The sequence below is a fragment of the Physella acuta genome, unplaced genomic scaffold (assembly GCF_028476545.2).
Source record: "Physella acuta isolate Inbredline_101_S28 unplaced genomic scaffold, ASM2847654v3 ptg001306l, whole genome shotgun sequence".
In the NCBI taxonomy this organism is placed as follows: domain Eukaryota; kingdom Metazoa; phylum Mollusca; class Gastropoda; family Physidae; genus Physella; species Physella acuta.
Window position 1 is genome coordinate 79,414 of NW_026732821.1, and position 121,896 is coordinate 201,309.

Genomic DNA, 121,896 nt, shown 5'->3' on the forward strand with positions numbered 1-121,896 from the left:
AAGCATCTTTTTTTAAAACCTGCCTAGTACTGATGATTCATTAGCTAAAGTAACTTTTTTAAAAAATCCAAACTGGTACTGATCACTCGTTACTCCCTAACTAAAACATTTTTTTTACCAGGTTAGGGATGTGATTAATTTTCGCTGACCGCCCCCCGTCAACTGAACCAACCGGCCAACAAAAAACGAGGTCGAACACATTTTCGTTTAAAATCCCTTAACACTTTGTCCAACACTTTGAACAACTTTTTTTTATTGTCTGAAAATAAATCGTTGAGCAATTATCCCCCACTGTTATAAAAGGCTTACTGTCCTTGGAACAGGATTATTGACCTTTAACATTGAAGTGGGGTTTTTAAATGTACTTGATACTGTAAATCCTCTAATTGTCTAATCGCTGTAAATATACGAGGTTTAGGTTTTTAAATAGGGGGTCGTCCATAAATGACGTCACACTCACAGGGGGAGGGGGTTCCGTAATTTTGTGACGGTGTGTGACGAGGGGGAGGGGGGGGGGGGGGGTTCACGTGGTGCGACGTCACACTTTTGCATTATAAAAAGCAATGTCAGAAAACGAATTTTAGACCTTATTTCGCGTTTTAGAAAACTGTTAATAAATTGTAATAACAATTGATTAAAATACTCTATTTTGACAGAATTCAGACAAGATTTTGGAAAAATATCGGTGTTTTAAGAAAAATTCAACTGCAATTTTGAGGGGGGTTGTAGGCTGAGGTGTGACGTCATTTTAGGGGGTCTGGCTTTTTGTGACGATGTGTGACGGATGGGAGGGGGGGGGGGTAAAAATCGTCAAAAAAAGCGTGATCTCATTTATGATGACCCCATAGAAGCATAAGAAAAAAGTACATAAGTTTCCTAAATGATACGGTTATGCAAGTTGAATCCTGGACCATGAATTTAGAGTGAAAAAAAATTAAACAAAATGTGTGTGTATTATTTTAACATTTTAAAATTAATCCGTTAAGATTAAGAACCCAGTTATCCCTCAGATAAGTTTCGACATGGAGCATTGCACAAGAACTCGATGGTCCAGAGTTAAAATCCTTTTAAAACCTCGGGATAGGTCGCGAGTCTGCTTAAGCTCAATGACCTTACCCAGCTCCCGTGAGTTACGGTGGAAACGAGAGGGGGGGGGGGCTGGGTAATGTCTCAGAGTATCCGGCCACTATAATGTCTTCCTGTCGTTCGGGTTAGCTGCTAGACCACGCCTTCTCCAGATGGACCTAAATATTCCTTTAAACTGTACCGGCGAATGTCGAGAGAGACATCACAATGCATGTTTAAGCCACCATCCTTTCATCCAATGTCCTAGTGAGCGCTCTGGAGGATTACATCCCTTGTCGCATCAGTTGTCTCCCATTGCAAAAGGAAAACATCTATACTCTATACATAATTATAACTAGAACTTCAACTACTTTTTTCAGCTTTGCCTTGGCTTAAAGTGAAAAATGAGGTCGGCGTGTTTGTGTTGGTAGAGATCGTGACTTAGAAACCAAAAAGACCCGAGTTCAAACCCCCGGGCAGATGAGGCTTGATACCTGGGGACAGCAACTCATCTAGGAGAGAAAACTCCAAATGAAACAGCTTTTGAATGCAGTTTGTTATTGGATGAACAAAGGCTATGGAAACAAATCCAAAAAAAGAAAAGCAGGTTGAAGTTGGAGTCAATGACACACAAGGCGAATAACAAGTTGAAACGTAATACTTATTGTGTTGAAAGAAATCCCTTCCAGCATTACAATTAAGAACGAAGAAGAAGAAGAGAAAAAAAATCAGTTAATAATAACGATACATGATAGTAACCTCACAACCAACAAATACTGAAGCCACAAACACAGATAAGCTCTACTTCATCTGCCCTACTGAAGCCCCGATCGCCTCACGCCGATGCTGGTGTTACTTCCTTACCTCAGACAAGCATGAATAAATAAATCTTAGATTAACAGCACACGGCACGGCGCAAGTCGGCGGTGTTGAAAATCTCCACGGGTTAAAAACCTGGCCAGTCTGTCGGTGCACACCCAGCGCCGCGGGACGGCAAAAATAATCGGTTGATAAAATATTAACATTGAGGGTGTAGGGACTGGGGGTGTATGGGGCGGAGGGTGGTTTACTCAGCATTTGAAAAAAAAATCGATCTCCAAAGAGATATTTCACAACTTTCATCCTCCTCCATTTTCGCTCTCTCTCCCGATTTGTACCAAGATCATCTCCCTTGTACCAAGATTATCTCCCGTATACAACGGTAATTTTCCCTTTACCAAGATCGTCTCCTAGTGCCAAGATCCATGTCCCTGTAATAAGATCATCTCCCTGTATCAAGATCATCTATCTTATACCCAGATCATATCAACAAGATCGTCTCCCCTGTACCGAGATGATCTCCCCTGTACCAAGATAATCTTTCTTATACCAAAATCATCCTTATGGTACCAAGATAATTTCCCTTGTAGCAAGATTATTTTTCTTGTAATAAAATAATCTCCCTTGTACCAAAATAATCTCCCTTGTACCAAGATCATCCCCTTGTACCAAAATAATCTCCTTTGTACCGAGATCATCTCTCGTGTATCAAAATAATCTCCCTTGTACCAAGATCTTCTCCCTCGTACCAAAATAATCTCCCTTGTATCGGAATCATCTCCCTTGCACCAAAGCTTGTCTACGACTAAACCTCCAAGGAAAATTAGGCACTTCAAATTTGGTCACGGCGTCGTGTAATGAATCGTGAAGGCTGCGGTCTAGCTGTGACGGTCCTACACTCCGACCTAATCAACTGAATCGCAATCAATGGAGGAGTGAGGTGGCGGGGGAGCGGGGGTGGGGGAGTGGCCGGTGTTACCCCGGGAAGATGGTCTGACCCCGGTGATCCGGTGTCAGACCTGGGTCTTGTCTGGTACACCCCGCACCCCCGGGCCGCCTGAATTAGTAATGGCACTAAGTAGTTGTCGCTTGACCCAGGAGTAAGGACCCGGGGCTGATGTTTTGCCACTGTAGCTCCGCAGTGCAACGGAACAACGTAACAGCTAAAGGAGAATACAAAAATTGTGTTTTTATTGTATTATGTTATTTTCAAGCTACTGTTTGTAAGAAAAGATTATTTTTTTCCAGTCATATTTACTGCTCAAAAAATGGACAATTTTCTCTATATTTAAAAAGTTAAAGCAAATTTAGAATACTGTACTGGAAGGTGCTGGTTGCTTGTTTGTTTGTTTTTTACTACATGGGAATTTTGACTGTTCATTGAACATTCGTTTTGTGTTTGAAATGTGCATCTCTATAGCTTTAAACATTTTTTTTTAAAGTTGAGAAATACTTTCTTTCATGTAACAAAGCAATTCTCACAAAACTCACATCTATCTTTAAAAGATCTTGATCTGTTTTTATAATACCCATGGTTTTTTTAAAATTCCTTATTTATATTGGTAAGACAGACATACGGAAAGAGTGACAGACAGAGAGAGAGACAGACAGACAGACAGACAGACAGACCGACAGACAGGCAGGCAGGCAGGCAGGCAGGCAGGCAGGCAGACAGACAGACAGACAGACAGACAGACAGACAGACAGACAGACAGACAGACAGACAGACAGACAGACAGACAGACAGACAGACAGACAGACAGACAGACAGACAGACAGACCGACAGACAGACTGACAGACAGACAGACAGACAGGAAGATATAGAGACATAGAAAAACATCCAAGCCGTGAAACCGAAACAGAAACAGACTACAAAATAAGCAAACAGAAGCTTACCACTTCCTTTTTTTCACCCCCACACCACAGAGATGGTGTGATATGAAACCCCTTGACTCCCCCCCCCCCTTTCGACCCCACCCCATCCGTTGATTTAATTATCCCAGGCACATGTGGTTTAAAAAAAAGGAAAACAAAAAGCAATGTCATCTGCCATAAAAAGAGCACGCGTCAGTCACGTGGCGGGGGGCGCCGCCTCACCCCCCCCCCTCCCCCACCCCACTCTCGCATCGACGCACTCACTGACTGTCAAAGGGGACAAAATTAATTTTCATTTTGTCCATTCAATTCTCAAAAGCCGATCGCTTTTCTTTTGAACTGGTCCCCTCCGAAACGTCGAGATTGGTCCGGTCCTCGACAGACGCTCCAGTTGGATGGGGACCATCAGGATAAGGACCGGGGCCCCTGGCTCGGGATGGTAGGGCCCTTCAGGGCGTTCGGCGATACCGATGTGAAAAATACGATACCGCTGTGAAAAATCGCCCGTGTCGGAGCGGAAATTCGATACTGATTACTAGGTTTATTAAAGTTATAAATGTTTTTTAAAGTTGTTTTTTTTTAAAAACATGGCTGATGAGTTATAACAATAATCATTTGGAATAGGTCTATATTTTAAAAAAACAGTTTTGTCTAATATAGTTTATTCTACAGTGTTTCTTTCAGACTTTTCTCCCGGGGAGGGGAGGCGGCCCTTTAAATTTTCGGGGGTGGGGGGAGTGGAACAAGGATAAAAGCATATATTTTCTATTTAGTTCGGGGGGGGGGGGGGGGCTAGGTAGGCGGTAGATGTTATTCGTCGTCCCCCCCCCCACCCCCGAAGAGAAGCCTAAAAGAAACGCCATGTATCTATAAGCTATGTAAGTAGCCCACATTGAATGTTTAGATATATTATAGAGCTTAGGCCTATGTAAAACAGGACAAGTTTTTCAAAATACTTGTTTGTGAATAGTATTTTGGAAATTAAAACTATTTTATTCAAGTAAAATACTTTCAATATTTTTTTTTAAAAAGACATCTTAGAGAATAAATATTTGCTGATAATTTAGCAGTTGTTCCGTTGCTGCGCCGAGCCAGACAAAACTTCCGGTCCGCTAAAGAACCGATTACCGCTGGTGCGGCTCTCGTGCCCGGCCGTGTTTCCCCCGCGCCCCATTGTCTGCGCTCTTTCCGCTTTCTTGATCACCCAAAAACGGAGACTGTAATAAGATAGAGTGGTCAACTGCTGGCCGGGGTCAGGTAGACAATGGCCGAAGAGTGGACACATCTGGACTCCTTGCCGCGATGCAGGGGTATCGCACCACAGGAAATATGGCGATCGCTGTTAAGTTGATGAAGCAGGGGAGGTAATTTAGATGAAATAAAAGAGCGGTGAAAATTAGGACGGGAACTATGACCAAAATAGAAGGGGAGCTAAAAGAACTATACGATGGTTTTCAATATTTGATTATACGAATAACTAAATTAGAAAATATATTTAAAAATATTCAACAAACATGTACATGTATCCCAAATTAAAAACTTGACCTTAACATAAGAATAGGCTATAACAGAAATTATGGCATTTATATTTTGTTTGGAAAATAAACTAAAGAAAATTTTGAATTTTTTTTTTAAATTCCTTTACGAATATAATTTTAAATCAATTTTGACAGTATAGTGTAAAACTGTAATGATCGTAGCTTTTACCAGCACGGATTTGAACTCATTTCATGGGAGCACAAAGCCATGGAAGCTAACGTCTTCTGGTAAACTCAAGCTTGATAAAGGTATCTCACGAGAATCCAATGACATTATACAACTGGGAAGTGGTGAGCTACTGTGTCACCATTGATACTACTGCAGTAGTGTGTGGTGATCCCGTGTCACATGGTAATGTGTGATGACCTGCCGTGTCACCACTGTTGTGCTCAATGGCGATATACTAAGTCACCACTACTGTCGTGTTTGGTAACCTTTAGTGTCACCGTTACATCGATGTGTTTGTAGTCTACTGTGTCACACAGTGATGTGTGGTGATCTACTGTCTCAACTTAACAGTGGTAAGTGGTGATCCACGATACTCATACTGGAAAAAAAACAATAATATATTTTTAACACATTAAAATAACGCTTTCAGTAATATGTATTTTAAAAAACTGTTTTGGTCTACTATATATATAAAGTAACGTTTAATTGGTATACTTAACCCTTGGTTTTAAAATGAATGCGAAGGAACTAAAATTAAAAATGTAACAATTAGCATAATTTATTATAATTGTAATTACTTGTCGCCTAGTCTACCCCCCTCCCCACCCTCCCTCCCCCTTACAGAAGATTACTCGAGCGCTATTCTCTCGCTGATCAGCAAACAACGTTCAGAACTCGACGGCTGAAATATGTGTGTGTGTGAGGTGTGTGTGTGTGTGTGTTGTTCAAACGGAAACTATTTGCTGTTCGGCGTTGAACTAACAACTAGCACCTCCTTAAAAAAAGCGCACATTTTTTTCTTCTAAAAAACTTGGATTCGACTTCTCTCCCACTACTGTGTGGTGTGAGGGACTGAACAACCCTCCCACTTCATCGTTTCCTCATAGACTTGATTCATAACAGGCATCTGAGTCGCCAGTACTTAAACAACCAAACTATTCAATCGGGGATTCCCGGTTCGCCTCTATGATTAAGGTTGTTTTTTTTTTCTCCACCGGAAAAGTAATGAATGCAAAAAAAAAAAATTGTCTTTATTTTCGGCGAGGATAGGAAGTACTGTTTTAAAATATTAAAAATTTATACATATTAAATTGATCCTTTAATCCTTCAACTTATAAAGGTAGTAGGTATTCAACAGACCTTGTGTTTAGAATGAACCGATAGACGTTTAATTTAAATTCAGTGTGCAAATTTAAACTAGCGATAAACTAGGAGGTAATAATTTGATTTGTGTGTATAAAATATAAATGTAAATTGTCTGGATTGTTTGATTTGTGTGTATAAAATATAAATGTACATTGTCTGAACCAGATTTAGACTTGATTACTCCCCCTAGCTATTTCCAATATGGTCCCCATTGTATGTCCATAAAGCATATGTTAGTGCCAAATATTTGCAGTTTATAAGAGAAGTTTGTCGAGAAAAAAGTGTGTATATAAAAAAAACGAAAATACAATTATAAATAAATGTTGAAAAAATATATTTGGTGACATAAGTCCAGCACAGTTTGGAAAAATACTTTAGGAGCCCCCAAAGTCAGCGGAGCCCTAGCTATAGTTTGTATAGCTTATACATAAATCCGGCTCTGTTTGTATGTAGAGATCTTTTTAAGTCAGCAGTAGTTTTAAATTAAAAGAGCCCAATTCTTCGTGCGTTTCTCATTCGCTACTTCGTGTAAACAAACGCAGGCAAACCTCCGTCAGCACGACAGCCTGCCAGTGTTGGTTTAACAGTTTTTAAAGTCATACCCGCCCGTGTCCGTACATGGGCTGCGGAACACTCCAAACCGGCAGACCGGCATAAGAGCCTAGAAATGATCGCTAAACACGGACAGTTGGCCCCCGTAGCCGGAGACGCCGGGAGGAATCTCAAAGAACACCCGGACATCAATGGGTGAGCGGTAAACAAAGATGGAGGCAAACAGTGCCCGACTGTGTGGACATGATTCCAGACACGATGTTGTCGCGGGGAGCCAAGTCTATTAAAAACAACCCGGGAAAACGATCGCCGGCTCCCCGACTTCTAAAGCCGGCGAAAAATTGGTAGTGCCGACTTCTAAAGCCGGGGGCATATTGTTTGAGCCGGTCTCTAAAGCCGGAAGACAACGGCCAGGCAATCACCCTACCCCCAGGAGAGATTCGGGTGTTCATTTTATCAAGAAATGTATAGGACGCAGTTTGTTTTATCTTACCGAAATAATCCTAGTTTAAACTATAGCTATAGCCTATATGGCGCATTTTGTTTTGTTTTGTTTTCATTTAAAAACAACATAATCTCCAATTTATCAAGAACTGTATAGGACGCAGTTTGTTTTATCTTAACACAACAGTCGAAATAATCTAAGTATAAATCATAAAGATATGTAAGGCGCTGTTTTTTTTTTCGTTTACAAACAACATAACCTTCACTTTAGCAAGAACAATGCCTATATACGTCGCAATTTGTTCTTTCTTAACACAGTGGGAATAAACTTAAGTATAAACCATAAAGATATATATGGGGCAATATATTATTACAAACAAAATAATTTTTTAAAAATTAAACTATCAGAACGGGTTTTCTCTATCTTAAAATTATATACTAAATAAAAAATTAAAAGTAGTTAACATAGGATGCAAGTATTTTATTTCTTAAAACTACTCACAAAAATATCTTTCCTTTTGTAATTAAACTATATAGTGAGCAATTTTTTTTCCTATGTATAATCTACATTCTCTCAAACATCTCCCAATCTTTCCTGTACATCACTTAATGATAAGATCACTTAATGATAAGATCACTTAATGATAAGATCACTTAATGATAAGATCACTTAATGATAAGATCACTTAATGATAAGATCATTTAATGATAAGATCACTTAATGATAAGATCACTTAATGATAAGATCACTTAATGATAAGATCACTTAATGATAAGATCATTTAATGATAAGATCACTTAATGATAAGATCACTTAATGATAAGATCACTTAATGATAAGATCACTTAATGAACTCTTTCTAAAGCTACACTGATGCTCATACCGAGATGTCCCACAATGTAGTTTGGTGGCTGACTTTAAGAAACATTTCTTCCCATCGACACTGCTATAAAGTAAAAAAAAATCCTCTTTAGACTTAGCAATCCATTGTGTATATGAAGTAGAGTTCATAAGATTCTTGACCTCCGCTTATGATTAGCCGCCTTTATTTTTCCCCAACGTAAGTCAGGTACCCATCAGAGCTGAGTGGACTCTGGGACGTCCTAAAGTCACAAGTCCGAGCCAAGATCTGAACTCGAATCTGGAAATAAAGTGCAGTTTCCGGTTACCGGAAGTCGGTCGAAATTTAAAAGAAACAAATGGAACGGTACACACGGAAGCACATTGATTGCAAAACTGGTTGTTTTTTTCCGACACAGAAAGGTGTAAAACGTCGACATTTGTTAACTCTTAAATTTCGTGCACGATTACAATACTTTCCGTCATACTCCAAAATACGAGAAAGTAAAAAGAAAAAGTAATCTCTTTCTACTTCAGATGGCTTCTACCATCCAATAACCAGATAGACCAAAGTAGCAGCGAAATCTGGCTACATTGTTAAGAGGATACCGGTTTCATTAATGCTACAAATTCCCTTCAGTCTGACGGTTGATTCAGTACACTAGAGTATTTTTTTTTTTTATTATATTTGAGTGATGCCTCAGTTTAAAAATAAACAATTTTAGTGGGTTATTTCGGTTTATTATATTTTTAGCCGTCAAGTTTGACTACAAAATTTTTTTTTTTTAAAAATGCAAACACCAATGCATGTTTTAATTATGTATGTCCACATAATTATTTATTAGGTGATTGAAAATCCCCCCCCCCCCTCTACTTCAACGATAATGAATTGCTCTCGATGGAAGAGAACAAACGATAGCAGGTGTGTGTGTGGAATAGAGATGAGTTCTTTCAATCTAATAAACACAATTATTTCAAGAGAGCAAGGGGAGGAAAGTCCATCGCGTCGTTGAGAGTTAACTCCCTGTTCGGTCTCCACACTCCATGCCACTCGACCCATCGAGTGCAGTTATATTAGTACAGCGATTATATTTGTTTCACATTTGCTAGTATAAAAACTGTACGGATTTTTTTCATGTTTTATAAATTTAGAAATATTTGCGAAATTTGCGATAATTTTTTGCTGCGACACCCGATTGCAAATATAAAATGAAAAGACATCGTTTCTAAACTATTCGACTCGTACGTTAGTCTGTAGTCTGACACTTTATATATAATCAATCCAATTATAAATATAGAAAGGGAATTAATTATTTTAAATAAAATCTGTAGGATATAAAAATAAATAAATCATAGATAAGGCAGTGCTTATTTCCGCAAACACTAGACGAAATAACTAACGTGATTATAATCCTCTTATACCTTCTTTTATTACTTTTTAAGAATTTTTTTTGAGCTGGTTACATTCCAGAATCATCCACCATAATCTCTGACCGATGATTTTATTTAGTCCCACTGTGGTCAAACCCCCTATGGTCAAAGCACCAATAAAAAGAATAGCTACAAACAGAATTGCTACATACAGAACTGCTACAAACGGAGCCAGAGTTTCTTCAAGGCATCTCTTCGCCCCCCCCCCCCCCCCCCCCCCCGGAAAAAACACTGAACGGAGCTGCTGTAAAAAGAACTGCTACAAACAGAACAGCTACAAGCAGGACTGCTACAAACAGAACAGCTACAAGCAGGACTGCTACAAACAGAACAGCTACAAACAGAACTTCTACAATGATAAATGCTTTCTACAAAATCGACCAAAATTTCGAAAACACAACACAGCGATAATCTGGGTGGCTAAACACGGAATTGTGTTTCAATTAATCAGCCAACTGATGCTAATTTGATCTTAACCCGACCAAAAAAAGGAACTAATTTTGTTAATAATTGCAAGCACTTTTTTTCTAACTGGTCATTAATAGAAGAGTAAATAAACACGTCTTTTTGTTAGCTTTACTTGATACTGTGAGATGCCACTTTTTACTCTTGTTTTCACACTTTTTAAAGCTTATTATGTGACCACAAAATGTTTTTTTTTAATTCAAGTAGCCTATAAGACTATAAGAACATTGTCAAAACAATAAGAAAGGTGTTAAAGCCTGATACAAACATTTACAATTAAAAAGAAATATCTGTCATTCATTATTTACGAAATAAAAAGTACGAAACGAAACAATAGAAAAAAAAGATGTAAATAAATTAAAAAAAAATTAATTTCCAACCTCAGAGATCGTACCCACATATAAGATAACACAAAATAAATTAGATATATATCTAGGCTATTAGATCCATCATGTAAAATGTTAAGTAACAATGTGCATATGTATTATATAACAAATACGTAACAAATCTTGATAATTGACAACAACCCCATATAACGCAACATAACAAAATAATAAACCAAAACCGTATCCAATAATATGTGCACGGTCCAAAAGTTTTCGTCGACTCGAAGCAAAAATAAATGTATGTAAAGTTTTTTTTACGTGAAAGCTACATTTTAAACGAAATTTGCATAATTTCAAATAAGTATTTTTTTAAACTAATGTTCCTACTCTCCTGTTATTTGGGCAAATAGGGTACTATTTTCTACTCACATTTTGCAACTTATTTCGATGAATTGGACACCGTAAAAGAGTATTTTAAAACAAGTCATTTTATCGTCTGCTTAAAAGTCGCTTGCAGCCCCGAAAACAAGCGCGGTCGTCAATTACATCCGCGAAGACAAAAGAGAAAACGGACTACTTTTTATTCAACCCGGTTTTCTTTTAAAAGCTTTTAAAAAAAAATTACCCCCTTTTAAAATTTAACAGGGCGACTAAGACCCCATCTGGTATTTCTCTGAAAAAGATTCAAATCTTTACCCCTCGACCCCCCCCCCCCCCCCCCCCCCAAGGCCGCGTGATTGAAATAGGCCGCGGGGACACCTGATAATTGAGATAAGTTGTTCCCGCCCCTGTCACTCTGACATAGGCATTGACAAACTGCAGACGATTTCTCGTTCGATCTCGCCCGAGTCCCTGCAAGCGTTCACATCGGTTCGGGCGTCGGCCTCCCGACATATGAGGATGGATTTATCGAAAATTATTCCGAATTCGTCAATCATTTTCGGAACACCATGCGCAATTTTTCTCGCTGGGCTCCGAGGGTATCGGTACTGACCCGACGTTTTTATCGTCGATTGCTCCGCCCACTTCTGGTCGCGCAGGCGCACTGCACGTGTAAGGCAAGCGCAGAGTTACCTCGCTTGCCCCTTGGCCGTTTGAAGTCGACCCCGAGTCTTGACAAGAGAATCGATACTGAAAGTCTGCACGCCGTACCATCAATGTGTAGACATGATAGCAGCGCTGTACTAAGGCTATGATAGATGTATTTTAATAAATACACACACGTAGAACAAAATTGATTAATTTATCATTTCTTTGTCTAAAACAAAAGCAATGTTCCAATTTTACTAGCTGAAAAAGGGGAGAAAAAAGGGGTGGTTGTCAACGAGTTGTCGATGGTAAACTAAAAATGGTAATCGTTACACTGTAGGGCCTATGTTACTTTTCAACTGGGCCTATATAGGCATAAATATATGCAAATATATGCCCAAATGTATGCTTATATATGTAGGCTAGATGTAGCCTATATATATATTTCTATATACATATAGCCTAAATGTATAGGCTATATATATATATATATATATATATATATATATATATATATATATATATATATATATATATATATATGTATTTATTTATTTATTTATATTTAGCATATATGTATAGGATAATTATATATATATATATATATATATATATATATATATATATATATATATATATATATATATATATATATATATATATATATCTATAATATAAGCGGGCTGAGCGTGTGTCAGTCCTTCCTTCCTTCTGTCATCGCTATAGATTTTGGAACCATAAAAGTAAACATTCGCACCACGCAGTGCTCTTCAGTGCACCGCAGTGTCTTATTATAAGTATTAGAGTAGGGTTTGTTTATATAGTGGCATAGAGCTATTTTATAATTTCCACCGTTTGTACAATTTTGCATAACGTAAAGATAATATTAAATACACGCACATTGCTAAAACATATTAAAAGGATCAATGTCAAATATAGTTTTCGTTGATATTCCTCGAAAAAGTGGATACATTTTTATAACATAATAACAGTACGGTAGAAAAATCAAATTAATTTAACTATTTTTTTCTAATTTTGACAAGGGAGGTAATTTAAAAATAAATTTAACTCACGCTAAATAACAAAATTATTAAAATCTACGGAATGGCTAAAGTTAAATTAAATGTATGTAGTTTAATACATGTTGTACGTCGGCGGTTTACATTACACCACGGGGAAGGGGAGAAGAGAAATCTCGGCAGACATCAGTTAGAGCGTTGCGCCATTTTTAAAAATTTTATATTGTTTTAAAAATAAGTAAAATTAAATTTTAGAGAGGTTTATGAGTTACGATTTTGGTTGCTATATCAGCATAAAAAAACATCATAGATGCAGCCGTTTGGATAATACAGTGATGTACGAGTGGTGCTTGCGGGTTGATGTGGCTAGGACAGGGGTCGGCAACCTGCGGCTCGCGAGCTGCATGCGGCTCTTTTGACGTCCAGATGCGGCTCTCCAGCTCCTTGCACACACATTAATAGTTATATAATTTCATTTTTACTGGACGGTGGGGTACGACTTCACCCTGGAAGATAAGCCTTATGAGAACCAAAGGATAGGAGCGTACGATGCAAGTTATTCAAACCGATACCCAAGCCAGTTAGTCGGCTTTTGCCGTGTTGAGGCCTGACTGGCTAATGGGAGACACCTCCTGAGCCGGTGATATCCGTAAAGAAAAAAAAATTAAGAGCTTCTAAAGTGCGTTGAGTTAGTCCTAGAATAATATTGTTTGAGTACTCATTTTTACTATTCTGCCAAAACATGTCTATGTTTTTATATGAATAAATATTATTTCATATTTAAAGCTATTTATTTTAAATAACAAATCAAATTTATTTACCAAAATATTGAACTAAAAATTGTGACTCTTTAAAAACTGGGAAATTTTGTAAATTGTAACTTTTGGCTCTTGCGTATCAAAAGGTTGCCGACCCCTGGGCTAAGACAATGAAGTGTAGGGTAGCTCGAGGTTTGAGTTAGGTGTGGGTCGACACAGTGTTGAATTTTTTCCGATTGCTGTTCATGTGTCGTAAGGTCTATTTTATGGTGATCGGCGCTGTTATTTTAATGTATTGAATTCTCATTAATTAAACTATGTCTCTCTTAAAACCCTTCAAAAAAAAAAAAAAAAAAAAAAAAACAACACAATGATTACAATTGCGCCATTTTTTTTACACACACCTTATAGAAAGATAATGATACAGTCAGCTGTTTATTCATTTTGCTTTATTTGCTTTAAGGGGATATGCAAATGTAGAACTATAGTATTTATTTATTTAGGGTGGCTTGCAGTTGAGACTAATATTGAAGCACTCATGTTACTTTTTATTTGTATCAGACATTAAAAAGAATAATAGACTTTCTATAATTTAATAATAAAATCAAATTCATTCATGAAAAGTATATTTCTATATACGCGAACCCTTTAATTAAAAAGATGGTAAAAAGTTATCCCAACATTCTACTGAAAAAATACGTCACACTTAGTGCGATTATGACGTCAGATGTACATAGCGTTCAGTAGCCAAGTACTATTGGTTTTACAATATTTAGAAGGTTGTCGTAATTCGTACCTTACTTATCATGATATAAATTAGATTTAGCTTTTAAAAAGTCGATTTTAATTTAAAAAAACCCACAAATGTACAGAATGAAGTAAACTGACTTTAAAGTATTTTTTATATCGTTTGTTTGTACAGTGTAAACGCTAGAGATGTTATTACTTGCTAATGTTCTAATCGGGAATTCCCAAACACCGCGCCTTTTAGTTTGGTGCAGTCAATGATGAACATGTTAGTTTTTAATGCAGCTACAAAAATGGTAAGATCAAGTTACACATATCAATAAAAGTGTCCATTTGTAGTTTTATATAAGAAAAGTATAGCGCACAAAAGCATTTAAACTTATTGTTAATACGCCTCTGAGTATTCTGCGTGTTATTTAACATACAAAGCCCTAACTAACATGCCGCCTAAACGACAGCAACCACCAACGGCATCAGAAATTGAAGCAAAAAAACAACGTAATACTGAAGCTCAGCGGCGCCGTAGAGCAGCCATGTCTGAACAACTGCTGCAAAAGCATAGGGAAACAGATACCGTTAGCCATCAACGACGCCGAGAAGCGATGGATGTAGAGCAGATACAACAACTACGTGAAGCAAATACAGTTAGCCATCAACGACGCCGCGAAGCGATGGATGTAGAGCAGATCCAACAACTACGTGAAACAAATGTTGTAGGTCAAAGACAACGCAGAAATAGAATGCAACACAATCAGATTTTGCAAGAGCGCAATGAAAACGCCGAAAGGCAAAGAGTTGTACGTCAACATAAAAAAGGACGTCTGAATAAATTTGTCAGATCCTGCAATACCGCTTTACTCTATGAAAACTTCGCAGAAGATGAAATTGAAGAAAGTTACCTCGGCGCAATGAGCATTAATTGTCCATTTTGCTATGCTAAGCATTTTAAAAATGAATGCTCATCCAATTGTTGCCACAAAGGGACCATTTTATTACCAGATATAAAAATGCATCCTTACATTTCAAATTGTATGAGTGGATCGGATCCCAATTCCAAAAATTTTATGGAAAACATCAGATCATACAATAGTGCAATGGCCTTTGCCTCGATGGGAGCACAAGTGGATGAAGCAGTGACTAGACGTTCAGGTCCTTATTGCTACAGAATCCATGGGCAAATATATCACGCTACCTCTGCACTATACCCACGTGAAGGCGAATCACCAAAATTTGCCCAATTGTACATTTTGGATTCGGCTCAAGCTTTAAAAGCGAGAATGTCTAATCCTGCAAACAGTGGATGTATGACTGAAGTTATGGAGAATCTCCAAAACCTTTTTTGTGAAATAAACCCGTTATCAAAGGAATATAATAACTTGAGGACTTTTGAAAAAAATGAAATGCTCAGGGCAAATCGCGATAATCGAGCTCCCATCGAGTACAGCATGACTTTTTTGAAGGAAAGTGTTGTTCATAATGATGTGCACCCTGGCAGAAGCAAAGCTCCCACTGCTAGAGGAGAAATCGCCGCTGTTTTTCACAGTGCAGACGGTGCACCCCCCGAAAATCGAGACATTACTATTCATCCGAAAAACGGTAATTTACGAAACATATCTATCCTAAGCAGACTCTGCGATCCGATGTGCTACCCTGTGCTTTTTCCATACGGAGATTCAGGGTGGACCACAGACCTAAAAAAAAACAAGGGTCAAGAAAATGTATCTCAACTACAGTGGTACTCCTACCATTTTGCCATTCGCGTTGGAAAGTTTAATCAGTTCCTCAACGCAGGAAAGTTAACTCACCAGTTTATGGTTGACGCATATTGTAAGACAGAGGCAAATCGGTTAAATTGGTTTCGTAAAAATCAAAACTCAATCCGAGCTGAAGACTACGATGTGCTTCACCGATTTGTCAACAACCAGAACCAGGATGATGTTACCAGATTTCCAGGGAAAAGAATCATTTTGCCTTCAACGTTTCAAGGCAGTCCCAGAAATATGACCCAGAACTATCAGGATGCTATGGCCATTGTAAGAAAATATGGTAAACCTGATTTGTTTGTGACAGTAACCTGCAACCCCAAATGGAGAGAAATAAAGGAAAGTTTACTAGCAGGCCAGCAGCCATGTGATAGGCCTGATTTGGTAGCTAGAGTTTTCGAAATGAAACTGAAATTGCTCTTAAATGATTTGACTAAATTCCATAGATTTGGACGTGTTAGAGCAATGCTTTACGTTATCGAATTTCAGAAACGGGGTCTACCACACGCGCACATATTGATGTTTATGGTGCCGGAAGACAAAGCCTGGGAAAATGAAAGAATAAATAAAATAGTTTGTGCAGAAATCCCAGATAAAGCTTCACACCCACGTCTACATGAAATAGTGGAAACCTGTATGATACACGGCCCATGTGGTCCGCTAAATCCAAAATCAACATGCATGGAAAATGGTAAATGCAGCAAAGAATACCCAAAAGCTTTCTGTGCAGAGACCAACAGCAATGTCAGGGGGTATCCGCAATATCAACGCCGTGACAATGGACATTTTGTTGAACGTGGTGGAAACAAATTGGACAACAGATGGGTGGTGCCATACAACCCATACCTGACTCTAAAATATAACGCCCACATAAATGTAGAGATATGCAGCTCAGTTCAAAGTGTTAAGTATTTGTTTAAATACGTTTACAAGGGACATGACTGTGCAAATATAACATTTCACACTGTGAACACAGAGCAAGAAACTGTCGTGGAATGGGACGAGGTTAAACATTATTTGGAGACTCGATATGTAAGTGCACCTGAAGCATGTTGGAGGCTCAGGGAATATAAAATGCACCACCAAACTCATCATGTGGAAAGGTTAAATGTCCACCTTGAGGACAAACAAACAATATGCTTTATTCCAGGCAAGGAGGCTGAAGCTGTGCAACAGAAAGCCACAAAGTCCAAGCTTCTGGCTTGGTTTAAGCTCAATCAGGAAGATCCAAATGCCCGAGATTATTTATATATTGAAATCCCCGAACACTATACATGGGATGACAAAAACTCCAAATGGAAACCGCGTCTTAGGGGACACGAAACAACAATTGGAAGAATGTATTCAGTAAGCCCCACAGATAGAGAAAAATGGTTTCTCCGTATTCTTCTTCTCAATGTTAAAGGTGCCACATCTTACACTGACCTCAGAAAGGTTGAAAGAAATTCTACCCCATTTGCATCCTTTCAGGAAGCATGCATTGCAAGGGGTTTGACCGATGATGACTCCGAATGGGATGCATGCCTAACAGAAGCTGCAATCCATCAAATGCCAGTGCAACTGAGGCAGTTGTTTGCTTTTATTTGTCTCATGTGTGAGCCTTCAGATGCAGCAGCATTATTTGACAGACATTCAAAATCACTGATGGAAGACTTTCAAAGACAATTTCCTGATGGAGATCGAGCTTTATTTTTAACACTGAAAGATATTGAATCTGTCTTTCTGACTCATAGAAAGTCATTGGCAGATTTTCGCCTAGACCTCCCAGCCGACAGATATGCAGAGCCTGTTCATCCTGGGAAAAAATTTGATCCAGTGACTGAAGGGACATTGTTTGAAGAAAAGTTTCGCATGCTTAACTCTGGACAAAGAAAGGCTTTCGACATAATCAGGGCAGCCATTGAAAACCCTGACTTACCCAACCGTCTCTTCTTTATTGATGGACCAGGAGGAAGTGGTAAAACGTTCCTATACAACACAATCATGCACTACGTACGCAGCAAAAAGGAATTGGTCTTGCCATGTGCATTTACGGGCATAGCAGCAACTTTACTTGAGGGAGGCATAACATCACACAGCCGTTTTAAGCTGCCTATTCCAATAAATGAAACATCCACATGTAATGTGCGACACGGGACAAATACGGCGAACGAGCTTAAAAAGGCCAAAGTGATAATCTGGGATGAAGCTTCAATGGTCCCAGCACATGGAGTTGATGCAGTTGACTCACTTTTTAAAGAGCTTTTAGCTGAAAACCCACACGTTCCTTCTAGGAAACCGTTTGGGGGTGCTGTTTTTCTATTCGGTGGCGATTTTCGACAAATTCTCCCTGTTGTTCCACATGGCAGTAGAACTGAAATAGTTTCCTCATGCATGAAGAACAGCAAATGTTGGAATCACATTCAGGTCTTAAAGTTAGACCAAAACATGCGTGCTAATGACCAGAACGATCTGTTACAAACCCGGGATTTTTCAGAATGGCTTTTAAAACTTGGTGATGGAAAACTACAAGAGCCGGGACTAGAGGAAGACATCTTTGAAGTTCCACCAGTCTGCATCGAAAACGGGTGTATTGTAGATGCCGTCTTTCCTGGGGTCATCGTACCAGGTGATGAAAGCATTGCTAACCGGGCCATCCTAACACCAAAAAACCAGGAATCTATCGAACTAAATGAAATGATTCTAACAAGAGTTCAATCGGAATTAAAATGCTATCAGAGTATCGATTCCATTCAGCAAGACAGTACAAATGCAGAGGAGGCAGCAAACTATCCATTGGAGTTTTTGAACAGTCTAACACCTGGAGGTATGCCACCTCATAGACTTAATTTGAAAGTTGGGTCAGTTGTTATGTTGCTCCGAAACCTTGATTCCACCAGAGGCCTTTGCAATGGCACCAGAATGGTCGTCAAGCAGCTAATGTCAAAAGTCATAGACTGCGAAATAATGATCGGGTCGTTTAAAGGCACGAGAGTGTTCATACCAAGAGTTATTCTTTCGCCCAGTGACTCCAACCTTCCCTTCACGTTAAGAAGGAAACAGTTTCCATTGAGACTTGCTTTTGCCATGACGATAAATAAAAGCCAAGGACAAACAATGGATACTGTAGGCATTTATTTGCCTTCACCAGTTTTTAGTCATGGGCAACTCTATGTAGCATTCTCAAGATCCAGGTCATTTCAGAGAATCAAAGTAAAAGTAATAGGAACTAAACAGCAAGGCAATTTAAAGAAAGATCACAGAATTTACACCAAAAATGTGGTCTATAAAGAAGTTTTTGCCAATTAGTTAAACTTCATAGCCAGCCGTGGCTTTATTAAACAAACGGCCGTGTATTCCATCAAGGAACGCATGCGTGGGGCAGCACATGGAAGGGGGTCCACGTCCCTTGCCCTGGGTGAAAACTATTTACTTTTTGTTTTCAGCTAACGCTTCCATAAAAAAATATTCCCACCAGCCTGGGGGTAGGAACATAGCATGCTACGGCTGATCCTCATTTGAACTGTTCTATTCATTAGAAAACTATAAATTTCAACTTCTTAGCGAATCATGGTTACTTTGTAAGGTAATCTGTTAACCAACAATTGTTCTATAAGGTTATATTTTTTTCGGTTTAGTTACATGATTTTAATTTTGTTCTATTCCTAAATTTGTACATTTAAAAAAGTTTAACCGTGGCGAAGCACGGGTATGCAGCTAGTATATATATATATATATATATAGTATATATATAGTATATATGTATAGGTTATATATATATATATATATATGTAGGCCATTTATATATAGCCTATATATATATAGTCTAGATATATGCTCTATTAGCTATATATGTATGTATAATGCATAGGGCGTAAAATAAATATACAAAAATTAATCATAGAGGGATAAACTGTGATGTGATAATTATAGCCGCTAAACTAATAGAAAATTTAAAAGCTAAGCCGTTTAAATTTAAGGTCTCCTCTATTGTCCTAGAAATTAATATTTATTACAGGTCCATTTAAATACATGTTTAAAGGGGTTTGTTAGTTGTTGTTTGTTTGTTTTTGTTTGTTTGTTTGTTTTTCAGAATTTTTTTTTTATTCTTTAGATTAATAGAAAAAGCATTTTGGAAGCTTAAGTTTGTTAAAGAACGACTCACATTTTTACTATTTTAACTATTGAAAAAGGTTTTTATTTATTTTAGTGTATTTAAAATCACGTTATTAATTATAAACGTTTTAAACATGTTTTACTATTTCGTAATTACAATTTGAAAATAAACCGGGAGTAATCTCCCTTAAACTTTCTCGAATATTCTTATATAACACTACGTGGGATGGCAATATAGACATGATTTTTAATTACTTAAACTTTTAAAAATAGAATAGAATATCGTAGAAAAAAGAATTGCGCACCAAGCGAACGCCAAACAAAATGTGCATAATAGTGCGCAATATTATTAGTACTTTATAAATTTACATGCGTTTTTTGAGAAATCGGAAATAGCGTATATTACTACTTTCGGTCAAAGGAAATTACTCAAAAATTGACAGAAGGTAGAGGATTAGATATTTTACTTACATGTGAAATTTCATTTATCTATATGAAATAGTACTCAAGTTATAGGTTTTTGAAAAATTCAACGTAGAAAAAGTACCACTTCCGCTTTTCGGAAATCGCTTAAAAGTTGATACGGATCTACGATTTTGATAAAATACTTATATATGACATTTCATTAACCTAGCTGTAACGGTACTCAAGTTGTCGTGTTTACAGACACACAGACAGACAGACACACATACACACAGACATACGGACAAGATTGCAAAATTATGTTTTTCCGTATCAGGGAGGTGTAAAACGTCGAGATTTGTAAAAATCTCGTTTTTTTTTTTTTTGCACGATTACAATATTTTCTCTATACTTCGTATATACGAGAAAGAAAAAAGCAGAAAATTCATTATTTTTATGTATTCAAAAATTAATCTTACAACATCTATCATTTTTATTTCGATCGGTACACATTTGATTTAAAAGCGTACATGATTATAAATATATATATATATATATATATATATATATATATATATATATATATTTATATACTAGCTGTATGCCACTGCTTCGCTATGGTGTAAAATAATTTGAAAGTAGTACTCCGAAGAAATTAAGAAAAAAAACACACATTTATGTGGGCTGACAAAACAAAACAATTTCTCACTCTAAACAAAAAAAAAAGCGAACAAAATATACACACAATACAACCAAAAACAATGAACGCAACACAATCTGTTTTTTAATCCTTGTAAAAAAAAATGACTTAATGGTTCCTGGAATATTAATTAAAACAAGCGAACTAGGGGAAATAATCACTATCTTATATAGGTATGTATTTATCTACACATTTGATTGTAAATCAAAACAGATCAATAATTACTTTAGTATGTAATAAAGTTGCTTAACACTATTCGTTTATACATAAATATGTTGTCTACAATCAGAATTAAATATATTGCCATCAAAAAAGCTTTAATTTAATGAAAGTTTTTGAAATCATAGTTGGTATAATATTAAAAAAAATAATCAATCTAATAGGTGGAACATTCTGAATAATAGCCTACAAAAACTAAAATATTGGTATTGCAGTTCAGATCATAATTTTATAATTAGCTACTGCTTTTTGTGTTCTTTAAAGATCATTTTTTTAAAAATATAACGATAAGGTATGGGTTAGATCACTGTATTGCTCACACACCTCTTTACTTGTAATTGCAAAAACAATATTCACAGAGTTTTACCTGTTTCAAAGCTATGATTATGGTACCTCATCACGCGTTTTCCTAAATTATACTTAACAGTTCAGTTCGGGGTGGGTTGTGTGTGTGGGGGGGGGGGGGGGGGTTCAACTTCATTCACCACTGTCTGGTCACTTTAGGTCTATTATCTTACCCAGCGTATACCTAGGTGAGACATTTGCACAATTACGGCCTGTCCCGTTCTGGTAGTGAGGTTGGGGCGGGGATAGCCAACTCAGAGTGAACATAGCGTCAGTTTTTAGATGACTGTTCTCATTAGTTCTCAACATACATATATAATTATACATATATACTGATTTAGAGATATATTAAAATAAGTAACAGTACCGCCCCTCGATAGGCCCTACTCTGTAGGCCTATACGAGAAAGTAAAAATCGTGTGATATTCAAAGGGAAACAACAATGACTATTTACCAATAACTTGATTCACTCTGTAGTTAAACCCCTTGAATACAATCGATGGTCTACTTGCCACATTGGATTGCCATTAAACTGAATATTTTGAATTATTTTAATTTTTAAGATTATGCAGCTAATTTTACTATTTTATCAGTCAGTTCCTCTGATAAATTAATAAATCTGTTTTTATAGAATTTTTCGATTCAAAATATATCTGTGGTTTATATATATTATTTTATTTATTTCTCATTTTTATGTTTAGCATAATTTTTTTTTGTCATTTAGGTCTAACAGCCGTGAAGATCTTATAATTTCAACAAGTTATTGGTTTCAATGTTAATAATTTTGTGAGAAAGAATAAATATTAATTATACAAAATCAGTGAAGTAGTTTTTTTTATAAATATAACGTTTCAAAATACATGCACAAACTTAGAATATATCTGGCAGAACTTTGAATATAGATTAACCAAAAATGACCCAGAATTCCACCGGCGGAACTCTCCGTTTTATCATGTTCAAGACGCCATATTTGTAATTTTGCCTCCATTTCTGAAGATTATTGATGTTGTGGAACTCTTCTTCTATGTACCAAAGACGAATTTTTTTAATTTCTAAAATTTGTTTACTTTCGTTTTTATAAACCTACACTCACGAAATGTATTTTGTTCCCACTTTATGTTTAATTAAGCTGAATAAAAGTCTGTTTTTAATAGAGGGGATGAGACTGTATCTCTCAGTAAACTGCAACTGATACTGAGCTTTCCCCCAACGATGGGGACGTGGGATCAGGATTCTGAGTCTCTGCTCAGTTCTGTTGAGAAGACCAGCAAAGTTTTTAAGTCCAAATCTAAAAATAACGATTTCAAGACCTAGATCGAGGTCTAATATTGAACGATGTAACCTCAATCTACTATTTAATAGTATTTACTATTTATTTATTTAGGCCTAACATCTGTTTTAAAATCTAACTTAACTCCTGATCTAGGATCTACGCACTAGAACTAGCCACTAGAGTGATCTAGATCTAGAGATCTATATTTAATATTAAAATATTTCAAAAATAATAATATTTCATTATTTTAGAATAGATGTAGATCTAGGTAGGTAGACCAAAATAATTTGGGAAATTTGTTAGACCTGGAAAAAGTTATGGATAATATTTATTAACTTTTTAAGAATCTCCACTTAGCAGAATGAGGAACCCCCCCCCCCCCCCGCCGAATTGACTAGATCTAACTAAACATAAATAATCAATATCATTAAAACACTACAGTACACAGTGGTATCCTATCAAAGTATAAATTCTTTTGCCAGTACAGCTGTAGTCATAGTATGATAGTAGTCTGATTCTGAAGTGTTGTTAGTATTCGTTTGGGTTGGGTATAATAAGGTTACTAAATATTGTAGCCAATACCAGCTTAAACAAAACCTCCAAAATGCCTATCAGTGTCATAATCAGAGCTTTTGATAGTTAGGCCTGTCCTGCAGTTTTTTCAACTGTTCATCTAGACTTAATTTCCAGGAAAAAAATTAATTAGCCTAGGGCCTACAAAAAATAAATATAATAAAAGTAGAAGAAGATAGACATGCATCACTGACACCATTTTGATTTTTTGAAGGTAAAATGAAGAAAGGAACCAAGATTGTCCCAATATCCGGCTCTGGAGGAATTAAACCTAACATTGTTACAACGCTTGTGAAAAAAGATGAGCAATCAGCTGAACAGAGCAAAGAAACTCCCAAAAAGACTGCTTTAAAAAAATCTAAAGATGTGAGCAAAGAAATGAATGAAAACAGTCCTAAATCTGTCACAAAAACTTCTGCTGCTGTCCATGAAGATACAAAAAGTCAATGTACACCAAAGATGGAAAGCACAATTAAAAAAGAGGCCCTGAGTGAAGGATCAGAGTTGTTTACACCATCATCTGCAGTACGTAGGAGCGGAAGGGCGCCCGTTCCATCAAGTAAATTCAAAGACATGGAGGTGGACCTTGTAGCCATTCGTAAAAGGATATCTGTCACAAATATGTCTGAAGGTAGAACATTTAAATATCATTTTATAGTTTATTACCAATTTCAAATTTCACTACTACCAAAAGAAATGACATTTGTTTTTACTGTTAATCTAGCGTCCCGCCTTAAATTTGTGTCAAAATATAAATTGGAATATTCTTACAGAATCAGAACCTGAACAAGAAGTGCAAAAAAAGAGATCCCACACACAAATAGACAGCAAAACGGAATCTGCAGAACCTCCTAAAAAACGGGGCAGAAAACCAAAGTTTGTATACACTTAATAAATTCTACTATCATTTATTTTAACCCTGTAAATACATATGCTTATAAAGTAGCAGTTATTTTTTCGCAACTGTGACATTTTAGTGTTGATTATTTGTCCAGGGATGACAGATTCACTGCGCAAAATTTGAGAAAACTTGTTTCTAGATGACTGATTCCTTTCCTACTTGGAGAGTTGAGCTAGTCTCTAGTTCTTGTGATCTGTGCAATATTGTGCTTCTGAGGACTTAACATATGTGTTCATTTTATGCATCAAGACTAGAGTAAAAACTATTTCATATTCTATTCCAACAATTATGTTTACTATTTGTACAATTTCTTATTACAGGAACAAACTGCTGAATGTCGATAGAAAAGAAGTTGAAGTAACACCAACATCATCAGAGGAATCTGTGGAAATCAGAAAAGAGATTAAGCCTGAAATAGATGAAAAGGAAGTAATGTCTACTGTAGATGTGGAAAATAAAGCTGCTCAAAACATAGAACAAGCTGTGGAAAATAAAGTGCTCACATCCAATATAAACGAATCAATGGAAGTCCCTACAGAAGTCCAGTCAGCCCAGTCAAATTTGCCCACTACTATTGAATTAGAGGGCCAGCACATCACCTTAACAGAAAAAGATGGGGAAACAATTGCCATCATCACAATGGTCCCCAACACCCTTAACTCTGATCACACTTTGTTGAAAGAGTTCTCTGTTCCTGAATCCAATTCTGAGTTTGATAAAACTGATACAGTCAGTCTGAAGCATGGTCATATTGTCGGGAAAAAACCAGACCCTGAACCTACTTTTGCTACTGTTGTTGAAAAAGATGGCAACACATATTTAAATCTCTCTGTAGAACCAACAAAAATCTCCTCTGTTCTAAAAGGTATTCATCAGCACCCAAAGGCCAGTAACCCTGTAGCTGGGCATGGCCGTGTAGTCAGGTCTGGTGCTAATTTAGGTAGTGTTGTTGTTAAGACCACCTTACTACAGCCATCCATAGCTCCAACTGTTACCACACCGGGCAAGGAGCCTCATCAAGCCATTAGTATCCTAGAACCCAAGACATCAACTACATATTCTCTACTCCTTCCAAAATTGCATGATGGTACTGGGTCTGAATTAACTGTACAGAAGAACGCACTGCATGGTTCTATTTCCCCTACTCAAACACAGCAGAAACTGGTAGTTGTCAGACAGCCCACTCCTAATAAAACTATTCTGGGAACGTTGCCAAAAAAGACACCACCACCTCTAGTCTGCGCTCCTCAAAACTTGCCCACAACAAAGGATTTCACAACAGTTGTACAGGCTCAAAAAGAACTAGCAGCAACACCTGATTCCAACACAAGGACAGTCGTCAAATCGCTAATTCAACCAGAATCTCCTAAAACAGCTTCAGAGATTCTTGTACAACGCATTCAAGAACAGCAAAAGAGAGTCTTCGTCAAAGAGTTTGTTAACACTGCTGACAATTTGGTTGAAATGTGCACCAGCACAAACCACACTGCTGTTGATCAGGAATCATCAGATGGCTCTAAAATTATCTCCATCGCTAAAGAAACATCTGAGCCAGGTCACATTTTTGGTGGCCAGCATATTTCTGTTCTTGAGGTCAGTACTGATAAACCTGAAGATAATGCTAACCATGAAAACAGTGGTGTTAAAGAAATAGATATGAATCAAGAAGTTGTAGCAGATGTATCTGAGTGTAATCAAGAATCAAATACCATAGTTGCAGAAAATACAGAGGTTACCAGTGATGCGTATCAAAATTTTGAAGAATCGTCTGATCCATCAAAATCAGAATCTGTCTTAACAGACCTTAAGAACGTTGAGTTTAACACGGAAACTTCTGTTCCTGATATGATCAAAAGTTGTGACAGTGTTGTAGATGAGGCAGCCCTAGAGAACATTAAAAATAATATTGGGAAAATAGAAAAACTGAAGGTGCTGGAGAATGGTGTGGAGTTTGTGTATGATGTCAGGGTTGTGTCAGAGGAACAAGTCACAGAGGAGATAGTGGACAACTCACATGAGATGGACCAACTGGTGAGTTAAGTGAATGAAAGTTATATAATACTATTTTCATTTAGGGCTAGAGTTGTTTTATCTATATACGAAAAGTAAATGGTAATTATATTTAGATTGAACAGCTTCAGTTTGTTTATTATGCAATTTAGCTTATTTTTTGCTTTTTTTGTCTAAGAAGCGCAATTTCTGTGGGTATCCATGGTTATTTCTATGAAATAAATGGGAAAAGCAAATATTTGGATAGAAAAGCTAAGCAGTTAATTTAAACCAAATGTGTAGGCTTTACTTTGTCCTCTGGCATTTTTATTTTGCTAGTATTACTCCCATTTAATATTTAGGTTAGGGAAGTGATAGTGATACCAGCCAAAGAATTTTGATCTGTTTCTGTTGAGAATTGTACCATTTGAATCTGTTTTAAGGAATTTTTCTAAAAGTGTTGTCTTAAACAAACTAGTTTAGCTTTAATTTTAATTGTATTGTATAGTGGATTGTTTATTTCACAGTTCAAAATGGGGTGGGAGGGGGAGGAATCTCAGTTGATTTTATTTGAAGTTCTTAAAAGTCATGTTTAAAACATTTGGCATTTAGAATGAAACAAAAGCTAATGATTCAGATGAAACACCAGCAGAGCTCATGTTGAAAGAAGAAGTTGATGATGAGGATAATGAAACTGCAGAAAGTGGAAAGTATGATATTAAACTTTTTTGAATAGATGTTTACTTATGTTAAAAGTATACATAGAATTACTGTAAACTGGTAATATTAATTTGGTTTTTCAATATAAATAAATGCCCTATATTAATCAATTAAGTCCTAAATTAATTATTTCTTATTGTTTAATTCATTTTTTTTTAAAATGATTTTAATTAATTGCTTGGTTTTTTTTTTATTTAACAGACAAACATCTGGTACCCAAACAGTATATTCCCCACAAGTGGAGACCAACGCTTCTGGCGCACCATTACACACACTAACTACTGTAATAGATGAAGAAGGCCAAAAGAAACAAATTTATTATGTGTCTGTTATATCTAATCATAACTCTGTTGGGAAGGTCAAACAAAGTACTGTAAGTGTAATCATCTCTAGTCAATTTTTAAATTTAAAGACTCACATTTCTATTACAGACAAATATTGAAAGTTAAGAAAATGATTTTAAACCTTCTATTGTCAGCATAGCCTAATTCTTGATCCAAATTTTGTACTAGCTGTCATCAAGCTTTACTTTATGAGGTTATTTTTATTTCTTAATATAATTACAGACATGCCTACCGTCCCGCCAAAAGCGGAACCGTTCCGCTTTTTTACCCTCAAAAGTAATTTGTTCCGTCGTTCCGACTTGGACTCGTTTTGTTCCGAATTCTTTTCGAAAATAATCAAAAAAGTTATTTTAAAAAAAGGAAAAAGAAAATTATCAGCAAAAATGCGAATTTCCCCCCAGAAAAGTAGGAAACGGAAGTGAACGGCGTTCCCTGTTTACTTCCGTTTCCTTGTTGAAAAATGCCGAAACGTTCTGTATCTGAGATCGGGGAATCCCCTTCATCGTCAAAAAACGTGTTCAGTGCTTCAGAACGGAATATTCGGAAGAATTTCCTTTTGTCAAAAAAGGAAAGAATTGTGAAACAAATGCTCATTATGAGATTTGTAATTGTGAGTTTAAAATAAACATTACCAAGCACAATGCAAGTGCAAAACACGTGGAGCTAGCTAAGCTAGTCAAAGAATTAAAAAAAGTTGAATTGTTTTTTACTTCGACTAAGCCTAAAAAATCAATCTATGATGTTTTAAAAGCTGAAGTTATGCTAGTTGATCTAGTTACTGAAATGAATTTGCCACTTGCTTCATTAGATAAATCTTCTAAAGCTTTTAAACTAATGTTAAACAATTTCAGTGCGGGAAATCGAAAGGGACAGCCATAGTTATAATAGTTAATTTAAGATTATTATTGGTTAAGCAACCGTGGATTAAAAAAATTATGTTCCTCTTTTTGGCTTTAAATTCCTCTTTTTCTGTTTGACTGTTCCTACTTTTGGTTGCCAGGGGTAGGCATGTCTGTAATTATATAAATTAGCTAAACAGTCATTTAACTTTTCATCCATCACACCAAATATACAAATCATAACCCTAAAACTATTGTTTTGCGTGCAATGTTTAACGCCCTTGTTTCATTAGCTTGTATTATTTCCAGTATTCAAGTGCTGCCAACTGTATACTCAATGATAATGGCATGTACTGTTGTGGGAAGTGCAATTATAAAACCGATAGAAAAGCAAATTTTTATAAACATAGGAGGTTACATACAGGTAAATAATCGTCTGCGTATTCTTCTCTGTTTATTTTATTTTAATTTGCCATTTTTAAGTGTTCAACATGTATTTTTTTTTTAATCTATCATTACTGTTTATTTTATTTTCAGTTAAAATCACTTTTGCATGAAAAAAAAAGTTATCAGTTGGGACTGAAAAGATTTTTTCAAAAAATAATTATAAAAATTTTATTAAAGTATTTAATGCATTTAAAAGCCTAAATTACTCTTTCATTTGTCCTTCTAACTAAACAAAAAATATAATAATAATATGTTCTTGTTGTTTTCAAAGGGCTCTTTTTTCTCTAAAAGATTTTAACAATGTATACTTTTTCTGTTCTTTACTTTAGGCACAAAGCCTCATGTTTGTAGCATTTGTCAGTACAAAGCTGGCACAAGCAGCAATCTGAAGAGACACATGGGTATCCATAAGGACATTAGGGAACATAAGTGTGATACTTGTGGACTTTGTTTCCGCCAGAAGATTCACCTAGAGCGTCATGTCAAATACAAACATGAAGTAGGTTTTAAACATCACTAAAACCTTCAACAATCTAAATACTCTACAAAATTTTGATACATCTTTTTCTTGTGGAATATATTTTGTGATCACGAATTTCTAGAGTGAATTATTGAGAAAAATGATAAACAAACAAGTTAAGCTAGTAAAATAGCATTTACAAAGGTGCTTAAACTAATATTAAGACCACCTTCACAATTGAAATTCTCTGTCTCTATTACATCTTGATATAGAGTAATTTTTGTTAATTATTTCTAATGGGTCCAATTTTTCTTTAAAAATTTACTAGAAAATATACTTTACTATTTTTATAATTCTAAGCTGCAATTGTTTTATAACCTTGATTTGAACTTTTTTGAATTAAAGCACTTTATTTCAATTTTAGTTTATTTACAATGGTTTTTTTTTTTAAACTTTTGCAGGAGAAGAGTGTGCAGTGCCCACTGTGTGACTATGTGTGTGCCAATGAGCAGCCAGACTTAAAAATGCATATAAAGCGCAAACATTCCAGTGGATACCCATCTGAAGTGGTCACCTGCCCTCAGTGCAACATTGAAGTCAGCTGCAAGAAGGACCTCAAACAGCACATGAAGTTCCACAAGGATGGCCCGGAGCTGAAACTCTTCTGCAAGCAGTGCAGCTTTGTTACTGATTGTCAGAGTAGACTGAAACGGCATGTGGCCATTCACTCCAAGCTGAAACCTTTCCAGTGTGGAGTATGCAATTATAGAGCAGCACAAAAAGAGCACGTCCTGCGCCATTTAAGAACACAGCATAAAATTGAATTTAAAAAAGAGAGTAAAAGACGTGAGTACTGAATACACATTTTGTATCATTGTATGCTTTTTTTAATGATATATTGAAGATTTCCTTCTCTAACACAATTAAGTAATACATGTCAACATGTTATGTGCCATAAGACCTGTCACATCTGACTTCAGCCTTCTTTCATTTCTGGGTTTTGCATCCATTTATCAGCCTATCTGCAACTCAGCAATTGTTTGATTTGTTAGAATTTTCTCTCCTAGATGGGTTGCTTTATCCAGCTGACAAGCTTTATCTGCCTCGAGTCTAAGCTTGGGACCATGTCCCCAATGCACATTCATTTTAAGCCTCTTTTTCTTAATGCATGTAAAAAAAAATGTATATTTCTGCTGCTTCTTGTTATTAAAGGACTTGCAAAGTTTGATAAAAATAAAGATTTACTAATTAATTATAGCTAATGTAAAAACATATCAATCACAATCAGTTAACCTATAAATTTATAAAAAGAACTTAGTGTATTCTAAGATAAAAATTTAAATATTTAATTTGTTCAACTATTACTAGCTTGGAGACGACACAAAAGTTTAGACACGGATGACGGATCTAAAGAAAAGGCTGACTTTTCTAGTGGTGATAAAATATTTGCATGCAATCACTGCACCATGAGGTCAGTACAGCTTTAACTGCAGCTTTTTTAATTGAGCATTTAACTTTTGAAACTTTTTTATTAATCACATGCATGATTAAAGAATTAGTGCCTATTGTTTGGATCTTAGCTGTAAAAAATGTTTTGTTATTTTATTTCAGATTTGCTAAATTAATAAACTTATACAAGCACTTGCACACCCAGCATGTTGATATAATGCCAGCAGAAACTGAAGGAAATTATTACTGTGTCGTTTGTGAATTTTCTACTTCTTCAAAGAAAAACCTTCTGGTCCATATGAGAAGGTATGAATGCACTGAACTTTTTTCTAATTGTTTCTACAGTAAAGAATAATGCGGACATATTTTAAGTTTGACTTGTATGCAAATTAGTACTCTTTAATACTTTAAAATTATTTCCAGGCACAATCTAACTGACCATTAATCAAATACTTTCAGGCACAATCTAACTGACCAGACTTTAATCAAATATTTTCAGGCACAATCTAACTGACCAGATTTTAAAATATTTTCAGGCACAATCTAACTGACCAGACTTTAAATTATTTTCAGGCACAATCTAACTGACCAGACCCCTCCCTCCCATGTCTACTCCTGTGTGCTGTGCCGCTACATCAACCCCAAAAGACGCAACCTCTTTCAGCACATGCTGAAGAAACATAACATTGATGTTAGCACTCAGCTGGAGGTAGAAGATGGTGCATCACAAGATGCAGAGAACAGTGATGGAACCAAACATATCACCAAAATGCTGGTTTCCAAATCTGAAACTAACACAGACCCTACTGATATTAATGGAAAGGTAAATCTTCTGTTGTTTTTTTTTTAGACAGACAAATCCAAAGTTGTTATACTTCTTGTTTAGCTATTTATATTTCTTTATTTGGAAAGTATTATTGTTACTTAATTGGAAAGTATTGTTTCTTTATTTGGAAAGTATTATTGTTTCTTTATTAGGAAATATTCATTTTTCTTTATTTGGAAAGTATTATTGTTTCTTTATTTGGAAAGTATTGTTCCTTTATTTGTAAATACTATTGTTTCTTTATTTGTAAGTATTATTGTTTCTTTATTAGGAAATATTCATTTTTCTTTATTTGGAAAGTATTACTTTTTCTTTATTTGGAAAGTATTACTTTTTCTTTATTTGGAAAGTATTATTGTTTCTTTATTTGGAAAATATTATTGCATAGCACTCTGAGAGCAAGCTGAAACAGTAAAGGGCACAACCAATTTTTCTTTTCTTCCCCAGGGCCATGACTTAAATGGCATAGCACATCTTATCAAAATTGAAGACATAGCCCAGACGACCTCATCAGCAGACGAAGATGTACACAACTTGGTGATTGACACCCGAGGTGACGACAATCTGACAGAGGTCAGCCACACCGCTGAAGCTCTGGAAGGTCTTCAGGCCCTGGCTGAACAAGCTGGTCTCATTGACAACATCATTGAGGAACAGGTAGGTCTATCTTCCAGTGTTTTATAGTATCAAATTCCAGTGCATTCAGTCTTTAGATAGTAGGTAAGATAGGTTGTTATCTTTATTAGTTATCTGGTTGCATTTGTTTGTTGGTAAATGTTAGTTATATTAACAAATATCATTGGAATAATTTAATCTAAAATGTGTTGACAAATTTATATCATATTCTCAAAGAGCAGCAAATTCTTAGAACCTCTGTTATCTCAAAAAATTAGTGGTTATAGCTTAACTCCACTGGAATCCCAACCCTTACTGTTATATAAGAATATATATATATATATATATATATATATATATATATATATATATATTTATAACATGACTTTGGTGGCAACAATCTAATAGTAGTGTAAAGTTATAACAATGAAAATGGTTACACATTGCAGGTACCAGTAGTTGATGAGCAGCACATTGTGATAGATCCCATTACCAGCTCTGATGTTGTGACCACAGTGGACAGTGTCCAGCAGATGTTTGAATCTGTGGAAACAGCTGATGAAGGCAGTGCCGAGGTGACCTCAGGGGTGGAGCTGTCCGAGGACCAGCTCTCCAGCCTGCGGACTGGGGACATGGTGGAGATGGACGGGGAGCTGTATGTGGTGGAGCTTACCCAAGATGCCAGCAACCCAAACAAACAAATTCTTTCATTCCTGCCTGTGAATCAAACTTCTGTCACGCAAGAAACACACAGTTCATAGCATTGTCATTGACTCCAGGTGAATATCTGTTTTTTATGTCCCATCTTCTTAATGAAACAGATTAATGCAAAAGTATTGGGTAAATGACCTTAAAAATCATGTCACAAGTGTTAAAAGTTGAATCTAAGTTGTCATCCTTTGTACTCTTTTACTAGAAATGGTGCCCATCATTCCATAGTCATTTTAAACTAGCTCTAGATGGAATTAAGTATTTATTTATTAATTATCTGAGTCAACAAAACTTAATTCTAATCTCTGAACTGTTTTTGTTTTTTCAATTGTTTCACAGCTAAGAGTTGAAAGCTAATATTGCAGTGTGTAATAACTGCAATAGCAGCTGTAAGCAATATAAATATTAATTGTTGTTAGTAGTTTTAGATTTCACTTTGGTTAAAGTAAAAAGCTTCCATAAATCGAGTCATGTTTTCTTGAGATTTATTTCTCAGAAAAAAGTTGTTGGGGTTTGAGAGCACTAGATGAAATGTAAATATCACAATTTAAATTAATTATTTATCTGCCTGTTGTTGTTGGCAGGTAATTTATACATCCTTAAAAATCTTGATACCCTAGTTGTCTTTTTGGACAGTTTATTAAATTTAGATTAATTAATTTGTTTAATTCATTCATTACCACTTCTTAACTTCACATAGGGAAGCTCTTACAAGAATCTTTAACCCTTAAAATCAGAATGGGAAAAAAAGATCTGTCTGTTAGTTAAGCTTCATTTTGACCATTTGTTTTTTAAATAATTTTCAATTTCTTTAGATTGCAAATTTTTAAATTATGGTATTTCATTACATTCTCCCTCCATCTGTTATGAGATTTGGACAGAACATTTGTTTCACATTAAATTTTTGTCTAGTCTATCATTGCCTTAAAATTGTTAATATTGTATTAACTTTGTCATGCTGAAATGACATTTGTAAGTTATACAAGAATGCACTAAGTTGATATGTATGTATGTTGACATACGCTAATTATGATTTAACATTGTACTTTTCTGTGGCAGTAGATCTGAACCACCAATATTTTGTCGTCATATTTATTTGTTTATTTTGACACCCAGTTTTCATGACAGCAATGGTCATGAAATACTCAAACATCTTTTAAGGTTGCTTTGTTTGTTTTGAGTATATTAAAAAAAAAATGCTTAATTTTATTTTTCCATTGTTTTTTTGATTGGCCAACAACAATGCAGCAAATATTAGATCTATCTAACATTTGATTTTATTGTGGGTTGTTTTTATTTTTAAAAATATTGGTTGTTTAAAATACCCAGTTTTAGTTTCTCATTTAAATGTTTCCAACAAAACAAAACTAACTAATTAAGGAGTCAAAGTTCTTAATAGTGTACTTTTTCAGAAATTAATCTATAACAGGTATGCAAAACATTTGTAGCTTTATCTCTCTTTTGAAAATAAAGGAACTAAATTAAGTAAGGAGTATATCTTTTTAGCGAGTAAGATTTGGCTGCATTAGAGCAATATAAATTGTATATTAAAGGTCTCCACAGTAAGTCTAATTGTTACATCACATCAATGTAATTATGTGAAGCTTCCTAATCTGTTTTTTGAAGTTTCAGCTGTATATTATTTATGTATAATAATAAATGCCTTTTATTTGTAGCCATGTTATATACATTTATTGAGTGTTGTGTACAAAAACCATTAAAATTCAGCAAAATCAATTATAAAACTGTTTTATTTTAAAACATCTTGTATTGTCCTGTAGTAGTAGTAAGAGTTTCCTATTCAGTTGGTCATGTAAGTGTGTCAGATCCTAATTCATGTTAGATAACTTCTTAGTTCTTAATTATAGTGTTGGGATTCCCTCCAGCACAAGTATTACATGTCAACCTGTTATGCACGATATAGGCTGTGGACTTTTCTTTTTGGATTTGCTCCCATATCCAACCAAGGCAGCAGTTATTTGTTTTGGAGTTGTCTCTCCTAGATGAGTTGCTGTCCCTAGCTATTGAGATTCATCTACTCAAGGGTTCTAACTCAGGACTTTTTGCTTCACCAACCATGAGCTTAACAATTTTGTTCACTTCAATACAATTTTGTTGTATGAAGGAGACTAATTGTATGGCCACAGACCAACTGCCTGCCTATTATTAAACTTCCAATCCAGATTTTTTTTTTAAATCACTCAAGAAATCTACTTAATAATTTGTGAATAAACTTAATTCCAGATTAAGATAATTTCAGTGTATTTCAAGAGTACTACTAGGGCTAATGGGACGGAGTGGTCTAGCGGTAGAGAGTTCGAATCCGGGTTCAAGTCAGTAGACCGTCCCTGAGTCCACCCATCTCTGATAGGCACCTAATTCACGTTAGGGAGAGTAAAGGCGGCTGGGCATAGTGCTGACCACACTATCTCTTCATATGCCGAGGTCACAGAAACAACTGAACTCTACTTCACTTGCCCCATAGACCGTCAGGTTAGGTTTGAAAGGGAAACTTTACTACCAGGGTTATTTACTGAGTTTGATTTCTCAATAACTTTTAAAATCAATAAAAATAACAAACAAATGAGAGGAATAAAAATCAATTTTTAATCGCTTAGTCATAAAATTTAAGTCAATTGTATCAAAAAATCAATGCCACAATCATAGTTGTGCATTGTGGAAATATTTATTGATCTTTAACACTAGGAGAAGACTACTGTTTGATAATGTTGAAAGCAGCATAGTGCAATTTCTAACAGTGTGATTTGTATTGAAATTCTACATGCATCCTAACAGTTTAATAAAATTCAGAAAAGAATTTAAAAATAAATTAAAAACTAAACTTTTTCATCAAATTCTCTTGGTTATTTCCAACTGGAGCTTATTTACAAAAATTTTTTTAAAGTTAAACCTTTAATACAGTTATCATAGTTCTAAATCCTTAATATAACTGTAAATTTAAGTAAGTAATCATTATTGTAGTAGTACTGAATTATTTTTAGAGCAACTTTTCTTGAATGATAGTGGGATTTTAAAAAAAAAATATGAATAAACAAAGAAAACTGAATACACACATTACAACACCAAGCTCAGCAGCGTCGAAGAAGAAAATATTTCTTCTCAAACTTAACATTGCGCAAACCTAACATGATCTGAAGCAGCCAGACAGGCACATATCAATGAAATCATATTTATACAGATATTAACACTTAGCATTGGTAACCTTTTCTAAAAAAACAAAAGTTTTCACAGCCTCCAACAAAATACTTAGGATGTTGCTATACAACTCTTAATGAAAAAAGGTTCAAAATTGAGACAATGTTAGTAGGATAGTTTATGAATAAAGTTGTGAGATTACAATAAGAATATCAGAACAACAATTACAAAGGTGGATTTTTAAAAGCAGAATAGCAATTGAAATTTAACTTTGAGCGCTATTTTTTTCTTCATTTTCTTTTTAAATTATTTTTAGGGTTTAAGTATTAATATTTTAATATACATAAATGTGCTGCTTCTATAAATTGGTGTTATTAACCCATAATTTTTATAAAAATATAGTTTTAAAAGTTTATTAGAAGTTAAATCAACTTATATTCTATTTCCAACTCTTTTTAAAAATTCAGCCTCAGCTGTTGTAACTCAAACCAATATTTTTGTAAACAAATTCCCAGTTGAATGCTTTGGCATTCCATATTTTTGAAATTATTTAAAACAATTATACATAGATGTAATATAATTGTGAAAATAGGTAAATATTATTTACACAACAATTAAAATTTATGTGACAAAATGTTTTCAGTTTTTTCAAGGTTTTCATCTTCATCTGATCTAAATCATTTTGTACAAGTAATAATATTTATTTGGATGTACATGAATATATATATATATATATATATATAGGTATTTATGTAAGGTAATGAACAATGACAACAATATCAAATTTCATAGTAAAACAACAGTGGATCATTATAAAATATTTACATCACTGTTAAGTTTAAACAGCAAGAAAGGACAACTACAAGCCTTATTTCTTTCATTCAGATAGCTCAATACTTTGTAGTTAACCTCACAAAATTTCAGTTCAACAAATCTTTCATTGCTTTGGAACACCAAATACAAAATGCACTTTTTTTCTGACAAAACAAAACAAAAATACTAAAAAAACATTAAGTTACTAAAGTAGAAAATATCTTCTATTGTTACTATTTCTATTTAGACTGAAGTAGGTAAATGATAGTAAACATGCATCATGTATCTATTCTTTAAATTTAGACACATTTTTTTTGTACTGAAATTATGCAGCACAGCACAAAAACTGCTGAGAAATATTTCTTGAAGAAAATTTTTTAATAAACCTAGATTCTTTCTTTTAATAAATGAAGACTTTGCTTCAACTTAGACAGCACTGTTGGTCAACAGAGAGATTTTTGTAACAATTAATCAATTATGAGAATTAAAAAAAAAAAAACAATACTTGTGTCTGTTAGTTGGAAGCACTAAACGTCTCTTGCTAACTTTTTTCCAGTGTATTTCAAGGACAAAACGTCATCTATTTGCTTACACTTTTAAACCTAATCCCTTGAATACAAACAATGAGGTGGTTCTATTTTATGAACTATTTGTTCAGTGTGTAAAACAGTCCCTGCTACCTGACATCAAGTTGTACTCCATTGCTTGTGAATATGAGAATTTTAAATTAATATGCTGTTGTTTTTTTTTAAACAAACTCAAAGATTATTTATATTTCAAACTGAGGTTACAAGCAAGGATGAATACATGCTGATGTCTTAAAACATAAATGAAATTAGTCTAAGTAATATAAACAAAGCTGTTGATTAGAAATATATTACAGGTAAAGTGAAATATTCTATTCACTGGAATGGATAAAAGATTGTTTTTAAATGGAAGCTGTTTTGAGATTCAGAAAATCTGATTAACAACTCTCCTATATTCTGAGACACTAGGTTCTTGCAAAAGACTATACAAAGCATATTCTGCATTTCATATCCTTAAAAAGAATATGTAAATAGCTTTACAACGCACAAAAATTCCTTGATACCTGGATGCAGCACTATTTCTAAATAAAAGTTTTACTAATCTATAGTTATTATAAAATTTATTCTTATAAATCTGAATTTTAGTCAATTTTAAAAACTTCATTTTTTGATAATGGAAAAATGTGTTTTATAGATAATAATTCATAATTTTTTACTGTTTGTGTTAATAGGTTATAAAATATAGCTACCTTGGCAATATATTGAATAAAAATCCATTTACACAATAATATAAATAATAGTGGCTTAATAATAAAAATACACACAAGTGAACAAAGTAAATATATATTTTCAAAAAACCTTGTTTACCCATGTCTAAAAGGCTGAAAATCTTATCAACAGGAAAGTAAAGCTAGTAGTATATTAGAAACATCTAGTTATTTTTGAGATTGTCATTTTTATCAATGCTAACCCAAGATGTTTCCTTAATTTTAAAGAGAAGGATAAAACAGCATTATTTTGTTCATTCAGCTCATAAGTCCATAAATGGTGCTTTAAGGGGGTTATGCAGATTCAATCCCTTTGTTATCATAACTTGCCTCTGGAAAAAAACATTAACCATTTCAGTAAAATTTCTATCAGAATAGTTCCAAGAAATTAATAAATTTTTTACCTAAAAGTAACACAAACTTTAAAGATGTCATTTTTACAAAAAACAAGCATTACATGAAAAAAAATCCATCAAAATATAATCTATCAGCTGTTTAAATTTTAAAACATGCAATTTACTTGTGTTTAATCAACTTTTAACTACTGATCTATTTTTATAACTTAAACTGCCTAATGCCATGGTTTCCTTCATCCATCTTGTTAAATATATTTTATAGGTTTTTATTTAACATGCAAAAAAATGGTTATTACAGTGTCAGTAAATAGAAACATCTTATAAACAAGAATAATTCCCATTTATAATTTTATGATGTGCTCAACATTCAATATGAAGGTGTAATTAAAGTCACATAAAGAATCTTTTATTCAACAAAGTATAATCAAGAGGAAGCAAAAACAGTGAAGCATTTAATATTCAAATCCTTTTGTTGTGAATTAAAATAATGCATCCATTTACATTTTTCCATTAGGGTAGTGGATGTGGTAATTTCATTTTTCTGCAATTTTTTCTGAGATAAAATTAGTATAATATAAGTTGAGCAAAACTAATTTTGTTCAAATACCTAAGTTCAACTGTTTTTGTAGGCTTCTATTTTTTTCCCATTAATTTGTTATTACATATTTGAAGACAGGAAAGGTGTTATTAAATCAATTGATTTTGAGAAGGTAAAAGAGACAAAAAGAACATAGATCTAAACAGGAACAAGCGTCACCATGCAAAAAAAAAATTTACATTCAGACTTTTCTCAAATTGTAAACTAACCTTTGAATTAAAATATTCTTCATTGGATTCCAACTAAAGAAAATAGTATATAAAAAAGCTAATCCAAAGAAACATATAAAGATATCTTAAACAAAAAGAAAAGATTAAATCAAACTGTAACAAAACTAAAAATAAAAATGAACTCATAAGATTGAAGACAAACTTGCCTAAAAAAGTTGTTTTTTTTAAACAGAAGACTAGTAAAATCCAAAAAGCCTCAAGATAATGTTCTCATTCAAAAAGAAAGCTTTAAATAATTTTTAAATGACTGATTAAAAAATTTGAAAACAACAAACTATTATATAGATATAATAGTTATATACTTTTTTTGCAAACTGTCATTTTTCAGACTATGCTGATAGCTACAACAACAATTTAAACATTTATGTACCTATCATTTGTTAAAATTTGATGGAACCTATCAAGATGACTTCAGGTCAAAAAGGTCAACAAATTAAAAAGTTTCATCAACTCAAAACATGGTAATAGCTTACCTTTACTTAACTAATGAGATTAATTTTCTATTAAAAAACCAAGTTCAGCTCCAGTACAAATATTTGATAAATTCTTTATCAATACTGTAAAATGAATTTTAACACAAGAGGCTTCAATAAGGACTATGGTTTTTGGGTTGAGTATAGAGCAAACTCAACTGTTCAGTTTTTTAGAATTAAGCAGGTGCTCATTTTGCAACATACTTTACTTAGTTTAATTTCTTTAACAATTTTGAAAAAGCTTTAGATAAAAAATCCAACACAAATCTGGTACTTTAAATGTGTTTGTGCTTTTCTTAATAAAAAGTTGTTTTCTTATAAAAAGAGAATTTTATTGGCAGTTTTTCTAGCAAATCAACATTGCTTTCAGGGTCAAAACATCTTTCTAATTCGGATATTCAAATCACTAAATGATATTTGTCCAAATAAACTTTTGATTTTATATATTTATTTTACAAACTAATTAGAAAAAGAATAAAAAAATTAAGCCCCCAGTGAACAATAATTTGGAATTTAGCAATATTCAATTTTTCAAATCAATACAAAGTTCATATCAAAATACTTATTCAATACCAAGACAGAAGTAAAATGTAAATGGCAACTATAAATAGTTCTACTTATAACCTAGAACTTATTATAAAATTTTCATACTAGCCCTGATAAAGAAATTAACTTTTTCTGTTCTTTTACAATATCCAAAACTAAAATAAATCTAATCTATAAATTAAATATAAGCTACTGCAAGCAATTAACTAAAATACAGTATTTTGAACAGATGCTTATCATAGCCCCCCAAAGAAAGCAAATTAAAGCTAGCTTTGTTGCCCATTAAAAAAAAATGTGTTCTATCTCAATGCTCACCAGTAATTAAGTACACCAAAAATAATTTAAAATAATGTCTTATGAATATATATCACCCAAAAATGTTTATCCGACCCATGCAAGTGAGAAAAATAAAAGGGTTTGAATTAATATAATGAGTAATTTTAGCTTACAATTTAGAGAATAGAAACTTCAAAATTGAACTTTAAAAAATGCAGGAAAAAAAGTCAGATCTAGACAGCTAACAAAAATCTTAAAATCTATAGAATGACTCAATCATTGAATTACTTTACTGCTCTATTTTAGGACAAAAATTTTCTCAAAAAGACAAAATTCAGGCATGCATCATAGTTCGGTAAGTCATCTAGCATATAATAATCTTTATAAAATTTTGAGAACACGGGTTTCCTGATATTCTGACAAGTACTAAACATATTAACAGAAGTTAGGCATGATTATGGAACTGTTAATCATACAGAGCTCCTTGAAAATTAACAAAGGATTTTTTACAGAACGTAGATGAAATCTATAAAAACCAATCAGCCACAATATCTTATGATCAAAGGACCCAAGGAATCTTTTTTGAAAGTGTAGGCTGGCAATTAGATAATTAATTTCTCAGCCATTAAGAAAAATTTAGCAATTCACAAAAATACTTCTAACAGGATAAGGAAACTGGTGTAGCTATGATGACTAAATAAAAGTACTTTGATATTTACCATTGTCCCCCTCCTCCATCCATCGCTGTCTCTGTCCCAAAAGGCCGTCAGAGTCCAGGTCCACAGTTCGAGTTGGGTACGTCACTCCATCACCTAAGCTGTAATCAACAAAAAAAAAACATTTCATTAAATTTATAAAGACTACAATTTCCTTGTACATTTCCTAATAAGATTACTTCATCGCCATTAAATTGAAATTGTAAAAAAAAAAACACATGGAAAAATTGCTAAAGAAATTATACAAACCTCAGTACAATTAAACCAAAGCATAAACAAAGAAACACATATTACAGATTATAACAGTGAAATGATAAAATGTGATTTAAAAGATAGATGCTTATTTTTCTAAAAATAAAAATCCAACCCATTATTAATGTTATTACACATTAACCTTAAAATTATAAATGAAAACATGTATATTGATTAGTAAACAAATATTTTTTCCAATACACCACAAAGCACTAACGTGAGTTTTAATCACCAAATTTTTTTATAAACACAAGTAGAATACATATATTACACTATATACCTACACCTGCCTACAAAAAAAAAACTCACTGTAAATGTTTTTATAAAAACAAGAAAAACAAAAATAAATTACATTTACTCTCAAATTAAGGTCATATTCACTTTACTTCAAAACACTACTTTATTTAAAATCAAAATGGGGAAGGCAAATGGAGAGAATATCTTCTTTTTTTTAAATGTACTTAAAATAAAGATTTCAGAACAAAATTTATAAAATAATAGAATCTTTCTGTTTTGTTCATTATCTTCAACTAGAAAAAAATCGAAATATTGTCCTTGTTTTGTAAAAATGTTTTTTTAGATTGGAAATTCTCAAAATGTACAATTTTTGAAAGTTCAAAGAAAAAAGTTATTTCAAAATGACAACAAATCTAATCAATACAATAAATCTATTGGTACATATTATGCACTTGAGAAACTAATTAATTTTGCACATCAGTTATATGGTATCACATCTAAGAGATAAGCAATGAAAACAAAAAGGGTGAGGAAAAAAAGTTTGGTACAAGCTTAAAAAACACTGACACAAAAGCATGCTCAAAATTTGGTTAAACATGCACAACTGAAGTTTTCACTAAATGTAATTTTAAAAAAAAAACATACCTGATACTCCTATTTCAAACCAAGTCAGTTTAAAAACATTTAAACATTTACTTATCACTTCCAAGCACAAGGATAGAAAGCTTACTTTAAAGACATGTTGGAAGAATGCTTTTACTTAAAGATAAAAGCAACAAACTGACTCACAAAAAGTTTGTTTCTTTGAATAGAGGAAATAAATAAATATATATAAAAATAATTGATGATACTAACTTTGGCTCTGGTCTGGGAGTTGTTCCCATGGTGTTATAGGTGATTGTGGGTTGCAAACGCGATGCATAGGACACACCGTCCCCATGGCTGCAGACAAGGACATCAAAGAGCAAATTACTCTCCCTATTGTTCTACTATTCACTCCCTTATGAGCTGGCTATTTAAGAGCAAATTACTCTCCCTATTGTTCTACTATTCAAACTCCCTTATGAGCTGGCTATTTAGAAAGCGCCACATAAGGAACTTTTTTTTTTATTAATATTCATTCAATTCTGGTCCGGTGTAGTCCTTATTTGTGTACTTATTAAGTAATATTCAGTACTGATAACCCTGTTATAATAAAAAATCTATTCCTAAATGGAGACTTTAATTAACAAGTGACAAGAGTTCTCATAAAGGAGTTGAATTCAGCCACACACTCACAGTACTGTATGTTAAAATATCACCACACACCTTAATTGCATACATTATTTCACACTTTATTTACATATATCCAAGAACCATTTTAAATTTTAAGCACAGTGCTGGGGGCCAGGTGTCAGACAAATGAGGCTGCAGCCAAAGGTAAATAAATAACTGTGACATGCAATGTAAGCCACTCCTGCCGCATTAAAAGATGGCAGGATAGAACAGAAGAGAAGAATGATTTCATTAGTGCGCTTAACTTGTGGGCAGAATGTTTGCATTAAAATACTAGTCCACTAGAGAAGAAATATTAGCTGGCAGAATGTTTGCATTAAAATACTAGTCCACTAGAGAAGAAATATTAGCTTGTTGTCTAAGTACTATATCATTATCACTTTTGACAATCTAATAACTATTTTCTGATACAATGAACAAAAAAGTTTTTCTGTTGATCACAACAGAAATGTATGTGTCACAATCATGCAAATCCAGCAATGTCAATTTTTGCTGAAATTTAGCAACAATATATAATCGACTTTTACATAAATATCCACAAATAAACCCATGACATTATTTTAAATCACAAAAATACACTGGCATATTATTTATAATCCATTTAACATCTAACTATTTTATCTCTATTATTTGGTGATTTAAACTCACAAAAAAATTACTTTAAAATGTTATTTACTAAGTACTTTAAAATGCTAATTTGTTTAAGCTATTTGTATGAATTAAATGAGAATGAAGGCTGATAATAAACTTCCCATATTGCAAATTTAAATAAAACAAATAATAAATTCTCCAAAGACCAAGAAATAGAAAACCTGGAAAGCCATAAATTCTTTTAAAAATTAAAACAGTTAAAGCAACCCACATACCAAAGGAGGAAATGTTTTGAATAATTAAAAGAAAGTAAAGAAACAAAAAATCGACTATATCATCATTTTTATGTTATTAAAAATGTAGACATGTAAGCTTATAAAATTTACTTAGACCCCGAAAATAATATAGTGTGCTCAGGATTGAAAGTGCACTTTACAAATGACAAAAGCAAACAAAAGCTGATGGTTACCTGGTAAAAATTGGTAAAAACCAATGAGATTTTTTGTCACCAAACACCTCAGAGAAGTTTGCTCTGGATCCAAGGCTAAAGCCATCTTTATCAGCTCCAGTTTGAAATATTGGTGCTCGGAATGACTCTGCGAAAATGAAACAAAGTAAAAACTTATTCTACAACTTAACATGTGTTCCCATTCACTCGGTTTTTTAAAATAAAAAACTAACTTAAGGATATTTTTGCAAACAAATTTGATTTTGATTATGTGTATGAAATAAATACTTACCTAATGTTGATCTATTGTGTACAGTAAGAAATATATGGTAGCCGAACAATGAAATGAGGCTGATCCCAAACATCACAGCCACAAAAAACAGAAACAGGATATGAAATCTGCCAACACCAGAGGCTCCACCTCCCTAGTAAAAAAAAAAGAATTCTCATTGAGGCAAAACGGTTGAGGATGACATCAAGGTTCTTAGAATCTAACTTAGATAACAAATATTTCAAATAGTTTAAGAATTGTACCTCTTTTTCGATGACCTAGCATGGCCTTTACCAAAAATAGTAAATAATATAATTAAACTAAAAGCTAAGTATATAACTGTTTATATTGACCAAACTATTGGTAACCAAAATTCTAAAAGGTATCAGATCTTTTACTTACCGACCAAAAACTAATAAAATATTTGAGGGATGACAAAGCTACATAGAAGCAGTACAGCAAAGCATATCCCAAAAACAGAACAAAGAATTTGTAGTTGTGGAAACCAACACAATTATTCACCCTGAAAAAGTAGTAGGTTATAAAACATGAACAGAGCAACAATATAAAAAAATGTTTTTTTTTTATTTCAAGTACTTTATATGCATATGCATTATATTTTCTAATATCTCAACATGATTTATAGATCTATGATAAAATACTTACCATGGACAATGATGATCCATTTTTAGAACACATCTGAAAAAAGCCAAATAAAAAGGACATTATATTATTACTGTACCAGTTAGCAATATCTATATTGTAAGTCATTTTTTAAATGTTCTATCTAGTAAATAATTGCAAAAACTTACACTGAACAAACTGAACAATGGTGACACCTATCAGGTTTGACACACTTACATTTTTCACAATACCTGGGAACTGAAATAGTTAAGAGAACATAAATAATAATCACCAAAAGCAAAACTTACTTTTAAAGACTGAAGCTTTTCTTTACATCTGAATGAAATTTAAAAAACTTTAGCTCATCTGTACTGAGATTTTATTAAGGGACTGTCACGTGAAAACAAATCCAAATCTAACTCTATTTGGGCTTGCTATTTTCTCCATGGAGGGACACTCCAATATAAACTGATACAGAGTAAGTGGCTATTTTCCAGTCTAACCAGCTGACCATCCAAATGACTTGAGTTCTAACTAACTTTATATAATGGTTTACTTAATGGTCTTCCTAACCAAAACTTTCCATGTTCTAACATTTCAGTGAGGCATAACATCTTGACATGTAATAATTGTATTGTAATTTCCTCCTTTACAACTAAGAACACAGAAAAAGAAAAATTCTCAAATATCTTTTTTATTCTTGTAACACAAATGAATTTTTTAAACTTATAATTATTGCATTAAATTAACTAAGAAAAAATCTAATGATACTTACACCCAGCTATTGTTCTATTCTGTATAGGAAGTTTCCTTGCAAAGTGATTCAATTGGTCCTTCTGATTATTTTCATTGGTCTCTGATTCAAGATGTTGCCACTCTGTTTGGCTTAAAAAAAACTGGGGGTGGGGGAAAGAGAGAAAAATGAGTTTGAATTCACAAAAGGTTAAATTTCTGCATAAATAAATTTAAGTCTAATGTTACAACTTAATGGGTAAAAATTATTTCTTTGTCATATTTTTCTCCAATACTATTTTTACATAGTAATTTTAAGTTAGCTAAATAAAGTAAGCAGTAAAGTTCCTTTTTTGAACCAGACGTTCCATGGGACAAGTGAAGTAGAGGTCACTGTTTTTTTGACCTTAGAATATTTAATTTCCCTAACATGAGTTAGGTACCCATATGAGCAGGCTGAACTCTGAGAGGTACTACTGACTTGAACCCAGTTTCAAACTCAAGACTTTTAGGTTAGCAGTCTAGCGCTCTACCGCTAGGCCAAGCCGTCCCTCATTAGCTAAATAGAGTACCTTAAATATACAATTTTTAAAAAAAATAGTGTTTACCTCTTTAGGTGGTGACCTAATCTTTGCAAATATTGTCTGATAGTATGACCAAACAAATAAGAACAGGATCGGATGATAAAGAACTAAAAAAATAACTGGAAATAAAAGTGGAAAATATGTTCATTATATTCTAAAACTAATTACTTATTTAATGTCTTTTACAAATAATGAATTTTGAAAACATTAAAAATGACTAGACAACCATCTGGCAAACAACACATACCTCAGTTTTTATAACTACAATACAAATAAAGATTTAAATCAGTTTTCTGATTAATAATTATATAGTCAAAGTAAAATTTGTACTTTCAATAATAAATAAAAGATTTTTTTTTATAAGGTAGGGAGAGAAATCCAAACTTTATTTATTCATTCATTTGGCTTCTAAAGGGAAATTATCTAAATAGGTGTTTTCCTTTTGATTAACAGCAAGATATCAATTTGAAACATTCTTTCACTTTAATATCTGGATTTTCCTTAAATAAAATAGTTAAGGCTCGATGTATTGCTGACCTTGTAATACTGCTAATTTTTTTTTTAAATTGATTTTGTCAAACATTCAAATCCCGGTGAAATTAAGTAACATTATTTATGATCCTAAAATATTTAATACAATACTTGGTGAAAAAAAAAGCTTTGCTCCTAACATTTTTACACAACTGAAAAAAAACCAGAAGTTTAATCCATAAAGACAAAGTTTTACCTAACTTACTCAACTTACTGTTGTCTATACAGCACAATTAAAAGCAAATACAAATATATACCTTTAAACTTATGAAGGTATATAGCATTTTTTGTAAATCTAATTTATACTGAATTGTAATTCATTACCCATAATTCATAAATTAAATACTTACTTTTCTCTGCTATTGTATCAGCAGTTACTGAAAAAAAAATATTCCATAATATTATTAAATTAAATTATTAATATGTATAAAAAGTACAGTAAAAAAAAACTCAGCAGTATATAAAGAAACCAAAATAAACAACCCCTGATAGGACTAAACAATGTAATCATCATGAGTTTTTTTATTGACATATTAGAAACTGAGACAGCAACATGAACTACATTGTGACTTAAAATGTGTTTTAACACACTAACAGGTTTGAGATTTTGTGTTTTAAGGATAAAAAACTGAACATAAGTTAAAGGGGGAAATATTTTGAATTTTACAGATGTAAAAACCTGTATTTTTTAGCAGCATAGTAATGTACTTCACTAATGAAATCTGCATGTTATAGCAAAGATTAGTAGTGGGGAGAGGAATAAAACTTTGCCTAAAGCATAAGTCCAAAACAAATTGTATTAAAATATCTTCTGCTCTGAAGCTTTAAAAAAAGATCAATTGTTTTTCTTAAAATTGATAGTCTTGTTTTCATTTTTTTGGTTTACACTCTTCAGAAAAGTATAGGCCGGAGGGATGAAACTTGGCCTTGATTTAAAAACAAGAAGTCCAAAACAAATTGTATTAAAAATATGTTCTACTCTTCACCTTAAACCCCCACCCCTATCATATTATCATCATCACAAAAAGGCATATCTAAAATTACAGACTTCACTTGGCCTTTGAAGATGTCTATCCATAATGTGTAACTAAAAGTAACAATAGACCAAACTGAATGCTGGATCTGAGTAGCTGCAAGACTATGTGGATAGTGGTCAGAATAATAGCAGTCCTGGGTTATAAAATTAGTACTGTTCAAACCCAAGTCCAAGTAAAGGTTCTTGGCTATATGGACCCAGGTCTGAATAGGAATCTTGGTATAATTCGAAACGCAAAACATGAAATGGTGAGGCGTTAAATTGTGAGGAGAAAATGTGAGTTTTACAGAAAGAATCACAGGTAAATACTGAGACATTTTTTTTTGTTTCATGCTATTGGTTGTTTTTTTGTTTGTTTTTTTTTATTTGATCTACAATATGGGTCTAGATTTTTTTAAGATATTAAAAAATATGCCAATTATAAACTTGCTGCTCCTATGATCACTTGCTCAAGTTTTCTTGTCAGCAGGAGAAAAATCCTGTCTCTGTCAAGGGGTCACTGTGAGTTCAAACTGGTTTAGATGGCATAAGTAATAGCTTGGGCAATAGCTATTAGAAATTGTGATGACATCACTTTTAGGGTCATTGTGAGTTCATATAGATCTACGTTTCACACATGCGAGATATTTGTAACAATACAAACTTAACGCATTGCAGTTCTTGTAGGCCAAGGCTATTCCCAGCCAATTTGGAATAGCCGTATTGGGGCTATTCCCAGCCAACTGTGAATAGGTGAAATGGGATGGGTTTTTTTCATCAGCTTTTTTTTTTCCTAATATGCCAACAATTACATCGCAAATGAAAAAAAAAATTAACAAAAGTAATCCTTCCATGAGTAACTGGGAAAAATATTTTGATAATGAGAGGCATACATTAAGAGTCATAGAGATAAGGCATCTGATGGGTTTGAACCCGCACCTTCCGGCACGACAGCCACTCCCCATGTCCGCTTGATCATATCCTCATGCCATATAGGGTATTTTTTACATTAAATCTAGCAAAAACTGTTACGGCTATTCACAGTCGACTGTGAATAGACACTTCGTTTCTTGTAATTTACCCATAAATTTCAAGAGTAATAAAACAGTGAAATGGTGCACATTTGTTAGATCTAGGCCTATATCAAATTTGGATCTTTTCAAGTTTTGTCACAATTATCAAAAATAAACACTTGTAAAGAAAATAAAGAAAAATAGTAAAGAAAATAGTGTTTTCCTAATGTTTTTGTGTGTTTTGATTGTGTTAAATAAATAAACACTCAACTGGAGACTGGAGATGAACATAAGTTCAGGAATAAAATAACGTTAAAAGTTAAAATGGAGTTTACCCATTCCTCCACTTCGACCGTTCCCACTTCACCCCTTTCACCTAACAACCGACTTAAATGTCAACTTCTCATTTTCAAACGCTCCCCCACTGTCCTCACGGACTAGACTAGAGAGCTTCCTGGCTAGGCTGTGAGTTACCGTAAAATTAAAATGTAATTCAACCCCAAATGAGCTATAACCATTAAATTTAGAGTGTGTGGTTGGTTTTAGAGATAGAAAAATTGATGAATAATTAGATCTAGGCCTAATTTAAAATTTTAGAATTGTTGCTACTAAAATTTCTAGATCTAGATTCTAGTTTTCCACTAACTACTTTCTAGCCTTGACCCTCCAAAAATACGTGACTTGTGGTTTTAATTACAATAACTTTCAATAATAAATAACAGTGAAGAGTTATTGTATTACTCACAAATAGCCATTTGTACAACGTAAGCATAATATGACCACCCAACAATGGCAGATATAAAGACAACAGGGGCCCATTTCACTGCCTGACAACACAGGATACAGACTCTGGGGGCCATTTTTCCTGTTTATGATTCGGGAAACGTCATCAGAATATGTGCTCTCTATACTCCGGGTACGACTAAACCCAAAGATCTATGCCTATTTCATGAACGACACACAAAACATGGAACGAAAAAGATCGTGCATTAGCTGTAGATTTTATGTTCAGTATTTTATATAGATCTAGATCTAGATCCAATTCTATATTACATGAATGGAGTGGGGGGTAGCATTTTGATACTGGCCTATGTAGGTCTTATACCAAAGTAACTAGATCTATATAATGATAGTATTATTTGATGTATTCTTCCTGTTCATTTAGGCTCAAAATGGAGCAGGCAGAGAGTCTACCCCCCCCCCCCCCCGAACGAAATGGAATTTATATAGAAAACATACTTTTACCAGTGTCCGCTCCCCCCCTCCCCCGAAAATATCAAGCCCCCCCCCCCCCTCCCGGAGAAAAAAAGTCTGGAAGAACTACTGCACTGGAGCAGATGACAGAGGCATTTTGCCAACTCAACAAAGGATACCTTATAAAATTCTTGACCTCCCCCTTTGCTTCCTTTAATTGCGTTCCAGCGCTAGACCAGTGGTGTGATTAATTTGGCCTTTACGATGATGTGCCCTATCATATCTCACTTCGTTTGGGGTAGTTCATTAATGACGTCATACTTTTTGCCGATGTTCACCCCTTAAAATGAGAAACGGCTTCTAATTTTCGATTTTTAAAACTAGATCTTATGTTGAAAAATCAAATGTGTGTCGTACACCGTATCTAAGTATCTCCACCCCTAAAACGTGTGATGTCATGTATCTTATACCCCTCTAGTATTTCCTTCTTAGAGGCGATTGATTAACAGACCGACATTTTCCGGAATAATGATAACAATTTTCTCTGTAAAATGTAACGATAAAAATGCGCACCATGAATTTCAAATTATGAAAAAGGCATTATTGGCATTGATTAAGTTTGCAACTGATAACTTTTTTTTTTGCTTAACTTTGAATTGTGAATTAAAGGATTTCGGTATAGCCATTTCAATAATTTGGGATGTGATCTTACGGCACAACTGTAAATCGATATTATTGTAATCTACAATGTAGATCAATTTTATCCAGATCAATGTTTTTTATTCATTTTGTTACGCTTGTCTTTAAATTTTTTGGATAGATTTACAATTTAGACAGATCTTAATTGCAGATTCAAAGTTTAAAATATACTCAAAAGACACCTTTATTTATTTAAATTAAATAAATATTGTTATTTTTTAATTTATCTCATTATAATAGCATCTTTATAATTTTATACTAGCTATTCAAGAAATAAAAATTATTATCTCTGCCCCAGCAACCATTGTTGTATACAATATGGCGGAATCGCCAAGAAACAGGATGTATACAACTAAGCTAAGTCTAAGAAGTTGTATATTTTAAATTTATACTAATGAAAGAAACCGATTTTGTGAATAAAAGCCTTATGTGTGAGTAAATGAACATGATGTTGTAATAATATAAGAATTTTACCACAACTTCTAATTACATCTTGTAATTAGTAAGTTAAGTACAAGTAGGCCCTATTTATTATTTAGGTAATCTATCGTTTTGGGTACGTAAAATCGCCCGCGACTAGTAATGTGAAAAACAGGTGACTCCTTAAATTTTAATAGGTAATCTATCGTTTTGGGTACGTAAAATCGCCCGCGGCTATTAATGTACGAAAACGTTACCTCATTGTCAAGGCTGTAATAGAAGTATATTGTGATATGTTTGTGTCAAATATTATAGATAAATGAATAATAAACCTAAATCAATGGCTAAATATATCAATATAGGCCAGAAATTAACTTTAAACAGCTGTGTCTGCAAGCAAGATTTGCTATATAAACAGCAGCCATTTGTAAAATAGAGTGACTTCCGCCTGAATCTCGCGCTATATGTCTATAAAAATAAAACTTTAACAAGATGGCTGCTATAGTAAATGAGCGTGGTTGCATCTGTTGGAAACATCGCTGGTGTTCATTTATTACTGAAAAGTTTTAATTCAAATGTTTAAAAACAGGTACATAAATGAAACAAGGAAACATTTTTGTATTTTTCAAAACATAAATCCTCCTCAAAATGTGAAATAATTATTAAAATGTAAGGAGTCACCTGTTTTTCACATTACTAGTCGCGGCCGATTTTACGTACCTAAAACGATAGATTACCTTTTAATAATTATTTCACATTTTGAGGACGATTTATGTTTTGAAAAATACAAAAATGTTTCCTTGTTTCATTTATGTACCTGTTTTTAAACAATTGAATTAAAACTTTTCAGTAATAAATGAACACCAGCGATGTTTCCAACAGATGCAACCATGCTCATTTACTATGGCAGCCATCTTGTTAAAGTTTTATTTTTATAGACTTATAGCGCGAGATTCAGGCGGAAGTCACTCTATTTTACAAATGGCTGCTGTTTATATAGCAAATCTTGCTTGCAGACACTGATGTTTAAAGTTAATTTCTGGCCTATATTAATATATTTAGCCATTGATTTAGGTTTATTATTCATTTATCTATAATATTTGACACAAACATATCAAAATATACTTCTATTACAGCCTTGACAATGAGGTAACGTTTTCGTACATTAATAGCCGCGGGCGATTTTACGTACCCAAAACGATAGATTACCATTATTTAAAACTATTTATTAAATTAATATTAGTATTAGTAAAGTATTAATTATAAAATAAGCTACTATTTTACCACTAAATTAAAAGCGGTCAAAACATTTTAAAATAAAATTTAAAATATAAGTGCCTATGGGTCTTAGTCTTCATCACTCTCAAGCCCTAGCTATTAGTATTAGTATTAGCTAATGAAGAGTTATCGGGCCTTCCATAAATGACATCACACTCGTAGGGGAGAGGTGTCCGTAATTTTGTGGCGGTGTGTGATGAGGGGGAGGGGGGAGGTTTCAGATGGTGCGACATCACACTTTTCCATTATAAATAAACCGGGAGTGATCTCCCCTAAACTTTCTCGAATATTTTTATATAAAACTAGAATACCCGTCATCCGTTGGATAACTGTGGGTTTCGGGGGTCATCCATCAAAAAACATCACGTCTGTCACTCAGAGGCATAGCGACCCTTCCCGGCGCCCGGGGACAAAGTTTTCGATTTGAACCCCCCCCCCTCAAACTTTTGATGTGCAATTTCCCCCCCCCCCCCCCCCCCCCACACTCAAACTTTCGATTTGAACCCCCCTCAACCTATCAATTTATTTTTCCAAACCATTTTGGCGCCCCAACATATGTCCCCCCCCCCTTCCCCCCTCCACCTCCGCCTCCCCTTCCCCTCCCCCGCCTCCCCTCCCCACCCCCCGCCTCCCCTCCCCTACCGTCCCCCCCCCCCTCCTCGGTACGCTACTGCAGTGTCACTTATCGTCACAAAAAACAGACCCCACATTCAAATATATGTTTTTTATCTTTTAAAAACACCGAAAACACCGATTTCGGACTATCCCTTCATAAACTGACGTCACAGGTGACCTACTCAACTCTACTTCACCTGCCCAGTGTCCTGCCAAGTCTCAGACAACATGTTTTTATCGTTTAAAAAACAATTCCAGCCGAGCATGTATCTGACCACACTATCCTTTCATATGCTTAGGACAAAGAAACAGATGAACTCTACTTCACCTGCCCTGTATCTTGCCAAGTTCAGATAGGCAACGTTATCATTCACATCTAAAAAAAAAATTGAAAAAAAAAATTTCATTGACATATTGGTCTAGAACCCGTGCCTCCTGCATGAGAGCTGACTACGCTACCATTTTAGCTATTTACTCGTGACGTCACAAGTGAATTTTTATACTATACTATGTGTCTCCTTATGCAACTTGATTTACGCGTATAGATTCTAGATCTAGATCTAAAAATAAGTCTAGTAGTACTAACTTTCAAATTAAATTTTATCTTAAATAAGCCAAACAAAGATTTATATAAAATAATTAAGGCCTGAAATAGATTCTAGATGTAGAATTTACATTGAATCTAGTGACCTACATCTAGGCTAGATCTAGATCTAGGCTAGATTCATAAATTTCCTTCGATAGCTGATCTTTAGATCTAGAGAAATTTATCGTAAAACTAAATGAAAAAGACAGTTGAAAATTGATATAAGTGTTGGAACGTAATAAATACAGCAAAAGGACGTATTGTTTAAGTTATAGCCGGCAGAAAATTAGCTTTGTAACGCGTTAAACTTTTGAATGGGCCACAAAGTCTATGATGGGGTCCGCCATTTTTATTGTACCAAAAATGTAAACACATCAAGGGACGTCACTATCCCCACAAAGTTTATTCAAAGTATTAACATTTTTAAAAAAATACGGTTAATTTAACTATGAATAAATCAATAAATTAATTAACGTCTTTAAATAAATTTGTGATCAACAGTTTGTCTGCATTAAAAAATTATTCTCTACCTGCATACTATTTTACAGCTTTCCAGATAGAGTGGAACATATCACAATAGTCAATCAGGCAAACAAACAAATAAATATTCAAACATGTAAACAAACTTGACTTTTAGTAGTATATAGATAACAGGGGATGGGAACTCGGGCTATAGACATGATTTTTAATCCATTTTAAATACTTAAAGTTTTAAAAATAGAATAAAATCTCGTAGACAAAAGAATTGCACACGAGAACGCTAAATAAAAAAGTGCATAATAGTGCGCAATATTATTAGTACTTTAAAAATTAACATTAGTTTTTTGAGAAATCTGAAGTAGCATAAATTACTACTTCCGTTCAACGGAAATGACTCAAAATTTAACAGAAGGTAGAGAATTAGATCTTTTACTTACATGTGAAATTTCGTTTATCTATCTGAAATAGTACTCAAGTTATAGGCTTTTGAAAATTTCAAAGTAGGAAAAGTACCACTTCCGGTTATCGGAAATCGCTCAAAAGTTGATACGGATCTACGATTTTGATAAAATACTTATATATGAAATTTCATCAACCTAGCTGTAACGGTACTCAAGTTATCGTGTTTACACACGGACACACACACACACACACAGACATACGGACAAGATTGCAAAATTATGTTTTTCCGTATCAGTGAGATGTAAAACGTCGAGATTTGTAAAAATCTTGATTTTTTTTTTTTTGCATGATTACAATACTTTCTCTATACTTCGTATATACGAGAAAGTAAAAAGCAATGTTAGAAAATGAATTTTAGCCGTTATTTCACATAATAAATTGTAATAGGAATTGATTAAAATACTTAATACTCTATGACATAGAGTCTATGTTGACAGAGTTCAGACAAGATTTTTGGAAAATATCGAATTTTAAGAAAAACTCAATTGCAATTTTGAGGGGGGTTGTAGGCTGAGGTGTGATGTCACTTTAGGGGTGGGGGTCTGGCTTTTTGTGATAATGTGTGGCAGAGGGGAGTGGGGGAAGTCCAACAAACGTGTGACGTCATTTATGGATGACCCTTATTCTGCCAATCACATTCAAAAGTCAAATGGCATCTAATGAATATGGTTGACTAAAAGAATTATCTTTTTATAACAGTATTGTTGAAGTTATTAATATAGGATATCATTTGAACAATTGAAACTAATAATATAATTGAAATATTATTTTCTTAATAATTTTTTTTGTTGAAAGTGTGAAATTATAAATGTTCCTAACAAATATTTCAGCATTTATTCAGGTGTCCTTCATTTGAAGTATAACTCCTGCATATATGTGAAGGGGTGGGGGTGAATGGGACCTGCCGCCAGTTGTGAGGGTGGGGAAAACAGCACCACCAATTGTGAAAGTGGGGGTGATGAAAATGATGAAATCCAACACACAAGTTCAAGTCCAAACATAATGTTCTTTATTAAAATTTACACAATCAACTTCCTACCTAACTAATCTATACTGTACTACTACTAACACTAGCTAACTGTACCTTCCCATGACCATCCCTAACACGCTAGCTTTCTACCTAGCTCTACATAATTACGTCTGCTCACTACTACTACCTAACACCTTCTCTAACTGCCTGGCCTAACTGCTGACCCATGCTTCAGTGGTCAGCTGACCGTCCCACGTGACCGGTCAGCCCCTGTACTTTCATTGGTCTCTTTATAGCCTGTTTCTATTAACTTCTTCTACTTGACCTATCCGACCTAAACTAGCATCATCACAATATATTTCCACTATATGCATAAATTAATTTTAAAAACCTACAAAACTAGAAAAAAACTTCAAACTGTACAGAAAAAAGCTACAGGATTAATTAAACACTGAAAACCCTTCTTAAAACTTTCTTTCAAGAGTCCATCCAGTTTTTACATTTGAGAAAAAGGAGAATTTGTATTTGAGATCCGTTGTTGATCCCATTGTTCCATGATTTTCGTTGTTGTTCCATTGAGGCTTGATTTTTTAAATCCTAGGTATTGTGGGAAACAAAGTGGTTTCATATCATTGTGTGTGTTAGATTTGTACTAGTACTACCTGAATGCAGCGCTAACTCAAAAATTTCAAAAAGCGGACATCTGTGGTTTTTCCCATGTGGTCTTTATTTGAGTCCTAATGAATAAAAAAATTATACATTATCATCTGGGAATCATTGATACCCCATGCTTATAATTTAATGACACTTCACTAAGAAAAAAGGTTTTATGGCAGTCTTAGTAAATTACTTAACAACAGATGCATTATTTTGTAGTTATAACACATACTGAACTAAATTCCCTAGTTCTCCCTCAAACAATCTTATTCCTTACATTTCATTACCTGGTTCTAACTTTAAACTACAGTGCTGGATGGGATTTATCTTGACACCCCCTAGCCTTAATACCTTACTGTTTCAATATTGTTACCCACCCCTACAATTAAGAAGAAAATCATTTACTATCTGATAGACTATGGGTGTAATCCACCGAGTTGCTGGGGAAAGGGTAACAACTATTTTGTTTGGGAAAGGGTTAAGAAAGTACCTGTGGTATTATGATACCTAGATTTTTTTTTGTGTGTATAGGTATATGTTTTTATATTTATGTATTGCATATGCTCATGTTTATGCATTCCTTGCCTTATATAATATTACAAGCTATTAAATTTTGTACTGTTTATTTTTTTTCTAAAAGACAGCATTGCTATTTCTTCCTTTAGAAATTTTTTTTTCAAGTGAATGATGCAAAAACTCCATTAGATTCTAGAAAGAAAAAGTTATAATATGGACACATCTGTGGAAAGCAATATTTTTGCTCTTGATGTACACATGAAAAATGCATCTTCGTCAAGTAAGATATAATAATACTTTTATGTTACTTGTATTCATGTCCAACTTAAGCTAGGGTGTTGTTTGTCAATTTTCAGTTTATGTTTATTGAAGATAAAGCAAACTATTCTTCTTATCATAAGATCTTGACAACATACACCTGTGCTTTCATTTTCAACTACTTTGAAATGATGTAGGTTAAAAATTTGATAGTTCTATTTATAAATACATAATAAAAATTGCTATATATAATGCAATATATAAACAAGTAAATGCATGTGATAAATAGAATTCTATTGCTCATGTCTTGAAAAAAACACACTAATACATACAAGATAAAAAAATTCTTGTCCCTTTAATAATTTAGACATGTTTTTTATGCTTTACCAGGATTCCCTTAAAATCAATAATTAATAGACGAGACGTCTTTGATGTAGAAAATCAATTAAGCTGTAGGCTACTTTGCTGGTCACTAAAACTTTCATCAATTCTCTTAAAACACCATACTCATAAATAAAATGTATTTAGTAGTAATTTTAAAAATTTTTATATTGTACATTTTTTACAACTTTAAATAAAATGGAATTACATGAGTGAATATTGGAATATTTCTTAAATTAGCTCTACATGTTAGCCTCCATAAAATTTTATGATCTCATTATACAGTAAAAATTGTATTTCGTTTTAATATTTTTATGCAAAGGTTTACCCATTATACTGCTACTATAAAAATCACATGTATTTCTTTTTTCAAAGATGTCAAATTTGACATAAAATACAAGAACTCCCACACTAGCTCATCATGCATGAAACACAAAAAAGCGGGATGTGAAAGTAATGTCAAAGCCATTACTTCAGGTGTAAAGCCACAGCGACCTAAAGAATGGGAGTTAGATGTACGTCCCCTAATTTCTTCCAAAAAATGGCTACAAAATTATGGCCTCAAAAAAAATCGGCTTCAGTTAAACCAAATTTTACCAACTATTGGCTTTAAGATGAGTGATGGTAAGTGACCTTGGCGTGTGCATTTATTACTGTCACTAGCAATGTATTTAAAAAAATAAGGATGCAGCCCTTGGTGGTATGCATATAACTTACCCAGTTATATTTGCTTGACTGACATGCAATTATTTTTTAATATTTTTCTTAATAAAAAAGTTTATGAATTTTAGAAAATGCTTACAAAGTATCAAGCTTGAAAATTTTAAGAACTGTATTAGTTTACTAAACTGTACACAGACTGCTATAGAAAATGATGTTTTTAAATATTTTAACTTCTATTTTTCTTTTTATGAAATACATTTTGAAAGGAAGTGTGGTGTAGTGACGAAAAAAATTAGTCATTATCAGAAGCAATTGATTTGTTTGAGTCTACTATTTGTTCAAAAAACAATTTTACTTTATCAAAATTTGCTTTGACTTATAGAGTTTGACGAGTCCCTTAAAAAACCAGTTAGTTCTCGTTACTGTGGTGGCATGTTTCAGCAGCTTCTTAGACCTGATGGAAGAACATTTAATGTAAGTATTTTAATAAACAAGTCATTTTCCTAAATGAAGTCACACTCCTAGTCAAATATAGCATGATCTCATTTATGGATGAATATTATGGACTGAAAGTTTTTGTTTTACTAAATTATCTAGGGTAATTTTCCATATATATTTATATCACCAGTTTTAAGCATACATAACATATCTGGATTTTAATATGAAATATTGTGAATAAATAAACACTTCAGCTGTTACAATTGTGTAGATTTGTAAGACTCACTAACCTTCCATGTTTTAATCAAATTGTTTCTGATTAATTAGGTTAGCTGCTCCAAAGAGAAACTTATCCAGCTGGAAAAAAGGTTGACTCAGATTGTCAATCTTTTAAAAAGGAGAATGGAATGGCTAACAACAGAGAGCAGAAGAGTGTTTGGTGTGATAGAGGAAAGGTCAATTACCATTGTATTAGACATACAAAATATGCACCCAGAAGAGTTTGATCAGTATAAAGTAGCACTGGAAAAAGTAATTCGGGAACAGGTTTCACAGATAGCCAAGTTTAATTTAATCAGGTAAATAAGCTGTTTCCATACTAAGATAATTTAAACATAAAATATAAAGTTGTGAATTCAAAAATTAACGAAGATAACTGTTTGAGTAAATTAAAAATTAAAAAATTAATTATCTGAAATTTCTAAGGTGATTTTTTTTTAAATTATAAATAGAGCAAGTGAAGAGATACAACAGTTAAGCCCTGAATGTGTCCCAGTATCATATGACACAATTGAAAAAGCCATTGATTGGCTCTGGAATTTGGACAGAATGGCAGCTGTAGCAAAAACATCTAGCTCTGAGGCTGTGTTGAAGGCCTTTGCTGATCAGCATGTAAGTAGATCATGTACAATATTTTTAGGAGCTTGTGATGGGTAAAATCAACTCTTAACTTAATTTAAAATTTAAATCATAAGCTCACCAAAGTATTACAGAAAGAAATAGGTGGACTCCTAATTGTGGAATAGATATGGAACAAACCTTAAAATTTCCTTATTTTTTTTACTCACTGCTTATTTTTTTTTTTTTAAGTTAAATTTTTTTGTTTCTGTATATATTACTATATATAACTATTTCCAGACTGAAGCAGTTTACTTCTTTACAGAAAGCACATCTATTGAAAGTGGTAAAGAAATTCTTAAAGATAAAGTAAGGAATCTCATTCAATACACATTTGTACTTGAAAGAATAAATTGTCTTATTTTAAGATGTAATTTCAATACCATAAATACAAATTCAAAATAAAATAATTTATTCTCAAGGGTTGATAGCTTGCCTAAAGAAAGTTTGTCTTTTTTTTTATTTTAGAATAATTAATTTTAAAAAAATAGCATCCTTTTTATTATTGGCAAACAGCTTGTTGATTTAGAAATATTTTCCTCAAATTGATGAGAAAAGCCCATTTATCTATAAAGATTTCGTTCAGGCTTTTGAAAAATCTCCTCTTATTCATGAATTTCTAAGGTCATGAACTCACAAAGAAAAGTCCCTGTCCATGTTGTTTCATTCAATTGTGACTCATCAAGCACAATCACATTTCTCAAAGACTTCACAAAAATTACTGGAGGAAGGTAAGCCTATTCAAAAGTAATGTTGGCTGTTATTTCTTTACAACATAATATTCATCTTTTGAAACCAGTTATAATACAAGTATTAAATCTTATTCTATGCAATATAATTTTAAAACTTGTATTATATAAATAGAATGTTTAAAGAATAAGAAGATGGAAGGTTAATTTTTTAATGTAAAATAATTTTTCAGATTTCATGCATATGGGCTTTTAAAAGAGCTTGATGATTTTGAGGAAAACTCTAAAGATGGCCCTGTAAATCAAGCAAACACAATCCTTAAGCATAAAACCAGTGGTGGTTTGCCTCCAGGTGCAGGAGTCAGGGAAGATGTGATTCTTATATTTGAAGAGTTAGAAGAGGCTCGCAGTAATTTAAATCAGATCCGTTCACTTATTGAAAAAGCTCCTGAACCAAAAAAGAATAATCTAAAAGGTTAGTGACAATAATTGATTTTTAAAAGTGAAAATTTTTACTAAAATGAAAATTTTGATAGTGAAGTTATATTTTAGAGTTATGTATTAGCATTGCAAAGAGTATACCATAAACTTTTCCCTACCTAATAAGAGTTTTTCAATTTCCCTGTTTGTATTGCTATAACATTTTTATATATTGTCCTATTAATCTATTAAAAAATGTTTTATAATAAAAAATATTTTGACTTTAAAACAATAGAATTTTAAAAATATAATCTTGTAATGTATTGAAATGGAAGGTCTATCTCTGCAGCGCTATCAATTTTAAGGTTAAAAATCAAACACCAGTCAATAAATATATTTTCTATGAATCTGGAGATTAATTGAGAAAAAACAATAGTCGAAACCATTCATTAATTATCCTTTAAAACATACTACATTTTCAAATCAATATTTGTTTCAACAAAGGTTTTATTTAAACCTTTTTATCCTATTTAATTAGAAATAAACAGTCGACAATGTATAATAAAAAGTGAGTTTGATATTTTAGATGCAGCTGTGCCATCTCATTATTGTTTAATTGCTTTTCATATATAAACATATGCGATATTGCAGTTAAAAAATCACTAAATGCAGCAGTCTTCTTGATCACCTGTAAGTGGTACCTGGTTTACCTAGAAATTTTATTATCACTAGATGCATGATAAAATACCCATTCTTACCATTTATATTGCAAAAGTACATTTGTATATTTTTTAACACTTTGACAAGGTTTCATTTGGGTTTTTTTAAATTTTGCAATTAACTTAACATGTGTAAAATTGTAATTTAAAAAAATGTTATTGGTATACTTTTTATAATCTAAATGTACTCTGCAAAATACTGGTATATTCCATATTAAATCTAATTCATAAATAGAAAAAAACTTTTTTATAGTATTTGAAAATTTTTCATACAAAATTAACAAGATAATATTCAAAGGTTCTTAAAAAACAGCTTTATAAGCAGTCAAAAAAGGCTGATATTATGAATATAAATGAGTGATTGTAGAGATTTGTCAAAAATGTTACATAAAAATGCTTCACAAACTATTTGTAAATTTTTTCTAATAAAACCTGCTAAAATATCTTAATCTTTTTTTAAATATTTTGACACAATAAACTGAATAAGTGTAAATATCATCTACAATATATTGGTAAGTTAAATCATCCCTATTCTGGGAAAAAACTATTTTATAAATTTTGTCACAAGTTTTATGTTGATTGATTTTGTTGTGAATGATTTGTGTTTTTTGTAAGTGCATGCCTTTTAAAAAAGTTGTCAAAAATATCTTTAAAACTGTTACTAGGAAAAAAAACATTATTTCTCAATAATAATGTATCATACATTTTGTTCTTAAAAATTGAAATGTATTCTAATTTGAGTAGTCTGTTGCCAGTTGAAGACCTTTGTGGTTTTAGATAATATATTTAAAAAATTGCATATTTGAAATCAAGACAACATGTTAGTCACTGGGAAGGCAAATTAGTGGTGGTATGCGTTTGTTGAAACATTAAAATAAAATACAATTGTGTATATCTAATGTAATATGATTTTACAGTGAAATAATTGTATTAATTTGTAAAAAAAAAAAGATTTAATGTTTTATTAGCAAGTTTGTGTTTTTATGTATGGTTATAAATTTCTTTAATGATTAGTCCAAAAAAAATACATTTAAAATATAATTATACATTATATTAAATTACAGTAGATTATAGTTCTACTTACATCCTTCTATTCTACTGATATGACATAATTTTAAACATATCTTTAAATGTACTGGGTTTTTTAACTCAATATTTATAATCACTAAAAACAATACTTTAAAACTTTTGAGTTATTAACTTCTTTAACAATTTTGAACTGATACAAATAAGAATGTGATATTGGACATTTTTACTCTTTTAATCCTCAGTGCTTTATCATTTATTTTTTTTTTGTAGCATTGATTTATTAATACATGAGTATACAAAAGTTATGATTAAATTATTGAACTGATTTAGAGAACAATTGTTTTCTTTCTTTAGAGGCTTCCTTAGACCAACCAAACAGACCTACAACATTTAAAGAAGAACAAAACATGACATCTAAGGAATGGCTGGCTGTATATGGTTTGGAAGCCAGAAAACTTGCGCTGGATGACATTTTGTCCCGTGTTGCTTTCAAACATCAAGATGGGGTCATTAACTGCATGGTTCCATCAGAATCCCAAACAAATGCTGTAAGTTTGTTGTTTTGTAAAAGTAAAGTAAAGTTTCCCTTTCAAACCTGACGGTCTATGGGGCAAGTGAAGTAGAGTTCACTTGTTTCTGTGACCTCGGCATATGAAGAGATAGTGTGGTCAGCACTATGCCCAGCCGCCTTTACTTTCCCTAACGTGAGTTAGGTACCCATTTGAGTTGGGTGGACTCAGGGACGGTCTACTGACTTGAACCCGGATTCGAACTCGAGACTTACGGGTTAGCAGTCCAGCTCTCTACCGCTAGACCACTCCGTCCCACTTGTTCTTTTGTATCTGTGATAAAACAGTCTTGAAAATGTATATTTAATAGGTTGTTTTTTTTTTGACAATTTAAAGTTATTTCAAGCTTCTTCAATCAATCAAGTTTTTTTTTAATAAAACATTTTTTTTATAAATAGCTTTAAAATATTCAAAAATGTAAAAAAAGAATGTAAATGTATCTTTGCCCCACTTTTTAGCTAGTAACGAGCCATTATGTAAACTTAGTGAGCATTGTTTTAACACACATTTCAGATAATTTATCCAAAGCTAGTTAATGCTCGCTACTGTGAAAAGTTCCCAATAGTTAAATGGAAAAATGGTGAAGCAGTTCATGTTCAAGTCACACCAGAAATCTACAGGATGTATGAAGAAAGAGTCAATGTTGCACTGGATAAAGTACAACAGAGGTTTGTCCTTGTGTTTAATGCATCTCATCTACTTCAACCTGGCTATTCAAATGATAAATTAACAGTCTGATAATTTACTAACTTTATTCTTTAATATGCTTTGTGATAAATTAAAAATAACTTTTGGAAATTATTTTTAGGATTGATTGGCTGAACAAAGGCAGTAGATCATTATTTGGCACACTTGTGGAGGATCAGATTTATCTTCTCATAGACATCTCAGCCTCCATGAGACCAAGTATTGAATTTATTAAAAACAAGTTGTTTGTTCTCATGCAGGTAAACTTTTACATTCATATTTTAAACCAACAAAAAAATCCTGTATGATAAATTATAAGTCACCTTCATAGAAAACAGTTATAACTAAACAAAACCTATCATTTTAATTTTTATATCTTGCACCCATGCAATAACATTTCACTACCAAAAACTGTTCAAGAATGGAATTTGCTGATATTATAAAAAAGTATTTTTGGCTAAGAACTTTTAAACCAACATAATCTAAATTTTGATATAATAAAGAACAATCACCTCAACTTGTCTTTACCGATTGGCTTGTTTGACATAAAATCTTGGTTAAAAACTACTATTACATGTCAATCTACAAGTGACATAAAGAATAATTTCAACTTGGCGAATTGTTAGATCAGCAAAATCTTCCAATATCTTCATTTTTTGCTCAGTAGTGAAGTTATAACACTAGCAATAAAATCAGAATATATTATTATTATTATAATCATCTTTTCCAGTTCGTGCTCCAGACACATGGGGCTGGTGAAGTAGAGTTCATCTTATTCAGTGGGATATAGTGTGGTCATCCATACCTGTCATAAATGCACACAAATAATTTAGTTTTGATGTTTTAGCTGCCTTAGTTTCCTTAACATGAGGCAGGTACCCATCACTGATGGGTGGACTCTGGAATGTCCACAGACTCATGCTCACGATATGAATTTGAGAGTTTTGGTTGTAAACTCTACAATCCGACCACACGGACTCCTGACTATATATATTATATAACTAAGTTTTTGTAAATTGTTAAAGCATTATACTTCAACAACAGGAACAGTTGCGGCACAAGAAGAAAATCAACTTCGTCACTTTCAACTCAAAAGCCAACTGCTGGAAGGACAGACTGGTCGATGTGTCAGAGAGCTCGCTACAGAGTGCCTGGGCCTGGCTGCAAACTGTGACCTGCTGGGGCTCAACAAACACCTACGCTGCTCTACAAATTGCCTTGGGGGACCCACAGACCCAAGCTATTTACTTGCTAACTGACGGAAGACCTGACCAAGTAAGTACATAATCTAGGTTGTACATGTACCAAGTAAGTACACAATCTCAATTGTACATCATACCTAGTAAGTACATAATCTAGCTTGTACATCATACCAAGAATGTACATAATCTAGGCTGTACATTAAAAATAACTCTTGAAAGAAGAAATAATATTAATTTTACAATGTACCTTTTTTAGACCAACACTCCATTGTAAATAGTATGCCAGTAATTATTAAATCAAATTCAGTCTAATTTATTGTTGTTATTAAACAGCCCCCAAAGTCAATCCTAGCACAAGTCCAAATGAAGAAGAGCATCCCTATCCACACCATCTCCTTCAACTGCAATGATGTTGAGGCGAATCAATTTCTGTACAGTCTAGCAGCAATTACTGGTGGGAGGTATCATTACTTCTCAGAGACAGGGACACCTGTTGATGAACCCCCAGCCTGGCAGGTAATTAACCTTTGAGTAATCATTCTTTCAAGTTATCATTTAAATGTAAGTCTATGCAAATGAAACATTTTGATTGGGGGGAGGGGTGTAAAGCAAAAGCAGTATGAGTAAATGAATAAATATGTATTTAATAATAAAGTGTTATGCATAGCTTAAACCTCAAAACTAGATTGTCTGTGATAGTGAACTGAAGTGTGCATGTGTATGTCTTACACTTGACTTACTTGACTTAGTCCTCGTTGCTCCATTTCCTTCCATTTCATCTGATCCCGGCTATTAATTTTGCAATCTACCAAGACATCACATTTTGTTGAGCCTTTTGCAGTGTGTGCAACCCAGCGCCACTTCCTCCTTCTTTTTTACACTGTCATAGGCTCTTATCTTGCCTTTCTCCATAATTCTATGTTCGGCACTTTGTCCTGCACGTCAGACACAGATGCTGATTTAATCTGGTGTATGGGTTGTTACAGCAAATAACACCCTCTTATAAAAATATAATTACTGTCTGCCTGGTGCATATGTCAGTTTTTCTTAATTTTTTGAAGACAATAAGAATTAAAACTATGAACAGACCATTGCATATCCTGTGTTAAAACTTTTGAAAAATTTTAAATTATATTTTGAAATTAAAATATCTTTTGCATTAGTACAGTTTCTGGGCAAGTGTACTTATAAACAAGCTATTCATTTACAAAAAAGGACTGCATATAGCGAATACATGATAGATGCTGGATATCTTTTTCCTCTAATAATTTATTACACTTATTTTTAAATCTTTATTTATAACTTTTAACTCTTAAGAGCATGGATGTACAAGAGTTGAATGATGAAATCAAGCGTGGGCTTGAATATTTGAAAAAACTGGCTGACCTAAGGAACGAATGCGCCAGCTTGGGTTGGAGAAAAGAAGCTGCTCAATTGAGAAGTAGTCTACAATCTGCAAGGTGAATTTTTTTAATAGTCATAGTTATGCTTTAAATATTTTTAGTTTGTAAACCAGGTAGTTTATTGTAAAATTCTAATATATCTATGATGTTAAGAATTGAAAGTCATTTTAAAAAATAATGTGCACTATCACTAATATTCATACCAGAGAATCCCATGAGAGTTTCCACTTTTCGACGGGCTCGTTACTGGATCTTAAAGACAACTACAGGCCAGACTCCCCCGCCAGGCCTTCAAGCACACCTTTAACAACAGTGTCATCACCACACAGGCCCTCTAGTGCACCTACAACTCCAAGACCGTCCAGTGCACCTCCACCAGTTTTCTCTTACAGTCCTCGCCGCTTCCCCACTCCACCAAAAGTGAGACCCAAGTCTGCCCACACTCGCTCCCATGAAAAGCAGACGTCATCATCTGTTAAGCTCACAGCTCGCCAGAGATCAAGCCATCACACTTTTTCAAAGACACCTGTAATTGCTGGTAAGTAACAATCTTGCAGCACAGAAATTTTAACTCACAATTTAGTAAAAAAAAAAAAATATTTATAATAATACTTTTCCTAATATAATACTAAGTTTATTTCCTTATGTTTTTTTTTTAAATAATAAACTAAAAGAAATTCAGTTAAGCCTGAAGTCAAATTTGAAACATGATGTTCTATAAAATGTTATAAAGGACAAAAATGGCAATAAGAATATAAAATACATAATTAAAAACATTTTTAAAAATGTTTTATAAGATGCCTTTTTATCATATAATAGGAAAATCAATAGGAGATAGTGGTATGATTTTACTAAAATGTTGTTTATTTTACTTTTAAGTTTGTATGAAATGCTATTTTCTTTTGTTTATCATCAGAAATAGACCTCATGATAGTGAAATATGATTTCAGTTGCTTGCGCTATTGGTCTTTTTGTGGCTAAATATTTGCCTAATTTTGTTATAATGAAACAATTATAAGTCACTGGAAAAATTCACTATTAAAGTCAAAATTCTTTCACAACTGACACATTAATTCTAAGCTTTTGGCTAAGGTCCTGGCATCTCTTGAACTTGTTCATCTTCAACTTAGCCTTGCATTCTCTTCATACATACCCCCCCCCCCCCCCCTCTCTGTAAGTAACAAACAACCTTTGCTACTTTATAAAAAAGCTGTTCTTTAAGAATTAAAAACCTATATATTTGTCTCTATCAAGTATTTCTAATTTGTATACTCTATTATGTTTTATACTAAATTAAATCACACAAAAATCTTTCATAACTTGAAGTACATTCAGTCCCGTCCCATTCTTCACAAATGGTTTATAAAATTTAAAACTTTTTAAGTTGTTTAAGTTTGTTTTAAACTGCTACTGTTTTATTTTTTATTTTATAATTTCTAAAAGTATAATCAGCTAATTAATCAGCTAATTGTTTTTGTCTTATTTAAAGTATAATAAGCTTTTTTAATTTACTTAATATTTGCTTCAATATTTTAATATGTAGACTAATGTGAATAGCAAAATGAATGTAAATAATATTTTACTGCTTCTAATTAAACTTTGTATGATTTGTTTCTATAACTCATTCATTAATCTGTTTTGAGCTTTTATTTCATTTTTTAAAATGTAGCTTAATTTAAGCACAAACATTTTCAACTTTCGTAGTTACTTATAGCAATTTTTTTTGGTCAAATATTCGACAGGACATACTCGAACAAGTATTCTTAGGACACTGACCAGCAGTGGAAGATTTTCTCCTGGAGAATGGCTTTTACCAGAAACAAAATCTTTGTTTCAAATTCAAGCAGAAAGACAGAAGGAAATTACAAAGCGTAAGCAATGTTTGATTATTAAATTTAAAATGTGCATGAACATTTTTCTAATAACTATTATTTTCTGATAATAACTTTTAATAACAATGGCTTACTAAAATGTAAAATTCATAAGTCTTTTAGTATCTTCTTTTACTTAATTACTAAATTAGATGAAAGTTTAAACTTTTTTTGATGTTTGCATAATAATGTAACAAATATTAAACTCAAAAACGTAAAGTTTCCAACAAAAATTTTTTTTGCGACTGTGTAAAAAATATGTAATTATTATCATTTTTTTACTTTTACTTACCTAAAACAAAAAAATGTATCTTCTGTAGAACTGGAAAAGATTGAGAGCAAAAGAGAGAAAAACACCAAAAAACTGTTAGAGTAAGTCTTAGTAGCACATAGAATAATTACATTTTTATACTGCAGTGTGTTATGTTTTTAATTAGTTCCAACAATTTCCTTACACCTATACTTGTCAATACGTATTTAGTAACATGTGGTGCTAAAAAGAAATGTAACTATATTGAAACAATTTTCAAGTACCTACAAAATAGATATTATATAGATATTGATCTAATTTACTTAAGTACAGCATACTGCACCTATCCTCTCTACCCACATTGAACAGTGTTTTACGTACTTTTAGCAAGTAATTTTTAATTCATTTTGCTTTACAGATCTAAGCAGAAATCCTCTAAACAGTGGCTAAGTAAGCATGGATTAATTGCCCAACGTCTGACAATTTTAGATGCACTTGCCTCAACATTTGTGCCCCATAAACCAAAATATGTCTCTATAATAGACAAGCATGTGATGTCAAAAGTATTTGATGAAGTAAGTTAACCATATATTTTAAAAATAAATTTAAAAATCTTTTTTTTTCATAATTGTCGATCAGTTCATTACGTTTTAATTTTGATAAAATGACTTTATAAATCAGGATTCAATAATTCTAATGTTAATCTCTAATTATAAATAATTTTATTAGCTTTTTAAAATAAATATTCGAAACAATTATTTACCTTAACTTGATCTTTACTATATTTTCTAATTGAATATTGGTTTAACTGATCTACTTCTCATTTATTATTATTTATCTCTTTGTTCTCATGTACAAGATAATAGTAGCACATTTAGTTATTTGTAGGTTTTTAAAATTTAATTTGGTTTGACAGGATACACTAACCCACATTGATAAGTAAAAAAACTAGATGTGCATTTTAAGTAATTTTTAAGTAATTTCTTTCTTACCATTTTGCTCTTCTAGATTTTCCCTATAGCCCATGTGTCACGAAAGCAAGAAATAAAACTCGTCAATCCTAATGGAGTTGACTTAGTAATGTATGAAAAAAAATTGACAGAAGCTATAGAAAAATACAGAAAGTAAGATTATTTTTTTACGTTAATTTCAAAACTGATATTTTTAAAATAATTGTTCAATACCATTTATGCAATGTCCATTTCAGATTTAAAACAACAAACATATTCACCTAATAATTTGATGATACATTTCTGCTAGTTTATATTGACTATATTAAGGATAGACACTTTAGTTGTGTTAATTTTATAAAGTTTAAAAAAATATTCTTTTTTTTTCTCTGAAAATAAATGAAATAACGTTATATTGCATGTATTGCAAGATATCTTTATAAAAACGGATTTTCAACTTTAGAAACAAATAGCTTTTTATTTTATTATAAAAGCAATTTTATTTTAACAATTTTTCATTATTTTCAGACGTCTGAACAAAATAGTTTGGAATGCTCTACCTGCATCTGCTAGAAAAGAGTAAGCTCATTTGATTTCTATAACTTATTAGTATATTAAGTTCTAAGCTAACAAAGCAATGGAACAAGAAGTCATTTTTTTTTAAATAAAAATTAAATTTTTTTTATTTATTTTTAGATTAGTAGGCGAATGCACAGTCATTAATGATAATTATCATAAATTGAAACTTCTTTATTATTTAATTTCCTATCTTTAACATAAAATCTTAATATAAAATCAGATGTTTCTTTTTTAATTGTATACATGCCCTATTAAACAACATTTTATCAACATTTGAGAAATCAGATTTACACCATACTTTATCAATGACACAAACTTTTTAAGAAAGAAATTGCTGTACAAAAACTAATTTTGAAGGTTTGAAAAAAAAAATTTAATATTATAAATTTGTTTTAAATTTCAGATTTGATTCCGATAAACCATTTCAAGTTGAAGGCAATTGTGAAAAGCTCTTTAAACTTCTGGATGAAGCAGGGTGGCCAGTTACTAGAAAAGATATAACTCTTTTGAAGGATGAGATCACCCATGCTGAGAAATTTTTACACCAGTCCAAAGAACTTCGTAGGGCAGCAACAGGAGAAGATGAAGAAAATGAGGTTGTTGTCAAAGAAATGGTTATAACCCCCGTTCGAAACAGATCACAGTCTCCAAAATCCAATAGATCCAGCAGCAGCAGATCCAAGTCAGAAGGAAGCCCTGAAAGGTCTAGGTCAGCTGACTCACGCAAGTCCAGCATTGACAGCCTGGACAGGTCACGGTCCATCACACCAGATTTTCAAAGCACTGCACGTAAAGTAAAAGAAAAAGAGGTTAGTTAATTATCGTTATGGAGTGTTTTATGTTGAATGTTGCTTAAAAATTAGCATAAATGTTCCTAAAATGTTTATCAGTTTACTGCAAACATTGTATTTTCGACCGATGGCCAGTATTATGTAATTGAGTGATATGAAGCCTTTACAAATATGTAACTAGTTACAATAGTTATAATCTCTATCAAATAGTGCTTCATTTTAAAGTAATGATAAAATACCTTTAAATATGAAAGTTTTAGTATCTGTAGTCTCAAACTTATTCAGTTTTAAAGATTTAAATTGTAACATAACGTTAATTATATTAAATTTTAAATGTTGGATCTGAAAAGTGGTTATTAAAGAAACAAATTACATAATTATATAACTATATTGTTTATAACCCAATATACAAATGAATATATAAAATCTTGTCAAAAAATGCAATGAGGTTTTGCTATCTGAATTAGTTAAAAAGTAAGTCTAGAATATGTTTATGTTAACTCCTTGTATATTTAAAAAAAATTATTGCAACATGTTTTTAAAGTAGCCAAAATGTCTGTCCTTCTAAGTTTTTCATTTTTTTAAAACTTTTATTGTCTTTTTATAATAAATCTACATAGTTATTTACATAACAAATTTACAATATTTTCAACCCTGTGATATGGATTCCTTTCTTTTATTGTATGTTGTAAAAATAAGTTATGTTTAAAATCTAAATAACACATTTGATAGATTGCTTTTACGCTTGCTTTTTTTAATAATTTGCTTCTCAGCATTAATGAGTTTTTGTAACTATATACTTGTTTAACATTTTATTATACTAAATTACCATTTTGGGCTGCTAACACATTTTGCTTATTAAATCTAATTCTCATTTTTTTAATAAATTTTCTATTTCAAGTTAATTAGTAATTTAGATTGTTTTTCTATTTAAAAAAATTAAGATGATAAATCTGCTTATTAAATACAGTTTAAATTATGAGAATTAATACATTTATCTTACAACATATCTAATGTCAGAAATAATGAATTAGTTTAAATTTTAAAACAAAATCATATGTGCTTAGATTTAGTTGCGAAATGAGTTTCAAAATTGATTTTTTCCTCAATAAAAATTTTTCAATTGTAAAATTATGGTTTAATAACAGACATTCACAATTTTGAAAAAGAAAGCATTAAATATACCATTAGCCATGATAAAAGTTGATGTAAATTAAGTTTTAAAAAAAGCTATCATTTTGGAGACTTCACCTAATATGCCTTTGTCTATGCACTGGGTTGTTTAAATCTCTTGCTTTCATCACTCATGCTACTAATTTGCATTGTTTATTTTTTTGCTTGGAAAATAATCATTGGTGTGATGTGACTTTACCACATGGCTTTTAGTCAAAATAACAATATATTAAAGTTTTTCACATAAGCAATTAGTCAGATGACATTGTACTATTCCTCTGGCCTGCAAATAAATAATTCATTAAAGATTTTAATTAAAACTACATAAAAATATATCTATGCTAACAATGTAATATATTTCCAATGCTAAAAAAAAGGCATATCTCAATTAAACTTGTTAAAAGTAGTTTTTATTAAACATTGTTCAGCCAATTAGCATTCCTAACAAATTTTATATAAGGGTTCATTCATAAAGGATATCTCTCACAGTTAGATTAATTTACCCCCCACTCACTCAACCTTTTCATTCCAATCATATCAAAATGCTAAACACCCCCTCAATCAAACCCTTTCAAACATGATGTCACAAAACTCCACAGCAACTTAAAATGTACACTACAACATCATAAGGTAGCACATTATAAGAATAGTCTGACAACTCCCCTTTCCCCAACATCTCCGGTTAGTGTGTAACATCTAATTTGGACATCCTGTTTGATTTTTTTTTAAACATATTTTTTTTTTCTTCTGCTTATTTAATCTGTTCTGAAGGGAGTGGTTTTTGCTTTTTTTTTAAATTTGCTTTGGATTTCTTAGAAATATTATTTGCCAGTTTTATATAAAAGCTAAATAGATTTGAAAAAAATTTAACAGCTAGAAATAATTCCAATACAATAATAATTCCAATTCAAAAGTTTGTAACTGAAAAATGTAATAAACGGAACTATTTAAAGATCATAATTGGGTTTTTTTCAGTTTGTTGCATGTTAACAGTTAAGTTTGTGATTGTTTCATTCAAAACATCAAAGCAAATAAATTAAATTAAGCCAAATACTTCCTTCAATTTCTCTATCTTTCTCCTTTTTGTTTTTGCAAAAATGTGTGAAATAAACTAACCTAAATGAAACAGCTAAAAACATTTTTACCCTGATCTGCATCGTGTTGCCACATGGCAACATACCTACAAAAACAATATCCTATAATTTTTTTGACAAATTATCCATATAGTAGTGATCTAAGTTCTACTCATATGATAAACACAGCATAGAAACATTTTTGCATGTTCAAAAAAATGTGCAATATGGGATTAAAAAAGAATCTTTTGTTTTTTAGGCCTATCCCAATTTTACTAAAACATAGATTTTGAAAATATGGAAAACCACACCAAATGCTATTTATTTTATGTAAATTTATCAGCCTCAAATGTTTGAGCTGTAAGGGTCTACAAAACGATGTCATGTTGTATTCCCTTGAATATACTGAATGTGCTTAAACATTATTTTAATGTTATTCCTTAAAAATAATTCAAGGAGGTTGCCATTTCTTCTTGTTTTTTTTTTAAATATGATGAACAAAAGCCCTTTAATTAATTTCTTTTATTTTTTATTTTTTCTATTAACAATTTTTTAAAATCTTTACAACCATCTCAACCTTGTTTTACTGACACTGAAATGTTTTTCTCTCTAAAGTTTTGCTCATCTATATCCTTATTTTTTCTTTATTTTTTTTTAAACTAAAAAGATTCTCAAGGGGTTAGTCAGATTTTTGCTTGACAGCCATTTAGTTTATTGGAAAGTATATGATTGTGAATATTCACAATGCTCTTCACTCCCTCCCACACATTTTACCACTTGTGTCATTTTGTATGGTGCTTTTATTTTACCCAAATGTGAACAACCACTCACACACTCTCAAAAGTATGTACTGCTGCACTACGTGTTGCTTTAAATATGGCAAGAGCTTTATTGAATGCAAATGCTTAAAAGCTACCCTTGCCTTTGACGTTTGTCTCATGCTTAGGATTCAATTTGCTTGAAATGTTGTTGGAAAAGGGGGGGGGGGGGGTAATTAAATGTGAAAAACATTAATGTTTTAAAAGATAAGCATGTTTGAGTTGGAATTGGTGTTTTTCTTAGTGGCTGTGCTTTAAAAAAGAAATTGAATTTGCTTTTAAATAATGTAGGTGAAACAACTATAAAATCTTCTGGTTATAGTCCAACCATTCTGTACAGAGGAAATAATAGTAACAATAATGTAACTGAAAGGACAGCTTTATAATATTTCTCTGTACCACCCCCTACCTTATTTAACACAGAATAATGAAATGGCACACCACGACATTAGATTATAAAGTAACACGCTAGGTAGTGTGTCAGTCAGATTTTCCCTCAGTATTGGAGCTTGGATTTCGTCGGTGTAGAGAAGAATATGTAGGCTAATGAAGGTTATTGGCTATATTTCATGAGATTATCATATACGATGCCTAAGGAAACGCACAAAACAATTTTATTCACCTTATACCTCATCATTGGCCTGCTAATACAGGGTCAAGTCAATGCAGCATCTTTTTAACAGACGTTTAGCCTGACGGCTAGTTTAATATATAGATGGCCCTGAAGTTGACAGAAGTGTCGCAAGAGTCGATGTCACTTGCCAGCTGGTGCTGTGGATTGAGGTAGATTATGAATACAACGGAGACAGAAGCCATGAGTATGTAAACAGCTTTAATTGTTAACCGGCAAGGTCGGAAGTAGAATGCACAAGGGACATCACTCAAGATAACAATATTATAAATATAACTAATACAGAAGAGTGAGTTCCCTTGACCTCACAATTATTTCAATCTATTACATCCCTTTACCCTTAGAACACAATAACACATCTCTCAATAGAACAATTGATAGTATCCTAAAATCACCAATTATATTGTAACATGAACACTATGGTAGATTACATCCTTACAAACAATGCACAATATGCTACAACATAATCAAATACAAAACAATAATGTCAAAGTCCTTTTGACCTTTAGAATCATAGGTCTAACTTATTTGGGACCTTGATTGTCCTGCATGACCTTCTCAGTAGCTTTTGATTTGGTGACTCAAGATTCTGACCATCTGGATTCTCTATCTCAGGAGGTCTAGGATTTAAATCATTAACTCCAGAATTTACATTTTCTGACTCCAGACAACTTGGTTCACTCATATCAACAGAACTTGGTTGTGGAACAACTGAGTTGGTGTGAACTGATCAGACTTGGTGGGATTGACAGATTCACACTTATTATCTGCACAAGTTATTTTTAACTTTATAAGGCACAGGTCCTGTACATTGAACAATTTGACCTGGAATCCATTTTTCCTTTCTCCCATAATTTCTTAGATACACATTCTTATTAACACCAAATTCTCTTTCAATGAATGTTTGTCATGATCTAATGGAACTATTTTTGAATTGGCATCTGAAAGTATTATGCTGTTATTCAGATCCTTGACTGACATAGATTTCTTTGATTGATCAATTTTCTCAGGTAATCTGATAGTGCTTTCCTGGTAATCAAAAATACTGTTTAAAAGTAATATCCTCGACTATATCACTTTGCAACTGTGATCCAGTATTTGAAGTGGGTGTATTAAATGGCAAAAATCTTTTTTCTTTTCTTTTGATGTTACCCTTTTAGTTTCTGTAAGTGCTAATGATGTTAGCAAAGTTGTTTGATGATCACATTCCTTCTTACTAATGTATTTTCTTTAAATTAAAACATTTGAAATTGCCATATCACCATAATCATTTATTAAGTTACAAATACTTTGTTTAGGCAACTCTGACTGATAATGGACTGCATCTTCTCCATCTTTTATATTATCTTCACAAAGGGTTTTTATTTCTTATTTAATATGGCTTTAAGTCATCATTCACAGACTCTTCAGGCCAACCATTCTTACAGTACTCATATACTTTTATTAAGCACTCATCTTTTTGTGTTTCTCTCTTAATATCATTCACATTTATATTGGAGTTATCCATGATAGTGAAGAGAACAAATACATCTTCCGGTACATAGCTCAGGCTTTGGTTTTTTTAAAGGTAATCTACTAAGACTATCTGCACTATTCTCAGATCCAGGTTTGTATCTCAATTCATAATTGTATGCAGTTAGTGTGATAGCCCATCTTTGAATTCTTGGTGAGGCATGCTCAGGTAGGGTTTTGTTTTCTCCAAATAAACCTAGCAATGGTTTATGATCTGTAAAGATGGTGAATTTCCTACCAAACAGAAGCTTATGAAATTTCTTAACACCAAAAATGATGCCTAAGCCTTCCCTATCTAACTGAGAATAATTTTTCTCAGCCTGGTTCAAAGATCTACTGGCAAAAGCAATGGGTCTGTCACCCTTCTCATCCATGTGGGACAAGACTGCTCCTACACCATCTGGTGAAGCATCACATGTTAATATAAGTCTTTTCCCTGGGTCATAGTGAGTTAGTAAGGTGTCAGTAGACAAAGCCTCTTTTGCTGTATTAAAAGCAGCTTCTTGTTGTTCACCCCAGTGCCAAGTTGCATTTTTCTGTAGCAGCTTGTACAGTGGTGATAGTTTACCAGACAGATTCCCTATGAACTTTGCATAGTAATTTATCAAGCCCAAAAAAGCTCTTAGTTGTTGGGTATTTTCAGGTTTGGGTGCTTCTTTAATGGCTTTTGTTTTCTCAGGTTGAGGTCTGATACCTTGCTTGCTTAATATATAACCAAGAAAACTAATTTCTGTCAGCATGAATTGACATTTATCTTTGTTTATCTTTAAACCTTTTTCACCAACAATTTTTAATACTTTATCAAGTGTTTTAAGATGTTCAGTGTCATTCTTACCAGTTATGTACACATTGTCAAAGTACACACAAACATTTGGAATGTCCTTAAAAATACTGTCCATGACAGCTTGGAAAATTCCAGGGCTAGATGATATGCCAAAACATAGTCTTTCATATTGGTAGAGTCCTTTATGTGTGTTTATTGTCGTATAGACTTTTGAATCTGGATGCAGTTCTAGTTGAGTGTAAGCATGACTAAAGTCTAATTCAGTGAATTTGTCTCCTCCTGTCAAATTCAAAGAAATTTCCTCAATGTTAGGTATAGGGTACCTATTTAGCTCTATTTGCTTATTCAGTGTAGCTTTGTAATCTCCACAAATTCTTATAGAACCATCCTTCTTTAACACTGGCACAATGGGTGTTGCCCAATCGGAATAGTCTACCTTCTTTATAATGCCATTAGATTCCAATCTACTTAGCTCATTTTCAATTTTGTTCCTCATTGCATAAGGTGGAACTCTAGCTTTGCAGTATCTTGGATTTGTATCTTTAATGCTTAACTTCACTGTTCTATCATTTAGTAATCCAGAGTTACCAAAAACACATTTATTTTCAGATATAACTTTATCTAGTGAAGTAAGACTAGATTCTTTTACATTCTTCAATGAACAAATACTCTCCCAATTTAACTTAAGATCACTTAACCAGTTTCTACCTAGTAATGGTGGTCCATTTCCTTCAACCACAAGAAGAGGAAGTTTAACACTTTGACCATTATAACTTACATGAACCATACACTCTCCTATTACCGGAACATTGTCACCAGTGTATGTTGTTAAACACTTGTGACATGATTGTAGAGGCACTGATCCTCTTGTGACAGCGTCAAAATCTTTCTTTGTTATGACTGTTAGAGATGCTCCAGTGTCAAGTTGGAAGCTGATGCTCTTACCGTTGATATTAACTGGTACATTGATGGGAGCATGACTTATTGATTTCACAGAGAATAGGTTGAAATCCGGCTGCGAATTAGTTTGAGCATTTTCACAGGTAGAGTGGTTCATTGGTTGGGTTAGGTAGTCTTGGTGAGAGTTAACATAGTGCTGCTTTTGGTTGCGGTACTGTCTTGACTGGCTAGATTTAGCAACAGACGAAGACTTTGCAAAGCAGGCCTTAGCAATGTGACCTTGCTCACCGCACTTATAACAAGTTGCTGACTTGAACTTGCACCGATGAGATGCATGGGGACCTTTGCATCGATGACATTTTTGATAATTATTACTAGATTTAGATCTAGGATTTGAACGAGCAGGGTGTTTAGCATAAGTTGAAATGCTCTGTTGGGGTTGATGTTTATTGACTAACCTGCTGTTTACTGCATGGATCTCTGAAGGTGCTAAAGATCTCGCCGCATCAGATGACTGCTGGAATGAAGTTGCAAGTTGTATTGCTTTTTCTAATGTTAGATCTGTCTCGAGCAGCAACTTTCTTTGAATATCAGGGCTGTTTACACCTGTCACAAACTTTTCACATAATTTGTCAGACAGCGTGTCTCCGAATTCACAAAATTCACTTAAATGACGTAAAGCAGCAACATATTCTGATATTGACTCGTTTGGTTGACGAGTCCTACTGTCAAATCTAGCTCGACATAGAAACTTTGATGGGGTAGGCGCATGGTGGTCTGTTAGCAATTTGCTCAGCTCGTTAAAGCTCTTGGTATCTGGACTAGCTGGTGCGCATAAGTCCTTTAGTAGCCTGAATTGTTGAGGCCCTATGACTGTTAACAAAACAGCTCTCTTTTTGGCTTCTATCGTCACGTCGTTAGCTTCTAGGTAAAAGCTTAACCTCTCTAGGTAATCTTGAATGATGTCATCATTCGCATCAAATTGTTTTATTTGGCCATACAGCGCCATAATTCTAGAAATAATTAGCTAATAAGCTCTAGCAAACCTCTTTTTTGCGTAAGTAGGTGCTCTTTCTAGTAGATGTTTATCCTTCGTCGCCAGTTATAATAGATTGACGACAGAAGCCTGTGGTTGTATATAACACGTTTAATTGGGTCTAACTACACCACGATGGTAACACACAGAGAGGACGGACGGAAGTACACAAGGGACATCACTCAAGATAACAATATTATAAATATAACTAATACAGAAGAGTGAGTTCCCTTGACCTCACAATTATTTCAATCTATTACATGGATCACATTATGTTTCTACTTCAGCTCCCATTACACGCACGCACATACACGCACGCACACACACACACCGTGACAAATTATGAACTGTGCCTGATATTTTCTATATAAAATAGTGATAGGTAATGTTTTTAAAAGAAATCTGCAATGGGGGGGGGGGGGGGATTTTTTGTGATGATTTGGGTCAGAGGCGTAGCGACCCTTCCCGGCGCCCGGGGACAAACTTTTCGATTTGCAGCCCCCCTCAAGATTTCGATTTGCACCCCCTCTCAAACTTTCGATTTGCAACCCCCCCCCCCCCCTCAAGATTTTCATTTGCACCCCCCCCCTCAAACTTTCAATTTCCACCCCCCTCAACCTTTCCCCTAAGGTCGGCGCCCGGGGACATATGTCCCGCCCCCCTGACAGAAATCTAAGTTTATTTTGTAGGTTAAACAACCACGATACAGAATGCTCAGTGAATTAGTAATAAAAAATTGATGTAGGCTACAGAGTCTAGGTTTAAATTTGGTACTCGATTTGTTTAGGAACTGCATATCCTGCCTTTACATCGTTTAGGACAGGGGTCTCCAAACTTTTCAGTCAGAGGGCCGCATTAACTATCAAATTTCAGTTCGGGAGCCAGTTTCTTCCCGAAAAGTTCCTCAGCCATGACCAACAAACTTTTTTTCCGTGGACAAAAAGATCGCAGCGGGCCGGATGAGAGGACCTCGCGGGCCGCATCCGGCCCGCGGGCCGTAGTTTGGAGACCCTGGTTTAGGACATGGTTGAAGGAAGGTATAGGGCCACCTCTTTGGATGTAGGGCTGATTGGAGTGTAATCTCTGGAGCACCGGAGTCTGAAGAGCTATAATAATTTGAGAGTCACATTCCAAAAGTTTTCTTCATCCTGATATATACAATGTATTCGTAATGATTGTAAAGATTTGAATGCGAGTCGGTTGGTTTAAAGATAAGGTCGTTACGACTTTCAGCAGCGCCACATTGCGGTGAAATCATTTAAGGTTGGCACCACGACGAAAAAAAAACACTAAAATTTACTGTCAAAATACGTTTTATGCAGATAAAATAATTGAATTAGTATGGGAGAAGGGTGACATCAAAAAGAAAATGCAACATTTTTGGAGGGGGTGGGGGTGATACCATCAGTTACCGTACCGGGTAACACCCGACCGTGTGACTCCCCAGTCAACGTAAGTGGCATCATTCACTAAATGTTCTGGCGTGATGGTCATGTCCAGGAAATTGACAGAGCTGCTTGACATTTGTTGGGGTGGTAATTGTTGCAGAATGAAATAAAATATTTTCGTGCAACTTCTGGCTACTTGTAGGCCTACATGAACGTGCGACTGTCATTAGATCTAGATCTAGTAGGCCAAACTAAAGAGGTACACGTTATAGTGTAATCAAGAAAAGTTTAGATCTAGACTGAAGAATAGATTTAATATTTTAAAAAATATTCTGTTCAATTTTCAATTTTCATTGCTTAATCTGGGTAAACAAAGTTCGTAAACTAAAAAAAATTGGAAACGAATGCCTATAACTTTAGGCCTAACGTTTTATTTAAAATATTTTTCATTCAACTATAGATCTAGATCTAGATCTAATCCCTGTTTAGAAATTTTGGGCTCGATTGGCGCCAATCAGTATTAAGCGGGATTACTTCGCTCCCTTTAATAAAAGTGCGCTTGGCTAACGTTGAATTATAACGTCACTTCGATCGTATGCCAGATCAATGTTACAGAATACATTGCGGTTCTTTGTAGGCTGTGAAATAACGCTACACTAAAGTATAACAAAAGCCTGAAGGTTTAAAAAAAAAAGTTTCAAGTCTCATTATGGATTTTCTACTGATCAATCAGCTTGACAATACCTTGAGAGACATTTGCTACCCTATACAGTGTTGTTGGCCCTGTTAAAAACAGTTTAAATTATTTAGATTCTAGATCCATTTGCCCAACTGAGATGAACAGACGTGTTTATTAGAGTATTATCACCACAGTGCTATGTTTCAATTTGTTAACTAAACTGTGTATAGAGAGTATATTCGAGAAAACATAAGTAACACGGATTTAGTAATTTACTGACAGTCACTTGGATAAGATTGTGCACTGAGCGTGGTTAAAAATGCATTAAGGTTAAGGTCAGGACTAGGGCCAATTAATTATTTGCTATTAGATCTCTAATTTCTGGATTCTATATTATTAGCATTTGCATCATCCGTCAAGAAGCATAAATTAAAAAAAAATTAATTTTAAACAGAAGTAATTCTTAACAAACAAGATTTGCTTCATAAACATTTCTAGATTTTTACAAAAAAAATGTACAAATCCTTTGTGTTGTGTATACAAATTTCTACAATAAAGCAGTATTTTATCATTGTAGATAAAATTACTATAATAGTAGATCTATACTTTATTATTTCTATTAGCCTTAAGAGATTTTTTTAAAATACATTTTAAAAAATTTAAGTTGTGGATGATGTAGGCTACATCTGACATCAGGAATATAATTTTGCCATTGATTAATGTAAATCTATAGCTGATAGGTTATGATTTATTGTTTACCTGAACATTTATTTGATAGTATTAATTAGATATTAATTAGATAGTATTCATAGTTTAAAAAAATAATTGTCTCCCTAGAAAAGATGTGGAAAAGGACAGGTTAATTAAGGATATATGATACTTTTATGGTTAGATTTTAAAATTCTTCTACACTATTTAAAGTTTAAAGAAAAGAATGTCACAGAAAATAAAACACAAATCAGAAACATTAAAATGTGAAAAGTGTACTGCTAGTCTTGTATTCACTAACTCTGCAAGAAAAAAAAAGAGAAATAAACAAGGTATCAAAAGAAAAACATGTGTAAACAAAGTTAAAGAACAAGATGAAATCCCAGTTGGATCCTACCTCAGAGGGTGTGAAATGTGTGATATTTGCAACAATCAAAATGAGGTTGATTATCAAAAAAGAGGCTTGGAATTGAGAATACCTGAGCGTTTATGTGTTGTTATATTGAAAGATGATGTGGGTTTTTGTTTTACCTACTTAATTTATATATAGCCATATATAGTATATTTCAAATAAATAAATATATATATATATATATATATATATATATATATATATATATATATATATATATATATATATATATATATATATATATATATATATATATATATAGGCCTACCTATATATATATATATACCTATATATATATATATATATATATATACCTATATATATATTTTGTTTTGTTGTTGTTTTTTTATTTATTTATGTATTTATTTATTTATACATATATCAAACTAGATTTTTTAAAAATAGGTTACCAATATGAATATATATATTAAATGTAAAATCTTAAACCATTGTGCATCTTGAGATTAATAGATTACACTCAACAATTACAGAATTTAAAAGAAGTAATGAAATCAGTAAGCAGCAAAACTGAACTACACACAGATATAAGCAAGAAGATTCGCATTAAATTAGATACGTTGCGGGGCCAAACTGTTGTAGCCAGACTTGATGAAGATGGACTTTATTACCCAGGTACATTTTCAAATTTTACAACTGTGCTCTGAGGATATGAATTACATGTCACCTTTCTGTAAATTCAACCCTTCATCTTAAAACTTAACTCCTATTCTATTAGGCCTTCTCTATTCAGGGGTGTGCATAATTTTATAAAAAACCTTAATGCATTCTATAAATATGTAACACTTGTCTATTTCTTAAACTTACAATGTCTGTTTTTTAATCTGACAAATAACTTTTCTAGTAACATCACTTACACTTTGAGCAATCATTTTCAACAAAGAATACATGTATTCATTGTGTGCATGTCATAATAAATGATCTGAGAGACATTGATACAATTATATTTAAGGTTAAAAGGCAACTAGGTTATATTAAACAATTTTTAGGATTAATAAAATACCTGCTTTGAACTACTTTATTTACTACATCATTTTGTAATTAATATATATTGTTTATAATCTCTCCAAAGATATTAAAAAGACTATTTTTAAACCTAGACATCACATTCATATAAAGCTGGACCAATCTTGATAGTTTTAAATTGTGTTTACATTAATCCTTTATTATATTCATATTAACAATTTCAATAATTTGGTAACATTTATCTCATTCAGCTGTTGTAGTAAAGTGTCCTGATCCTCGTCATGCGGTGGTGAAATATGATGGAGAAGATGGCAAGATAGCCACAGTTTTGACAAGATATGTTATACCCATAGGCGGGGCCGTATCTAGACCCTTTCTTTCAGTAAGCTTGAATTTTTTTATTTCATATAGTTAAGTCAATTTTTTTCAAATTGACTGTCCATTGAGCAAGTAATGTAGAGTTCACCTTTTTCTGCATCCTCTGTATATGAAGGGATAATGTGGTAAGCACAATGCCCAGCCACTTTTGCTTTCCCTAACTAGAGTTAGGTACCCATCAGAGCTGTGTAGACTCAGGGATGTTCTACTGACTTGAACCCTGATTTGAACTTGAGACTTTCAGGTTATCTGTCTAGTGCTCTACAGCTAGACAACATAGACCCATTTGTATTACATATGTGGGCCTATATTTTACTAGATATGGCTGATTTTGAGGTATTTCTTGTTTTTTTTTAGTCAATATTTTGGAAAACTAATAATTTTTTTTCACTATCTTTTCTTGATAAAGAGAATTGTTTAACTATACGTAAAACTATTATTTTTATATTTTTTATCTTGTGAATTTCACTGTGATATAATTTTTTTCCCAACACCTACAATATGAAATGATTCTTTGATCAGGCTGGTGATTGTGTCCTAATAAGAGTTGTGAATTTAGACAATGCCAAAGAATGCTACATTCCTGGATGTATAGAGGCAAACACTGCACGGAAGTGTGGAACCTCTAAATTCTACTCTGTAACAATGTTTAATGGGCAAAGGGTATGTTTTTTTTTCTACAATACAAGTTAGGCTACATAGTCTAAATCTTTGTTTAAAGCATTATATTTGTATATAAGCATTTTGTTATAAAGCATTATATTTAACTCTTTCCCCTGTTCATTGTCAACACATTTACATTCTTATGATTCATCATTAGTACCTATTTATAAAACTTTTATTTAAAGCTAATTTTCTAGATTTTATATGAAAAATAATCTTGTTTCTCATTTGTTTTACTACTTATTTTGTTTACTTTTTTTTCACTCTCCTATATTTGTACTTTGCAGTCCTTGGTTAAGATGAAAAATTTGATAAAAATAAGCAAGGAGAGATATGAGTTGGCCAGGATGTACATAGCTATGCAGTGGCAAGAGGATGAAGATTCGACTGAAGAGTAAGATCATCAATTTTTTTCCAGTCAAAACCAGACTGTATGATTCATTAATAGCAATGTAATATATTGCAAAAAAAAATTTGATTTTTTTTTTGTCTATTTTATTTTCTTCAAAATCTTCTGAAATTAATACTTAAGTTATATTTTAAATAAAACACATGATGAATTATCGATTAAGAGTGATGTGTATCTTTTAATGTGCTCTTTATAGAGAATTTGAAACTATTTATGAAGCACCAAAAAGACAACGACCAGATGACAGGTATTTTATTGTAAATTTAAACATAATGGTCTTTTTTCCAATATTATTAAGTTACTTTACTTTTTTTAAGTTGATAATAATTATAAACAAATGCTTTGCTTTTCATTATGTTAACTTATTTTAAATCAGTTACAAGAGAGAACAATGAATTTTATGATATTTGATTTTAGAAAAAGGCATCAGAGATCCCCTTCACCTGTTAGTGTTAGTGAAAGCAGTCGCTCCAGGACCCCAAGCCCATCCACTACCCGCTCTAATAATCCATCTTCTACAATAGAGAGCTCTAGGTCCATTCCACGTGAAGATCCTTTTTTAAAAGTTGATAGTGCGTTGGAGAAATTACAAGAGCTTTCACAAAATCTAGCAGAGCAACAGAAAAAACAAGAAAAAGACAGCAAGGTATGTTTTTTTGGTTTAAAATAGTGCTAACACATAGTCTAGGAGCTTAAATTATGGAATAAGCAATGTCTTGTATGAAATATAGCCTCCTGTTCTTTTTATCACACTATATTTATTATTTGAATAGCCTACTTGATTTTTTTGTTTTGTTTTATGCATGTTACTTATGTAAACAGTGTGAATTTAATATCACCTGATTTTAAAAAATCTATTTTTAATTGTCTGTGGCTTACAATAAAATTTCTATAAAAACAATTATGCAAATACCAACAATAAGAATGCAAATTAGCAAAACTGATCTTTGTATTTTTGCTTCTGTAAAAGAAAAGGCAATTCATTTTACATATGTTGAATTATTTTTATATTTTCAGAGACTGAAAAGCATGATAAAAAAGCAGGGAAAGCTAAAAGTAAAACAAAAAGAAGTCATAGAAATTCGAAACCAAGAGGTCTGTTATTCAGTAGATTAATCAAAAATGTATTAAATATCTTATTTCACAGATACTTATTTTGTCTATGGAAAAGACTCGGGCATTTTGTTTTTACAGTTGATTACTTAGCATCTCTTCAAATTAATTGAAGTACAGGGTGGTCACCGAAAGGAGTTAACCTAAAAAATTCACAGTGAAACCAAGACCAATCTAATCCTGGCTTAGTTCATGATGCTGTAGTTGGTAAATGATAGAAAAGGATCATTAAATTCATCCTCTTATCAATTAAAGTCATCATTGAATTTTGAATCTATATTTTTGTTCTCTTTCAGACAGTGAAGGAGGTTATACTAAAAGAGAGTAGTAGGACAGCAGAAGAAAGCTGGTACCATGGTAAAAGAGTTTAAAAAACTGCAAGATTATTAAAGCCCAGAGGGATCTTAGTTTGCCATGTAGTGTACTACCATAATCCAGTATTAAGTTAGGTAAAAATGTTGTTTTGGCTTTTTCTTTAGGTTCAAATGATGAACAGTCAATGTTGAATCTGAGGAAATCGTTGCCTCCTCTTCATCCCAAGCAAGACGTGCTGGCTAGGTGGTTGGATGACGGCTGGTATTACAGATGTAGGTCTACTTAAGTCAACTGTTTCTATCATTTTATAAACGGTTTTTTTCTTACGCCTATACTACTAACATATAACTATCTTCTCCTTCATTATGAGACCTATGATAGTCTGTGCAGTAACCGCAAAACTTAAAATAAAACATTACAACATCATTCATTCAGAATAATCAGGCTGTCCAGTCTATAATATTGTTACAATGTCAATAACAACAAATTCAGTTGTATTCTAAAAAATCAAAGTCCCCTTTTTAAAATTGGCTTTTAAAGAATGTACATTTATAAATGACTAACACTTTGTTGAATGTCATGTAGTATAAGTTTCTTCAACATAAGATAAATAACTATATTTCTAATCCTAAGGTATGGTGCTACGTTGCCATGGTGATTACAGTTATGACATACAAGACACTACAGGCCTAATAGAAAGGATCTGGAGAGAGGATATCATAACAGAAGAAGATAACAGTGAGAGAAAATCAGATAACAATTTTAACATGGTGGGTGATTTATTACATCTTTTTTTTTCAAATTGTTGAGTTAATAATTATTATAATACTAAAAGTAGCTTGTAATTGCAATTAAGATGAATTAAGTGAAATTTAATAGAACATGTTTAATTTGAATATGATTTTATACAAACTTCAACTGCAAGATAAATCGGTGGTCATTGTCTATTTTAGATTTCAACTAGTATTGTCGTGATGATAAAGCACTAAAATCTTATTTATCCTTGATAAGCCAAATAATGTATTAATATGTACTTAATTTGTTCTAACTGTAAGTCAAAGTTCCATTTTAGACCTGGTAGTCATTCGGAGCAGATAGAGTACGCTTTTTTTTTATTACTTCACCATATTTAAGGATTTGTGTGGTCAGCACTATACCACCACACCAAACCTTTTCTTTCCCTCTGATTTACTATATCAGTTAACTATCAGAACATAATGGTCTCTGAAATATCATAGTAACTCAAGATCTAGTATCAAACCTAAGACATGAGATTTCCATTCACACACTATCCCATACACAAAATCTAACCAGCAGTTAAAACATTTGACTTGAATGTTTCATTTTGAAAAAAATTTTCATTGAAAAATAAATGTAAAAATTTTCATTGAAATCTTTTAAATATATGATAAATGACATAGTGACGTGTGTTTTCTTTTGTCAATGCTGAACTTCTGTGTTTCAAATCTTTTAGGTAAACAAACATGTCATTGCCTTGTTCCCTGACTACCGCTTCAGTTACGCTCCTGGGATAGTTAAAAAAGTGCATGATTACAAAATAGAGGTACAATTTTACAATAACAAAACTGATTTTGTACCCATCAATGAGGTGTACAGTATCAACTATGTGAAGTATGCAGAGGATGTTGAATACATCAACAAAAAAGACAAAGAATTGGTTGGAATGGCAGTTCTGGTGAGGAATGACAACAATGGTGTCTATTATCCAGGTGAGTGATCACTTCTCATTTTACCTTTTTAATAGTTGCTTCCATCACACCTTTAAAAATACAATGAACACTTCAGATCTTGTGTTTGAAAAGGTATAAAATATGATTTATTGAAGTTTGGGAGAGAAAAATAAAACTTATCATTAAAAAAATTTAATTAACCAGACAAGGATTGATTAATTAATAAATATTTGTATTTTAATTAAAGTAAAAAAAATTTTTTTTATTAATAATATAACACTAGTTACATTTTTTTTACAAATAGTTATTTCAATTAACTTTTTAATCAAGTCCTTCATTTCTTTAATTTTTCAAGTACATAAAATAAAACTAGAATCAATTTAAAAGAGAAAATGAAAATAAAACTTAACCATTAAAAAAACTTAAATCAATCAGACAAGGATTAATTTGTAAACATTTTGTATCTTGAAATTTTTATTTTACAAATAGTTCTTGAATTAACTTTTGTAATCAAGTCCTTCATTTAATTTTTCAAGTAAATAAAATAAAACTAGAATTAATTTAAGAACAGTTACAGTATCTCATCTATTGCTCCACAATCCTAAACTATTTTGATCCCACAGGCACTGTTAAAAAAATAAAGGATGGCTACACCTATGAGATAGAGTGGGCAGACGGAACAACTGACACACAGGATGGCATCCACATCTTTAGCGTGTTCAGGCGAAGACCAAAATTACGAGTCAACGAAAACATACTGGCATGCTACAACCCAAATACTGTAGAGTTTTTGCCTGGTGTTCTTAAAGGCATTGATGAAGATTCACTTACCGTGGAGTTTTGTAATGGAGAAATGTAAGTTGAATCTACATTTTTCAACCATAATTTATAATTCTTTGTTGTATTTGTTACACATACTCTCTTAGCTTTTCATCATTTCTTTAACAAATCTTCTCTTGTACATCTAAAACAATTTCCAATGCAATCATGAAATTAAGTATAATAATTTATGTGTAAATATACAGTATCGTTCATTTCAATCATAATGACTTTTTATTTTGAGAAAAGTATTCAGAATATACTCATTAAACTATTATAAAATAATGCAGATTTTTGTTACAGCATCAAATTAATGCTTTAAAGTAAGATTCCATGGAGTCTTAAAAAGCTCTTTACATTGCTGACACGACTGAATGATAATAAATAAAATAGCAACTATCCATACAAACAAAATGTCATACTTTCTAATCTAATATTTAATTATGCTTTCAGAGTAGAAAGTGTTGATCAATCGCCCTGGTATTGGTTGAATAAAGACTACTATGAAGAGGCCAAGAGATACTACAAAAAGCACTATAATGCTTATAAAAATAAAATGAAGACTAAAGCTGCTTCTATTCAACCTATAGTGCTGAAAACAATTCATTTGTGATTCAGTCTTTGTTTATGCTTTAATGTATTATGTAGTTCAACATTTTTAATTATAATTTAATTACATGAATGCTAGGCTGATGAGCAAAGTTACTGATTTAACATCAATATCCAAATATTTACTTTTATTATAAAGAAAATTTAAATTACAAATTAAATGAACACTTATCTTAACATTTTATTAATTTATTATAATTTCAAAAGAGCTTTCCTTTTTTAAAAGTATATTTATATGTAAAGAATGATTTTTTAAATTGAAATTCACTTTATATATTTTAAAACTAACCAATCTAAACTGTTGTAAATAAATTAAGGTTTTGATTGAGATTTGTTTAAGAAAGTGGGTGCAGTTAGAAATACATACTCTTAAGTATTTTTTACTACCAATTGTTGTTATGTTAATTCATGTAACTTACATTGTAAATCTTTTTTATAAAGAACATAATATGAATTGTGTTTTGCTCTCTTTTATGTGTTTTGCTCTCTTTTATGCAGCTTTTTGCACAACTTTGTATTTAAATTTAAAAGATTTTTATTTTGTAAATAGGCCTCCTGTCAAACTTTTTATCCCTAATTTAGTTCTTAATTTTTCATTATCACTAATAAAAAGTATAAGGTTAACTTAAATTGTCTTTCTTTTTTTTCATAAAGAACATAATAATTTTTTCATTCTTCTCTCTTGTATGTACCTGTTGCACAACATCCACAATTTTATATTTAAAAATAACAGTATTTTTATTATATTTGTAAATAGGCAAATCTTGAAGCTTGTTTTTTTTTACAATTGAGCTAGAATTGTTGTGATTTTAATTCTTAGACATGCTAGTTGTTAGAAGCTATTAACAAACACTTGCTTAAAAGGTTGTTAACACACTTTCTGTGATAAAACTTTTTTTGGTATTTCTTATACCTGTGATTTTTTAAATAGTATTAAACAATTTTACAATAATATTTGAATATATTCTTCTACTATATTCCAAAGGTATTTTTTAATAGCAAGTTGTCTATTCAGAGCTATAATAAAAACAAAGCTGTGTTTTAGCAATGTCATTGAACTCAAATAGTTGATGTTAAACTAAACTCACCATCTTTCAAACCATTTTGGTTATTTTTGCATTTCAGGAGTTATCTAACCTGTATATCTTTTAATTAATAATGTATGATTTTGTGTAGGCCCACTTGTGATTCCAATGAAAAAAGGTCTCCATACTTCCAGCATTGTTGTCAAAACTTTTCTTTACTTCTAATTGTCTGGCATAGAATGTGCTGGATGAAAGAATTGGACAACATGAAGGTCTCTGTCAGAAAAATGTACCTAAAACATACCAAATACAGCCTGTGAATGAATCTTAGTTGAATGTTTGGCTTGATAATGGAATGCATAATTTGAATTACTTTAAATGGTAATTGACTCTGTTTTTTCTTTTCCTTTTAGCAGATATGATAATATGATTTTAAACACTTTCATAGAATAGTAAAATGGATATAGTTCCATAATAATATAGTAATCAATTATTTTCTTAAAGATGTTTAGGAGAAGATAAATAATTAAAAAGTTTATAAAAACTGTTTTTGTGTATGTTTTATTTATTTTATAAATAGTTTAAGTTTTTACCTCAGTCTTTAATTAGGGTCTTTTGATTTGTTTTACATACGTCATTATCAAAATTATTTTATTTGCAAGTCAATTGTTGGTTGCAAGCTCTTAGTTAAATGCCAAAATGTATCTAAAATACTATGTGTGTGTATTTGTGTGTATGTATATATATATATATATATATATATATATATATATATATATATATATATATATATATATATATATATATATAAATGATAGATAGATAGATAGATAGATAAATAGATAGATAGATAGATAGATAGATAGATAGATAGATAGATAGATAGATAGATAGATAGATAGATAGTAGATAGATAGATAGATAGATAGATAGATAGATAGATAGATAGATAGATAGATAGATAGATAGATAGATAGATAGATAGATAGATAGATAGATAGATAGATAGATAGATAGATAGATAGATAGATAGGTAGTTTTAAAGAGTGATACTCATACACGTTTATTTTGGACTAATGGCGTAGTCAGAGCTGGGTCATAAAATACACCTGTACAATAATGTTACAATGGTTGTATCTTTAAGTAAGGTATACCTTATAACATATTTTAACACCACCCCTCCATACACGTGAAGCCCGCTCACAAAATTAGAACATCCTCTCATTCATCATGAGCATGTAGTCATGCATGACCGACCCCCCCCCCCCCCATGCTGTTTTATGACGGGATCTGTTTCTAAACTCAATCCTTGGAGAATGGGTGTACAAATAAGAAAGGAGGAAGTGGTGATGGGTGGGTCACACACTGCGAAAGGCTCACCCAAATGTTACACGTCAAGCACTTGAGTGGAACCCCCAGGGAAAGCGGAAGAGAGGGCGCCCAAGACAGACCTGGAGCCGGAGTCTTCTCGAAGAACTGAAGCCAACAGGGATGTCTTGGGAGATGACAAAATTAATAGCCGGGGATCGGAAGAAATGGAAGGAAATGGTGAAGGCCCTATGTTCCATAACATAAGGAGCAAAGAGGACTAAGTCAAGTAAATCAAGGATGCCCCCCCCCCCCATATTCTGTTATGTGACGGGATCTGTTTCCTCAACCCTTGGAGAATGAAACCCTATGGCTAAACCCTGCCTGTTGTTATTATTTCGTAGGATAAAAGATTGAGCCTATTCAACAAAGCAGGCACCTGCCAGTAAAGCATAAACGCATTGTTTAATTTATGGGGTCTTCTATAAGTGACGTCACACTCCAAATGGGAAGGGGGTTCATTTTTTTTAAAGTAGTGTTAGAAAACTAAATTCTAGCTGTTATTTCGCGTTAGCAAATTGTATTAGAAATTGATTAATTTACTCTGTGGATCAAACTCGGTCGATATTTTAGAAAGAAATCGATCTTTTTAAAAAAAAATTATGTTTCATTTGTGTAGTTTGAGATGTGATTTCATTTCAAAGAGGGGGGGGTCTATCTTTTTGTAATGGTGGGCAGGGGGGGGGAGGTTTAAAAATCGTGACGTCATTTATGGATTGCCCTAAGAAGTGATAGACACTGATTTTTTTCTCCCACTTTTTAAAAGCTCTCTAGAGATCTATTTCGACATCGTCACATTATTCACTTCTCTCACACCTTCTCCGCTATATTATTTCACCATGGTTACATTAGAAGCGTATGCAAATTTTACCTCAACCCCATTCAGTCCTACTCGCGTAGAGACCTTGAATTGAATTCATCGATTTTTTTTTTGTCCGCTGTATTTTAGTACGTAAATCAAAAGTGGGCTTCAAGACTCAGTGCACAATTCCAGGGAAGTCACGGGAATCGATTGTTTGATGATAAATTGCTACAGAAACCGGGTAAATATTGATTTATGGGGAAAATAAGATGATTTATTTTTCAAAAAGATGCATGTTGTTTTCATACAAATAATGGCCCCTTGGAGTGTATTCACACACAGGACATGTTAATTTTTAAATGTATTACAAAAATTTCTATGAATGGCAAGTAGGTATACATTGGTCTAAAAAGTTTACAGGAAAATGCACAACGGAACAAAGCGCAAAAGAATATTTGCGCACACAGAAAATTGCACAAAATAAAAGTTGGCCTACACAACAATGCGCACACAAACATATGTTCAAACTGATTTATTTTTATTTTTTTTTTGCGCATTTTTCTATCTGCGAATTGTTTGCGTTTTTTTTTTTCGTTGCCCATTTTTTTTTGTTACCGGTCACCGGGGGCCAACTAAAGTCTGTAAAGAGCGACGTAACAAACAAAAAAGACATAATTTACAATGACGACATGGTTCTACAATGTCCAATCCAAGTTTTCTAAATTTAGTATTTTTGTATTTATTGAAACTCTTAATGGACTAGCCTAGTCCTCCGAGTCCATGGACAACACACCACTGTTTTTCTTTACTGTGTGGTGGTATAAAGCAATGCTTCTTCCAGACTTTTTTCTCCGGGGGGGGGGGAGCACTTGATTTTTTCGGGGGGCGGGGCGGACAACATTTTCCGGGGGAGGGCGGACACTGGTAAAAGTATATGTTTTCTATATAAATTCCATTACTTTCAGGGGGGGGGGGGGGCTCCGCAACCCCGAAGAGATCCGCCTGGAAGAAACTCTGGTATAAAGTTCTTAAACACTGAAAAATTGTAGGCCTACATTATGTCTTTAATAAATCATTGAACTTAAAGGTGGGAAGTCAAAATGAAGTAAAGAACTTCGTCCAAAACAAATATGGAATTAGTTTTTAAGCGCATAATGTTACCAAAAAAAGCTATAATCTTCGAATCCTTCAGTCACTCCCAAAAAAAAAAAAACAACATCAAATAAGGTTCTGTGTACGTAATGTCTTCGTCAGCATACCCCTTCCTCCATGCCAATGCTATATTTATGTCTGCGATTCACATCGATGATTGCCGCCCGCACATAAAACTTCGGCGTCTCTTCTATGTGCAAAATTAATGTCTTGAAATTCTTCATTCAACATTTGTCCATTCGGCTTTCAAAGACCTCTTTCATAACCACGCTCCGTGTTTAAAAATTCAAACGTTGCTGCATAACGAAACAAACCAACTGGTAGATAACAATAGACTCATTGTGGTCGGCTATAGTGAGGTTGAACGCTTTATTGGTGCCGGGGGAAAATTAATTACGCCTTGTTGGCTATAATGGTACTTAAGATAAAATGTAATCAAGATCTTGCGCTGAAGGCATTTGACACAGCGGTTCTAAGAAAAGGAAAACAGTTGCCCCTTGGGTAAATATAGTTTAGACAACATGTGCCTATACAACATTATGTACAGGGTTCCGACCCGATAACCCTTCATCTTCGTCAAAATTATACTGTTGTTCAGATAGGCTTAATGCCATATCTATAATATTGTTAATAACTGTACTTCAATACTAAACATGACCCTGTCCTATGAGGATTAATAAGTAATAGATATTGACGACTATGTTGGTAGTCTATAGATAATCGATTAGAAATATGTACGCTTATTGTACGTATTTTCTATTGTTTATGCTGAATAAAGATGTGGATTTTTTTTCCCGTTTAAATTAAAAAAGCGAGACACGATTTGTTGGATTCGATCATCCATATCATTTCAGGCTAATCGATGTTGTGTCCAAGAATACGGAGACCATTCATAAATAAAAACTACTCAAAGTAAAACAAAACTAAAACATTTTAAACTGTAGGGGGGGGGAGGCTGTGTAGTTATAGTTTAAAAAATTAAATTAATTGATTCACGAACATCGATACTATATGAAGACATAGTCAATGTGATGCATCAATCAAGATGTAGGCCAATGGGGTAGAGATTAGTGCGGTTGTGGACACACGGGAGCGGGTCTTGTTTTACGTACTTGACTTTACAGTGAGCACTCGTCATCGATTGTTAGACTACTTGCGTTTACAATATTGTGCTAAAACAGTACTGGATGATTTGGTTGAAAAAATTATGGTGAGTCTTCATAATAGAAACCTCGGGCAGATGAGGCTCGTTAGCTGAGAACAGCCACTCTTCCAGGAGAGACAACTCCAAAATCAAACAACTGCTGCCTTGTAGTTTGTTCTTGGTTGGACAAAGGCTATGAAAGCAAATCCAAAAAGAAAAGCAGGCTGAAATCGGAATCAATGGCCTCAATGGCGCATAACCAGTTGACACGTATACTTAATTGTGATGGAGCCGTGGTTGAGTCGGCAAAAAGCACATGGTTGATAAATTCGAGTTCAAACCCTCTGGCAGATAAGGCTCGACCCCTTCCAACACTGAAAATTACGAACGAATAAGAAGAAGAAGCACATTCTACCTAATCTAAATATCTAGCTCACTATCCCTACCCATCTCAATATCCCTAACTCTAACCCTATTCCCGATTCTAACTTTAATCCTATCCTTAATTGAAATCTGTGTAATATCCTATTGCGGCTAAATGGGGGCGGGGGGGGGGGGGGGGATTAAATGTACAGGGTTTAATTGACAAAGAGAGGTTACATTATAATATGGTGTTTGACGATCTGGGGGTGGTGGAGGGGGATTCTGGTCTTATGTAGTATGTAGTTGTAGGCTTAGGCTTATGTGTACATTTGCGCAATCAAAGCTGTTGTTTTTGTTTAATAATCAGAGCACAAAATAAAAGGATTACATTTGAGCGATAATGTAAGATTACTGCTATAGTAGCAGTTGCAGATTTTACACCGCATTTACACTTGCGACAAGCATACTATAAATGACTAGAAAAAAACACCTTGCAGCAAGTTAGTTGACATGTTCCGCGGGGAAAATGTTTTCATATAACATAGGGGGTCATCCATAAATGACGTCACGCTTTTTTGGACGATTTGTACCTCCCCCTCCCCTCTGTCAGGCCTCGTCACAAAAAGCCAGATCCCCCCTCCCGAAAATGACGTCACATCTCAGCCTACAAAATTGCAGTTCAATTTTTTCTTAAAATAAGATATCTTTCCAAAATCTTGTCTGAACTCTTTCAACATAGAGTATTTTAATCAATTCCCATTACAATTTATTAAAACTTAAAACAGTTTTCTAAAACGCGAAATAACGGCTAAAATTCCTTTTCTAACATTGCTTTTTTATATATGCAAAAGTGTGATGTCACACCATCTGAACACCCTCCCCCCTCATCACACACCGTCACAAAATTACGGACTCCCCCTACGAGTGACGTCATTTATGGACGACCCTATGGGATTACTTTTTAACCCGATTCAGACAAATCCCGACCAACACCATTATAGGAAAGGCCTACTTAGAATTAGTATCACAACTAATCATATGGTTACACTGTTACACAAACTATCCTAGCATCACTCTAGTTTTTTCTTCTGTAAATGACGTCGAAAAGTGAGGAAAGTGGTGGTTTGACTAAAATAGCGTTAACGTTTATTCAGGTCAACTACCCCCCCCCCCCCCCCTCCCGTAACCTTATTTTTTTTTTAAATACTGCAATAAAGCTGTTTCCAGTCGAAAGAAAACTACCCTTCCCCCCCCCCCCCCCCCATAATTTTTTTTTGACACCGGTAGTTCCAGTCCGAATAGTTTGAGAAGCACTGTGGCTGTGATTTACCGCTGTCCCCGTGTTCTCAACAACACGCAACGGCGACGGAAGTTGACATTTGGTTGCTGTGTGCTGCTAGTCCGAATAAAAATAGTATGGCGGTGTAGTGTGTTGTGTTCAGTTTTCCTTTGTTTTACGCATTTTTATTAATATGTAACCTTTCGTTTACTTGTTTTAGAACTAAATAAGATAAGTAATACGTTTTATTTAAAGTTCAACAAAAAATGCCGTCAGGTCGTAATATAACACCCTTTTCTGCCTTACCGCCTATACAAACTGTTAAGAAAAAAATTCGACCTAGTTCGGCTGCAGCGAATTTACAAACACACCCCAGCTACACTACAGGTTTATACGATAATGTCCTCCGGCCAACGACTGCATCTACTGGCGGTTTTAATTCATTGGGTCCACGGCCCCATACGCAGGCTGGAGGCCCCAGGAGTCATTGGCAGACCAAGACTGATGTTAAGAATGATGATGCTAAAAAGGAAAATGTGAAACACCCCCGCCGACTCACACTTGGAACGTTGGAAGGTATCGCTGACAGCGACAATGCCATACGCACAGGTTACTCTCAGCTTAGTGTAGCATATCAACTCAAGAGCAAGGTAAGAAATGAAATTGTAAAAAAAAAAAAAGTAGGCCTACGTTTTATTTTTTCTTATGAGTGGGAGTGAACGAAACTAACAAAAAAAAAACACTGTTTGAAAAACTTATTTCATACTTGAAGTTTTAAGTAAAAGACAAACACTCGATTTGATCAACACATTTCATTACATTGATTCATGTGTTCTCAGTTTTGTTTTAAATTTTAATAAAGTAGATCTAGTCTAAGAGAGGTGAAATGCTTACTTTTAGACTACTTTAGACTTTAGTTTAGAGTAGAGTTTAGCCTTTAGACTACTTTAGAGTTTACACTACACTTTACACATTTACATTGATTTTGTTTACACAATAAGAAAGAATAAAACCGTTTCAATGTTGGTTAAAATGTTATTTTTAATTTTAAAAATAGCTACAGTAAAATCAGCTTATTATTGACAGTTTAATAATTATTTTTAACTTGCCCTAAAGGCCTAAACCGACTCGTCTGTGCTGGCACACCAGTGACCTCATTTCTCAGTTGTGTTGTGGCAACGGGCCGCTAATATGAGCTTCCGCTACTAAAAATAAACATAACACGTGGTATATGTATATATTTTTTTAATAAAAAAAATTAACGTAATAATACACTAAATAAAGAAACTATTGAGTTTTACCTCTTCGTATTTCTCAGCTTGTTACGGGAGATTGGTCAGAGGTTTGATTTATTTGTATATCCTCAACCATTTTATGTATAGCTTGAACCACTTGTATTAAACGTAAGTCCTTAGCTTAATGTTTACCCAATGGTAAAAGCTTACAACATTGTTATGCCATGTGAAGTGCCCTATATATTATGTCATGTGTTGCAACCAGAGTTTCTTTCACGCATCTCTTCGGGAGGGGGCACCGCTCCCCCCCCCCCCCCCCACACACACACACACACCCACCCCCTCCAGCGAAATATATTTTATATAGAAATATATACTTTTACCAGTGTACGTCTTCCCCCCCCCCCCTCCCCCCATCTGAAGAAAAAGTAGTCGGAAAGAAACAATGTTTGCAACATCCTACAATGATGCTTTAAATTATTTAAAACTTTGTATGCATTATATGACAAATACATATATCATTATCTACTGCTTTGTACATTATTTTTATTTTGCCCATATTCTATGTTATAGATTATAACTCATACAAAAAACTAACCTTGATTCTTAAACCTAAAATACTTATTTCTAGACAAAGCAGAGTATAAACGCGGCATATTATGGATTTTTAAATTACGTCGATGTCCCATTCGCTTAGTGCTAAATAACCATAAATGTAGTAGCCCTTCACGATATGATAATCGCTGTAAGAGTTACAATTTACTTTTATATACATATAGGCCTACAATAATATAAATGTAGCGGGATCCTAAGCTGTTTAGTATGTGTGTTAACTTAATTATTCATACAATCATTTTGTTTCCAACGCGCAATATTTGCTTTATCCTCTAGCATTGTTCTATAGCAGTCTACAACTGCACGGGACTTGTAAATCGATAATGTCTTTAATCATTAATTAATGAAAAGCTTTTAGACCACACATAATACAAGGCATGGTCGTCACTAAAGCACTTCGATACGCCGAAAATAGATCAAGATTTCTTGTTTGTTTAATTAATTGCCTTCGACTAGCTCATACATGCGCTTTCAATCTGTAACCGGCGCTAGCGTGTTGGCTATTCACTCATCGGTATAGACCATGGGTCTCCAAACTTTTCAGTCCGAGGGCCGCATTAACTATCAAATTTCAGTTCGGGGGCCAGTTTCTTCCAGGCAATTCTTTGATTTTTCTGGGCAAAGTTCCTCAGCTATCACCAACAAACGTTTTTTCCGTGGACAAAAAGATCTCCGCGGGCCGGATGAGAGGACGTCGCGGGCCGCATCCGGCCCGCGGGCCGTAGTTTGGAGACCCCTGGAGTATAGACACTTGGACTTAATAGGGGGCGTAGTAAAACAATCAGTAAGGTTATTTTAGATGTAGGTTACATTTTAAGAAAGAGTTCGCATTGTTCTAATTAAACACTTTTCTTTTTTAAAAATCGATTCGGGCGTTGTTGAGGGGTGTGGGGAAATTGCGAGACGCGAAAAGCGAAATGGCGAGGCGGGAAAATGCGAGAAGGTAATGCGAGACATACCTGCGGAATTAAGGGTAAATAGCGAGACACTTTTTGCGAAAAAAGTTTTTTCCTTTTTTTTCCATCTTTATTTATTCCAATTATTTTTTAAAATATTTTAAAAATAAACAAGTATTTAACCATACCCTTTAACACGAGTGTTGTATGTTGTTATTTTTTATCTAGATACTAAGAAGATAAATAGATCTATATCTAGATCTATCTATTTAAAAATCCTAACATCGTTGCTGTGCTACTGTCATCGCCCGCTCTTGTTAGCGAGAGGAAAATCCTGTCTCAGTCGGCATTAATTTAAAAATCTAGCCCGCTCATGTTTATACAAACGTGAGCTGTGTCATTGTGAATTGGTATAATCTTGTCAGCAGGAGAGATATTTTGCAACATCTATTTATGGATTTTTGTACTTGCAGAAAGTGTAAAAGTATAAACAATTCTAAAAAGTGCAATTAATTTTTTTATTAAGTTATTTTAATTACAAACAAAATTTACAAACAAAATCTTCTGAAACAGTCCTCAAACACACCTCGTGACACCATCTTTCACACATAGTACACCCAACCCAGTTCATTAGACTCCCATTTATACATTTTTCTTTTGCTACTTCTTCTATTCCACATTCACAACATTTCACATTCTCATCACAGTTGACCTCGTTCATCCCACAAACAACACTGGCACCCATGTTCTCATCATCATCATCATCCGCACGCTCAACATCTGTTTTCCGTTTTTTATAATTTGTATTTTTTATCACTTCTGTAATTTTGGCAATGTCTTGCTCATTGTTGTCACCAGCAGTTGAGTTTTTTTAAAACATCGATATTTTCCCAAAATCTTATCTAATTTCGGTCAAAATAGAGTATTTTAATCAATTCCTATTACAATGTATTAAAACAGTTTTCTAAAACGCGAAAAAAAACGTCTAAAATTCTTTTTCTAACATTGCTTTTTTATAGTGTGACTTCAAATCTACCCCCCCCCCCCCCTCCTCCCCCTCATCACACATCGTCATAAAATTACATCCCCCCTACGAGTGTGACGTCACTTATGGAAGACTCCCAAATAACACCACCACCAAAACCAAAAAATTCAGATAAGTTCAACTTGGTTTTAAAAATATTTGAAGTAGGCCCATAGCTTACGATATAGCACGAGCAACTGATAATATCGGTGACGTCACTTTATTTTGTTGTATCCAAATTATGTAGGCATTTCCTTGTGCTAAGATTTATATGGTAAAAAAAGCTAGAAAAAAATCGTAGGCGGCGGCTATAATACAAAATTTCTATGCAACAAAAGAAAATATGTTTGCGGCGGCAGCGGATCCGGGCACGGCGATCTTCAAAGACGGTAAATCAGGCGGCCTCGGTGTTCCACACAAAAGACAGAAGTTGATCTATCGTCGGCGGTATTTCCGTCGGTTTCGAACAAGGTGGTATTCTAAGTCGACATAAAAGATGGGGGGAGTTGACAAATCATCAGTATGTCTAGCGACGGAAAAATCGGAAGTTTTAACAATGTAAACGAAACGTCTTTGAATTCTGGACCAAATACCACTGAAAATCGGGTGCGGTAAATTTTTCGCAGAAATCTTCGCATTTCAACACCACCCAGCGTAAGTATCGGCTTGTGGTAAAATGCGAGACAAAAAAGTCACGTGACCGACCGTTTTCGCGCCCTTCTCGCATTTTCCCGCCTCGCCATTTCGCTTTTCGCGTCTCGCAATTTCCCCACACCCGTTGTTGAGAGAAATATTCAATTTTTTTTTAAAAACAAATAGCAACTTCCGACCCAGGCGTAGAACTGTCACAACAAATTCTTTTATGAACCAATATATCAATTACCAGAGCAGATGTTGATGAAGCATGTCAAACTCTCACACGAAACACAATTTTCGCACCGTCAACATACATAACGTTTTAAATCTGCATAAATTTAATTTAAAAACACAGTATATTCTAAGTCACATCCTATGAATTAAAGTGCCAATATGTGAAAAAAAAAAAGACCAAAAAAACCACAAATTTTTCTTATAAAAAAGACCTCATGCGCGGAGTACCGAATTCCAACGTCCACACATTTGTTACGTCACATCCGGCCCGCCTACATTGGAACAACTAAACTACTTGAAAGCATTCAAATATTTTTACCAACCGGGGCGCATTCAAATATTATACTAACCGGGTGAATCGTTTCCTCAACAGCATAACATTTTCAAACAATGGCACTCGTGTTAAATATGTATACCTCGTATTGTTTCACATGTAACACCTCACTGAAGCAAGGATATTGTCAAAGCAACGTCTGTTTAGCCGTAAGCTTCTTGAATGGACATTTGTAGCTATAGGGATGTAGACTATAGGCCGCATGCGAGGGAAACCCGTCTGTATTGTTTTCCTTAGGAACCATTAAAAATTCATGTTGCACATCCTCCGAGCATCCTTTACCGCAACTCCTGATTATACACAAATCGGATTTAAACGAAAGTTTTGAGCACTGATCATACCCAGCGTTTCTTTCAGGCATCTCTTCAGGGGAGGGGCACCGCCTCACTCCCACCGAAGCATGTCTACCCCCCCCCCCCCCCCCAACAAAATAGAATTGATATTTAAACTATATATATATTTACCAGTATTCGCCACTACTCCCCCCCCCCCAAAAAAAAAGTTGTAGCCCCCCCCCCCCCACCACCGCAACCGGAGGAAAAAGTCTGAAAGAAACCCTGATCATAACTGTTTCAACTTTCAACTATATGGAGGCAGACACTGGAAACGTTATCGGTAACTAATAGATGGCTTGTCATTAAGCGAGACACATTGTTTTATAGTACAATACTTTTTAAAGAGTTCCCTGAAGTACCTTTCTATTGATCATTCACTATAGATCATCCACTGGGGTTTGATAGTTTAGATCTTCACACTGGGAGGAGCGAAAGGAAGTTTCTGTCGTTGCTTTGAACACCTAGCCTAATCATAGAAACTGGCGAAAATTTGGGATATAATTTCCGCTGTTTCCAGACTTTTGTTGAATCTACGTGATAACTTTCCTTGTTTAAATTCAAATTAACATCTTTACATTTGTGAGATTTAGGGATATCGTGTAGGCTTAAATTTTAATTTTCATTTTTAGAAATATTTCACGGACTACTACGAGACAATTTAATGTTGCTTCATGATATTGTTCATGAATTTTGTTTATAAAAAAAATTAATGTGCAGGTTATTTTAATAAGGACAAGAACTGTACTTTAATAACTAATATTTTGTTGTATGTCGTCCAGAAAAAAAAAATTCTCATCTCACTAAAGGCGATTTTCTATCCTCTTGATTCATACGCAAATTAAAAAATAAAATAGTTTTAAAGTATTTTCAGCTCTTAAATCCTTTTTAATTCCTACAAAATTAAAGGAAACTAAATTATGAAAATGATGCAAGTAAATTGTTCAAGTTCCAAAATGTATATCATTGAAACATTCTAAAATAAACATCTTTTATAACAGTCGTAAAGAATTCAGACGAAACTGTGTTTCATTTAAAGCTTATGTTATTTCACTACTATACAAGACAAATATATCGACATACTACGGCTGAATAATTGATTTTTTATTACAAATCATGGATGAATTTTCTGATGTGGATATAGTTTGGAACATAGACGTCATCGATGACTCCTTAGTTGGTCGTCTAGCTGACAAAGATGATCCGAAGGAGGATATCGACCAACAACACGAACACCTACGGTTCGAAAGATCAATTTCAGAAGCGGAAATCCTACGCAAGGAACAAACCAACTCAAGAAACAGTAAAAAGAAAAAGAAGAACAAAGGAGTCGAGAAGGATATGACGAACAGCATGAAGTTTCAAAACAATCCTGTGTTGTTCCCAGAAATCGAATTGGCCAATTCTAAAATGGTGCAGTGTGGAGTGAGTGGTTTCACTGATGGGTACTGGGTGAACTCCAGTCAAAACACAAACATAGACACTGGAATCACCGATTCTGTTATAGATTTTGAAGCCATAAATTTGAATCTAAATTCTACAGATGAGCATGTTTCTAAGAAGGACGCCCACAAATCGGATATTTCCGAGAAAGAGAAACACAACACGGAAAAAGCCGAAGAGAAGAAAAAATCGAGACGTAAATCACGCAGCAAATCGGATGAAGACGGGAAAAGGCGCAGAAGAAGAAGTAAAAGTAAACGTAACGGAAGTAAAAGTCCGCCCGTACCGAGGAGGATAGCCTGCCACTGCAAACACGAGTTTCCGGTCAGGATCGAATACAAAAACCAGTCAACTTTGACCGACGATTACGGAGAGCAGCAGAGAAAGGGATGGGTATGGCATTCCTTTTACATCTGTTTGATCACCAGCACAGATCACGGTAACATTCGTTGTAGATACTCACTATCTTACTGTAGATACTCACTATCTTACTGCAGATACTCACTATCTTACAGTAGATACTCACTTTATTACAGCTCACCTTTCTATTCAGCATTAAACCCGGTGTAAAGAAACGACTACCGTAATCGATACTGTCAAACGGCATCATCGTTAACGATACCTTACCCAAACCGCCCGTGAACCGCCTAATCTGAAAGTTAGCTTTTTAAAAATTAAGGGTTTAGAGGTCCATTCCTTAATGACGTCACGCTTTTTAAAAAAAAAAAACTCCCACGTTGTCAGAAAAAGCCAGACCATTCACCTCCTCCCTCCCCCCCCCCCCCAATAACGTCCCGCCTCAGCCTACAATCCCCCTCAACATTTCAGTTTATTTTTTTAAACATCAATTTTTTTCTAAAATCTTGACTGAGCTCGTCGTCATAGAGTATTTTAAGAAATTACTATAAGTTTTTAAAACAATTTGCTAAAACGAGAGATTACGGCTAAAATTTCTAACACTTTCTGACCCCCCTCCCCAGAGGCGTAGCGACCCTTCCCGGCGCCCGGGGACAAACTTTTCGATTAGCACCCCCCCTCAAGATTTCGATTTGCACCCCCCCCCCCCCAAACTTTTGATTTGCACCCCCCCCCCTCAAACTTTCGATTTGCACCCCCCCTCAACCTTTCAATTTATTTTTCCAACCCATTTTGGCGCCCCCTATGGTCGGCTCCCGAGGACATGTCCCCCCCCCCCCGCCCCGCCCCCTCGCTAGCCTACGCTACTGCCCCCCCCCCCCTCCCATGGCAAATCGTCACAAAATTACGGACCCCTTACGAGTGTAAGTTCATTTATGGATGACCCCTTTAGGGGGATTTCCAAAATAAAGAACGTAATGTTTGTGATCTCAAGAACACAGGGTTAATAACATCCGACTCAAAGTAATTGGCTTGATTTAATTAGCTTGTACTGATTTTTATTCGATTGTGTATAGCCTACCTGAACCTTTCTTGTCTTCGGACGACATTGTGTATTAATATAGGACTTTTCTATCCCATCATTCCAAATAATGCAACTGTAAATGTATGTAATGCTCTACTACATGGTAGATCCTTTGGGGGGTCGTCTGTAAATGACGTCACGCTATTTTAACAGATGTCCTCAAACCACTGCTGACGTCATATATGGACGACCACCTCCACCTCACTTCATTAGTCACCGTGCTCCTTCATTAGCACTATGGTGCCTTCATTCGTTTTAAAGAGCGCCTTACACTAGGGAAACGGAGGTTTACTTTAGTCGCTGAATGTAACAAACCAGGGGTGGCGTCCCGGCGGTTGTGTAACCGGTGGCTCCCAATAGCGTCCGCGACACCCTGATGGCTGATCTTGCGGCACCCTATCATGACTAAGTTAAAAGTTAAAACGAATACTAAGAAGACTTGTAGACCAAATAAATATATTATAATCTCCGTTGTTTTGTTTTTAGAAATAATTTTTTTAAAAGTGATTTTAAATACGTTCTTACTACTAAAGAGTTCGAATTCCTAGATAAACGCCGATTGACTGTTGGTTAATCCAGTGGCGTCACAAGGTCGGGTGTCACCCGGTGCGGTAATTGAGAATGTCACCCCAACCCATCCAACAATTTTAGCATTTTCCGTTTCGTATCACCCCACTCACCTACTATTCTCTTATTTCAACTGGATAAAACTGTTTTTCGACAGTAAATTTTTACAATTTTTCGTCGTGGTGTCACTCCTTAAATGGTGTCACCTAATGCGTACCACACCCCGCCCCGCCTTTGTGGCGTTACTGGGTTTATTTATTTACATCAAATGTCACCATATCCTCTCGAAGCTGAGTCAAGTAACCAGCACAGTAGATTTCAAGACGCCATAACTTTCTGTATGGTGTATCAAAAGAAATTATTTTACTTTTATGGTACTGTTTATGTTGTCTCACAATTTCGACTTCAATTTTAAGCATGTTTAAGGGGTCACCCATTTACGACATCCGCACGGAAAGGGGGGGGGGGGCGACTTTTAGCTCTCATAGGCCTGTGACAACAACAAAAAAATTAATCTGAAATGTTTATGTGCTTGCGTCATAAATGGATGAGCCCTTAAATAAAATAAAACATACCTACAAAATGTAGGCTAAACAAAACGAACAATGAACTCTGTCTGTTGTATCTCTGAACTTATCCATTCCGACTTTTGCATTGCTTGTTTTATTTATTACCTATAGCTGGCTTAAATAAAAGCCAAAAATTGTGTTCAGTAAAAGTAAACAGATCTTGCTGTTTCAACGAAATCATGACTTAGTAAGCTTAGTTTTAATTAATCCTATTATTAAATTGTACGTGTATCCATACCAGGGACAAGCAACATGCGGCTCCGTGGCTTTTGAAACGAATAACTGCGACTCTTTCTATTGGTTATATCAACTAAGAAAATGCAGCTAACATTTATTTTGACACCGTGTCTTAAAATACTTAAATAATAAACATAAAGCGCCAGGACCAGAGTATAATGTTCAGTGAGGCTCAAAACCTACATTTTCTAGATAAAAAAATAGAAAAATGGCTTCTAACCAAAACAAAAGTTTCCTACACCTGATCTAGTGTATGATTATTCTCAATTTTTATTTTAAACCAAGGGAGGCTATTCGTTTCTTTTTTTTTCTACTCCGATATCAGACGCTCCTTTCCCGTCAATGTATTTGATACTTCAGTATCAATATCAAATCAATAAACACACTCTTTTAGGTAGCCATCATGTATCTTTACAATCTGGAGCAAAAATATTTTTAGATAGCTGTTACTGAGAGTTCCTAGGTGTAGGCTATAATTTATGTTCACATAGGATTATCTGCAATTTCAATATTTTAACAGTAAAAAGATACAAATAGATTGTGCTTTAGAGAAATGTATAAATTTCGAAACAAGATGTCTTTTGTAAGTACACTTTATTAATATATTTTCTATAAAAAATCGATATGAGCACAGTTCATTTCTTTTGATTGCTAAAGGGTTTGGTAATGATCAATAAATTTCAGTCAAAGGGGAGGTAATTGCATACATGAAAGCCACAAAGCGCAACTGCTAGATTAGAAAAACAACATTTTTAAATTGTTAAAAATGCATAGGCCATAAAGATAAATGAAGATGATAAAATAAAATTTCAATTAGCAGCGGGAATAAATAATTAGGGGGTAAAAATAACGTATAGAGGAAACCTGCTTTGGAAGGAACTCTTTTTTTTTTAAATTACGTTTTTTTTTTGTAGTTTGCCGCGCGTTATTTTTAGATTCTACTTCTATCGTTCGTGTGCAACATTCAAGTTGGTCCAGTTGGCCTATTTGTCGTTTGTTTTGAAAAAAACGGATTTTTCTATCATGGTCTTTATTTATTACCTGTTGAAACGCCTATTATCCAAATTATAAACTGTACCATTGTGTTGCATAGCTTTGCCCCCTTGTTTTTAACCACTGTAATAATAGTACGCAAAATTTGATGGATCGTCTTTCACAGCTTGTAAGTTATAAGTTATCCCCCATGCTTCAACTTTTTATTAGTAGATCTATATTATATAATTTTGTAAGCTTTTATTTATTCACAATGTGGTTATCATGGTCCAAATTGCAATGGAAGTCTTAATTTTTAAGCATAGCATTCCCTTTGTTTATTAGACATTGGTAGGTAAATATATAATCTCACATTTTATCTAGATCTAGTGTTTAAAATATACACTATATAAAATATGTTAAATATGTATGTATTTATTTATTTATATTTTTAATTAGAAACTTTCAACTATAAAATAAATTAAGTTTAACTGTTTAACTAATAAAACAAATAATTATGAAATGTTATGAATCCAGAAACAGATTTAATCTCATAAAACTAATCATTTATCATTTATTCACGTCATTTAATGAAATAAATTACATTCAATAGTAACTGCTAGTCTTTGCATTTCATTGCCTACCCAATTTAACTGCTAATTTTTAAAATAAAAATAAAAATCTTTGCATTTCTCTATCCTTCATGTAACATTCAAAAGATTGAGGAGAAAATAAACATTGACACATTAGAGGAACTTAAAAAGGCATTTGCATCTGCTGATGTTAATAGAACTGGAAGTCTTGAGCTTGAGGAGTTTAAGAAACTACTTAAAGACCAACTTCACTTGGGACCAAGCAAGGTATTCTTCTTTGTGAAAAACAATTAATCATGGTACAGGTGGCTATTGCTTTGGTGTCTGTAGCCTACATATAGGCCCTAAACTTCCATTTCCCATTTAACATAATAAAATGAAAAAAGTCTTTAAATTTCCAATAGCAGTTTGTAAATTTATCTTATATTTTTATCCAGGATGCACAGATAGACTCTTTATTTATGAAAATAGACTGGTCTTCTGAAGGAACTATCACCTGGGATGAATTCTGCACCTACATGCAGCTTGAATATGCAGAGAAAGAAGATTCATATCTCCGAGCAAAAGAGGTGGCGTTCCTCCTGCCTGCTAAGGTGGAGAGCATCCCACACAGGGATCCAATTTTACGCATTACAGATACCTCTGATGGGACTTTCATAGCCTGTAGCCAAGAGGGCACTGTGACATTTTGGTCACATAATACAGAGCTTAAAAGAACAAGAAGTGTTGTGGTAAGAAACTAGACAGAACTACATAAGAAACTAGACAGATCCACAAACAAAACTAGACAGATCCACATTAAAAAAAAAGAAACTGCCATCAGGATTTTTAGAAATATAAAATTGGTCTGCAATTAATATGCATTTTCATCAAGTGCTTTCTGTTTACTGTGTTAAAAACATCAGAGTAAATCTATATCAATGATTTTGTTGTTTTATTTTCTTTAGAATCAAGAGATCATGAGTAACAGAACCAAATCAAAATGGATTACTGACTTCTGCTTGATGCCACACTTCAATAAATTGATTGTTGGAACTGGGTAAACATTAAAATCTTTTTGTTTAAGCAGTGAAATAAATATCTACAAAACATTAACTTAGTTTAACATTGCGTTTAACCATTGCATTATTTAACACTGAAATTGTGTGGAATATTTTCCTATTTTCTCTTTAACAGAGACAGAGAAATACAATTTTTTGAGTTGTCATCTTTTGATCCCTACTGCCAAATAATTGGTTTGGAAACTGTACCTCTAAAACTAGATTATAGGTTTGTATTATTTTTTTATACAAGTAATTTACTTATTATTTTTTACAATTTAAATGATATTTACTCATACCTCAAAATCTCTTCCAACTTTTTAACCACACTATCATAAATATTTGTTTTACTTTCTTCACAGTTCCACTGGGCATGATGAATGTATAATCCTGTTTGGTGACAACATGGGCTGTGTCAATATTTTTGTTATAAAATCAGCTGGGGAATGTCTAAGGTAGCTTGTTCAATGTTGCTTCATGTTTTATAGGTTATTCATTTGGATTAATGACAAAGTATCCAATGAAAAACTTCAGTGGTATTCATAGAAGAAATAAAAGTGAAAAAATTTTCTTACTGGTTTTAATATTTCCTTTATTAAAAATATTGTATCTATTATGTTAATGTAAAAATAGTTACTCTACTAATTACCAAAGCACCACATTTTAAGGCTTTAAAAGATGTTTTTATTAATGCTTAGTAAATCAGCCTTAAATTTGCAGGGTTTTTTAAATTTATAAGTATTGCCAATTATTTTTTTAAAATAGTTTATTGCTTAAAAACAATTTAGATTTTTTTTAACGTATTAAATTTGTTGAAACATGATATCAACACATTTTAGTCATAAAATTTGTTTTAAAATTATTCCAGGACATGGACAAAGATGACTAAACCAGATGGCTTTATTGCCACAATTTTATTGGATGCTGTTGTCAATGGTAACAATGTAAACTTCATTAGATGGCAAGTCCATGATGATTGGGTTGGGCAGGTCAGAATACTAATTATCAGAAACTAACTGAAAACTACATCAAACATTAAAGAATTTTAAAAATAAAAAATAAATTGAATAATTATTTATTCTATAGAAGCCTAGCGTATTTTAAATTATGACCCTAATATTTAAAATTTAAAAACAAAATTGTCTATGCTAAATATATTTAAAGTGAAAGATGTTTATTTTATGTAGACAATGCAAAAAGTTTATTTTATATTTTTTTTATCCAGCTAAAATATTATCATGAAATAGGACAAGTCATATCCTGCTGCAATAATTCAAACACAGCTCTGGTTATTGGTTAGTATTGTGAAAATATACATTGTTTGAAAAAAAATTGAGCCCAGTGTTCTAAAAAACCATCATTACTACAGTGATCTCTTTATCTCATGAAAATTAAGTCCATTTATGTTCAGCAGCAAATGTAGCCTACTTAATGTAAAATGCTGCAATCTTTTATAAAAGAAATAAAAACATGACCTTGCAGGTTCAACAATTGGCAGCACACATGTAGAGCAACAGCTAAAAGAGATAAAAGATTTGACCACAACACAGGAAAAAAGTAAACAAAAATACTCCTACAACATACCCAAAAGGAGACTTGATGCAGACGAGGCTGTCTTCAAGGTTTACAAAGGGGTGAAAGTGTTTGATTTCTCAAAAGAAAAGAATATCATTGTCACTGGAGGTAACAACTATTGAGTTGTCTAACCTGATTTTTTTTATTAATTATTGATTATTATTTGTTTTATTCATTAGTATAATTAAAAGTTGTCTTGCAGCAGTAATACAATTGAGTATCAATACAGCTTTGATTTTGATTATTTTACTAGTAATTTTCATGAGCTATTACTCTATATTATAATGACAATTTCCACAGTAGCTCTTTAAGTACACAGTGGGTTGATTTTAAATGTAACTTATTTATTTCTGTGAGAATTTAGGCAATGTTTAAATAAGTGGATGTTCTGTACCCCACCAGTTTCATATGTGCATTCATTGAATCCTCTTATTAATAGTTCTCTCATTTGTACTGACAAAATCTGATAGTGAATCATTTGAGTTGGGTGTCTGACCTCAAACGAACCTCTGAAACTGACTTAGCGAATCCCTGGGGTTCGAACAAACCCAGGTTAAGAACCACTGGTGTAAATAGTGGGTTTTTTTTTCTAAACAATTCACTCATTTTGCTAACATTATCAAAATTTGATTTCTTTAGGCATGGACAGAATTATAAGACTATGGAACCCATATGTGTGTCTGTAAGTCTCAACTTTCTTTTTTAATTAATTTAAATATTTCAAATATACTTGCTTTTTTTTTTTTAAGAGGAAACATATTACTCATATTTTATCCAAATTAAATAAAAATGAGTTTTATCAACAGGTAAACTGCTGCTGTTATTGATTGTTTAATCAAACAGTTTTTTTTTATTGTATCATTATCACTTATTTCTTTCATTTCTTTAGGAAACCTACTGCTATGTTAAGAGGTCATGCTGCTCCTATATTTTATTTGTTTATTGCTGAGGAAGATAACAGAATCTTCAGTATATCTACCGACAGATGCATTAAGGTCAGCTTTAGAATCGGCATAATGTTTTTTACTCTAGACATATATAGACATTTAATTATTTTTACATTATTTTTAAGTGGAATTATTAGTTGTGTGTTTGAGAGCTTTATATAACCTCCAATGTAAAGTGTAATGAAGCATAAATTAGTTAACTAAGACAACTTTTTGACGTCAGGTTTGGGATATACAAGACCACACATGCTTGCTGACCATTCGACCAAAGAGTCACAAAATTCGAGGTGATCTCCAAGCCATCCACTATTCCTGTGTGTCCAGATCTCTGGCAGTAGCCACAGACCAGATGGCCATACTAAACCTGAGACACAAGTAAATTAAAAGATATCCTTAACTCACTAGTTACTTTATGTACAAAAATAGTTACCCTTTTGACGATCCATTGGGCAGATAATGAAGATTTAATCTGTTTTTTGTGACCTTAGCATATGCAGGGATAGTGTGGTCAGTACCATACTCAGCCACTTTCACTAACTTGATCCAGGTACCCATTAGAGCTGGGTGAGCTCAGTGAAGTCCAATGGGCTCAAGTCCGGTATCCAAACACGAGATTTTTGGGTTAGCTGTGGTGTTCTTTATTATCCCACCCCACCATCCCATTTGTGGTTTAGCAGCAGTGTGCTCTGCCATCAGACCACACTGTTCCTACTAGTTCCTTTAAGTAAATCAAATGTGTCAACAAATTTTAAGTTTTCTCATACATTAGACACCAAACAGATAACTAACATGACTTATTCATTTAAAGACTTAAAACTGTATTTATCTGCTTGCAGATCAACACTGAATGCTGATATGATAGTAACTCATAAAGATCCGGTGACTTGCTGCAAATACAATCCAGAGTTTAAACAAATTGTGACCTGTTGCAGTGGCTCAGTGTGTTTTTTTTATCTTTTTGTTTTGTTTCACTCTCATACTATTATTCATATTTTTTAATGAATTATTAGGAAATCAATATGATTTTATGTAGAGGCATTTTTATTTTTTTTAATTATTAAAGAGACAAAAAAAAGATTTTTCACTATGGAAATATTATGTATTCCAAATAAAAACACAAAAGTAAAGTGACTGAATTATTTTTCTGACAGATAATCAAACTGTGGGATTTTGAAACCGGCTCACCTATCTTTGAGTATGGAGAAGCCCACGGAGAAGATGCTATCACTTGTATGACCTTTGACAATACCAGAAGAAGGTGTGAAATTTTTATTGTGTCAATCACTAATTACTTCTTATTACTTTGATTCCCATAATGCATGACAGTTGAATTTAAAAATTACTTTTCACCTGTTTTGTCAACTAGGCTTGTAACAGGAGGGAGAGATGGTATGCTCAGAATTTGGAATTATAATAACGGACATTGCCTTAGAGTGCTGAAAAAGAAACCTAAGAAAAATGCAGGTACAGAAATATTACTTTGTAATGTAATTCTACTTTTTTTTTTTAAAATGACCTTTAAATGTTATAATAATTTTTCTAAATTATGTAGTAGAACCGCTGCTAAGTTTTAGAAAATCTTAGATTTTTATCTAATTTTATCTATTATTATATTATTTATTAAATAATCAAAATTAAATTATAACTTTTGTCCATTTTTGTTTTGCTTTTTTCATTATCAGAATTTTTGTTCGGTTATTACAAGTCATTTTATGTGTATTACTTCCCTTGACTAAAAAAAAAAAACTTCTATTTATTTAATCTTCATTACATGTTGATAAACATGCACATTTCATAATATTTCTCTATTCATTTTTAAATACATTATCAATTTTAGCTATCTGTGTTTAAATCTTTTTTTTTTCAGAAATGCACAGTGATGAGATATGTGATGTAACTTATATTGAAATGAACAAAAACAGGTACCTCTTTTTAAATGCATACTATAAGAGTAAAAAAAACTAAAATTAAACAAAACCATGCTTAGACAAATGTACCTTTTTAAAATATTTATGTATGAGAATACATACAATAAAATAATATAAATACAATTAATTCCTTTAATTAATAATAATATATGCTTAAAATTGTCAAGTTATTTTCTAATGACTGACAACTAAAGCTTCTAAAGGACTACAATTATTCAGTACATTTCTTATTGTCAAGTTTGTATTTAAATATTCTTATCAGATATGTTATAGCTGTTGGCTGGGATAAAAGGGTCAACATTTACTATGATTCCTACAATGATAACAATATTCATCACACCCAGCACCCAACACCCTACTGGCATGATGACCTGGTGAGTATTGTCTTTAAATTCAGTCTCATACAACCAAAATAATAAAAAGTTTTCCTACCTTATGCTTATGGAGTGGCCTTGCCTAAGCTGTAGAACGCTAGGCTGCAAACCCAAAAGTCTCAAGTTTGAATTCAGGTCGAGATCAGTAGAACATACCTGAGCTCAGATGGGAACTTAACTCACGTTAAGGAAAGTAAAGGCGGCTGGGGGCAAAGTGCTTACCACACCTTTCTTTATATGCAGAGATCAAGAAACATGTGAACTTTACTTCATCTGCCCAATGGATCGCTAGGTCTAAAGAGGATTTTTTACTACCTTGTGCTTAGGTTGTTTTTCCTGTTCACATTTTAAAATTTTAACCCTTGCATCCCTGAATGCATACTCATTCATTTCCTATGAATGTGTACTCATTCATACCCCATGCCCAGTCATGTGAATTTCCATCACACAGGGTTACTATTTACAAACACAAAATAAAGTGATTTTGTTGACATGGCAAAGTAATCTTTAGGCAGGAGGGAACTGACATACATTAATATATGGGGCTGAGAATTTTGTGAGTCCAAAGTAGGTCACCCTTAAGGGTTAACTTGACAGAGTTACATGCCTTTGTGTATCCTGCTTGTTTCACCAGTAAATTTTTAAATCCCAAACTTTATACATTATAAAAATGCAGTTTAAGCAGTGCATATTAGGCAATTTAATTTTGTAAAACTATAAATATTTATGTTAAATTTTTAACATAATGTGAATTATTTAATTGACAGAGAATATAAATATGATTGTTATTAGGAAAATAGTATTATTCATGCAACAGAAATTATGAAAAAGGTGTATTAAACTGTTAAAACTCTACTACTACATCTAATGTTTTTCCATCCATGCACCAGAGAAATGGCCATAAGGAAGATATACTCTCAGTGGCTCAGTGTTTACCCAATCTCCTAGCAACAGGGAGCTATGATGGAGAGGTCATTGTCTGGAACATGGTGTCTGGCCATATATTTTGTCACCTGAATCCACCCCCACCACCTGGTTATCAGGACCAACACTGTACGTTGTTTACAGAGACTAAATTTACAACTTTTATGTATTCATTTCAATGAATAATATCATTTACAAATTTTATTTATTAATTTCATTGACTAAATTTACAAGTTTTATGTATTAAATATAAATAATACAGTAACTAAATTTACAAGTTTAATGTATAAACACTGACGAAAATTTTAAAACATTTATGTTTTAATTTTAATGACTATATTTACACATTTTATTTATTAAACACAATGACTAAGAATCAGCTTTTGAAAGATGTTATACATCTAATTGTTCTGACAACAAATGCAAAATCTAACATCACATGATAATTTAGCAGATACTATTTATTAAAAGATGTAATTTTTATCAGTATCTCCATATCTTAACCTAAGTTAACCTTTATAGACATGTTAATCTTTAAAGAAGAAAAGAGAATATGCTATTTCTTTGCCCATAGTTTAATGTAGCCCGTATAATTCAGAAATTGCTTCCAAAATACATTCATTACGTTTCTACAGTCAATAAATTTAAATAAAACAAAATTAGAAAATGTGCTATTTTCTGTGTATTTACCAACAACTAGTGACGATATTTGTTATTATAACTGCATGTTGTGGTTTTGTTGCAGTGGATGGAGACCTGAGTATATCAAAGCTGATGTTCCTTCAGACCAGAGCCTACAAGAAGGACGCTGGAGCGTTGGTGGTGAGTGGACCACGTGCTCATATTCATGTGTGGAATGTGTTTCAAGGAGGCACATTGATGGCACAGTTTGAAGGGGTAAGTCAGAACTATATCTCTAGAAAAACATAACAATCAGCTTTAGTTTATTTCAGCAGCTTTTAACAAACTGCAGATGCGAGCATGAGCTTTCAAGTAAAAAAATTTGATCTATAATAAATTTATATGATAATATATAGTAGGTTGATGATAGTCCTGTGTTAAATTTAAACTATGCCATTGTAGGTTGAAGTCCTAACAAATTATTTTTATTAAAAAAACAATGAACAAAAATATCAATTGCCTTTGAATCTTTCCAAATTAAATTTTTACAATCAGAACTTCCAATAAAATATTTAAATGCATTTCAATATGATACAATCAATGCCTAACTTTTTTTTTCATTAAAAAAATAAAAATCCAGAAACTGATAGCTCATATGCCTACCCTTAATTTTAGCAGTCTAATTTTTAAGTCTTTTGACATTTCTTGATATATAAAATGTTTTAAATAAAAAGTTTATAAAGTTTATTTATAATTTTTCTGTAGTCGCACATCAAGGGTGGGATGGTATCCCAGCTGTTGAGTAACAGCAACAACACATTACTCTACTCCAGTGATACCTTTGGTTTCATTTACGTGTGGAATTTCGCGGACTACTGCCTGACACGCCCAGCATCTGAACCACCTGAAAGTAGGCTAAAATCTTTATTGACACCTAAGCATTACTTAAATAAACATCCTAAATGTTATTTATTTTTTTTATTAACACTTGATTTAAAATAAGTGTTATACTTTAAATTAATATTTGCAAATTTCTTTTAAACTTGTTTACCTTCAACTTTTCATAATTTGCAGTTTTTCTATTACATTTTTGTCTTAGTTTTATTCAAATGGCGTGGTCATGTTGAAAGCGTTGCCTGTATGGACTTGGTAGAGTCTAGCAACATTCTCATCACAGCTTCCAGTGACTGCACTGTCAGGTTATGGACTACTGAAGGACATTATGTTGGTAATGCTGTTTCACTTGCAAGTCAAATCTACATAAACCTGATAGAGGTTGTAATTATATTTGTATAACTTTACAGGAAAATAAAAAATAATATTAATAACAAAAAGTATAAACTTCTAAAATTCAAAGGTAATAATGTAAAATTATAAACCTTTTAGCAAATGTAACTGTATCATAGATTTGTATTTCTGCACATAAACATCAATAAAAAATATATTAATATTAATAACAAAAAAATAAAAATATTTAAGTTACTATTCTACAATTGGTAGCCTTTACATCAGAAATTTAATGGAATTATTTTATCTGTAAATTTGAACAAATAACCATAGTAAAAATAATTGTATCAACAGTTTATAGACATTTAAATTTTAGTGTTTATCAAAGTAAATATTAAAAAACCGTCTTTCTAAACAATATTTTTAAAGGTACCCTTGGACAGCCAGAGCAGTGGGATCTTCATAACCCAGCCACATTCCAGCATCCAATGGTGCCATATGATGTGCTAGTGGATCCACTGAGCCTTCCTTCTCATCCAATTCTGCTAGAGAAGCAGTCAACCCACGACATCATCCACCAGGGGGAAGATGAAGACAAGGTATTTGTGGAACTTTGTTACATTTCAGTTTTATAGTATAGTGTACATACACGAGTCCACCCAGTTTTGTTACATTTTATAGTAGTTTACATAAGTAGTCTGAAGTTACATTTCAGTTTTATAGTTCAGTGTACATACATAATCGTACGTTACATTACAGTTTTATAGTTCAGTGTACATACGTAGTCTGAGGTTACATTACAGTTTTACAGTTCAGTGTACATACATAGTCTGAGGTTACATTTCAGGTTTACAGTACAGTGTACATACCTATTACAGTTTTATAGTTCAGTGTACATACCTATTACAGTTTTATAGTTCAGTGTACATACCTATTACAGTTTTATAGTTCAGTGTACATACATAGTCGAGGTTACATTACAGTTTTATAGTTCAGTGTACATACCTATTACAGTTTTATAGTTCAGTGTACATACATAATCGTACGTTACATTACATTTTATAGTTCAGTGTACATACGTAGTCTGAGGTTACATTACAGTTTTACAGTTCAGTGTACATACATAGTCTGAGGTTACATTTCAGGTTTACAGTACAGTGTACATACCTATTACAGTTTTATAGTTCAGTGTACATACGTAGTCTGAGGTTACATTACAGTTTTACAGTTCAGTGTACATACATAGTCTGAGGTTACATTTCAGGTTTACAGTACAGTGTACATACCTATTACAGTTTTATAGTTCAGTGTACATACGTAGTCTGAGGTTACATTACAGTTTTACAGTTCAGTGTACATACATAGTCTGAGGTTACATTTCAGGTTTACAGTACAGTGTACATACCTATTACAGTTTTATAGTTCAGTGTACATACGTAGTCTGAGGTTACATTACAGTTTTATAGTACAGTGTACATACATAGTCTGAGGTTTCATTTCAGTTTTATAGTACAGTGTACATACACGAGTACACCCAGTTTTGTTACATCTCATAGTAGTGTAGATAAGTAGTCTGAGGTTACATTTCAGTTTTATAGTATAGTATACATACACGAATCCACCCAGTTTAGTAACATTTCAGTTTAATAGTAGTGTACATTACATTTGTTACATTACAGTTTTTTTATAGTAGTGTACATACCTAGTCTGATGGCGAGTCTACCTAACCAATGTTAGGGAAATTAAAAGTGGCTGTGCATAGTGCTGACCATGCCATCCCTTCATAGGCTGTGGTGAAGAAATAGGTGAATTCTGCTTCTTCTGCCCTATGGACCATCAAGGTTAAAATGGGGAACTTCACTTACAACTAATTTTATAATTCTTTGTTATTAAATGAAATATGTAAGATATCAAGAAAATATAAATAGTGCAAATTTTTTAACATTTTTTAGCCTCAACCTAAACTAACACAGAAAATTGATTCTTTGTATCAGTTTACTACAGAAACAACCCAATCAAATGACAGCTCAGTCATTGATCTTAAGCTCTCTAGCATTTAATTTTCTTGGTTCTGGCATTTTTGGAAAGATTTGTTTCATTATTCCAACCTGTTCTGATTTTATATTTTCCAGAATACCAGAAGTATTTCGCCACAGGTGCCCTTTTCTACCAAACAGACTTACGTAGTGGATGATGATATGATCAAAGCTATGCTGCTTGATAGACCCTTTGACAGAGGGACAGGAAAGAGGTAATTTGACTCCTCAAATAAATATAGTTATTTGGTGCTAAATATATTCTCTGAAATATTGATGTTGTTGATTTATACTTTACGTTAGGTTATGTGTCATCCATTTATGATATCAACACAGAAGGGGGGGGGGGGGGGTTTCAGTTCATGATATTCACATGCTTAGTGTTTATAGAAAACACGCATTCTTTTATCCTGCATACAAATTGTGTAAATTACAGCTCACTGGGTACCAGAATCACAGTATACATGTTCATGAAATCCCGTACCACTTTGTAATAGCCATGAAGGAAACAAAAATTTAGTTATGAATTCAGTATAGTCTCATGCATCAGTTTTGGGTTAATTTGGATATAGGAATCAGTTTAAAAATCTAGCTTGATTCTTTTAAAAGCATATAGTGCTTATTTCTGTCAACATATTCTTTTAAGGTTTGATAACTGGATTTCTCTAGTGAATAAATAACTATATAAATTATAATTGCAATATATACATACACAATATGTTTTATCAAATCTGTAAAATAAAAGTACTCAGAGTTTCTTCCAAGCATCTCTTGTGGGGGGGGGGGGGGGGGGGTCTGGAAAAAACACTGGAAGTAAGACATCCACGCTAGAAGGGAGGGTAGATATTTTCTGATTCAAATTTCTTTGTTCATCACATAAACAATTAACCCCTCATGTTCTGTAATTAATAGACTAAAAAAAAAATAACCATATCTGTTAACTAATCTATTCTAAGGCTACGTCAAGAGAAGCAAAAAAGGGTTAAAGAAGATACTGGTGGACCACACGTCTGGCAGATGGTGAACTACTACAAACTAGCTGACGTGCCACACGTGAAGGCACCAACACTAACAGTCAACAAAGACAACCCGTTTGATTTTTATGATAAAGACATCGTCCCGTTAAATCTTGCATAGAATAATGAGAGACATCAGACAGCAATGTGCTTTAGATACTTGAAGTAAAAAAGAAGCTAAATATAGTGTAAAGTAACTTTGTGGGCTTTAACTCGGATTATTGTTTCTTTATAAAATAAATAATTGTAAAATGTATCCTTTTTTTTTTAAAAAAAAAACGTTTTGCTTGTAATGAATTCTCCCTAGTTTGTGTTTTGTTTACCATATTTTTAATCCTCATACACTTATCAAATGTCCTGAGTTGTATTTACATAAACTTTTATATTAAAACAAATGTTAAAAACAAAGTATATACAGGTAGTTACAAACACTGTTACAGTTAAAAATATTTTTGTAATTAAAAAAATCAAGTTGCTCAAGTTTACGTTACAATACATTACCATATGTTACACTACAGTACCATACTTTATACCACAGTACCATACGTGTATAAGATAACATTAATGTTACACTTAAATGTTTATCTTTACCCTGTATTTGAATGTGAAATTAAGATAAGCCCAGACACATGTATGGCTATGATAATACATTTTACGTTACACTTAATGTTTGCCTTTACTCTGTTATGTATGTAGGCTATGTATGTGAAATTAAGATAAGCACAAACACTTTGTGTAAACATATATGGCAATGATGATATATTTTACATTACACTTAATATTTGCTTTTACTCTGTTTATCATGTATGTATGTGAGATTTTTAAGAAGTATTACACTTTCTGTAAACATGGTTATGATAATCATTTTAAAAAACTATTTGCTTGATTTAGTAAATTGTGTGGATTTTACAATGGTTTGCCATCTGCTTAACCTGTTATACTTAACACACACATGAATATGTTTGCCTTTAAATCAAATCACCTAATATTAACTACCACTAGAGTCGTTATTTTTTTGTAATAATACTGCTGACAAAACGGATATATTTTTAAATGAGAGACAGTAGTTACTACACTCATCTGTATTATTTAATGTTTATTTCTTTGAGGTCTTTATTTGTTTTGTCATAATTGTCTGGAAACATTTAACTTTTTTATCATGACTTACAAGAAAAGCATTGTTATTCTTTGAGCTAGATTTTTGGCTAGATACTGATATTTATTTACCCAGCAGTGAGTTCTGTCTGCATGTTTTAAACTGTGATATTTGTTATATAACACTGCGACATTAAATGGTTTATTAACAACAGCTGTGTTACAAATTATGTGTTCCCATTTGCTCTGGAGGTAGTTCACTCTTGGTCTATTTATTTTTAGATCTTATCATACTAGATGTAGCCTTTTCTTTTTTTTAAAAGCCTTTTTTTCATGGGACTAAATGCTTTGCTGTAAAAAAAAAAAAAAAAAAAATTCACCTCAATATTAGGTTGGCTTTATTTTAGGGTTGTATGTTAGATAGGTAGATAGACAGACAGAGAGATAATAGATAGATCTATATAATGAATTTAATAACATAAAGTTGTCTATGAGGGCCTACAATATTTTGAAATGGTGAACATAGAGCAACGCAAGCACACCATAGCTGTGACTAACATATATCAATTTTGCTTTTTTTTTCATGTCATTGAATCTTCTTGTAACAAGTTACTGTCTTGTCACCATTTATTTTTAATTTGTTTTGATACTCTTGAAGTGTGTATCAGTGGCGTAGCTCACATAGCGAGGAAATTCAAGAAAACAATTCAACTGATGATTTTAACCATTTTAGTTCAACTTTTGTCATTGTCTTTTCATGTTTGTACCCAAGACACATTGGGCAGATGAAGTAGAGCTCATATGTTTCAATTACCTCGGCATATGAAGGGATAGTGTTGTCAACACTATGCCTTTGCTTCCCTGGCGTGAGTTATGTACCTATTAGAGCTGGGTTGACTCAGGGACAACCTGCAGTCACAAGCCCGAACCGAGATCCGAACTCGAGAACTTTAGGCTAGCAGTCAAACGATCAACTTATATAATTAGCCTTTAGCTCCCAGGACACATGAGCCTGATACAGAAAACTCTTTCCACTTTTGCCTCTAGCGCCCAGGACACATGAGGCTGATACAGAAAGCTCTTTTGCCGGTCTCTGGCAACTTCCTTGGCACTTCCTCAAGATAGTCCGGCTCTTGTTTTAGTGCTGGTCGCCTCCACGTCACCATCAGCCTTCCCCGTTTTCTTTTTCCCTTAGACGTCCAGTTGAATCGCCATTCCTGTGATATCATTTGGACGTATTCTTAAAACGTCCCGCTATTCTTTTTTTAAATTACTTCTAAAACTGTCTCCATTTCTCCTAATTGAAAAAAACAATTATGTTAAGCCGTTTAGTTTGGAAGAATCCAGTATTCAGATGGTAGCTATTGTTGCTTTCCTCCAGCATTTGATGCTAAGGAAAATGCTTTTAAAAAGTCTATATTTGGTCTTGGAGATTTTCTTAGAGAACGCCATGTTTTTTGCAAGGTTCAGGGGCTGGCTTGATTAGCCTATATAACTCCATTTAGCTGCCTCTTCCCTCTCGCTCCCCACCTCTGTCAAACTTTTGTTGATTTTAAAATATTTTTGTAATTTAAATTAATTTAACAGACTCAATTTTCATTTTCGTTCTTTAATAAAAGCAGTAAAAACAGATAAGTTACAAGAAGTACATAGTTCTAGCTTGTTTATCAAATTCGGCATACATTGAATAATTCACATTATATGGCTAATATTTATAATTCTAAGTGAAGCCATTGAGAAAGTCAAGTGGCTTACAAGTGCTCTCATAGAGTAGATTATAATTTAAATTATTGAGTTGTTCCTGTGACTAACCCATGATTAACACAACATTCGTAGAAATCTTTCGGTTAATAAACTTTTTACCAAGTTCCGCAAGTAATATAATTGTCCTTTATATTTGAGGTTAGTCCACTAGTATGTTGTCATTTACGGTCTAAAACAATGCTCATTGTTCAGGTTGACGGAGCAGGTTGGGGATTAGATCTAGAGTTTCTCTCATCCATGTTGCCGTTAGACCAGTTGGTTTCCTCCTGGTTACGGGCGTTAGGCGTAGTTCGGGTTTCAAACTCATGACTTAACGGCTTGGCAAGCGCCTGCCCTACCGTTAGACCACGCCACGTATTACACATACCTCAAAAACACAGCCCTTAACACATA

General features: G+C 33.3%; 5 protein-coding genes across 16 annotated transcripts; 4 read left to right on the top strand and 1 right to left on the bottom strand.

The window, feature by feature from the left end:
* Positions 1-14,665: 14,665 nt before the first annotated feature.
* LOC131958244 (uncharacterized) lies at positions 14,666-19,276 on the top strand. The gene has a single exon (XM_059323161.1). The coding sequence runs from the start codon at positions 14,666-14,668 to the stop codon at positions 19,274-19,276; it is 4,611 nt and encodes a 1,536-aa protein (XP_059179144.1).
* A 3,408-nt stretch (positions 19,277-22,684) lies between these two features.
* LOC131958249 (uncharacterized) lies at positions 22,685-34,619 on the top strand. Of its 3 annotated transcripts, none has more exons than XM_059323167.1 (14): positions 22,685-22,775; positions 23,810-24,226; positions 24,369-24,471; positions 24,817-26,527; positions 27,098-27,195; positions 27,407-27,578; positions 28,698-28,812; positions 29,165-29,334; positions 29,757-30,141; positions 30,664-30,766; positions 30,907-31,050; positions 31,318-31,567; positions 32,018-32,227; positions 32,635-34,619. In XM_059323167.1, the coding sequence occupies exons 2-14, from the start codon at positions 23,815-23,817 to the stop codon at positions 32,944-32,946; spliced, it is 4,185 nt and encodes a 1,394-aa protein (XP_059179150.1). In that variant the 5' UTR covers positions 22,685-22,775; positions 23,810-23,814; the 3' UTR covers positions 32,947-34,619. The 3 variants fall into 3 exon arrangements, with proteins under 3 accessions (XP_059179150.1, XP_059179149.1, XP_059179151.1); XM_059323166.1 differs by lacking the exon at positions 22,685-22,775 and adding an exon at positions 22,786-23,086; XM_059323168.1 differs by lacking the exon at positions 22,685-22,775 and adding an exon at positions 22,786-23,069.
* Positions 34,620-35,484: 865 nt separating this feature from the next.
* LOC131958261 (palmitoyltransferase ZDHHC20-A) lies at positions 35,485-49,824 on the bottom strand. 7 transcript variants are annotated; one of them, XM_059323183.1, is made up of 13 exons: positions 49,673-49,824; positions 47,250-47,276; positions 46,393-46,487; positions 45,828-45,948; positions 45,241-45,310; positions 45,095-45,127; positions 44,831-44,951; positions 44,450-44,582; positions 44,179-44,305; positions 42,699-42,785; positions 41,358-41,455; positions 39,817-39,900; positions 35,485-38,491 (listed from the first exon to the last, which is right to left on the bottom strand). In XM_059323183.1, exons 1-12 carry the CDS (start codon positions 49,785-49,787, stop codon positions 39,836-39,838), a joined length of 1,092 nt encoding a protein of 363 aa, XP_059179166.1. In that variant the 5' UTR covers positions 49,788-49,824; the 3' UTR covers positions 35,485-38,491; positions 39,817-39,835. The 7 variants fall into 7 exon arrangements, with proteins under 7 accessions (XP_059179166.1, XP_059179168.1, XP_059179169.1 ...); XM_059323185.1 differs by lacking the exon at positions 39,817-39,900 and adding an exon at positions 39,323-39,355 and having other exon boundaries at positions 49,673-49,823; XM_059323186.1 differs by lacking the exon at positions 39,817-39,900 and adding an exon at positions 40,812-40,841 and having other exon boundaries at positions 49,673-49,823.
* A 1,313-nt stretch (positions 49,825-51,137) lies between these two features.
* On the top strand, positions 51,138-90,237 carry LOC131958260 (von Willebrand factor A domain-containing protein 3B). Of its 2 annotated transcripts, XM_059323180.1 has the most exons (36): positions 51,138-51,251; positions 56,954-57,084; positions 57,819-58,067; positions 58,489-58,580; positions 58,872-59,122; positions 59,276-59,435; positions 59,682-59,750; positions 60,066-60,172; positions 60,364-60,605; positions 62,653-62,846; positions 63,381-63,535; positions 63,676-63,814; positions 64,599-64,829; positions 65,090-65,272; positions 66,074-66,216; positions 66,366-66,697; positions 66,979-66,999; positions 67,902-68,030; positions 68,351-68,402; positions 68,699-68,855; positions 69,289-69,404; positions 69,759-69,809; positions 70,213-70,618; positions 82,206-82,347; positions 82,950-83,080; positions 83,599-83,739; positions 84,027-84,133; positions 84,345-84,395; positions 84,566-84,794; positions 85,166-85,243; positions 85,558-85,618; positions 85,741-85,848; positions 86,210-86,346; positions 87,051-87,306; positions 87,891-88,122; positions 88,540-90,237. In XM_059323180.1, exons 2-36 carry the CDS (start codon positions 57,018-57,020, stop codon positions 88,697-88,699), a joined length of 5,379 nt encoding a protein of 1,792 aa, XP_059179163.1. In that variant the 5' UTR covers positions 51,138-51,251; positions 56,954-57,017; the 3' UTR covers positions 88,700-90,237. The 2 variants fall into 2 exon arrangements, with proteins under 2 accessions (XP_059179163.1, XP_059179164.1); XM_059323181.1 differs by lacking the exon at positions 66,979-66,999.
* A 5,724-nt stretch (positions 90,238-95,961) lies between these two features.
* On the top strand, positions 95,962-119,946 carry LOC131958253 (WD repeat-containing protein on Y chromosome). Of its 3 annotated transcripts, XM_059323173.1 has the most exons (25): positions 95,962-96,478; positions 97,147-97,170; positions 107,083-107,223; positions 107,394-107,687; positions 107,904-107,995; positions 108,133-108,225; positions 108,359-108,451; positions 108,865-108,985; positions 109,222-109,291; positions 109,479-109,679; positions 110,211-110,253; positions 110,461-110,566; positions 110,742-110,893; positions 111,355-111,457; positions 111,670-111,776; positions 111,885-111,982; positions 112,386-112,440; positions 112,709-112,820; positions 113,711-113,873; positions 114,490-114,641; positions 115,131-115,275; positions 115,465-115,593; positions 116,022-116,191; positions 117,725-117,843; positions 118,585-119,946. In XM_059323173.1, exons 1-25 carry the CDS (start codon positions 96,095-96,097, stop codon positions 118,763-118,765), a joined length of 3,348 nt encoding a protein of 1,115 aa, XP_059179156.1. In that variant the 5' UTR covers positions 95,962-96,094; the 3' UTR covers positions 118,766-119,946. The 3 variants fall into 3 exon arrangements, with proteins under 3 accessions (XP_059179156.1, XP_059179157.1, XP_059179155.1); XM_059323174.1 differs by lacking the exon at positions 97,147-97,170; XM_059323172.1 differs by lacking the exons at positions 95,962-96,478; positions 97,147-97,170 and adding an exon at positions 102,110-102,970.
* The last annotated feature ends 1,950 nt before the right edge of the window (positions 119,947-121,896 follow it).

Excerpts from the sequence above, each read along its gene's own strand:
- LOC131958244 (XM_059323161.1), top strand. The coding sequence starts at position 14,666 with ATGCCGCCTAAACGACAGCAACCACCAACGGCATCAGAAATTGAAGCA.
- LOC131958249 (XM_059323167.1), top strand. The coding sequence starts at position 23,815 with ATGAAGAAAGGAACCAAGATTGTCCCAATATCCGGCTCTGGAGGAATT. Across the intron at positions 26,528-27,097 it reads CACATGAGATGGACCAACTG|AATGAAACAAAAGCTAATGA; the intron begins GTGAGTTAAGTG and ends TTTGGCATTTAG. Across the intron at positions 27,196-27,406 it reads GAAACTGCAGAAAGTGGAAA|ACAAACATCTGGTACCCAAA; the intron begins GTATGATATTAA and ends TTTATTTAACAG.
- LOC131958261 (XM_059323183.1), bottom strand. The coding sequence starts at position 49,787 with ATGGCCCCCAGAGTCTGTATCCTGTGTTGTCAGGCAGTGAAATGGGCC. Across the intron at positions 46,488-47,249 it reads TGATACAATAGCAGAGAAAA|TTATTTTTTTAGTTCTTTAT; the intron begins GTAAGTATTTAA and ends TTTTATTTCCAG. Across the intron at positions 41,456-42,698 it reads ACTCCCAGACCAGAGCCAAA|CTTAGGTGATGGAGTGACGT; the intron begins GTTAGTATCATC and ends TGTTGATTACAG.
- LOC131958260 (XM_059323180.1), top strand. The coding sequence starts at position 57,018 with ATGGACACATCTGTGGAAAGCAATATTTTTGCTCTTGATGTACACATG. Across the intron at positions 59,123-59,275 it reads GCCAAGTTTAATTTAATCAG|AGCAAGTGAAGAGATACAAC; the intron begins GTAAATAAGCTG and ends AATTATAAATAG. Across the intron at positions 69,405-69,758 it reads GCTATAGAAAAATACAGAAA|ACGTCTGAACAAAATAGTTT; the intron begins GTAAGATTATTT and ends CATTATTTTCAG.
- LOC131958253 (XM_059323172.1), top strand. The coding sequence starts at position 102,251 with ATGGATGAATTTTCTGATGTGGATATAGTTTGGAACATAGACGTCATC. Across the intron at positions 109,680-110,210 it reads GAATATCATTGTCACTGGAG|GCATGGACAGAATTATAAGA; the intron begins GTAACAACTATT and ends TGATTTCTTTAG. Across the intron at positions 111,983-112,385 it reads GAAACCTAAGAAAAATGCAG|AAATGCACAGTGATGAGATA; the intron begins GTACAGAAATAT and ends TTTTTTTTTCAG.